At 42.5% G+C, this 144,179-nt stretch overlaps 2 protein-coding genes and 1 non-coding gene across 4 annotated transcripts; 1 reads left to right on the top strand and 2 right to left on the bottom strand.

Moving 5' to 3' along the window:
- Nucleotides 1–45,181: 45,181 nt before the first annotated feature.
- On the bottom strand, nt 45,182–45,253 carry TRNAE-UUC (transfer RNA glutamic acid (anticodon UUC)). Its single transcript has one exon. It is a non-coding gene; the product is annotated as a tRNA-Glu (tRNA).
- Nucleotides 45,254–66,724: 21,471 nt separating this feature from the next.
- NUFIP1 (nuclear FMR1 interacting protein 1) lies at nt 66,725–98,192 on the bottom strand. Its single transcript, XM_033103869.1, has 10 exons — nt 97,788–98,192; nt 95,427–95,509; nt 94,168–94,266; nt 93,187–93,249; nt 92,445–92,521; nt 85,821–85,913; nt 79,587–79,780; nt 74,322–74,438; nt 68,363–68,595; nt 66,725–67,014 (listed from the first exon to the last, which is right to left on the bottom strand). Exons 1-10 carry the CDS (start codon nt 98,173–98,175, stop codon nt 66,898–66,900), a joined length of 1,464 nt encoding a protein of 487 aa, XP_032959760.1. The 5' UTR covers nt 98,176–98,192; the 3' UTR covers nt 66,725–66,897.
- A 104-nt stretch (nt 98,193–98,296) lies between these two features.
- GPALPP1 (GPALPP motifs containing 1) lies at nt 98,297–125,916 on the top strand. 2 transcript variants are annotated; one of them, XM_033104508.1, is made up of 9 exons: nt 98,297–98,484; nt 103,413–103,545; nt 104,356–104,457; nt 107,137–107,245; nt 113,148–113,279; nt 113,709–113,873; nt 117,186–117,284; nt 122,100–122,318; nt 122,955–125,916. In XM_033104508.1, exons 1-8 carry the CDS (start codon nt 98,397–98,399, stop codon nt 122,316–122,318), a joined length of 1,047 nt encoding a protein of 348 aa, XP_032960399.1. In that variant the 5' UTR covers nt 98,297–98,396; the 3' UTR covers nt 122,955–125,916. The 2 variants fall into 2 exon arrangements, with proteins under 2 accessions (XP_032960399.1, XP_032960400.1); XM_033104509.1 differs by having other exon boundaries at nt 98,346–98,484; nt 104,356–104,479.
- The last annotated feature ends 18,263 nt before the right edge of the window (nt 125,917–144,179 follow it).

Genomic DNA, 144,179 nt, shown 5'->3' with positions numbered 1-144,179 from the left:
CCTTCTTCACACCCAGACGGCAAGCGCAGGTGGGCACCAAATCTGAAGCTCCATTAACCTGGCTCGTGACTATCCATTTTTTCTCTGTATCTATTCTTTTGTTTCTGTTTGTTTGTTAGAAAAATTACCTCTTTTGACATAGGCTGTCTGTCTCCTTCAAATCCCCATAGCCCAGCGCCATTCAAGGAAAACAAATGCAAGTCACATATGTAATTTAAATTTTTCTAGTAGTCATATTATAAAAGAAAATATTAGGTTAGTGCAAAAGTAATTGCGATTCAAAAGGTTAAATTGCAAAAACTGCAATTACTTTTGCACCAACTTAATAAAAAAGATGAAATCAATTTGAATAACATTTTATTTAACCTAACATATCCCAAATGTTATTATTTTAATATGTAACAAACATTTAAAAATTAAAAATTACGAATGACTTAGTTTATTTAGGTCTCATCAAGTTTAAAATTGAAAAAGTAGATTCCCGTGCCCAAGTTTTTCTAAACACACTAAAAATTCTGCCAGGAACTACACCCAGTATTGGTTTTAAATTTAAACTTACATTGTTTAAAATGAAAGAACATTGAATTTTCAGTTCTTCAGTCTCACTAGATGCATGTCCAGTGTTCAGGAGCCCTACTTGAGTGGGATTGGGCTGGCCTGGCAGCCACACAGTGGGCCTCCCCAGAGGTATCCATCCCATTTGGCTTTGTTTGGCAAGGTTTCGAACGTGTGTGACCCCAGCTAGATCCAGAGGGCAGAGTGCGTCTTCGTCTGTCACTGCCCCTTCCACAGTGCCTAGCCTGGAGCCTAGATGCTAAATAAATACTTGCTGGGTAAGTGTGAGATAGAGTAAATGAATAACTGATCTTACTCTTCCTATTAGGTTATGCACTGCCACTTGGGGGGATATTTCATTCTTCTTAGCCTTTTTTATTGTGCTGCCATGAGCCCTTGCCCACAAAAGATAACCAACAAGCATTTCTTCCTCACTTAGGTGAATTCAGGATGCTGTGGTCACAGAGGTTTCATTTTTCATATTACTGTATACTCACACCTACAAGAAGCAGAGTATATCATACGTAAAACTAGCTCTTAAGGTTTAACTCTTTAAAATTCCCTTTAGAATAAAAACCAGCTCGCTTAGCCACTGGATGGGTTAGGACCACTGTAAAGGGAGAGCAGGAATATCTATCCTTCTTAAGCAGCACTCTCAGCTTTGAGCTCTGACTCACTCCTTTCCCCTCTGTCCCTCACTCGTGCATTTAGTATTCGCTGAATTGAACATTTCACTTCTAAAGAAATACAGGCACTCTATTAAAAAAAAAAAAAAAAACTTTAAACAGAATTTAAAAAAGAGAGACTCAGAAGGACGAAGACAATGGCACATGAAGCACAGACCAGCTGGTGGGGATCCCACCTGGGGCAGACTGTCCGTGCAGGCAGGGTGGGGCTGCTGCATGCCTCAGTGACTACACCCATTTTCAGGACGTATAGGACCTTATCTGGACCAGACATCAGCACCTTGGGAGACAAATCTTGTTTCTATGACAGAGGTATTTCTATAAAAGAATAAGCCCGATTCTTATCACACATTCTCATCAGAACATGAAATCCGTCTCGTTACTTCTTGGAAAACCTCATGACCAGGCAAGGTGAGGGGGGGTGGAGCTGAGATACAGAGTCCTTGATGTTTTCCATGGAATGTGAGCACCAGGGCTCATGTGCACATCTAGGGACGTCATTCTGAAGATGCCTGAGGAGTTCTGGGCTTAGGAATCTAAGAGTTTATAACCCCTAGCACGAGCTTCTGGGATCTCATTGCACAACACGAAAAAAGATAGTTCCTTCTCTCTCTCTCTCTCTCTTTCTCTCTCTCTCTCTCTCTCTCTCTCTCCAACAAGACGGAATATTTTGGCTCATATCCCATTTACCTCACCCTGCAAGCCCTCCATATGTCATTGGTGAGTGGGTAAGCCTTGCACTCGTATTCCCTGCTACTTACCCAAATTAAGCCCTTGTGATGTCAGGAGGCCAACTGAAATTCTCCTGTGACACATCCTATTTGTCACTGTTCTAGCCCAGTGGCTCCTGTCTACAATGCTATTTATGCAACAGTACCTGACACCTGAATACGAGAGAGAAGGCACAGGGGAGACAACACAGTACAGGTATCACTTGACCTGGATTTGTAACAATTCCAATGTGATTGGGGGCAGCGGTTCACTCAGACCTTCCTTCTTTGTTTCTTGCCTTTTTGTTATTTCTAATGTATTGGGGACAATTAATATTTTGTTTTGAAAAAATTAAAATTACAAGAATATCCAAGGTAGCAGTTATAAATGAAACCTCACTTCTAAGTCCAAACTGTTCCGCCCAAATTGGAATTTCCTGTCAAGTTTCCTCCCTTGAATATTTTTCCTTATAGCTGCATGATTTCCAATTGATTTTATATTTAGTAGTGGTTCCCAGAATTCCTAAGACAATAGACATTTTACCAAAACAAAGTTACATGACTAAATGAATGCTCACATTAAGGAAATTATGGCAGTAGAACAGATGTGATTCAGAAGCAACCTTTATAATTAGATGAAGGATAGTATAAGATGGACTTTCTGTAGGGCAAGATTAGGTGACTGGACTAGTCAGGACTCCTTAGGATGCAAATGACAGAAACTAAACTCAAACTACTTAAGCAAAATGGCTCTGCACTGCCTTATGTTTCTGGGGTATTTATGAATGGACATGGAGTTCAGGCAGGGCTGGATCCAGGTACCGAAACAAGGTTGTCAGGACTCTTACACTCATGATCTTCATTTCTCAGGTTGACTTTCCTCTAAATTAAAAAAAAAAAAAAAAAAAAAAAAAAAAAATAGCTGTTGTCTTCTGTTGCAGCAGCTTCCTTTAATACCTAGGGGTAAATGGTTATTGGCTGTTCTAGATTACATATCCTGGCTTAGAAATCCTAGTGGGAAGGAACATCTCTTTCTAGCATGTAAATAAATCAATCTCTCAAAAGCATTCTTATTGGCCCTAATTTTCTCACATGTGCTTTTCTGCAATAATCTTTTTTTTTTTTTCATGAGAGTAGGATACTACTATTAACTGAAATGGATCACATATGCAAATCTGTGGTGGGAGGTGGGGTAAGGGGATGGTTATTTATCAGAAGGAGAATGGGGGCAAATATTCCAGTGGCTGCACGGAGAGATGGCTAGGAGGAGCAGGAATTGCTTCCCCAAATTTTCATTTAAATTGTATTTACTATTATAAATGCCTACTTATGCTAGGTAGTGAGCAAACATTAAAATGCCTGCTCTCATGAAGTTTATAGTCTATTACAATAATATTCACCAAGATTAAAAAGCCATAACAACTAAAGGCAAAGTGACCCTTGAGGGAATCCTGGATTATAAACAAAACTAAACAAGTATAAAGAATGTTTTAGAGATAATTGAAGAAATTTGAACACGGAGTGTGTATTAGATGAGTATTACATCATTGTTAAATAATTTCTGGAGTATGTTTTATAGTTGTGGGAGAATAGCCTTGCTCTTAAGAGACATATGAGGTTTGACAATTAAGTTCGCGAACTTGTAGCAACAATGTTGATAACCTTTTTTTGATATCAGAGGGATTATTCATTATAAATTTGTACAACTGGACAAACAGTTAACCAAGTTTACTATTTGGAAGTGCTGAAAAGGCTGCATGAAAAAGTTAGACGCCCTGAACTTTTCGCCAACAATTCATGGCTCTTGCATCACAACAATGCACCAGCCCACACGGCACTGTCTGTGAGGGAGTTTTTAGCCAGTAAACAAATAACTGTATTGGAACACCCTCCCTACTCACCTGATCTGTCCCCCAATGACTTCTTTCTTTACCCAAAGATAAAGGAAATATTGAGAGGAAGACATTTTGATGACATTCAGGACATCAAGGGTAATATGATGACAGCTCTGATGGCCATTCCAGAAAAAAGAGTTCCAGAATTGCTTTGAAGGGTGGACTAGGCGCTGGCGTTGGTGCATAGCTTCCCAAGGGGAGGACTTCAAAGGTGACCGTAGTGATATTCAGCAATGAGGTATGGAGCACTTTTTCTAGGATGAGTTCTCCAACTTGTCAGACCTCATATACCAAAGTGTTTAGAGCTAAAATGTCATGATGCCTACAACTAATTTTCAAATGGCTCAGCAAAAAAACAAAATGTGTGTGTGTGTGTGTGTGTGTGTGTGTGTGCTCCTCGTCAGCAAGTCATCCCTAAACAATCTCACAGAAACATACAATCCAAGTAATAGCATTAGATTTTCTATACAAACCCTGGTCAAAGCAAGTCTTTAAGCCCCTTTTTAAAATGATAAAAACCTTAACTGAACCTACACAGAAATCCTAGTATGCCCAGTCTCCAATGCTGTGGGAATTTGTGAAATCAAATTACTTCAATCAAATTTAATCCTGATAATTATCAAGAAGGACTTCCACATGTGGTGTTACATTATCCCGGGCTCAGTACTAGGTAGAGAAGAAGGCTCCATGGAGGAGACCCTCTTCATTGCAGAGCATGTACACTGGATTTTAAAACTTCATCCATCCACCAAACAAGCCACACTCTTTCCTCCGGCAACAGCTCTCTGTTCTTACTAAATCCAAAGAGAGCACAATACCCTTGTGTGGGTTTTCTATTCCTGCGTGGTACTTCACATTACCACACAGATTTATTCTTGTACAGTCTGGAGGTTAGAAATCTGAAAGCAAGGTGCTGCCAGAATTGCATTTCCACTGGAGGCTTCAGAAAGTTTTTCCATTGCTAGAAGCTGCCTGCATTCCTTGCTCGTGGCCCCTTCCTCACATCCGTCCAACCTCTTGCCGTCATTACGTCTCCTACTGCTCTCTCTGCCTCCCTTCTATAAGGACGTCAGTCTCCCCTAGATAATCTCCCCATTTCAAGCTCCTTATTTTAAGCACATCTCCATGTTCGTTTTGCCATGTCAGGTAACATTCACAGGTGCAGGGAGTAACAACATGGTCATCTTGGAGGGTGGAAGGTGTTTTTCAGAGCACCACGACAAGTTAAAAATGAAAGTCCATGAAAGGAGGGGAAGGAAGGTGAATGGCCTGGAACTCTGCTACTAAACAATGCAAATTTTACAGTTTGTGGGGAGGACAGAGGTACCCAGAGGACAGACATGGAGGTGACTCAGGGATCACTTGCTGTTTAAATGCATCTCACTGCCTGGCCCCACTGCTATTGGATACATGAGGCATTTTCATCAAGTGTCATAAAAAGAAATAGGAGGGGAAAATGTTTTAGGTGAAAACAGACCTAAGAGACATATAACTCATGCACTCTCCCCCTTTTGCAAGGTGTGGATTTCAGAAGCTCTGCCCGTTTTTGCCCGAGGGAAACCTAACTCAGTGGGAAGCCAAAGTTTTCCACTGGGAGCTGAACACTTCCCCAGCCATCCCAATCTCCCTCACCTCCAGCCTGAGACGGTTTGGGTTGCCGCTCACCTCCCCAAGACAACGTGTCCCAGGATTAAATCTGTGACTCTGGAGAAATGAGCCTGGAAACAAGAACAAAGCCCATCATCCTCAGAGAGCCCAAGCCTGGACCTGAAAGAAGTGCAGGGTCAGGAGTGTCCCATAGTGGTCATCTGATCTGAATTTGGGAGTTTTTGCTCAGTCAGCAAGATCAAAGATTGAATCCCAGCCATCTCCTTGCTCAGACATGAACTTGAACAAATCACCTTACCTCCCTGAACTTCAATACTTTTCCATTTGTGTAAAAATAATGGTGACACCCCTTTAATCCTTAGAAATGAAAATGAATTTTCTGTTATTCTGGAAAGGCATTTAGGTATACTTCATTACCAGAAAGAAATCAAAGGCTGATTCTGGGTACACGTGGAGACCAGAAAGTGGTGCAAAACCATCATTTTCCCCACCTCTTGCCACACCAGTGAATGGAAATCTTGGATTCCTTCTCTCTCTGACCCCCCTCTCCTGTCGTTCTCCCCCCCGACCCACCCACAACCTCATCTATCTTTTCTAGCTCCTCTTTCCCAGGGACTAGAGGGAAATCCAGAAGAAGGACAGTAAGGCTCTGCCTCCATGAAGTGGAGGCAATCGGGGAGGGTCTGCCCTGAGTCTGTATTGAGTTTCAGATGAGGAGACATGAATATATTTCAGATTCTTCAAATAGAGAATGGAGCATCTATAAGATAAAGAGTCTCTCAATAGCTGTTAGAGACATAACTGTGTTATATTATAGTAAGAGTCACTGTCTCTTTGCTCTGCTTACCATCAACTCCCTACCAAAGGAAAGGAGCAAGAGAGTGGGAAGGATAGAGGGTAAGGAGGAAAGAAAATCTCATCCTGCTATAAATATAAATAACCATAAAACACCTTGAACTTCAGGACATTTTGTGACATGAAGGCAAACACCTGGCAATTCTATCTTGGGTCTACTTTTAAGGACCTTTGTGTACATTGGGTCCACCCAGATAATACAGGAAAATCTCTCTATTGTAAAGTTGGCTGATTGGGAACCTGAATTCTAAGCTTGGTTCTAGCTAGAACTTAGAGAAAGTGGAGGCAAAGTTAACAAGAGCAGGCCTAAGCATCAACGAATTCTTAAGTTGCTTAGTAACAAACTCCTAATCCTCTTCGGCACTATCAATTGTCGCCTCCTTTTTAACTATCCATCTTCTGATGGTCATTTTCTCAGGTGATACGATTAGGCACCTAATTTCAACAGTGAAGTCTTCAATTTACTTAAAAGACTTAACCAACAGTCAGCAAAACATAAAGATAAAAACCCCTCAATGTCCCTGTCATACAACTCTGTCCTGAGCAGTATGTATACACACACACACACACACACACACACACACACACACACCCAGGGAAACGTCTGGAATTCTTCAGTGTGCTCTCTGCTGTGGAATAAAAGAGCCTCCGCATTCTAGCAGACATGCCTAAAATGCTGCCTCCAGTTCGAACCATAACGGCATCTCATTATTCTCTCACACCACACTCAAATGTGCCAAGAAAATGTTGTTTCTTTATTCTTTGTCAATCATCAGCTGGCCCTCACAGTTTAGTAGAGGGAATCCAGAAACTTACTCCACTCAATAACTGAAACCATCCCTCTCGTCAAACTCTCAGTCTGTTTAAGCAAAGTGCTTACTTTCCCGGATTTTCTTCTTTGAACAACCACCCCTCAGCTCCTGTCTGAGGCCATGTCTAAAGGACAGAGGTCAAACTGCGACCTCCCGGAGGTGGCAAAGTCATGCATTGGGCTTCCTCGTTGGTCTGGTCTGTGGAGTGGCTGGGCTGGTCTGCTCCCTGAGCTGGGAATGGCCGCGGTGTGGCTGGCCCTGGAGGGCCTCTGCCCAACGCCCAAAGTCACAGCTCTCAGCAGCCTCCCTGCCTGACTGCAGGCCTCCGTCAGCCACCTCTACAGCGGCTCTCTGTCACTGCTGCAACAAATTAACAGACTCTTCCTTTCACATTCTCTCCCTTCCTCATGCCCCCCAAGCCTAGAGTCCGGCTGGGGACTAAATCAAAATTATATTTCAACCATCAAAACCAACCAATTGTCTTGTTGTTCTATGTGAAGCCCCCAAACCCCTGCTCCACTGGATGCCAAGCCCCCAAGGGAACAAGATTCATGGGGTATGGAACTATTTCTGGAGAGTTCTCAATTTTTCTCATGTAGCAATACGGATGAACTGAAGAGGCGGGGAAAGGAGGATTCAGCGAGAGCCCCAACTGAAAAGTGGTTGAAGCAGTTTCTAGCAAAGTCCTAAACTGAAAAGAGAAACTTGTCTTCAAATGGCACATCATGTGGTTCTCACAACAGGCCACAGACCTGGGACGGTTGGAGAGGGGACGCTCTCAGTTACAGACTGTGAGAACAGGTCAAGAGAGACTGTTAGAAACGGTTCGGCCTCTCGTTGCCACTTCTAAATTGTCTAAAAACCCCCAACACAACCCATTGCCGAATCATTAAGTTTCTGAATTCATTTGGCTGAATATACTGTGTACTTGAATTTAATAACAAAAGAGCTCTCCTTTGAGACGTGGTGAGATAACAGGGTTTGGTCTATTATTAAAAATCCAATTCAAAGTCCCATCATTCACCGGGCCAAATGCGCTTCTTGTGTAAAGGGGCTTTCAACAGAGTTGTACACATTTTAATTATGGGAGAACTTGCACAGCGTTGGGTACCACGGCCTTTACTTAAAAGACGCAATGAAAAAGGAAACTTGGAGTGCTGAGGGCCAGAACCTGAGGACTCTAAGGACATATACACAGCCTCCCTTTGGAGGAACCACTTCTGGGGGATCCCACCCCAAGCCATGGGATATGGGAGAACTTAGGACACTCAGTTCAATTTTATTTTTAAGGAAAAAAAGAAAGAAGATTTCTGAGCCTTAACACACGGTGGGTCAGCTTCTTCAGGGTTGCTAAGGTGTGACTGTGGTCTTTCCGAGGGGAGGTCCCCAGGGGATGCTCACTGTTTTGTTCCATCTGTTGTCTTTCTAGCACATTGTGGAATCCGTCACACAGGATTGTTTAAAAGTTCACTGAGCTTAATACTGTGGGGATATGCCCATGACATACTGGTAAGTGAGAAAAAGCAGCTTACCATACAGTCTCTACCGTATAATTCTAATCTTGGTACAGGCATGTCTGTAGATATGCTTTATGCATGTGACTATGAAGTCAGGAGGAAAGACAAAAATCTTAAGAGTGTAAGGCCCATGAGTTAACTTTTAACTTGTTTTCACCTATTTGTTTGTATTTTCTGACTTTTTCACAATCAATATATATTGCTTTTGTTATCCTAAAAACAAAGATTTGTTAAGACAGAATGTCATGCATGCCTCTTGCTAGAGAGAACAGTTTAAATTCTCTCTAGCAACTCCTCTTTTGGCATATGGTCCCATCTTCCAACGAATTAAAACCAAACTATACAGAAGAGAAGACAGAGGACAGGACTTCTTGGATGAACTCCCAGGGACTCTGGTAGCAAAAGGGTTAGTGCGGCCGCAGAGCCTGGGGGATCCCTGAGGTCTGGGACAGAGAGGGCCGCCATTTTATGGAGAAACTGCTCTTCTCTCTTTGGGGGATAGAGGGCGCTCATCCAGAGCCCTTTGCTGAGTCTAGATGACCCGAGATTTGACCATGGAAGGGGAGAGAGAGACCCTGTTCCGGACTAGTTGGGTCTTGAAGGTGTCAGGTGTGAAGCAAGATGTCAGAGAGTGAAGTCACAGCCGGTGTTTGCCCAGCTCGGCCAGTTCTGTTTGGCTGGTGGGTGTGGAGGACAGAATGTCCACTGCCGCTGTGAGCCCAGCAAGCAGGCCAGGCACAGGTGGTTCCCACAGCTATCACATCTGAGAGGACAACACCCTGCCCAACCCCAGGCCCTCAGAACGGTGTCCCACACCACCCTCGACTCCAGGTATTATGGTGATGAAGAGCACCAGTCAAATTACTAAACCTGAATCCATTACCTCCTAGCTAGGCGACTTTGGGCAATCAGCTTCCTGAACCGGAGTCCTTGGAGAATATAGTAAGGATCTGATTGAGTTGTTGTGAGTTTTAAATGAGAACATGCATATTGAAGACATTGCACAGCAGTGAACACAGCTTTGTCATAAGGAGATGGGGTCTAGCCTTCTGCACCCTTGTGCCCATCATGGCAGGACCTGGGAGACAAGAGTCACAGTCTTAAGCCACAGGCTTCTTAATCAAAGAAGCCCCTGCCCACCTTTGCCATCTGGTCTGCCACCCTCCCCAACAGGTGCCATCTTCCAGCAAACTACCCATTCATAACCACCCCCACCCCGCAAATGACAATGATGGTCTCTAACAGTTGTGGGGGAAGTTAAAAGGGAAGTTTCAGCTAAAACACTGACACAACAGATAAAAGACACCAAACTGACTTGTGAGACAACCATCCTGGTTCCCTGGCACAGGGCGAGGGGCTGAGAAGTGCCCAGGACGTGACCTCACACCCACACGAGGGCACGAGAGGGCCGTGGGCACAGAGCGTTTGGAAGAGGACTTTTGAAGAACCTGCTTGGTCATGAGTTGCACCTGCCCTAAAGAGGAAGAAGAGAGGTCGGGTCCACCTTCACCTCAGCGCTCGAGAGCACAGCTTTAAGGAGATCACTCAGGCATGAATGTGAGTCCCTTGTAGTCGGAGGGCAGGGGTGAGTAGGTGAGAGATCTAAAGGGTGTCGCTGACACGCAGGGGAGAAGTGCCTGTCCTGGGAACGGCCTGCACGCCCAGAGTTTGTTGGGGCAAATGTGTCTGGAAGTTTCTCAGGACCTGCCCTGGGATGGGAAAGAGGGGGCCAAGTGACCTTTTGAGCTGCTGTCCACCTGAGAGCTAGAGGTGGACTGCTGGGACCCTAGGGCCTGGGGAATGCAAACTAGAGCTGCTTCTGCCCAAATCGAGGCAACTGCAGGCAAAACTCCCTGGTGACGAATGGATGGGGTGGGGAGGCTTTCTGAAGAACCCACAAAAGCAGGTGGAGAGAACGTCAGCACCTCCAAGCCTCTGCCAGACCAGAGAGCATAGAACCAGTTCATGACAGTGAGTGCCAGAACTGTAAGAACTTTCCTGCTCCCCTCATCTCCTCTCCCTGCACCCCATCCCAGCAGGGTCAGGAGCAACCGCTGGTCAGTGTGGAAGGAAGGGAGCAAGAACGAGGGAGAAAGCTGACCTCACCCCTGTCCAGCCCACGCAGACTTCTTGACTGCAGCCAGCGCCCATGAACAGCGATGGAAGGTTGAAAATGTTGACCAATATATGAGAGTGCGTGTTCTGATTTCTGAATGTGAAAACGACTTACAAGGCTGCATTGCCTCTGAGGAACCAGGAAAGTCTTAAGACTTTTTGTTCAGATGCACGGGGCAGTGGGAGAAAACAAAAAAGCTGCTTTGTGATAACGCCCCAGGAATTGGCTTATTCAGTGTCTCGATGTAGTAATGATGTCTGCTGAGCTCTGTGGCAAACCGTATTCCAAGCACTTTACATCGCTGAGGTCTTACAACAGCCGTATAATGTATAATCCCCAGGTTACTGTGAGGAAACTGAGGCACAGAGAAGGTAAGTTACACATCCAAAATTCGCAGAGGTTGGGTTTGAACCCAGTTTCATCCTTCAAGTGGTCGTTACAGCTCTCCGCCCAGGGCGGTCCTTTCTCTCTCCTGGGTCCCCTAGCAACTCCCTTCTCCCACTGCACTGTGATTGGTGGTTTGGGTGCCGATGTCTCCAGTTAGGGTGATCGTCTTCGGGACCAGGTCTGAATCTCTTTCATCTTCGTGGAGTAGGACCAAAACTCAAAACATCCCATTTCAGCTCATGCCTGCCCCTCCCACTGCCTCTAATGACAGCTTGCCCTCCACATGCATGCTCTGCCTGAGCCCAGGGGCCCTTTGGGATTTTGTGACAGTGAACTGAGGGCAGGGAAGGTTGGGGCAGAAGTGGTCTGAATGCTAGTCCCTAAAAAGAGGTTTCTGGGAAGATTGGAAGAGGCATGGCACAACTGTGGGGTGTGGAGAAGAGAGAAGAGTGTGTTCTGAGATGAGGGGCAGAATCCCACTTCCAGGAGTTCAAGAATCACATGAGCGTATTTGCTTGAAGTTACATTTTTGGTGGCTGTACTGTGGCTTTTGTGGTGGTGGTGATTTATTTTATTTAGTTTGTTTCCAACACTGCTCTGAGGCTGGACTGCATTTTGGCTTCCCAGTCAGGGGAATATATCCTAGCACCTAGGGTCTGACACGTAGTTGGTGTTTGGTCAATGATCATTGAGTTGAATTTTAAGAAAACTGCAAAGCGCCCTGTAACGCAGAGCCTACTGCCTGTTTCTGAGGAAGAACGGGTGCTGGAGGAGAAGCCAAACAGTCCCTGATATAAGCACCGACAGGACAGCCTTGGGGCAACTTGACCTCAGCTGCAAACCCCCAGACCCTTGGTGTGTGGGTGGTAGTTAGGGTGGGGCAGCTGACAAGAGCCTGGGTGAGTGTTCAGTGTCACCGCTTGGGCAGAGAGGGTGAGTGTAACCCAGCCCGAGAGCCGGGCTTCAAATGAACAGTTGCCCCTTAGGGTGGTGTGAGTTAGAGGTGAGGGAGGGAGATGTCACCTTCCACAATCCTGGCTTTGTCCATCACCTCGACTTGGCTAGAGGGCTTCCTTCCAGCCTTTTTTGATTAACTTTTATTTACCATTTTCTCCTTTTAGGTGACCTTTGACAATACCCTCTCTTTGAAACGTCTGCCCAAATGATTTCAAGAGGTCGACATCTTGCCTGGGGTGTTTTATAAAACAGCCCTTCTTTTCTACATGTGGAGCCCAGCTGGGTGGAGGTATTTTGCCAGAGAAGCCTTGAAATATCCATGTAACACATAATCAATTCAAGACCAGTCCTCATTTTTCTCCCACCTCCTTAGGGGGGTTCTCAGACACTGGAGCAGAAAGGGCATTGAGAGGAGTCATGCCCTTCCTACTGGGAATTCAGTTCAAAGTCTTATCACTGCCAGCCTTGACAATAAGGCCAAGAAGAGAGAGGCCCTCCGTTTACAGTGGGACAGTTGAGGCCTTAAGAATAAATGTGTACTCGCCAGGAATCTCTAACGAGGACCAGAGCTGGCATCATCAGACAGCTTCAGTTGTGTGGGTCTTCAGCACAGCCTGGAAGATGAATGCTAAAAGGCTTCAGTCCACAGAAGTTACCAACTTCAAATTAAACCCGCCCTCGTCACATTGCTAGTGCTAAGGAAGAAACGTCTCCAGGTAGAAAAGCCCCAAGAGACAAATCAGACTGGCCCTGCTGCCACTCGGGAACAACTTCCTCCCTACTGCACATTTGCAGGAATGCCATCCTTTCCACTGGGCTAGCAAGGGCTTCTTTGCAAACAGACAACAGAGAAATACTGTTGTCAGCAGGCACTTTGCTGACTTTTGTCAAAAAGGTTTTAAATGTTTCATACAAATGATAAGAAACATGGATTCTGTTTTCCAACTTGGTGCAATTTCAGTAAGAGTTTTGTGCCTGCTATTCTGCAGAATGCGGTTCTTCTCACTGCACCATGGTACCTTTTGAACCAGAGCCTAACTAGGTACCTGCTGAGATGAATATTTATAAATTATGGCAGCCAGCCTAGGCCTGGGGACAACTCGAGGTCACCTGAAAGGGAATCAGCATCCCCCGAGAATCACATCTAGGGTCTCTTCTTAGTTATATAAGTTACCCACAAGTTACATAGAGCCAGAAAGCATCTGCTGCCCAGAGGAAGAAGACAGTGACACCATCTGTGGCCAGTCAGACCCAGGGCTGTGAACAACAAATACCAAAGGGTCTGGTCAGCAGGTCTCTTGGGGACACAGTGGGCCAACTTTCATTTTTCAAAACAGCATGCAAAATGGCAAACGTGCAAAATGGCGCTCAGCCGGAAAGCCAGGGAAGTCTGGATGAGGACGTGGGCTCGGTCCAAGAAAGGTGTGCAGTCAGGCACCTGGAGCTTCCCCACCCCCACCCCCCACCCAGGGCCAACCCAGCCACCCCAGCACAGCAGCCGTGCTTGGGGACCATGACTGAGCACAGACGTGTGCACTGAAGGAGGTAGGCGGCCCATGTGGCACACCTTGGCTGAGCGCGACACTAAATGAGGACTGGGGCTGTCATCTTTCAAATAACCATTGAAGCCAGTGCAGGATCAGGATCAGCCAGGAAATCATGCCGTCAGTGGACAATCAAACCATACAGGACGCGTCTCCAACAGCGACACCGTGTGGCTGCTATGCGCAACTGCGGAAGTGGTCTGATCAGGCTGGCTTCTCTGCTCGGTGTGCAGAAGCAGGATGGAATCCCTTTGGCCTTTCTCTGAAAGGCCCTGGGATCAGTCACCCTGTGCCCCAAGCTTACGTTCATTTGCATCTCTGTCACTACTGTCGTGTGTGTAAGCATGTGAATGGCTTTTAGCTGTACTGATTAATGGGTTACTTAGACTGAATTTCTGGCCTCAGGATAAGTCAGGGCTACCTCCAAATAGCCCGATTCTTAGAGAGGGTCTCATGGCAGTCTCTGCGGCAGCCACCAGAAACAGGATACACACTGCTGCTACTACAGTACAGTTTCTCTCCTGACGGGTGGCAAAGGACCCAATGTCCCCTGGGATCCACTAGCTGCTAGAATTATGTCAGACCCCTTCTCTTCAGTTCAATGACCACTCACATGGCCTGAGGTGGTAAAAAACCTGCAGGTGAAAAACCAGAGGTCCTCGCCTTCCTTTTCACGGGGTCTAAGGAGGACTGCAGCCACCACTGCTGCTGACTCGAGTCTTACTTGTATGTTGTGAGTCTGTACTGTCCGTGGGGATTGGGGAATCAGGTTTCAATCTGATAAGCATGAAGACAAGTGTCACATACCTTTCTGCCCCAAAGTGGCAGAAAGTGTCCTAAGAAGAGACTGAGTGGGCTGAGCTGAAATTTGGTATTCTTAGTCATGCAGGGAGGCCACTTAAAGATGAGTTTTGTGTGGGGAGAAGGACATGGATTTGTGCAAATTAAATGGAACGCTATTTGAAGGAAGATGTAGGTGACGCTCTATCGTTTGTCTCCCCACACCCTGCTCCCTCCAGCTTCCTGTCTGTCACAGATTCCCAGTTTTCTGTTCCTTCTCAGTGTGTCTTGCCCTCGACTCAAAAACTCAAAGCCCCTGTGCACGCAGGTGTGTTGGCTGTCCCAGAGACCATGAATGAACGGAAGATTCTTCAGGCTGACTCCCCACCTCTTAGCCTGCATTTCCCAGAAAGACTCTGCGGCAGAGGGCTCATGTGCTTCAAAACTTTGTTAGGGACTATGATCCCCTAAGGGCTACAGGGAGAAGGGGAGGGAGGCAGACCAGGAAGAACCACCAATTCAAGGATGCCAGTCACTGGGCTGCCCAGCTCTGCTAAGTGCAAATGGCATTCATTCAACATGTAGCACGCATTAAACACCGGGTACTACGCCAAAAGCGGTCCCTGTCTTCACAGAGAAATCATGTCCACGGCAGCTACATTCTGCCTGTGCTAAGACTGGGGAAGGGAAGATGTTACCCTTCAGCTCCTGCCTCCTATTGTTCGAAGGTTTGCCCCACAGGGCACTGACTCCCTCACACTTCCAGCTTGCACCTGTGGGGGTACCAGGCAGCAACAGAGGTGCCCTGAGCGGGGCAGGTGGGCGAGAGGTAACCAGCATACACATAAGCAAAGCACTGTTAGAGCCACATGAAGTCACACGGTGCAGCTCATGGGACACGGCAATGGGACACAAGACGGGGAAGGCCAGGAGGATCCGGACCACCGGCCACAGGAAGAGTTAAAAACACAGGATTGTAGCAACTGTCTGCAACTCCACACTGGACATTGGAGAGCTGTGTGTTTCCGTGGCAGCCAGCACAATGAGAAAGAGCCACTCTCCTGAGGACACGGAATGACAGGACACGCCTACCAAGTCTGGAACGTGAATGGGACCTCACAGGCCCCTGGGGTCTTCTAAAAACATTCTGTGAGCTGATTCATAATCCACATCCTCCAGTACTTGGGGACCCAGCAAAATCGCAAACCCCTCTCCTCCGGGGGGTTGGGGGGCAGCCAATAGTGACGCCTTACAAGTTGGCAGCCCATGTTCAAGTCCCAGGTCTGCCACCTACTGGCTTTGTGACCTTTCACAAGATTCCTAAACTCCCTCAGCCTCAGTTTCTTCATCTGTAAAAGGGGGAAATTATGATATCGAGTGAGGTGATTCAAATTCATATTTAGTCCATTGTCTGGACTAAACATACTTTCCATAAATAGAAGCTACTGTGGTTATTATGCCACCAAACTCTGTGCCCGCAGGAGTACCATGTTTCTCTGGGGAAAATTAGGATGGCATGACACTGTGAGAGGGTTCCAAAGCCTTAAATATATCATCAGCTGTTTCTATTTTAACATCCCTGTGAACAAACAGAAAGCTTGGCAATAGCAAAATGGCCTGAAACCAGAATAAAATCAAGTAAAATCAGCATGACATTTTTTCATCTTTACTCCAGGGCACAAGTACTGCTCCCAACCCCCCAGGAGTGAGTCAGTTCTGGCAGACAAGAAAGGAATTCATCCTAAAAGGGAATCTGGGGTTCTCTCCCCACTAATCCTTTTTGTTCAGACTCAGTGTTTCAGCCTCAAGGAGGACGCCTGCACATGACTACACAGGCTTCCTGACAACAGGCCCGCGTCTTCCCTTTACACAAGCAGTTGTACCCTGTTCCTGGACAGGAAGTGGACCCGCTCTGCTGTGCTTTTTGAGTGCTTGAGACTCTTGTGATAGCTTTTCTCTTGCTGTCAGTGATAGATGCGCCATCCCTGAGACATCAGTGACAAGCTCATCGCTTCATGAGCCCCTCACACGTTTACGGAGCCCTGGATTTGTGCCAGGCCCGGCCCTGCCTCGGGGAGGTGTGTCTCTAGGAAAACACAGGGCAGGACAGGCGAGCACCGACATTCAGGCATTTGTTCAACAGATACCACTGAGCACTTAGCGAGCCCCAGGGCTGTGCTGAAACCTACAGGCTTGGTGCCTATGCTCAGGGAGCCCGAGACCTGGAGGGAGAGACTGACAAAGAACGCATGAAGCCAATACAAAGACGCTGACACTGGGGACAGGAGGACATGCCAGTGTGCCCTTTCCTAGTCCGAAGCCCGCACCAGGCTCCCCTGCAGTTGAAGCCACTCCACGCTCAGCTCCCCAGCACACCCAGGGTCCCAGTCTCTGCCTCGCTTCAGACCCTTCCTCTCGCTTCAGTGAGACTTTTATGATGAGCAAATAGGGCATAGATTTTTTTTAAGGGTTGGTAAGCTTTCCTCTACGATATACTTCCCTGTCTCACTAAAAGCCACCAGCCTGCATTACCAAAGTGTCTCAGAGCCGTGGGGGCCATGAGGTTTAGGAAAAGGGGCAAGTGTCTCGCACCCCATGAGAGGCCTGGCAAGCACGTTTCCAGCCCTCAAACTGCCATGTCAAAGGTCACGTGGGAAAGGCCACCCCCTTCAGTGGACGCCCACACGGCATGCCAAGGCTATGTCACTGTAAGTAATACTCATGCAGTGATTCTTTTGGAGGATGTATCTCTGTCACCCTAAATTGCCAAATATGACCGAGAGAATGGTAATATTTTAATTTTATAAATGTTTATGGACATGTAAGATACACACAGAAATCTCTGAACGAATCATCCCAGAGGAATACCTCCCTCCCACAACAATGACATAGGTCAACATCTGTTTTCACTTCTAATGTTTTAAAGTCTTAGATTGTTGCAAGACTTAGAGGGAATTCACTGAACCCAGCCCAAGTCTTTGTTACGGCACCTTCTCCAGCGTGAGGCCAAGGTGACGCTGGCATGCTCCTCCTTGGGGTCTCAGCTCCTCATGCCCTACGAGCAACAGAGCAGACCCAACACACACAGCCCCACAGATTGGACCCCCCCCAGGGAAGAGAAGCCATCCCCCATAGCAACACGGCTGCAGAGACACACTTCTGGTACCGCAAGGACAGCCTTTGAGTCAATACACTGAGCAGCAATTAACTGCGGGCAGCCCCAGCTTCTTGATTTAATAGCCCATGTGGTAGATTTCCCTAAGAAATGAACATTTTCATCAAAGGCATATTCAAGACCCCACCTCTTGTATGATTGAAAACTGCTGAGAGCGCTGAAATCACCATTTCTCCATCTTTTGCCACATCCCAAAAGGTTCCAAAGAATGACAATTAAATTCCACTTCCGCCCACAGGGCTGAAAGAAGGATGCATCTCCCCAGCACGTGGCCAAGGCAAGGGAGCTTCAGAAGAACTATTTTACTGGGACAGCCTGCTATACCCACAAACACCTTCTCCCTTTCATAATCAGCGAAAACCCAATCTCTGCTTAGCCTTTTGTGCCCACTCCAGGGGCCTCAGTTGGTATTTGTCATCTGCTTCCTCATATGCCATACTATATCACACGTGCCTGGCACCTGAGGGCCATCTCAGGCTCAGACAAAATAATGCGTGCCCCAGACATCCTAAACATCAACTTGGTGTCAGACACTGGGTTAGGAGCTAGGAATACAAAGGTGATTGTGCCTGGGACGGTTAACTGACAGCCAAACTTTGTGTCGTTCCCCCTCCCCCACCCCCCAAACCCTTCCACCACTCCCACCCCAACTTTACCCCCACCCCTGCCCCGCCTGCCTTTATAAACTTGTCACCAAGAACTGGCTTCCCAGCCAGGAACTACATCTTCCAGTTCCCTTCACATTTAGATGGGGCCATGTGATCATTTATCAACAATGGAAGGTGAGCAGAAGTAATGTGTGTCATTTTTGAGTCAAAGCATTACGAAGTATGGCTTCTCCACCCTCTCTTCCCTCATCCACTGGCTGGATACACAGGATCAGAGGATTCCCAAGCCTTAGGCGTGGAAAAGCCACAAAATCGAGAGAGTCAGTCCCTGAATCATCATGCAGAGAAATACCACCCATTAACCAGGATACCTGTATTGGCCTGTAACGTGACTAAGAAACGAATTCCTGCTAGTGAATTCGGTTCAGCTACTAAAACATGGGGGATTATTTGTTACAGCAGCTAGCATTACTCTAACTTTTACAATGAACAAGACCTAGTCTGAATCCCTGAGATGCTGATATACCAGGATGTTTAGACTTGCATTTTAGAAACCTCTTTCCAGCACCAGAGAACAGACTGAAGTGAGACCACTTCAGAAAGAAGACTGGTATATAATAATAATAATTAATAATAATAATAATAGTCTCGGCTATTATTTTTATTTTTTCGGATCCAATATTTATTCCCCCTTCTTCTTATACTGTGTTTCCCCAAAAATAAAACTTAGCCAGACAATCAGCTCTAATGCGTCTTTTGAAGCAAAAATTAATATAAGACCCAGTATTATATTATATTATATTATATTATATTATATTATATTATACCCAATCTTATATTATAATAAAATAAGACCAGGTCTTATATTAATTTTTGCTCCAAAAGATGCATTTCAGCTGATTGTCTGGCTAGGTCTCATTTTTGGGGAAACACGGTAATAGCACCCTAATTTTCCTTCATTCATGTAGTTTAAGTGGGACTGACTCACCAAAGCTCTGAAGATTGATCTAGACAATAAGCGCCATACTGGGACTTTCTCTAGAAGACTGTGAGGGAGACATTCTTTTTCCTGCTTGGGTTACTAAAGATAATTGTGGGACTGGAGCTCAAGGCAGCCATCTTGCTCCATCAGGAGAAAAATTGCTGAGGGTGGAATGAATGAGGAGGAAGGCGTTAAAACAGTGGGCCTGTGACCCAGTCTCTCCCAATTACTGCAGGGACTGCCTGGGGGAGAGAAGGCAAGTGTCCGAGCCTAGTCTCTTGGTTAATGTGCTGATAACTGACCTCCTGATAAATGATTAACAACAGTTCAGAAAGGAAAGTCCTTATCTATGGAATGCTCTTAGCAGGATGTTCCTGGTTTCCAATTGCTTATGGTAAACAATTCTAGCATCTATGGATATAGGAGGCATGGCTCCCTGAAAAATGTCACGTAAGCTCAGTAACAATCTTTCCATAAATTGGTGGGTGTTCATGACATAAACACTCCCTGCTGTGTAGGATGAGCACGGACATCACGCAGAGACCTCATCTGATGGTTCTGAGCCAGAAAGCAAGTCTTATATTGGAAGGAAGGACCTGGGAGCCAACAGGATGTCCCACACCTCTCTCTGTACTCAGTTATCTATTTATTGCTGTGTAACAAGTTTCCTCAAAATGTAGTGGTTTCAAACAGCATCATTTATTATCTCTTGTGTTCTCTGTGGATCATGAATTTGAACAGGGTGCAGCAGGCTCAAGATGTCTCTGCTCCATAATGTCTTGTGGGAGGAGCAGGGGGCAACTGGGAGGACTGGAAAACGGAGGTGACTCGGTGGCTAGGGCTAGAATCCCCCAAGGCCACTCACATGTCTGAAGATCAGTGCTGCCTGGGGGCTCAGCAGCACCGAGAATGGGGTTCCCCTCCACAGTTGTTTGGCATGCTGGCTGGGTTCCAAGAGAGCATCCCACCTTTTATGACCTAGACTCAAAAGTCCTACAGTGTCTTTTTGCCATATCCGCATGCCCAACCCAATGCAATGGAAGGGCACCTAGGCACTACCTCTTGAGGGGAAGAGTGAAGTGTCACATGAGACTCGTAAGAGGAACATGTGGAATGCGAGATCTTTTTGTGGCCATCTTGGAAAACACAATCTGCCTCAGACTGCTTTGTACATGTTGTTTGATTACTTACATTTTTTAAATCACTAGTAAAGATTACTAGTAAAAGTAAGCTATGTGATTTGACAGAAGAAGTGAGAGCCAAGAGCCGTGATGACCTCTTTTTTGGCTATGCTTAAAGCCAAAATCATTCTTGTCCTGCCCAAGTGCATGAGTCAGTGATGTCCTCTATTTTTATTTAAGCCAGTTTGACTTGAGTTGTCATTTGCTTGTAATCAAAACATTTCAAAATAACATAGTGCCTATATATTATTTGCCACCTTGTTAGGTGGTATTTTAGGCTGCTTATAAAAATATACACATACTCTGCAATAAGATAAAAACTTTTTTTGTTTTGTTTTGTTTTTTTAAACTGAGGAAAATAGAACCAGGAGAAAACAACAATAGAACAAAAATTTAATTAAACTAAGGATGGAGTTAGAACTCACAATTCATGCCGGGAGATTGTGAACAGCACAATGGAAATAAGAGAGACAAGCTACCTAACTGTTGAAATAATCCAGGTGGAGGTGAGAAGGAGACCGCAGGGTGGGTCCAATAGGATTTGTTGTCTGACTAAATGTGAAGAATTAGGGGAAGGGTAGGATTCAGTACAAGTCCAAGAGAGTTCCCACATTTCCGACTTTGGTGACTGGGAAAGACAGAATACAGCTCGCTGAGATAAGGATAGCTCAATGAAGCACCCGTTTTGGGGGGATTACTTAGAGGTAAGTAGTTCTTTCTGGACATTTTTAATATGAGGTACCATGAGCATGCACAGAGAAATGCAAACGGGCAGTTGGCTTTCGAAGATAGTTAATGAGGATTCGCCATGAGCTAGAGATCCAAATTCTGTTAGCAATAAAGTAATTTTGAAGATTCTAATATGGGCAAGGCACTGTGCTAAGTCCTAGAGATAAATGGATACGTACAACAGGCAAGACCTCTGTGCTCACGGAGTAGCATTCCAGAAAGAGTCATCAGCAAGCAAGGGATCCCAATCACTGTTTGTAATAATCCTGCAAAGGAGAAATTACTCACAATTCACCAAAATATAAAAGCAGATTTAGAAAAATAAACTGCCCAGCCTTATAGAGATTTTGGCAAAACCAAAATTTCCTCCAAGAGAGCTATGGGGTTAAATGAGATATTCAGAATATGAATAAGGTATGGACAAATTCCATAGGCTTATAGGTTTCTAAAGAAACCACAAATGGCAGATAAAAAGTTAGGAGCCCTTTTCCAGACCAAGCTCCAAAGACCTGGCCTTTCCCGAATTTCCAGAGCTAGTAAGTAGCAGAATAAACTCCTCACTGCCCGTGCATACTCAGCATCCTGCTCTATAAAGTAGCCTTGATCATGACTGAGCATCTCATGTGCACCAGGGGCCATTCTGGGCACTAACATGTCTCATTGACTCCTTGCAATATTCCGCTCAGGCAGTTATTATATTCCCTGTCATAAAAATATGGGACTGAGGCCAAAGGAGATGGAAAGCCAGAATATACCCGAACCTAAATGCAAACCCAGGGCTCCTTATGCTGGTTTGTTCCCTTTGACTATATCATATTACGTACTGTGTCGTAGTCTGAACTGTATCGTGACTCTGTCATATTATGTACGAGGTCATAGTCTGAACTATATTATGACCATGTCACATAATGTACTGTGCCACAGTATCAGCTATGCAGTCTAGGGCCTGCCTAATTGGAATCCTGGGTGAGTGCACACTCCGTGCCATTGTCAGAGGTTGCCAGTCCTGCTCCAAAACCCTGGGGGCTGGCCTCAGAGGTGCCAGTGGCTCCCTCCTAATTCAAGATTAATGTAATCACAAGTCTCACCACTTACTGAGTGCTGTCTGTATACTCGGCACCACGGGGGGCTTTTGCTTTTTCTCAACCATCACAACAAAACTCTACGTTAGCTACGTCTTACAGAGAAGGAAACTGCGGCTCTGGGAACTTAACTGCCCCCAAATCTCGTCCATCAGACTCCTCGCCTTTTCTAACATGGCGAGGCCTCCCTGACTTTCCACTTCTGATGGATTTCTGCATCTAACGTCCCACACCTTACAATTTCTAATCCAGTTTCTCTCTTCTTTGAGATCTCATTTCATATTCTCTCTTGTGCTTCTCCCTGCACTTTTGGTTTCTGCTTTGAGTATCTCTACTGCTCTAACACAACAAAGGAACCAGATAACTGTTGCTCATCACGACAATAAGCACACTTCATGTCTCTTGGAGAGATGCTCATTTTAGAGATTTGTTCCATGCATTCATTTAGAACTGGGAGGGTCGGGCCACTCTGTCTGGATATTAATTGATCATTTTAGAGACCTAATAGTATGATGAAGGAGTATATGTTTGGGACCCAGAACACCTGGGTTTTAATTTGGGTCCTGCTACAAACTTGCTGTGTGACCTTGGGAAAATGATTTAACATCTCTGAGTCTCATTTTCTCAACTATAAAACGGGGGGGCTTGGATTTATTAAACTACAAGGACTCTTCTAGCAATCTGATGACAACACTCACCCTAAAATTAATTCCAGGATCCTTTAAAAAGTCTGACATATTTCGAATAGGTTCAAAGTAAGAAGCAAGCGCTGCTTCTCAGGAAGGTGGCTGGAGAGAGCGCCTCAGCGTGGAGTAATAGCTCAAAGCCGACTTCAGCTGTGTTCTGTGAGGACAGAACAGGGGGCAGGGCGGTGTCACCTGAGTCTGGATATAGAAGTTAATTAAAAATGCATGCCCAGACTGAAGGAGGACACCTAGTGAATTAGTGATGGCCCTTGGATGTCTACATTGCAGTGGTGGCAGGAGGCAGGGGGTGGGCACGAGTGATGGTGTAAACAGAGAGCCGGACTCCCAGGTTCCGACTCACGTGGTTTGGGGCATGGCCATGGCACAGAAGGAGCCTGCCTATTACATTTACATGGTTCATTTAGCAGCAGGGGACAAGCTGCTCCCACCATCAGGGCACACACAAGCCACCCTCCCATTTCTGTCTTCTACAGAAAGGCGGTGCCCTGCAGTGGGGGGAGGAGGGCGACCCTGCAGAGATGACAGAGTGGCCTGACCTCCCTGCCAGGAGTCAGTGACCTCTGAAGGCAGGAGGGAGTCTGTAGAACGGGCGTCCCTCCTTTCTCCCTCTCCCATCTCCAGGTCAGCCGCTGTGAAACTTTTTTGCTGTTCTGAGTCCTCAGAGGGGATCTCTAATAGATCCTCACAGCCTAAGGGTGAGAAACCCAACTGAGCGGGGAGGGGCCCACCTGAGTGTCCTGGGAAAGGCGGTGGAGAAGAAAACCCCCTGGGAAGTGGCAAGGGCAACGAGCCTCTTCACCACTCTGCCCACCCCATGTGCCAGGTGTCAGGTGCTGAATGCTGTGTCGGTGACAGGATGGTCCAGAGGATGCTGGACCACCCGGGTCCTCCCCGGGGCTCCTCAAGTCCGGGGCAAATACAAAACTTTAGTGGGAAAGGACAGGCTCCCGCCCTGGTCCCAGGGACAGGGAAAGTCAGTCCCAAACAGCGGAGAGGGGACAGCTCAGAGAATGATTTAGCAGATGGCTCTAGGCTGGGCAAGGTGTCTGGGAGACGCCGTCATCAAGGTGGGAGGCAGGCACATGAAGGGGACAGGTAGACAGAGGATCGGGACTGGGAGTCCTCAGGCAGCAGGGGCAGTTCCCACTTGGAGGATGCGTGAGTCTGCATAGCAGAAGATGACAGGTAGATGCTGAGAAGACGACCAACACCTTCAAATGTCCTTTGTTGAGATGCTGTGTTGCCTCTGCCAGGTCACTTTTGGGTGATTAGGAAGTGCAATGGTGACGAGTGTCACATATAAACATCACAAAAACTTTAAAGTCACAATTGAAAGAACAGCCGCAGTCACTCCTCAGGCTTTCTGAGCTTTTACAGTGAGCGAGGTGTGCTAACAAAGCCTCCCGAAATCCTCCAGGCCAGATGATGCCTCCTCCATCCGCCGACCTCCGCGATTGCACCCTGAGACGGCAAGACCTCCATGTGCTCTGTTTATCCTTGTACCCTCAAGGCTAAAACAGTCTCTGGCACATGGAAGAGACTCGGTAACTATGATGAATGGATGAATGATAATTTCATCATAGATCTACTAGATGGTAGATCCCTTTTTAAAATTTCTGTATGCAAAGCCACTATACGAGTGCCCAACATGCAGTAGGTGCGAGATAAACGTTTTTGAATGAGGTGAGTTTCAGACTCCAACAACAGGCAATGTGAGTTCTCTGGGTGCCTGGGAATCATTTGCTCTCACCCGACACCCCCTGCCCCACCCCCTCTCCCTCGCCTAAAATTTAGATGAATTTCTGAGTTGTTCTCTGGACAAGGGAAAGACATTCACTTCTTTCTCCTCTAAAAATATGTGTGCAAATCATTTGGTTTTGCTACAGATCAAGCCAGGCAAACGGCTAGCCGCCTCTACCAACAGAAACAGAAACAGAGGGCATAGGAAGGACATGGCTTACAGCAGGAGAAATGTCTACCTGTCTTAGTTCATGTGAAGAGCTTCTTTTCTGAGAAACCGTGTATTGGTAAGGTTATACACGAGAGCTTCCGGACCTCGCAGGCTGTGTTTGGTGGCTGTACACCTCCCTCCCCTGCCCACAATTAACCCCCGTAGGAGCGCGGCTCACAGGACAGCACCTTCGAAACCAGATCTGTATAACAGACATAACCACTGCATGCGGGTGAGTGACAGAAACACTCTCATTAAAAATGTTGTGACCACAGGATGGCCACGGGGTTTGAAAATTAATCTGGGGAACGTAATTTAGCGGTTACCAGAGGGTAAAGGGGTTGGGGGTGGGAGATGAGGGTAAGGGGGATCAAATATACGGTGATGGAAGGAGAACTGACTCTGGGTGGTGAACACACAATGTAATTTATAGATGATGTGATATAGAATTGCACACCTGAAATCTATGTAATTTTAATAACAATTGTCACCCCAATAAATTTAAATTTAAAAAAAAAAAATGTTGTGTTTCATCCCCCTTTTTTGTTTTGGTCTAGGGCAAATTAAGACGATTTCCGTCTCCTCTGGAAAGGATTCGGCTGTCCCGCTTCTCTCTCTTCCCGTCCTCTCCATTCCACTCCCCCTGCCCCCTTGGCTCTCTCTCCCATTCTCTTATCCATTATCCATTGACTCTCCTCCCAGTGTTCTTCTCTGGGGTCTGACCAGAAGCCTTCCCCTTTCAATTTAGGGTTGCAACACCTCCTCTGGCGAAGTCTGTAACATTTATTTAGGAGACTGGGAGCCATTACCCATCACCATCCACCACACACAGCTGCCAACCCTCTCATCTTGAAATTTGGTCTGAAGGAAACATTAGTGTCATGTTCAGTCTTCCGGTAGGAAACCTGTTTGTCACACAGACTTCTGGGCTGTGGCTTTTTGGTGCAGGGGAAACTGAACTTGAAATGGTCGTGTTTGAAGCCAGTCCAGCGGTGGCGAAGCATGGAGCCAACGGTCAACCTTTTTCGGCAAGTTACTGCCAGTTCTCAGAAGCAGGAACTAACAAGCCCCAGTGATAATAAACTAAATGTAATTATAAAATTACCATTTGTATTCGTCTCCTAGGGCTGCAATTACTACAAATTACCACACACTAGATGACTTGAAAACAACAGAAATTTATTCTCTCAGAGTTTTGGAAGCCAGAAATCCAAAATCAAGGTGTCAGCAGGCTATACGCCCTCCAAAGTTCGTAGGGTGGACCCTTCCTGCCTCTTCTTAGCTTCTGGTGGCTCCCAGCAATCCTTGGTGTTCCTTGGCTGGCACACATGTCACTCTAATCTCCCAGTGTGTCTCTGTGTATTCCCTCTTCTTTAAGGACACCTTCCATTGGGTGTAGGATCCACTTTAATCTAGTACGATCTCATCTTAATTAATTATATCTGCAAAGACTCTATGTCCATTTTGAGGTTCCAAGTGGACATGAATTTTGGGGTGAACTATTCACCCAGTACACTATTTAAAAGACATAGGAAGAGAGATTTAAAATATGTTCTCAAGATTTCTTCATATTTTCTTGCATATCTTTCAGCTATCATCTAGAGGGGGCGAGTTCCCACAAAGGATTCCCACAAAGCTAATTCAAATATTGGGGCCTCAAGAAAAAAAACATTTTCAAAACAATCCTCCTTCATGGTTTTCTTGTTGCTGTTTTATTTGTGTTTTCAGCTCAATGTACACATCTCCTCATTGGAAAAGGGCCCTTTCCTTCTGTGCCTCACCTCTCCCACCTCCCAGATCCAGGGGCTGCCCTAAGGTGCCTATTTACCTAAGAAGAGAGGGAGTACTATAAGAACAAGGAAAACATCAGGGCTGAAGTGTGGAAGAAAAACCCCTTAGGGCTTTCAAAACCTCGGTTTAGAGTGAATGAACAGGTATTTGTAGAAACTTGGTACAAACGTTTCTTAAAATGAAGTCAACTAGCATTCAGTAATCAGAACAGAAGTTGCCTTGCTATGACTTAAATCTCCAGTTTCTGTGCCACACAATCATAGTGAAAGGGGACAAGTCAATGATTAAGTCAGTTATTCAGGTCTAAAACCTGATTTCAAAAATAAAAACATAAAAATAAACTGATTAAAAAAAAAAAAAAACGCCCTGGTCACAACCAGAAGTGATTACACACACACACACCCTCCAGCCCTAGGGACATTGGACAATATCTAGAGACATTTGGGGCTGTCCAGACTAGGAGGGGCGCTGCTGACATCTAGAGATCAGGGATGTGGTTAAGTATCCTGCAACGTTCAGGAAAACCCTTCCCCACAAAGAATGATCCGCCCCAAAACATCAAGAATGCCAAGATGGAGAAGCCCTGGACTCGCTCGTAGAAGAACTTCGGATCATGTTTCTCCCCTGCGCAAATGACTGCACATTGTCTTTGAGAATTCAAGTTCCTTGGCCTTTAAGTTCTTCCAGAACTTTCTCATTGTTGCCTTTCCAGCCTTATCTCTCCATACTCCCAATATAAACTCTTACCCACACCCCTGGGCCTACACATCATACCACTCAAAATCTTCACAGCTCACCTTACTTTGAAAGTGTTTCCCGTTCTCAGACTCAAACCTTACCTGTCTTGCAAGAACCAGTTCAAGCTCCACCCCTTCCAGAACCTCTGTCCTGGACCAGCCCGCCCCCACCCCACCTCACCCCGCCGGGGTCTTATCTAGCATCCCTCTCCCTTCACTCAGTACTCTCCAGCCACACTTGTCTCCTTGCTGTCCTGCTGGTACACCAAGCTCTTTTCCATGTCTCTTCTCGGCTTCTGTATGGCTGGCTTCTGATCCTTTGGATTTCAGCATAAATGCCACCACCTCAGAAATGCCCTCACTGACTCTCCTATTCACGCCCCAAGTTCTCCATCGTCACTCTATTTGGTTCCTTCATAGCATTTATCACTATAGAGTATCCTGTCTCTTCACATGCTTGCTTAGGTCTTTCTCTCGCTTTGGCATACACACTCTGAGGGCAGGAACCTTGTCTAGCTTGTTCATCAGAGTGTCCCAGCCCCTTCACAATACCATGAGTACGACTCAAAATAGGTGTTCAGTAAATATTTGTTGAATGAATGAATGAATGAATGAATGAATACCCCAGTGATATGCAGGTGTTTAGTTGAAAGGTGAGGCATATGGCTCTTATTCTCCAGAGCAGAGCCACCCTGCCCCCACAATACAGCACGATGCACTTGGTAAGTAAATTGTCATTATGCATTGGATGAATTAATGCCTGTCACAAATGTCATATCTGTAGCGCTTACATTCTAATATGTCTCGACTTAGTCTCCCCAGCAGGTCCGCTTTATAGTTAATTCTAAATGGTTGATGGTGGAGCAGGAAGCAATATTCTCACTGATGAGGGCAATTACCTGGTAGGTGCTATACTCTGATGTACATTTCAGAATTGCTACACTTCTGTCACTAATATGCCTTGTTTATTATCACTGGGCTTTATACTCTTTTGAGGGACAAATTTTCATTGGCCTATTTACAATATCTATGCAGTTCCTTGCTGTGCAGTGATCTGGCAGAGAACCTGTCAATTATCCCCACTTGGTTTTCCTCCCCTGGGGCAGTTACCGAGGCTACCGGCGTTTTGTCACCAATTCCTCCAGTCACCTGTGGCAGAGATGCTGTCTTCCTGACCCTCTTTTCTGCTTCTGTGACAGTTACAGAATTTTTACTTGGGACATGCTCATCAGTTAAAGACCACATTTCCCAGACTCCTTTGCACTGAGGTATGGCCATGGACAAAGTTTGGGCCAATGAGATGTGACTGGAAGGCAGGTGGGCCGCTTCCTGATGGTAACTTGAGAGGTGAGTGCCTTCCCCTGCTTTTCCTCTTCCAGCTTAAATGTGGACGTGGCAGTGTCTGCTACGCAGATGGGGGCAATGTCCAAAGATGGCAGAACAATAAGGAAAAGCAGTTGGGTCAGTGACATCATAGCTGCCGTGCAGCCACACATTGTTTAAGCTCAGAAGTTTCCATGAGAGACGAAACTTTCTACTTTGCTCAACTGACTGTTATTTGGGACCTTGTTTCAAAAGGTGACCTGGTAGCCTCACCCTTCCTGCCTTCCCCACAGAAAAAGTCAGCAGTAAATCACCACTTTGCCAAACCATGGTGCACATTTTGTTCAAGGAAATCAGCAGAAACGCTTGAGTTGAGGCAGTACCTCCTGGGACATGTTTTCCTCAGCCTCCTCTGCCACCCAAGCTTCTCTTTTACTGTGTATCCTTGTCCTTGTCTTAGCTCCTTCCAGCCTTGATCTTGCCCATGGGTCCTGGTCAGGTAGCACGACATGATCTGAATAGGGGATATCCTGACAGACTCTGAGCGGACGTGTCTCCTGCCAGTGGTGCTTTCTACATTCCCGATGGGACGTGCCCCGTTCTTTTTGCTTAGCTGTGCCTGAGGTTTCCTGTGCTGCAGCAAGACAGAAGTACAGTTCCTTCAGGCTTAGAGATGCCTCCAGAACTCATGATCTGAGCCTGTTGTGGTAGAGTGTTTCCAGGTTATCAGAGACCCCTCACACATTAATACTCTTCCCTGATATCAGAGTGCATCCAAATGATCTTTATTTACCTTCCCTCATTCACCATTTGTTGAAAATAGATGATCAGCGTGTGTCCACATGTTCTAAATGGACGCAGCCAAGATGGAAGGTGGGGCAAGTCCATTTATCCATGCAGCAAATATATGTGGAGCACTTGCTCAGACACCATCTTTAGCACTGAGGACACATCAGTGAGCCAGACAGAGAAGGTCCCTGCCTCATGGGGTCCCATTTTAGTGGGGGAGACAGACAAGGAGGAAGAAAAGGAGAGACAACGGGACGGAAGAGAATTTAAAGAATTTCATATTGTGATGAAAATGCCATGGAGAAAATACAAGAGGGAATGGGTGAGGCAGGCCTCTCCCAGGAGATGCTCAATGAGCTGGGCTTGAATGACCCCAAGCCAGTCGTGGGGATAATGAGCTAGAGAAGGTTCCGGAAGGGGGGACAGCAGATGCCAGTGCCCTTGGGTGGGAACACCTGGGTGTGCTGAGGGGCAAAGGGGAGAACCTTGTGGCTGCAGTGAAGTAGTGAGAAGGAGAAGGGCATGAGATGGGGTCAGCTCATGCTCCTTCCAGCGCCTCAAAAGTTCACACATGGCGGTGATAGGGTGGGCCTGGAGGTCAGGAAAAGAGGAAACGAGAAGCCTACCCTTAACTAATGTCCTTCCTAAGAACAGAGATCTTAAGGAAACTCTGAAGATCTGGTTCAGTTGTACCCAATCCCTCACCGTCTCAATGTCCTTTCGAGAGCGTTCCGCCTGTGTACACTCGTACGTGTGGTGATGACGGTGGTGACGGTGGTGATGATGACGGTGGTGACGGTGGTGATGATGATGTGTGCTGGCAATTGACAACACTGCTAAATTTTACTGTGAAAGGTATACTCTTCCAAGGCCTCTAAAAATGTACCTTCTAGCACAGGCAGAAAGTCAAACATCTTTTTGTACTTAAGTGAAAAACCCATCCTAAAAGCAGTACCTAGTGTTTACAAAAGAAGATTCTTGCCTTCAAACCGTTTTTCTGCATTTACGACATTGCAGCTCATGGCCCCGTTTCTGCTTTGAGTGACCTAAGACAAAGGTTCTGATCAGCTCTCTGGAGTGACTGAGATGAGCTCATGTGACTTGCTTTGTATCTTTGGAGCCTCAGTTTTATCTTCAAAATGAACAAAAATCCCTTAGAGACTAATGTCAGCTAATTGGTAAGTGGACTATAGAATCTACCTTTTTTCTTTTTTTGTGAGTCATGATAACTTCTGCCTCTTCTAGTGGCGTACCTCTCGTTCTCCATAATTTCACAGAAACCACCTCTGACAGGTGTAAGAGCCCATGATCAGCCATTTATCCACTGTCTGGGCAGTCAGTGGGGACACCAGGACAGACAGGCTGGCCACGGTCCCTTCTTTAAGAAGCTGAGTCTAGTGGGGAACACAGACACTGAGCGAGCATTTTTGGAGGAAGTGCCGTGCAGGAGAAATTCAGGTCCCTTTGGAAACAGCCATCTCAACGTCCAGGCCTTGGAGAATTCAACTTTCCTGGAAGGTCCCATTCATCTTGAGAAATTGGATCTATCCTTGGAAGACTGTTCTGCTTCACGATGCACTGAAGACAATGTAGGAGCAACTCATTTTGCTTTCGATTACCTGCCTGCAGTACACCGTCCCTCAGCATGGCCTTGTCCCATCTTTCTCTACATACACTTCTGAGCAACGTAACAGCAAGTGACGTGGGGTGGTAGAAAGAGCCAGCATCCGCCTGAGATGATCTGGGCTCAAATATCAACGTTGCCTCCAAGAAGTCCCCACACAGGGGCCAGCCCGGTGGCTCAGGCTGTTGGAGCTCCATGTTCCTAACTCTGAAGGCTGCCGGTTCGATTCCCACATGGGCCAGTGGGCTCTCAACCACAAGGTTGCTGGTTCAACTCCTCCAGTCCCACAAGGGATGGTGGGCTGTGCCCCCTGCAACTAGCAACGGCAACTGGACCTGGAGCTGAGCTGCGCCCTCCACAACTAAGACTGAAAGGACAACAACTTGAAGCTGAACGGCACCCTCCACAACTAAGAATGAAAGGACAACAACTTGACTTGGAAAAAAGTCCTGGAAATACACACTGTTCCCCAATAAAGTCCTGTTCCCCTTCTCCAACAAAATCTAAAAAAAAAAAAAAAAAAAAGACTCTTAAAAAAAAAAAGAAGTCCCCACACACTCTGAGAACTAGGACTCCTCATCCGTCCTGCCCAGGATTACCGTGAGGACTCATGTGGTCATTTACATGAAAATGCTTTGCAAACTATGGAGTTTCATTCTCATGTCAGCTGCGATTTCAAAAGTCTTCGCCTAGTCTGGACTTGAGCTTTTCCTGACACTAATATACAGATTCCTGCTATTCTTTTGCGACACCTTTCATCAGTGCCCCTCCTTCCATCTTTTGTTTGTGTTCATTCAAAATCAGGGCTATGACAGCTTCACCTCGCTGCCATGTTGGTTCCTTTAACGGGCTCTCCCTTTTCTTCCTTGTGATTGTTCTGTCCTGCTACAGGTGGGATGGCATTTAAAGCTTTGTAAACTTTCCAGGTCCTGCCAGAGTCATCCTCAAATCAAAACCCCAGACATCCCCCTATTCCATTTCACCAACTTGGAAAATCAGAAAGTTGTTTCTAATCCAGATCAAAATGATGCTCTCAGCCTAATATCAAGTAAGGATTAGTGTAGCCCTTAGCGTTTACATGAATTCTATCCCATTTGGTGGTGGCCTTGGAGGCACATACAGAAGCCACGGGGTCAGAATTCCTTTGAGGGTCTGATCTGGTGACCCTAAAGAACCTAGTCCTGTTGATCTAGGGGACTCGTCACACCCCAAAGTTTTCTTAGGCCTCCCAGATCCACCCCCCAACAGGCCTCACCAAACCAAGAAGCTGAATCTCTGTTTGCTGGCCCACTGCCACAGAAAACCACCTCAGCCTCCCAGGCAGCTGGTGGAAGGATGGAGGCAAGCCGGGCACCAACTCACACCTGGTCTGGGAGGCAGGCCATTTCTTCCAGAACCCTCCAAAGACAACTGAAGAGTGAGCGTCTCTTCTTCCTCCAAGCGGGCCACCACTGACCATGGTGGCAACTGGCCAGCAGCGCTAATGCCCTCTCTGTCCCTAAGAGTCACAGAGGGCTTTGTAAGAGTGTCACAATCCTCCTCTCTGGAGGGTGGGAAGTTCCAGTGGTTACCCAGTGACATCATAGGCAGGGACTGGGGAGAATGGCAGAGGAGGCGAATTAGGAGATGCTGTAGATTAATCGGGTGTGTAAGTACAAAGAGGTGAAAACTCAGCACACAGCAAAGAAATTAACATCACTTTTTTCCACTTCAGAAGTCACTGTGTAATCGTGACTTCTTCATTGGAAGGGTCTTGCTGCCAATGACAGTGAACAGGGAGGCAAATGGGATGGATGACAAAACCCTGGGTTGCTATCGTGAGGGTCAGAGGCAGCGTGGTGATGCCAGCATGCACACAGCCTTTTCCGAGTGTGGCCACTTCAGCTGGCGTCCTCACCTTACCGCCCTGACCAAGGCCGTGTGATCCCTGGAAACACACACAAAGGGCATCCCGTTCAAAAGGGTGCAGCCCATGAGCAAAGAACCAAAGCACAGAGGGGCTTGGCTGCACCCCAGCTCTCAGCCTCTGACCTCTGCTTTACCAGGCGACAGTACCTTTCTCAGAAGTGACTCAGGAGTCCCAGGAGAACATGCATGTATTTTCAAACAAAGACACCGGAGCCTTTGGTTACCACACTGGACAGAGCCTTTCTTCTTTCTATTTTCAGCCTTCTTAAATCAATCTACCCATCTTCCATAGTCATTACCAAATGTCACCGAATCCCCCGTGTCAGGTAGGAACAACTGCCATTTGCTTGAAACACAGGTCCGTTTATATGCTGAAATATGACACATCTCAGCATCAGCAAATCAATACGCATTCTGAAAAATAAGCACTGGCAAAAAAAAAAAAGTAATTTTATATTGTCCAAAACACTCAACCGGGAAATGCCATAATTTTTACCTGTTGCAATCAGAAATACTAGAGGACTTCATCCTTCTCGTGTGGAGTACTTTTTAAACATGTGTGCCACTTTAGGTTCTAGCAAGTAAAGCCTGAGGTTTTTGTTGTTTCGGTCATGAAACAACATGACTGGTTTGTTGTTTCAGAACTGTTTAAGGGTTTTCTTGGAGTTGTTTAAAAAAGTGTGCCCCTTTTAATTCTTTTTCCTCTCTCGTTCTCTCTCTCTCTCTCTCGCTCCTTTTTTTTTTTTTTTTTTTTGGTTTTATGGAAATATTGACCCATGAGGATTTACTCAAATCCTCCCTGGTTATAGGCCTCCAAAGACAAAGCCATATCCATGGCAACCACAGGCCGCCAGCAGAAGAGAGAGCACACCAGACACAGAGCATAATGGCTCTGTTTGCGGATGACTCAGATCTTGAAAGCACTACTGTACATTCCGAATCCGGCTCAGGGCAGGAATCCAGGCTGTCCTCATACTCCAGACCCAGCAATCTGTAATCAGAGCCACGGAAAGGGGGAGAAGCCCTCCTCCCAGCCCTTGGATGTCCCTGCTCCCTGGGAGGGAGGGATGTACCACTTCTCCCAAGGCTCGGGAGGGTCCCGCAGGAAAGGAAATACTGGGCCCCCATGAGAAGGAGGCGGGGATAGAGCAAGTCATGTAGGGTGGGCGGTGGTGCACCTGCTGCAGCCCTCGTGGCCATGGGGGGTTTCCCTGGCTAGCTGCATGCCATCAGAGGCCATCCCTGCAGGAACAGCCTCTGGTGAGGCCACCTCAGACGCAGAGGCACACACAGCAGGAGCAGGCCCTGCGAGAGCCCAGTTCACAGCCGAGTGTTTTGGGATTTACCCTTTGACCCCTGTTTGCACCAGGATGCCTCACTCCATCTGCTTTTTCCATGTGCCAAGAAGAATCTGGTAAGCACACAACCCTGGGTAACACTGAGCTCCTCCTCACTTTCTGACACATGGACACATTACAAGAACTCACACAGTTCTTATCAAACTGCTGGACAAGAACAAATGAGAGCTCTCAGGCTGCACACCCCGGCAGCCCTCCAGAAGGGAAAGAGCTCTGGCCCAAAGTGCTTTTATTTACCCCAGGCCCACCAGAGCCCCCATGGGAAGACTCCAGTTGCCAGGTCTGGGAGGGGACAGGGACGCAGGGGAGACGGGAGCCGCGCAGGGGCCAGCAAGCCGGTGGGTGTGTGAATGTGTGCCCGGTGGGTGTGTGAATGTGTGCCCTAAGCCCTAGGGCCTCCCAGCGAATGAGCAAGACCACCCGACGGCGCTTAGGTTGCCGAAACGTCCATCTACCAAGGAGAAGCAGAGGGAACAAACCTGGGGTTCCCTTCCCATCGGTTTTCTATGTCTGCCTTCTACGTACATATTTATTTGACATTTTTTAAGTTCCAGCAGTTAAAATAGTTTGCAAATCACAGCTCCAGAGACCGGAGAAAAGGACAGAGAGCAAGAAGAGAGGAAGGGGAGGGTAGGAATCTTGGAGCTCCCGCTGGGAACCTTGCATGTTAGCCCATTCAGCCATTCTCACATTGACCTAATATGTAGGCACTGCATTTTCTATTGTTGTTTCAGATGAAGAACTGGGATTTGAAGAAAAGATAGGATGTCCCCCGAGATCACACGTTGGCTGAATCAATCCCAAGTCGTGTGTCAGTTGAAGTCGTTCCCCAGGCTATTTGATTCTCCCACGGTTTTCTTTCTCTATGAAACGAGTAGCTGTTCGCAGAGGATTGCAGGTGACAAAATAAAGGTTACACAGTTGGGAACAGCTTTGCCAAGATATTCGAAATATTCAGGGACCCACTAAAGTCCCAGCAGGGCCCAAGTTGATGCAGCCACTGTGACCAAACCTTCGGTGTCAGGGTTATTCTAAACCCTAAAAGCTCCAGGCTGAAACATGGGACTCTGTTTCTTGTCACCGGTGCCCCAGGCGCCCTTTGTGTGAGATGCCAGCACTTTGGAGATGTTTAGGCTGCTCCATTCTCACCATCATGGACACAGAACTTAGTAGAATTGCAAGGAAATAGAGCCAGCTCTCTGCGTTCAAGGAATTTTCCAGTGTCCTTGCCAGAAAAGGAGCGTGGGCTCGGCATATGAGGTGAAGTGAAAAGAATTTGCGAAGGCCTTGGTTCAGAGATGTGTGCCCGGCAACCGCTGACTGCACAGAACCAGCTTTCGTGCTCAAAAAAGGCTCGTGAAAGTAGCCAGGGTGCTCTGACCAGACCTGCTGGCTGTGTACATTTGTCTGCTTTTGCTGAAATCTCGCCGGAGGGGGTTGGGTCTCCCCAGGAAAGTAACCAGTGAATTTACCCTGCCCCTTGGGCCATGTCTTCTGCTTAGCACCTGTCCTTGAGATCCTTTTACTACTCGCCAGTGGCTTGTGGCCCAAGCAGAAATGGGAGGATGAATCTGTGACACGGACTGGAAAAAGAATCTTACCACTGGCTGCACACTGGATCCCTCAGAAGATTCCCAAGCATGAATGGACTTGTTTGACCCCAACTCAGCACTGGGCAGAACAAGCAAGAAGTCAGTGGGGAGAAAAGGGAACAGAGGACCTCAGGTGTCTATACCGGAATTCAACTGCAATGTCAGGGACACACATTTACACCTCATCAGTTAAAACTAAACAAGCAAAACAAACAAATTGAAAGCCCACACAACTGACTGGAGTCTGGCCCCTCCCCCACCCACCCACCCCCAAAATAGTCAAGGAAATACAACTGTTGCTCCCACTGTCTGGAGGCGGAACAATAGAAGCTTTGGTTTTCCCTTCCAGTCTCTGCATCCACTCTACCTCCTACTCCCCAGCCAGTCACCCTCCATTCTCCAGCCTCTAACCTGACCTTTATGCCACATGGTGGTAAACTGTTACGGTCAGTGCATTGAATCAACACAGTCCTTAGGCTCCCAAGCTTATCATTCTCACATAACCTCTTGTAACTTTTCTGTGGCAAAACATTTACATTTTTTCATTTACCTGAGAGAAGAGCTATAATTTTACTTGCTATGCCCCCACGCCCCCCCCCATAGGTCTCTTTGGGGACACAACCTGAGGAAAAACAGTAATTGAATAGGAGATTGGAAATGTATGAACTCTTGGGTCTAACTTTTTTGGAAGCAGAATGATTTCCTATGATATGTGTGTATGTATATAGGTCCATTCGTATCGTGTCCTCAGAAGATCATGTTTAAAAGGTAAAGCACCCTTGCTAAACAGCCAGGGTTTCCATTTGTTTTTATTATTACTAATACAAGCCTAACATGGAATGAATTTTATTTTCCCTTTTCATGATTTTCTGTATCATATCTGACATTGGCCTCTTTCCAGCTTGTGAAAACACCAGTTATTTCTGCTAACCCTCAAATAAGAACTCACATTATTGTGATTCTTGACATACAAATTCATTTTGGCAAATATCCCCAGGGCCTTTTACATCCAGCTGAAGAGGAGTGGATCCAAACGCCACAGGAAAATATTTAAAACAACAACAATTTGATTTTCATTTGCAAAAGAGCAACAAGGCAAGAGGAAGTTACCAGATGAAGAAGACCTAACCAGATCCAGGTGGTACACTTGAGAAGTCTTTAAACACTAGAAAAGAGCTTCCTGTTTGTTTGTTTGCTTCTTTGTTTGTTTGTCTGTTTGTCTGTTTTTCGGGTACAGATAAAATGGCATTTCTGTGCCAAGGCCCAGGGTATCTAGCATTTGTTTTCAGATGAGAAGACCGATTACCCACACACATCTCACATCTCCCCAAGTGAGGGCATAAAGGGGTGACACAGCAGGCCTGGAGCCGATCTCTTCATTGTCCCCCACGACCCCTCCCCCCTGGGCAGGGGTCGACCCAGAAACCCAAGTCTAAAGGGTGCGAGCAACAGATAAAGGCACACAGAAGGTTGACAGCTGTGTAATATCCTTGTGCTGGGGGGCAGCTGACAGCATTACAGGACCTTTTATTTTTCACTCAACACTGACTCCCGAGTTACATGAATTCATTTCAGGGAAATGGGTTACTAACTAGGAAAAGAATTAGATACTCCCCAAAATTTACAAAATTGAAGTAAGTGTAAGGAAAAAAATTAAACCGACTTGTAATTCTACCCTCCAGATATAGCCACTGTTAACTTTTTTGGTATATGTCCTTCCTGTTTTTATGTATGTGCTTGCTTCTTTCTACAAACAATATGTAAAACAAAGTTGGACTCAAACTACACATAGAGATTTGGATCCTGCTTTTTCTGTGTCATTAAATCATCGTGGCTATAAATAATACCACTGTGTAATATTCCATCACATGAATGTACCAATCTGGCCATCCATTCTCCTACTGCAGGATCTTTTTCTCATTTCAAATATTTTTTAATGATAGATGACGCTGTAAGGAACAGCACCCTTGTTCATAAATCTATAGCTTTGCCCTTTCTCTTCCCTTAATGTAGATTTCTAAAGGTGGGATTACCGGATAAAATGAAGAGACACGTTTATGGCTCTTAATATGTGTAAATATGCTGGACGGTTTTCCATGAAATTTGTACCAACTCTCCTTTCTAGGGCATCCACAATCACACACAAGGCATATGCAAAAAGCTACTATGTACCAACATTAAAAAGCCCAATTTACAAAATAATCAGTAGCTCAGAGTCTTTGATTCTTCACATAACGTAGCAAGATCAGAAGGGACTAGAAAACTTATAGGCTTTATTGGGCAACTTATATTAAAAAAGAAATAACCTAACAAGCACCCCAGAGCTTCTGCCAGCTTATATAGCACCTTTGCACAAAGTAGAAAAAGTCACACCTTCCTCCAGGTACTTTGCTGCCATCTGCCAGAAAAGTATCATAATCAATATCAAATCTATGACAACTGCAATGGGACCAGAGGCCCCTTGAGATGTCTGTCACTGCAGCTCAAGAGGTTTGCTTCTGTCACTGCGGGCCAGATACACCGCAAAACCCCTCTCACTTTCCCATGCCCACATTCATGGCTCTCCTTTCTTTCCATCACCCACTGCTTGCAACAGCCAGGCCCTGTTCAGTTAGAAAACCCCTAGGCCTCCTATTTGCCTGAAAATGACAATTGCCCTCGTAGGTGTCTACTTTCACAGGTGTTCCAGCAGCCTGGATTTCCTGTGCTCTTAAGCTGCTCCATTTAGATGTCCCAGTGGTGTCTTGAATTTGTCAGAGGAGACAAATCTCATTCTCTCTGCTCCACTTCTCAGTCTCTCTGGGGATGCTTATTGTCTTGGGGTTGTCAACAAATCATCCCCTCCCTGAACACCCCACCGCTGAGCCATAGCCAAATTCTGATTACCCTCCTTCACTGCCCTGAGTGCATTGCTCTCCCCACCTCCCGTGAATCCATTAACGCCAATCAGGACATTAACGAGCAGAGGTTATGGAAAATTACTCCAGCTTCTGATGACTGTCAGCTTCACGGTTCCCACCTTGAGTCGTGAGCACATTTGACGCTCAGGAAATCTCCTGCCTTCGCCCACAGACCCCCCTCAGCCCTGTATTAGAGCTTAGAATGGAAGACAGCACTGGACAGAGAGGCACCCAGAGGCAAGAAATAAATGGGGGTGGGGGGCTGCCTTTTGGCAAATAGACTTGCTAAGTTTATACACAGTGAGAGAGTCGGGGTAGCCAGTGACATCACCAGAGTGCAGCAGGTGTTTGGACACTGTAACTAAAACCCACTGGGCGTGAGGGAGGGGGATTCCTTGATAAGAAGGTGAACTCCTCTGGTCCGCTGTCAAATGGGCACGGCCTTGCCCAGCGACACCTGGTTTTTGCTGCAAGATCTGGACTAATCCTGACAGGCACCCATTTTCTGCACGCAGTTTGTACCCTTGCTTTCGAGCTTCCAGCAGGAATCCTAATGCAGGTGACATCCCTCAGACTAACCTGTGGTTCCGATGAGGCAGAAATCCCCAGCATCCCATACCCCAAGGGCCCCTCGTTTCCATTTTAGGATCAGAGCCTGGCGATGTGAGGCAGCCAGCCAAAGGGTGTGGGCCTCAGAGAAAACCTGCGGGGCCCCAAGGCCCCCCTCGCCCCTTGTTTTGGAACTTCCTCTTAGAAAGTCTGGAGGAAAAATGGCAGAGGCCAGAGCCAGGATGAGCGGCTGCCCTGAGCACTTGCTTATGTTTCAGCAAACAGTTTGAGGCAATAACCAATCCTGTCTCCTCCATCTCCACTGAGAGGAAAACTAGGAAAAAATGGCTCCTAGTCAAGAACACGGCCTTGCCCAGAGACATCTGGTTTTTGCCCTTGGCTTCTGGGACGTAATCTATGTCATGGCTCATAGGAGTGTCCTTGTTTAGAGTAGGGGCTGGCCACACCTGATAGTCTCAGGGTGGGAGCTGGAGCTGCCAGAAAAACCAACCATGTGACCTGGGGGGTGGGGATGCTCTGAGTCACTTGTTATTAGTCAACCTAGGGACTGAGTTCAATCACATGGACAATCAATCAATCAGTCAATCAATCATACCTATATAATGAAGCCCCAGTGAAAATCAGATGAGCCTCTCTGCTTGGCAATGTTCCGTGCATATTGTCACATGTCAGTACTGGGAGGGCAATGCATGCTGGCTCCACAGGGACAGAGGACAACAGAAATTTGGTATTTGGAACGCTCCCAGACTCTGCCCTATGTGTCTCTTCCTCTGGCTCATTTCAATCTGTGCTGTTTCCCTGCAATAAATCGTAACTGTGAATACTACAGCTTTCAGTGAGTTCTGTGGGTCCTCCTGACACATCATCCATCCTGAGAGTGGTTTGGGGAATCCCCTACCCCCTTACCCCCACCAACTTGCAGTGGGTGTCAGAAGTGAGGGCCATCTTTGGGACTGTGCTTTCAAACTTTGTAATTTGTCCACCTTTGGCAAACGGGCTGAAAGCCAAGTATACCGTAATGTAGGTTAGTCCACAAGGAAACTTCATTTTATGACAAAGTTGCCAAATTCTGAAAATGAGGTTATGGAAGCCATCTCCAGAGATCTGTTCAAACATTCCTATCTTCCTACGAAAACGTGGTTGGTGCTGCCACCAGAGAGCGTCAAGCCTGGAGACTCTGAGTCCCTCCATTCAGGGTGTGTCCTCCTGGGGCTGCAACTCTCAGGCTGAAACCTCCAGCGCTTTCCCATCACATTTACAATGAAACTCAAACTTCTTGCCTGCTTTATGAGTGTTTGTGGATGTGCGATTCCCCAGCTAAAATGTAAACCTAGATCAGTGCCGCCACATAGGAGGCACACTATAAATTTTGCCGAATAAATGAATAGCTCAGATGAAAAGAATGTGAAAATGCTTATTTTGCCAGCAAAACTTTACCTCTGGCTTAATTTTGTTCACTATTTTTAAATTGAGATATAATGTACATACCAGAAAATTGAGCCTTTTACAATTTGGGGGTTTTTAGGGTATTCACAAAGTTGTGCATCCATCACCATTATTTAAGTTCTCTGGCTCAGTTTTAATCCCTCTTTCTCCTTCCTCTCCGCCATGTGGTTCTAAGGAGGTCTGTTACTCATAACACCCCACACGTCAACCAGAAGATGGCACAGGACCCAGCGGAGGCCACTTTCCTCTCCAGCACTTTCCATCGGAAACCAAGGAAAGAAAGGCCTTCCCTGGTGGTTGGGAAAGCTGTGAGGAACGGGCGTGGGGGCGGCGGTGCCCAGATCATTTGCCCTGTGGAAGCAGCTGGTCCATAACAGATGAGAATAAATCTGACACACACAGAAACAGAGGGAGGGAACACTGGCTCTGGTTGTCCCCGAGCCCGGCCACACCACTGCACTTCCCCCAGTTTGCGTATATAAGTGAGTCAATGAGTCTCTCTCCGGCCTGAACTAATTCCAGTGGTTTTCTATAACTTGAAACCTAAGGTGTTTCTTGGAACAATCCAGTCCTTGTCCGGCCCCCACATTCCCTCAACACAGATTTAATAAGTGCTTACTGTGTGTGCAGGGCACTGGCCTTGGAGTATACAGTCTAGTGGGGCCATGGCAATGAGAGGGGAACATCAGAGCAAAGCATGTCACCCAATGCCAGTGGGCAGGAGCGGCTTTCACAGGACATAACTTCTAAGCTAAGACCTGAACTTGGAGGGGAGTTTGTATCAGAAGAGAAGTACACAGGATGCTAAAGAGAACCAGAAGATGTTCCCATTGGGAGGAAAGGTAACGGAAGCTACATGAAGGATGAGACATTGGAACCAGGCCTTAAAGCATGGAGACAAGATGCAGATACTGAAAGAAAGGTCATAAGAGCATCTCAGTGGAGGAGAAAATGAGCAAAGGCCAGACAGACATAGTGAGAAGTTATGGAATCTGGGGTGCATGGAGGGAAGAGGTAGGAATCAGGCTGCAAAGGTAGGTTTGGAGCACATGGCCGGCCAAAGCCCCGAAGGCTTAGGCTCAGGGAGCAACCTGCTGGGCTCCGAGCTGTGAGAGGCAGCACGCCGGAGCCTGAAAAGATGGGGGTCAGAGAAACCAATCTGGCACCTATTGCAAGAGTCCAAGGAACAAGCCATCTGACACAGCAAGGTGGCATGGGAAATAGATAAGAACGTGTGCGGGTGCCTCTGAAGAGGTAGAAATCAGATGTAACGCTGTGATTGGAAGTAGAGAAGACAGAGGAAGTAAACATGACGGTGGTGGTGGTGGTGGTGGTGGTGGTGGTGGTGATGGCAGCCAGCGTCCATCGGCTCAGAACTGGGCCAAACACTTTGTAGGCATTATCTCATCTGACCTTCACCAGCCTATGAGGTAGGTCCTCTTATTACCCCCATTTTAGAGCTGAGGCAACTAAGGAACACAGAGATGAAGCGATTTGTGCAAACAGAACCTGAATGACACTTTTAAAAAAAATAAGGAAGTCAGGCAAAAGAGACTTGGGAAGGAGAGTGAGGCCATTTTTGCACAGACTGAGAGTAAGTTGCCGATCTGGGTGAAGCGGAGTTGTGAATTTCGGTTTAAATGTGTCACTGCCACAGGGTAAAGCCATACTTGTATTTTCTTCATGCATACACAACAAAATAGACATCCCAAACTTTCTTAAATCAGGATAGATTATCCTGACGGCTCCCCCCATCCACCATGCCTGTCACTCTGTGACAAAAGGAAATTAGATTCATCTGATAAGCTTCGTTTTTCACCAAGCTATGTGGGATGATTACCCAGTACCCTGTGGTCTTCTAGGTGTTTGCAAATTGATTTTTTTGATTATTTGTTCCAGTGATTTTCCAAGTATTCAGTGTTTTTCCAAGTTCTTCAGTTTTACAACTTTGGAGAGTTAAAACCCGTATTTACCTTCTCTTTCCTGTATTAATATGAAGTTTTCAGGTTGCAATTATTTAGGATGTTTTTGGCATGAAGCATCTGTCCTTGAGGGAACATACATACAAATATATATGGGTATAAATACTTATGTGGATGGGCAGAAAGTGATCTTCATGCAGCATCCCTCAGAATTGATGACTGTCTGCAGAAATGGAAACATAGTGAGAACATATGGCTATTTCAAATATCCCCCAAAATTAAGATTATCATTTTCTAGAACTGTTCATATGCTGCATTAAAAAAAAAAAAACCTCAAACAGAAATATTGTTTTGTGTTCATGTAGCTTTCCTGTGAACACTAACCAAAAGCAAGATACAACAGAATTTTTTAAACTCATCTTCTCATTACACTTCTCTGAAGCCAGGATTTGTAGGGAGTGGTATCTGTCCAGGACACCATGCAGAGACTCCATTTCTTGTGTGGAAGTCCATTGCCAGGAAACCAGAGGAATAAAACCCCAGATCCAATGCATCATGGGTGAAATGAGGGGCTCAATTGAACGACTGTTAAGGGCTTTTGCAGCTCAGTCTATGAATCGAAAGACCGATTATAAGGATAATTAATGAGAATTATGACAAAATGTTTTGCAAAAATGAAGAACTGCAAAAATACCAAACGTAACTCAAGCAACCATCTCCCCACAAAGTTAACCTTTTCCTTCTATTAAGTACCTATGTTTAGCAGAATCTACTGCGCTCTGAGCATCTTAAGTATCATAGGCATCGAAAGCTTTTGCCTAAAATCTATTTTATGAAAATGAATGATTAATAGGATGAATAGATTTGACAGCCTTCATTTGAATGAAACTCACTTGCTATATGAAAGCAAAAGCAAGTTTTAAAACAAACAGCAAAACGCAGACAAGCACAGGTCCTCACCAAGAACCCTCTCCATCAGCTACGCTCCCTCCCCATTTAGGCCCAGGAGCCTTTCAGACTCCATCAGTCCTTGCTGCCTCTCTAAACCCTAAATAAACCCTAAAAAGTCCCTTTATTAAACTCTCTGCTAAGAATGTGTCATCAGTTTCCTAGTAGGCCCCTGGTTAATACAGACATAATATTACCTAATAACAAAATAAGGATTAAACTGAAAAGAGTATGTAAAGCATTTAGCCTGGTTCATATTACATACTCCATAAATAAATATTACCTGTTATTATTATTGGGCTTTTTATTTTCCCATCAATTCTGTCCTACTTGATTCGATAAATACAGATTACCAGCTGATGATCAATTTCTCCTCCAAGCTCTTTATCAGGAATTTTGAATCTGCATATAGTCAGCTTAGTGTTTTTCTCATGAAGGATGACATTTGTTTTTGTGTCCCTCAAAATCCCAAAGGACTTTGAAAAGAGAGCAAATTTAAAACAAAGTCCTAGGGCCACCAAGTCTTTTTCACAGTCATTTCTCGGGGTTAATGGCAGTCTGGGAACAAATTGGGGAACTTTCAGAGTTCAACACCAGTGGGAAAGAAGTGTGGTTTCTAAATGCCTTGTGGATTTTCCTAACAGCAACGACTTGGAGAGGTGAGCAAGGCAAAGGATTCCAGCAGGGGCTGCACTCACAGTTGGAGACTGTCTTGTCACATCAGTACTAAGATTTCTAATTCTCGTTGAGTATATCACGAATTCTTGACGTTTTGTAAACAGGATGTGTCAAATAAATATGTTAGGGTGTGAGAAGCAAGTTGCTTTTTGTCATTGCCTCATTCCTCAATATTTGTAATAACCTAATTTTCGCTTTTCCTCCTCCCACCCCCAAACAACTGTTTTAGCCAGCTCTTTTCATCGCAAACACAATAATAGATTGTACACCGAGCTTCTCTGCCCTTAGTAGCCTGTGTTTTCTGGAAATCTTGCTGTGCTTCTCAAAGGAATGGCTTCAGGCACCTAAAAGCCCCGTAATGTCCTAAAAGGTGTCTTGTCTTTTTCTTTCCAAAAAGAGGACTTTCTCGGCATCTGCTCCGTATCACAACGCAAGGAAAAATTAGGGCCGAAAAACCAACTGAACATACATGTTAGCACGGGACTGGGTGGCTCCCCGCTTTTTTTTAAATTTCGGATTTAATCCCTTCCTTCAGAAGCGAACTTCAGTGTAGTTACTACCACTCGGTTCGCTGCCTGCGGCCCGGAGTTCCCGTAGGTTCCACCCTGCCACTCGCTCCAGAGGTCGACCCTGATGACCTGATTACCTTCAGCCTCTTCCTCCCCAGGCTGCTCAGAAATGGGGTGGTAGTGGTTTTTTTCTAAAAAGACCCATCTTTCCCTTGTTAAGGACATCCTAATTTTTCTAAAAGGTTGGCGTTCCCACACCGGGAGTCGAACCCGGGCCGCCTGGGTGAAAACCAGGAATCCTAACCGCTAGACCATGTGGGAGACGACAAAAGCCATCCCCAGCTGAGACAAATTGAGTCTTTCTCACTGGCTTCCGCCCGCTTCGCCACGCCCACCCCGCTGCGGCCGACTCACGCCTGCGCCTGCGCGGAAGCCTGCGGCAGTTTAACCCCTTCCTGTCCGCGCTCTGTCCTTTCACTTTGCAGAGGGCCTGGGAATCTCTCTGTCTCTCTCTCTCTCTCCTCGCGTCTTTTGGGATCCCGTCCAGGCTCCTGATTCTAGATTCCACGTATACCCCGATGCAGACTCTCGATGAGTCATTCGTTATTCAGAATTCCTCACCAGAAAGCCTGCGGCGTACACAACGCCTGGGGTTTGGATTTTACACTCAGTACTAAGACACCAGAGCTGGGTGAAGTCGTGAAACCGCCAGCGCGGAGGCCAACACGGAGTTGGCGCTCCTGTCCCCGCCGGCGGGCTGCCCGGCGCGTCCCAGCAGCGGGTTCCCGGGCCTCTGCCCAGCCCCACGCCCCGCGAACCCACGTGAGCCCGCGCGGGGCGAAACGCCCGGGACCCGCGTCCCCGGACCGACTGTGCCACCGATTCCCACGGTGTCCACAGCGCCCGGGGGCCTGGCCTTCTCTCCGCTGGACACAGGCCCCATCCCGTCCCCCGAATGACGATCCTTCCAGACCAGGAGCCAGGGCGCGTTCCAGGCTCCGTGGACTCTGCGGCGACGGGCAACGGCGGTCTGGACACGTAGCTCTGAGGCCGGACCAAGTGAGTCCCTCACTGCGAGCAGCCACGACCGGGGCCGCTCCTGGGGGCTCCTACCCGCTCTCGCGGAGAGGCAGCATTGCTCTGCGAGCAGGGCCTGCGGCAGCAATGCGCCGCTTGCAATAGGAAAGGACATGCAAAGAGCCCGTTATTCCCACAGCCCGCGTGGGACGGCTGTGCCTCTGGGGTCCCGGGTGGCGCTCACGCTACACACAAGTTTTTATTAGCGGCGGGCACTTTGGAGCCCATTTAAAAACCGATTCCGGGTCTGGTGTCTCCCTGCTCACTCCTCACCTGCAAAGGGACTTGGAAGGTCCTCGCTTTCTCCCTAACTGGGTGGGGCTCCCTAAGGCTTCGGCTGTGACCCGCCTCAGCAACAGGGGAGGGCTGAAGAGACCCGAAGTAGAAGAATCTAGTCTGTTTACTCTATGCTTGCATTCATTCTCGCCGATGAGGCTCCCTGCCGGAGTGAACATGACCCAACATCACTGAAACAGTGACGCTCTGAAGAAAAACTAGACCCTATGGACTATAAACCTACTGTGTGCATTACACGGGTTCCAACAGGTTTGCTCGGCTCATCCTCATGGTAGACCTGTGAGGTGTAAGACAGTATACCTGTCTTAGCCGCATCTTTGGTGGTGCTTCCCGTACCACTGTTGCATCTTTGAGGCTTTGTTTGTTTGTTTTTTAATCAGTGAGACAGATGCCTTCCTTTGGGCAACATCTGTTTTGGACACTAAACTCTCCAAAGCAAACCTCATCAGCTGCAGAAGACCCTGCACCTGTGGTTCTCAGTTTGGGGGCTGAGATTCCACATGTACCTTGCAGCTTTGTATTTCCACTTAATGAGATATATACATATATGTATATACATCATTAAGTATCTTAACAGTTTTAAAGATAAAAGTTCTCAATGTAGCCCATTCGTTGGACAGGCACCCTCCTTAGGATGTTGCCAAAATGCAATTTCACCTTTGTCTCTTATTATCCCCAAACTGAAATGGGTTGCCTTTTCCTCTTGCCACTGGATGAAAACTTGAGCTCATTCTCCACCACCCTGGCTTGGGCATGACGTCACTAGGGGCAGTGGTGAGGAGGCTCCGGCTCCACCTGGCTCACAGCTGTGGGCTGCTTCTTCCCACTCTGTTCAGTGACATCACATTAGTAGCCTGAGATGGCCATGCTGAAGCATTTACATGGAATAGGCAAATTCTCCAAGGCAGGGCTTTTTACCTGGGAGAGCTGATGTGCCGGTTAAAAAATAGTGATGTGCTGGTTAAATATTTACCAGCATCACGTGGCCAGAGGCCGCTGTCCAGGAAAGAGATTGTAATCCACTTCTCATGTCTTTCTTCTCATTTTCTCCTTTCGGGGCTCCAAGGCCCTCCAATACTGGAGTGTGGGCTGGGCAAGAGAAAGGGGGACCAAAAGTTCCTACTGGACTGGGACTGTGAAAAGTCCTGCTTTCTGGGCCTGCACGTGTTTTGGAGCTGACTCTTTTCCTCATTTGCTCTCTGTGGGTTCACCAGAGTCTCCCCTGCCTGGGCTCCTTGAACACTGTTCTCCCAGGGCAGGTGTCACACCGGTGGCACCAGAACCACCAGTGGCTCTGTTTAACTGTAGATTCTCTCAGTGTAATTGCAGATTCTGCAAATGAGAACTTCTGTGAGCAGGGCCTGGGAGTCTGAATGTTAACAAACACTTTTTCCCCTCCCCCCAAATGATTCAGATGCCACTAGAGTTTGAGAAACACTGAACTATAAGTTCCCTTTCATCTCTAAAAGACCCTGATCCCTGAAGCACCGTTTCTATCATTTCTCTTTCCTGCTCAAAAACCTGGAGAGAAAAAAAATGGCTTCTGCTTGCCTGAGTAACATCTAAACTCCTTGGCCAAGCCTTCCAGGCTTTCCATAATCCAGCCCTCACATAACCTGCTAACATTATCCTCCCATGCCCCACTTCAGAGAACACATGCCAAGTCACCCCACTTGCTCTGTCCCACTGTCCCTTGTACTTTCCTGCCCTGATCCCTTTTTCTCTCCATACCGCCCTCCCTGCTCTTCTTTCCATGTCTGATCCCAACTCCAAGGCCAGCTCAGGGTCTTCCTGGTCACAAGTCAGTCCTGTTTCATCTGAATCCCAAAGCACAGGCCTTTGAAAAATGTGATGGAGGCTTATGCCTTGCCAATCCTATTATTTAAGTTATTTAATAACAAAGTCCACAAGTGAAAATCAGATTCCAAAATCCCCCTGAGAACCCAGTCCTGTACTCAATCCTGCCAAGTAGTCCTTCCTTTTGTCTAACGTAAATACTTCCTGCTGTACTTGTGTGGAAGCTGTCCCCCTTTTAACCACCAGCATGAACAAAATGTTCCTAGGAGGAGTAAAAAACCCACAAATTTTTGAAGTTTAGCCAGAACAGTAAGTGAGCTGCTTTTCTTTAGTTCCATGCACACACAAAAAAGCCTCCTTGTTGACACAAGAACAGCTATTCCTGTCCCCATGCACCTACGGCTGACTCTCACCGGGCAGCTCTCCCATTTCATCCATCATGTGATACTGGAGAAAAGCCCAAACATGTACTTGTCTGGCATCTACCTTAGTCAAAGTGGTGGGTGCTATTCAGGTCCCTGCCTGTCAGTCATTTAAGGAGTGAGGATGGTTTCCATCTCTGTGGGCCCAGGAGTCACCCTTTATAAGGGCATGCCCCAATTAAACTTCACTCTCTCCAGGAGAGCTCTGGCCAGCGCAGAGCCAGCCTATGGCACAAAGCTAACCTCGAAGCTCTTTTGGTAACAGCACCTGCCCCAGCTGGGGTGAGTTAATCTTCAAGGTCTAACATGGGTTTGTTTCTAAAACTGGAACTGAGCTCGGGAGGCCACTGGGATGAGAACTCCTCGGGGCTTGTTTATATAACCCTGCCCTTCACCTCTACCCCAAATCTAGCTATTCCTACTCGTCCTATGACTCAGGGCAAATACCCTGAACTCCCCAAACTCAGTTAGGTGCTGGTTCCTTGGGCCCACCCCATCAGTCACTGGGCCGGACAAATTTCCCGGCTTCCCTCGCCACGAGAGACTGTCAGCTCCTAAAGGCATAGTCTGGGTCTCACTCTGTTGTACCCCAGATTTGAGCACAGTGCTTCGTCCACATAATCACTTACTGAATGAATCCATCTCCTAAAATATCTTCGTTTCTTTGGGGACCCTTCTATCAAAGTTACTTTTTCCCTCAAATCAGCAAATAGCAAGAAGAAAATATCCCTCAGCCAGGTAAAAATATCTCCACAGTGTAGTATCTTTCCTGACACAGCAGCAAGCACTCATGTTTGAGTGGTTGCTTACTTGACTCATTCATTCATTCAGTAGTCAGTCAGTCAGTCAATCCCAGAGGAATAGTCTTGGTTTCCACTGACAAAGCAACTGACAGAGAATCGCAGTGGTCCGTCATTTTAATACCTGAGCAATGGCAACACAGAACAAGGAACCACACTGTCTCCTGATATCCTCCCCATCTCGCAGACCCTCTCACCCCCCACAGCCTCCCTTCATCTGCTCTGACCACACAGGACAGGGGAAGCTCTGGAAGCCCATCCCCATTGTCACCCCTATGTGTTTGCTCCCACCAGGACTCAGCCCTGGGCCAGAGACGAGCTTCTCTGCTTTTTCTGGAGGACACACTCCGGAGCTGTGTGAGTTCAGGTAGTCCAAGAACTGGCATCTAGAAAATGTGTCCAGCATTGAAGTTTCCTTTTCCACATGGTAGTTGCTCCAATATTGAAATTACGGCCCTCTGAGACCCTCCATTAGTTTGCTTTGCCACTGACGTGCTAGGTGGAAATCTGGAAATCAAGGTGGACCTTGTATGGGAGGTTAAAACTATTTCTGATTCGTTTCTGGACTTCCCACCAGTAGTTCTGAGGTGAGTGAGTTTTCTAAACTCATTTTATTCTTTCCCTGTGAGATAACCTCTCTCAATGACCATCAGTAGATTCATAGCCATCACTATGTTCACCGTCTTTCAGGGATTACGTCAAGTTCAGAGTTGATCATGACACCCAGTATATATCTCACAGTGCTTGATATAAAAATAACAGCAATCACGTAGAAGATCCACTGTATGCCGGACAATTGTGAACACTATAAATTAACAATTTAATTCTCACAATGACCTAATGAGATAGGTACTAATATTCCCATTTTACAAATCAGAAAGCTGAAACACAGGAAGGTTAAGTAACTTGCTAAAGTCTTACAACTGATTCATAGTAGAAGCAGGACTCAAACGCAGGCATTTTGTCTCCAGAATTGGAACCGAACATCAAACCAGCTCTACTACTATATATATTGCATAAAATAGGGTACTATATTAGCATCATTGACAATAATAATAACGACTTCAGGAAGAATGACAACATGCAGTCTGAGCCAGGTGGCATCTTCAGGGGAGAGAGAAGATGTTATAGACTCTTAAACCAATGAAAATGAACATTTCATGATTTAAAACATCACAATGCTGACACTGGCACAGAGAATACACCCCTAGTCCCTATATCCTCATCATCTACAGATTTTCAGAAATATTACCTCCTTCGTGATTGTCCAAAAGTACATAAATGTTTTCCCTCTCTCAACCCAGTCTAGGGTTAGAAATCTTGTAACTTGCTGGGAGATCCCAGGTGGCAGAGTAGATAAACACTGTGCCTGCTTCCTTCCGTGAACACACTAAAATTACAACTAAATTATAGAACAACCAACCTGGAGAACCATCTGAAGTCTGGCTGACCAGAAGTTTTATAACTAAGGATATAAAGAAGCAGACACGTCGAGACTGGTAGGAGGGGCGGAAACGCTAAACGGGCTGGCCCCACACCTGCGTGAAAACAGGGAGCGATATCTCGGCTGCAGAGGTTCCCCCTGGAGGAGTGAGAGACCCCAGCTCCACACCAAGCAACCCCAGCCTGCAGTACTGGTGCCAGGAAGAGGAGCCCCCACACTATCTGACTGTGAAAAACAGTGGGGATTCCAACTGTTCGGGTAGGACAGAAAGCTGTGAGAAACCCAGATGTCTTCTTAAACAGCCCGCACACAGACTCACTCGCTCACAGGCACTCACCTTGGGCTCCAGTGAAGGGATGGTGACTCGGGAGGCCTTGGAGACATACAGGGGACAGACTGAGGAGTGTGGCTTCAGAGGGAGGACTGGAGGACAATGGGCATTTTTCCCAGCAAGAGGTCCTCTTCCCAGGCAGCCAGCAGGCAGGCGCCATCTTTTTGGTGTTAAGCCCACCCCCTATACTTACGGCCAAATCTGAATCTAATTGGCCTGGTGAGCTCCAAAGCTCCACCCTGCTGACTCAGCTGGGACCCCACCCCACCAAATTCATGCACTGCCAGATGCACTTTCTTCACCTGCAGTCAGCCTTGCCCACCTGCATTGCACTGTTTCTTGGCAAACTATCAAAGTCCATGGGGACCCATGCAGATGGCAACTGGCCTCAGTGTGCTCTGAGAATTTTGCTGAGTTGCATCAGGCTCAGCACTGGCATCAAAACAGAGTCTACATTAACCTGGTGACTATCATTCTTTCCACTCTAGTGACTCTGAGACTCTGCCTCACCCAACTTGTGTACCACACGAGGCTTTATCAGTGGCTGAACCTTAAGGGAGCTGGCAGGTGGCAGCAGGCCCTGGGGTGTCCTGGCTCCTTGCAGAGCTACCCCAGGCCCAGTACTGGTGGCAGATATCCTCGGTTCGCAGCGTGGCCTCTCCAACATGCCTCCAGGTTTAGCACAGGCAGCAAACAACCACTTTATAGCTCCTACCAGTAGTCCCAGCTGCTAACAGGCAGTGGGTGACCTGGGCCTGCACTGGAGCCCCTCCCAAGAGTCCCTGAAACAACATACCAGGTTGCAGGTTGGCATCAGACCATAGCAGAGCACCACCTACTTAGTCCCACAAGTGGCACACCCAAAGGGTGGTCACAACAGGCACTAGAGCCCACTGGAGCAAATCCAACGGAGTGGAGTAAACCCCCTGCACAGCCGCCCATAAGCTGTGGGCATGGCCAAACCCCACAGCCAACAGCCTGAGGGCCAATGCCACCCATTGATGTTCAAGCTCAACTATGACAGGAGAGCAAACACAACCCACACAAGAGACACTCCTGGAGCATCTGGAACAGGTAACAAGGGAGACTGTCCCAGGGCTCCCACAGGGCACCTACTACATAAAGCCACCCGGCCAAGACTGAGGCATGTAGCAGATCTACCTAATACATAGAAACAAACAGAGAGGCAGCCAAAATGAGGAAACAAAGAAATACATCCCAAATGAAAGAACAGGAGAACACTCCAAAAAAAGAACTAAACAAAATGAAGACTAGCAACCTATCAGAGACAGAGCTCAAAACAATGATTATAAGGATGCTCAAGGACTTAGTGAGAACATCAACAGAGAGATAGCAAGCATAAAAAAATGACATAGAAACTATAAAAAATAACCAGTCAGAAGTGAAGAATACAATAACTGAAATGAAGAATGCACTAGAGGGAATCACCAGCAGACTAGATGAAGCAGAGGATCAAATCAGCAATTTGGAAGAGAAGGTAGTAGAAAACACCCAATTGGAACAGCATAAAGGAAAAAAAGAATCCAAAAGAATGAGGAGAGTTTAAGAGGTGTCTGGGACAACGTCAAGCATAACACCATTCGCATCATAGGGGTACCAGAAGGAGAAGAGAGAGCAACGGATTGCAAACCTATTTAAAAAAATATTGACTGAAAGATTTCCTAACCTGAAGAAAATAAACATACAAGTCGAGGAAGCGTAGAGAGTCCCAAACAAAATGAACCCAAACACGCTCACACCAAGACACATTATAATTAAAATGGCAAAAGTTAAAAACAGAAAATCCTAAAAGCAGCAAGAGAAAAGCAACTACGTAGTAATTTATAAGGGAGCTCCCATAAGACTGTCAGCTGATTTCTCAACAGAAACTCTACAGACCAGAAAGGATTGGCACAGAATTTTCCACATGATGAAAAGCAAGGAATCATAACCAAGATTACTCTACTCAGCAAGGCTATCATTTAGAATTGAAGGACAAATAAAGAGCTTCCCAGACAAGAAAAAGCTAAAGGAGTTCATTGCCACCAAACCAGTATTACAAAGAATGTTAGAGGGACTTCTTTAACATGTAAAAAAAATCAAAATTATGAATAATAAAATGGCAATAGCTACATATCTATCAACAATTACTTTCAATGTAAATGGATTATTTAATCAAAAGTCATAGGAAGTCTGAATGGATAAGAAAAGAAAACCCTTAACATATATGTTACCTACAAGAGACTCACTTCAGATTGAAAGACACACACAGACTGAAAGTAAAAGGGATGGAAAAAGATACTTCATGAAAATGGGGAAAAAAGCTGGTTTGCAATACTTATACCAGACAAAATAGACCTTAAAACAAAGGCTGCAAGAAGACACAAAGAAGGACCCAGTAAATTTCTTCAGAATTTATCTGAAGAAACCCAAAATGTTACTTCCTGTGCAGGTACCTGTGAAGGTACCTGTGCATCTATCTATATGTTGTTTGCAGCATTTTTTAAAGTGGTCACCTGATCTGGCCCCAATGACTTCTCTCTTTACCCGAAGATAAAGGAAATATTGAAAGGAAGACATTTTGACGACATTCAAGACATCAAGGGTATATGATGACAGCTCTGATGGACATTTCAGAAAAAGAGTTCCAAAATTGCTTTGGAAGGTGAACTAGGTGATGGCATCGTTACATAGCTTCCCACGGGGAGTACTTCGAAGGTGACCATAGTGATATTCAGCAATGAGGTATGTAGCATTTTTTCTAGGATGAGTTCGCGAACTTAATTGTCCAACCTTGTATATACAATGGAATATTGCTCAGCTATGGAAGGGAATGGGTTCTTGCCATCTGCAGCGGCATGGATGGACCTGGAGGGTACTGTGTTGAAGGGAGTATGTCAGACAGAGAAAGATGGATGCAATGTGATTTTGCTTATATATAGAATCTAAAGAACAAAATAAACAAACTACAAACAGAAACAAATTCATAGATACAAAAACATTTTGATGGTTGCCAGGTGGGAGGATAGGCTGGGGAGTGTGGGTGAAAAAAGGGGAAGGGATTGAGAAGTACAAATTGTTTTTTACAAGTTAGTTATGGGGATGTGGGGTATACCGTGTTTCCCCCAAAATAAGACCTAACCGGAAAACAAACCCTAGCATGATTTTTCAGGACGACATCCCGTGAACGTAAATCCTAATGCATCTTTTGGAGCAAAAACTAATATAAGACCCGGTCTTATTTTTGGGGAAACACGGTAGTATAAGGAATATAGTCAATAATACTGTAATAACTATGTATGGTGTCAGATGGGTACTAGATTTGTTGGGGTGATAGATGGGAGGGGGTTGGGGACTGGGGTAAAAAAGTTGAAGGGATTAAGAAGTACAAATTTGTTACAAAATAGTCATGGGGATGTAAAGCATAGGGAATATAGTCAATACTATGGTAATAACTATGTATAGTGCCAGGTGGGTATTAGACTAGTCAGGGGGATCACTTCTTAAATTACATAAATGTCTAACTACTGTGCTGTACACCTGAAATTAATATAAAGTAATATTGAATGTCAACTGTAATTGAAAATTTTAAAAAGGGGGGAAAATTGAAGGGAAACACGTGGTCCTAATTTACAGATATAAAACAAATAAGTCATGGGGATGTAATGTACAGCATGGGGAATAATATTGGTATAGCGTAGTACCGTGTCAGATGGTTGCTGGACTTATCATGGTGATCAGTTTTTTAGGTATATAACTATTGTGTACCTCTGAAACTAATATGAAATTGTATGTGAACTATATTACTAATAAAAATCTTTAAAAAAAATTTTAATCTCATAACTTACCCCCTAACCTCTGCTCAAAAAGGGCTTCATTTTTGTTCACTGCTTGATTAATTGATCGATGCAATCAACAAACCAGGCATGAAGATTCATAAGGCATCTGCCCTTCCAAAGTTACAACCTACTTGACATCACATGGATGACTAATGAGCGTCTCAGAGTTAACATGTTTAAAACTGAGGTCTTGAGAGCCCACCACCCTCACTTCCCCAAACCAGATCCTTCTGGACTCGTCTCCATTTCCATTCATAGCGGCTCCATCCTCCCAGTTGCTTTAGTCAAAAGTCCTGGAATCAACGGCGATTCCAATTCTCTCTCTCATTCTACATCCCATCCCTTGGGGAATCCTATTGACTAATCATGAAAGTATATCCAGAATTTAGTCACTTCTCCCTACTCCTCTGGCCCAAGTCACCACCGCCTCTTACCTGGATCACTGAAGTCGTCTCACTCCTTCTTCCGCATACAAGCCCCCTCCCCCCTGCCTATTCTTAGCACTGCAGCTGCAGGGATTGTAAAGACAAAGCAGATCATGTCACTTCTTTCTTTAAAACCCTCCAATGGCTTTCCCTCTGACTCAGAATAAAGGTCAAATCCCGACTATGACCTGCAAAGCTCTACATGACCAACCATTCCAATGAATTATCCAAACCACCAGACACTGTAGCACATGACCACACACCACTTCACCATAGCAGCGGCAGTGGTCATCACCCCCTCCTGCTCAGACACCAGCATGAACTGCCCAGCAGCCCCCCATGAGGGGTCTGAGTCCAGCTCCGCAGGGCCCTGCTCCGAGCTTGTACGTTTCACACAATCCCAGCCCCTTTCCATGGTCCCCTAGCCTTAGGGGGTGATCGCTGTTTCCCATAATTCTTACCTCTGTGACACCTCAGTACCTCGTCTTTTCTCTTCCCTAATTCCTGGCTAACAATCCTTTATTTGAATTTCTCTGTTAAAATACATGTGTGGTTTCCATCTCCTGACGGGACTCTTTGGCTGATACAGTCCAGTTCTGAATGCCTACCTACCCTGCTCGCTGCTTTGTTTGTATACTGTGACACCACTGATTGCCGTTCATTCAACTACCACATGCCAAGCACTGTGCTTATGGCTGGAACACGAGGAAACAAAATGATCAGTTTTTTGTACTGTTAAGTCCCAGAGCTTACAGTGTAGTGGAAAGAGACAAATGAAATTATCACCCAAGTAAATATAAAACTGCAAGTGTGGCAACGCTGAGAAGACAGGTACATGGTGCTGAGTGTGTAAAAGGATCTGACCTACATAGGGAAGTCAGAAGAGGCTTTCCCGAGGTGATGACTGAGCAGAGGTCCAAGTTTAAGCAGGTAATAACAAGACATTCAGGAAAAGGGAAGAGCTTTCTAGGCTTGGAGGAGAGCAAAGGCCGCTTGGCAGGAGCCAGCAGGGCAAGGAGCCACGGCTGGGGCGCAGGAAGGTCACGTGACCTGCCCAACATCACGATACAACCAGGGTCCAAGGTGGGCCTTTGAGCCCAGATCTACAGCCCTCTGCTATGTTCACACTACCAAGCCACCCTAGCCAGCAAGCACGGTCTCCTTTCCACTCAAAGCTTTCCATAGGGACAGAGATGGCAGTGAATGCTCACTCCAAAGGAAGAAAATCACCAAGTAGAATGTGAAAAAGGACAACGGCTTTGAGGCACAGAAACTGCCATGGAATTGTTTGTGGTTTCTTTGTTGAATGTGCCCAGTCTGGGTCTGTGGAGTCCTGAGGATGGCCTGCTGCTCAGTGTGGTCCTCGGACTGGCAGCAATGGCACTTCCTGGGAATAACCTGCAGATCCTCAGGCCCCACCCAAGACGTCTGAGTGAGAAACTTGGGAGGTGGGGCTGGTGACCTGTATTTTAACAAGCACGAGGTGCAGTGCTTCTCCTGCACACACCATGTCTGCAGTAGGGGTACCCAAACGGTCTGACCATCCTAACCACCAGGGGAACCTGTTAGCTATTCCTGGGCTACACCCCAGTGTCTACTAAAATCAGAATCTCAGGGGCGGAGCCTCTATTCAGGAGATCAGCCTGGTTTGGGAGCCACTGTTCTCCAGCAAAGCAACACTGTGTGCCAGGGAGCAATTCGTTTCAAATGCCATTTTTTCTTGCCAGGTAATTAATAAGTACCACAGGCTCTACAAGCCAGACTCAGTACATAATTTGATTGATACCATCTATCTTCTAAGCTCTTCAATTTTAAAACAGTATCTTTCACAGGTTTTATTTTGATGTTTTTTTAAATATCTCCTTGTCTCAGCCTCGTATCATCATATCCGCCAAAAACTATTCGAGATCTCATAAGTGCTTATCAAAGTCAAACCTTGTTATTTTAGTTGCGGTTGAAATATCTGTTCTTGAAAATGTCCCCAAGTTTCAAAATATCTAAAAGAAAAGCACCCAGCCTTGTAATACAAACATGCATCTAATTCAAACCTTTTTCTTTTTCCTGCTTTTGCAAGGAAATACATTTTCTATCATGGTGATTCAGCATTGTTTTAAACATACAAATAAAGATGGGAGGAATTAAGATAATATTATGTCTAAAAACAAAAAAAACAGGAAATACTTCCAGAGCTGAAAGAATAGATATTATCCTAAGTTCATTTTCAAACAACAGCATTTTCAAGAATTTTTCCATCTTAGAATTTTTCTATATCCTGGGATTTATGCAGCTTATCCGCAAATAATATTGATTGATCTACTGTAGGTAAACAAGGACATATGACTTCCCTCAAAGGCTACAGTCCCAGTGAGAAGGGACAAAATAGTGGTTGCTGTAACAGAAAAAAAAGACTCCAATTACTGGTTATCTTCAGACAGTTTAGCAGTGAGGGCCAGCAATCTTTGATTGTGTAAAATTAGAATTTGTGAGGTGGCTGCTGTCATCACTCCAATAAACAAGGAAGCAATTTCAGTAATTTTAAGAAAATAGAATGCATAGGAAGGAAGACAAGAGAGCCTCGATTATGTAACTCTGCCTTGGAAGATACTAAAAAGAAACCACTAACTGTAAAGTTGCATGATGATAATGGATTGTTTCCTATTCATGGTACCATTATCTTCAAAGAAAAAAAAAGGGAAACCCTTCTATAGAGAACAAAACCAAGAAGACGGTATCAAGAAAGTAAACCATTTTTCCTGCAAAAATAAAGGGATTAGAGAAAGTCTAAGGTCTTCTTCTGTAATTCAACAGAAAAGGAAATTAAAGAAAGGTAAAAAGATCCCTCTCTTATACCATGCAAAATAGATTTAATACCAAAATACATTATGGAAATATTAGAATACATATAAATGAGGTGTGATCCAAAAATATGGTGAATGTTTAAGTGAAAAAAAAATTATTACAGTAAAAAACACATTGCCATTAATTCCCCTCAGAATACTCCCTCGCTTTTATCCCATTGTTTTTGCCACTTTCTGAAGCAGTTCTGAAAGTCCTTTTTTGTTAGTGTCTTTAGTTGCACTGTCATGGCTGCCTCGATGTCCTGAATTGATTCAAAATGTTTCCCTTTCATGGTCATTTTGACTTTGGGGAAGAGCCAGAAGTCACATGGTGCCAGATCTGGTGAATAAGTCACAGGTGCCAGATCTGGTGAATAGAAACAACACCATAATGTTTCTATTTGACAGAAATTGCCATACCAGAAGCGATGTGTGACATGGAGACTTTCCATTGTGATCACCAAATACAGTGAATGCTGCTGCCAAGTGCCATCCAACGGAAAGGTAGGGATCTCCAATAACGGGAAGCGGGGAGTCGAACCTTAGTCACAGTGTGTGACAAGTTTCAGCTTGTTTGGTGCAGTCAGTTGGGTGTGAGCTACAGTTCAGAGAAGATGTGTTTTAAAATGTGCCTTAAATCATCCTCCATCATGACAAGGCTCCGTGTCACACATCGCTCCTGGTGTTCGGCAATTTCTGTCAAATAAAAACATTACAGGGTGTCCTCATCCACCTTATTCACTGGATCTGGCACCGTGCAACTTCTGGCTCTTCCCCAAAGTCAAAATGACCATGAAAGGTAAACATTTTGAATCAATTCAAGACATTGAGGCAGCCACGACAGTGCAACTAAAGACACTCACGAAAGAGGACTTCCAGAACTGCTTCAGGAAGTGGCATGAACAACGGAATAAGTGTGTTCAAAGCGAGGGGGAGTATTTTGAGGGGGATTAATGGCAGTGTGTCTTTTACTGTAATAATCTTTTTTTAAATTTAAACACTCACCATATTGTTTAATCATACCTGGTATGGATGGCAGAAAGCCCCAAAGCCATCAAAGAAAAATTAATAGATCCAACTTTCCCAAAAGTTAAAACACTAGCAAGAGATTGAATATTTAACAAAAGATTGAGATTTACAAGAAAGCATTTGTACAAATCAAAAAGTTAAAGACAAGCAACCAACAGGAAAATAATTAGAACAATTCACAGAATATAATGGCCAAAAAAAAAAAAAAATGCTCAGTCTCACTAGTGTCAGGTAAAGGCAAAAAAAAGAGATGTCATTTGTTCACCTGACAAGAGTAACAAAATTACTGCATTTGCTGTTTTCAGATGTTCTCCTCTCTCAGCAATGTCATCTAAATATAACCTATATTACGAATGGAAGGTCCCACACTGGGGACCCCTCCACTACTGCTCTGGACTGGACCAGCTCATGGGATTTGGGGGGATTCCAAGGAAAGGCACACTTCCCCAACCAGTGCCACGTGAGGTATGGAGAATGAAGCCTGGGCACCATGTCCTCACAATCTTACTTCTCAGGCACCTGAAAGGTAATTCCCAACCAAACTCAGAGGAAACACCTTTTTTTTTTTTTTTTTAACTTTTACTTTAAGTCTTATACACTGGCACCTTTCATGCATGAGCAAAACCAGTAAAAAGATTTGTAATACATTGGTAAGAGCGTGGGTGAAAAGAAATTCTTATGTACTTGTCCAAGAATAATTTTCAAAAAGTTGGAAACATAACATAGTAAGCACAGGTCAAAAGATTTATTTAACTTATTGCCAAAGGATCGCGAAAGATGACAAAAGAAGGTACCAGAAAAGAATGCTGGAGGAGGATTACACAGTCAGGTGCTAACGTGGTCAGTGTCCTACAAGGCTAAACAACTGTAACCTCCCTTCTCCTAGAGAAAGGCAACATGTCACTCCACCAAATAAAAATTGTTTGCAGCTTATCAACATCATATAAGCTAACATCTGGCTTTACAGAGTCCGGGCTCTAATCCATTGTAAACAGAAAAGTGTCAGTTAACCATTAGGTAGGTTTGTTTGACAATGTTCCAGCACAGTGCGTTCCCGAACATTTTGGTCTCAAGACTCCTTTACACTCTTAAAAAATGAGAATTTCCAAGTTTTTGTTTATGTGAGTTATATCTAGTAATGCAGCATTAGAAATTAAAACAAAACTTAAACAGTAATTCACTTAAAAACAACAAATTCATTTACGTATTAACATAGGTAACATTTTTTAAGAACTCTTTATTTAGTAATAACAAAAAATTTTAGTGAGCTCAGCGGCATTGTCTTAAAGTTTTGTAAATCACTGGGATTTCAAAATAATTTACTGATGACCATAATTAGAGAGGTTACAAAGACTATAGCAGGGATAACCAAAGACAGCTAGTAAGAGTATTGAGAACAACCTGAGTTCATCTCTAAAAACTCACATATGTATGTCTTCAACTAACACCTTGGAAAATTCTAGAAAGCACACTTCCCATTAGCTGCCATAGTAATGACAGCATCACATCATGTAGCCTTTGGAAAACTCTACTGTACATCCATAAAAGAAATAGGAATAAAAAGGGCAAATAATATCTTAGAATTATGAAAATAGTTTCAATTTCATAGATCCCATGAAAGGGTCTTAGATACTCCTGGAGGTTCCTGGACCATATTGAGAACCACTGCTCTTGTGTGACATTGAAAGGGCACGCAGTAATACACTTTCCTTAAGTTTCAATATGTTTTCTTAAAAAACATTTTTAATAAGAATGTAATCTGATACAGCCTTTTAAAGGGCATTTGATCTTTGAACCTAACACTCTTTCCTACAGAAAGTCATAGGTACACACATAGACACACAGAGTGTGTATCACTATAAATTCAGCAGTGTTCACTGAAGTATTATTACCATTAGAGAAAAACTGGAAACAAACTTCCCCATAGGGGAATGATTTAAAAAGTAAAAGCGTATACATACATACAGGCAGGCATACGCATGTATGTACGTACACATGCACAAATACTCATGACCTATTGTCAAGTCAAAACATCTGCAAAGCAATATCTATGATTCTTCTATTTAAAAACAAAATTCGTATGAGCATATTTAGATACTTGTAAATACTCGTATACGTATTTTATAAGTCTGGAAATACATGCTGAACTGTTAACAGTGGTGTCTCTGGAGAATATGACGAGAAGGGAACACAGCAGAACAAACCTCACTTTTTAATTTTATATACCACTGGATTATTTGAATTCTTACAATGAGCATATTATTTTTGCCATCAAAAAAAAAAAAAGAAAAAAAGAAAAGAAAACAAGGTAACAAAAGAGACATAGCGACCAAATGCAAGGTGGTATCCTGGACTGAATCTTCAAAAAGGATGTTTGTAAAAAACTGGTGAAATCCAAATAAAGCCTATAGTTTAGATTTACAAATTAAATAAAAACATTTAAAAAAAAGAATCAGAAAAACATATAGACACAAATTGCGAATACTGGCCCAGGAAATGGTGGCATGACCTGCCAGTAACCAGAAGTGAAGACTGCCACGCACTGGGATTTGAAAACCCACACACCATCTTCGGAAGGTCCTGGAAACATGAGTTTTTCCCGGGTGTGTACAAAATCCAAGTTGCCTGGGAACAGAAGGCCAACAGAAGATGTCTGTGGTGCTCTTGACGAGAAGACTCAGAAAGTGTTGCAAACATGGAAGCCATAACTGGTGTGTCACGTATGCACTGCCCTGAGGGGACAACCTATGGCAACAGCTGCAATGCACGGAATTTCAACTTGGAGTTTCTCCGTACATTCTGAATGTCTGTCTTGGTTACTCCATTCATTCAGTTACTGCTTTTGTCCTCTCCCGGTGGTGAGGAAGAAATGATGCGTTCCGTGTGCCATGCCCCAGAGGCCTCCGGTTATGCCACCAGGAGACTGGTCTGGAGAAAGCCTGCCCTCGGAAGCTCCTGCTTCCACTGCAGAGTGACTTTCGGTCCACTTGTGCATCAGGCAAATAGTTACCGGACAAAGGACGGGAAGAGGGAAACTTCGCATAGTAATTGAGTGGGCTGTGGGGGTTCGAAGCCGTCACTGGAAAAGCTGCCCAGCACGCCACCCACGGGCCTCCTGCCCGTGCCCTGAGAACACGCTGACCACCTAGCAGTGGCGAGCCCCACCATTCCCACGGAAATGAAAACGCATTGTCCAGTTCTATTTTTAATGGGAAAAGATGCTAATAATAGTAAATATAAAAATGGGCTGAGCTTTTAATTATGTCCAAAATACAGTTTTCCAACATGGCGCTTTTGATATACAAAACAATGCGCAAAGTGAAACACACAGAATGATCTTAACTGTTACCTTATTAAGTTACAGAAATTTAATGTGTCTGATTGGATAGCTCATGGCCTTAAGGGATTATTCATTTTTAAAGATACGGTGTTTTCAAAAAAGTCCTTGTCTTCTAGACATATGTACTGACATATATGGGGATAAAATAATATGATGACTGGGCATTTGCTTCAAAATAATCTCCAGGGGTTGGGACAGGGTGGGGAGGAATGGGAGCGGGATGGAGGGGAGAGCTGTATGAGGCAGAGACTGGCCACGGATTGATCAAAGTCTGGAAGCAGCATGAAGGCTGGGAAGGGGGTGTTATTACATTACTCTCCTGACTTTTGCGTGTGTTTGAAATTTCCCAAAACAAAATGTTTTAAAGAGCCATAAAAAGGAGAAAAAAATGTAAACAAAGATGCTTACTTAAAAAAACTAAAGAATATGAGGTCTGACAATTAAGTTTGGGAACTCATCCTAGAACAAGTGCTACTCATATCATTGCTGAATATCACTCCAGTCACCTTCCTAGTCCTCCCCTTGGGAAGCTATGCACTGACACCAGTGCCTAGTCCACCCTTCAAAGCAATTTTGGAACTCTTTCTCTGGAATGGCCATCAGAGCTGTCATCATTACCCATGATATGTCATCAAAATGTCTTCCTTTCAGTATTTCCTTTATCTTCAGGTAAAGAAAGAAGTCATCGGGGTCCAGATTACGTGAGTAGGGAGGGTGTTCCAATACAGTTATTTGTTTACTGGCTAAAAACTCCCTCACAGACAGTGTCGTGTGAGCTGGTGCATTGTTGTGATGCAAGAGCCATGAATTGTTGGCGAAAAGTTCAGGTCGTCTAACTTTTTCTTGCAGCCTTTTCAGCACTTCCAAATAGTAAACTTGGTTAACTGTTTGTCCAGTTGGTACAAATTCATAATGAATAATCCCTCTGATATCAAAAAAGTTTAGCAACATTGGTAAACAAGTTTGTGAACTTAATTGTCAAACCTCATATAATGAAGATTCAGGTAAGAGTCCAGATTAAAACAGTCAAGTCTCTCTCTCTGTGCTCCAAATTCCTTGAAATGATATATTTTAAAAGAATGGAAGAATTACAACAGTGAAGGTAAAGGATAAAGGGTGATGTTAGAATACCAGTGGTTCTGAGAAACAACTCTTAAGTTCCTCAAAGTGGTTCTCAAAATGTGGTCCTTCACACAGACCTCAGAAATCACCTGGAAACTTGTTAGAAACACAAATTCTCAGGCCACATCCCAACCTCCTTCGAGGCTGGGGTGCTGCAGTAGGTTGTAGCAAGCCCTCCAAGTGATTCTGATGCCCACTGAAGTGTAAGAACCACTGTGAAGCTGATGGAAGATTGTGAAGCTTGACTGACAAGAAACAAGAAAGTCTCAGCCCAAACCAGGCCCGGAGGCAACAGTCAGAAATGTAAAAGCAATTCCAGGGACACTCTCGGCCCAGAGTCAACAAGTGACAGAAAGCCGAGGCCTCCAGCTGCAATTGTCCAGTCCTAACCTTGCCCACCTCCAAAATCCAGTGGTTGGTGGGAGTGGGGGATCGTTTTGCACAGGGGAGAAGAGTTCCATCCTCAGAATAAAGCCCTTTGAGACACCATCCAAAATTAACAACAAAAAAGAATGTAGACCAGGGATTGTACCGTGTTTCCCTGAAAATAAAACCTAGCCGAACCATCAGTTCTAATGCGTCTTTTGGAGCAAAAGTTAATGTAAGACCCAGTCTTATTTTAATATAAGACTGGGTCTTATAATGTAATATAATGTAATGTAATATAATATAATATAATATGGGGTCTTATATTAATTTTTGCTCCAAAAGATGCTCTAGAGCTGATGGTCCGGCTAGGTCTTATTTTCGGGGAAACACGGTAGTCATTTTGGGGAAACTTGTGGACACTGTTCAGACTCATGTTTTTAAAGGCATAAAATAAAATACATAGGCTTACAAGGAACCCAGATATGTTGGAATACAGTTATTAAAATATTAAACAAAATAATTTAACAGTAAAAAACCCAAAAGAATAAAGCCCTTTGTATTTTGGCGAAGAGATGGAGGATGGGAAGGGAGCCCCCCTCTTGAGCCCCACCGCCCATCTGTGTATTCTAACAGGTCTGGGTGGACAAGCCCTTTTTCTCAAAGTAAATGTCTCCTGGAGAAAAGGCAGCTTGTATAAATGTGGGAAAAATCCACACCAACTACCAATACATTAATCAAGTGAACCTCTTTCGTATGTAAGAGCCATTCTTTGAGGACAACAAATAGCAGTAAAGATAATTAGTAAACTGAACAAACAGAAGAACTGGCTATTAATGGGAAAAACAGAAATAAGTCAAGGAGTAGAAAATAATGTGAAAATTCTAACTGGTCTCTTCAGAAATGTAAGGGTACTACAACTATGAAAAAATGCAATTAGGACAAGAAAGCAATCTTGAATATTTAAAACAAATTACTAAACTGAAAGAACTTTGTATTCAAGAATAGGCAAAAGCACCCTTCCTCCCCCCAAAACTCATAGAATATTTTTACAAATATTGACCATATATTCCGTCAGTAATTCCTGGGTTAAATATAAAGGCAACTGAATCTGAAATTACCCACTAGAGAGAAGTAACAGCCACCCCAACTAAAGACTGTTAGACATAGCCAAGGCCGTGCTTCAATTGTTAGAAAACGAGAAAGACTGAAAAGTAAAGCTTTGCACAATACACCTTAAGCAGTGATGGTTGACATCCCCCGAGACACGGTGGTCCGAGCAAGTAGCCTAGGAGTCTGACTTCATTTCTGTATTTAAGGCCTTTGGAAGTTGCATGCTCACCAGTGATAAAACTGCAGACTAAGCCACAGTTCAGAATCTCCACTCGGTTTACAGCACTGGTTACTTCATCCTCATGAAATAAACTGGGTTAGGCGTCAGCCACATCTTTGAACCATGTAAAAATTAAACTGAGTTCCTCAAAGTCAGGCGAGGCCTCATTCGTTTTTCTGTCTTTAATCCATGCACAGTAGTGGCACATAAGCAAGCACTCATCAGTATAGCGTAAACTGAGCTAAGGTACTGGACAGGTAATTTCCCAGAAGACGGGCTCCCTGGAGCAACAGAGGGACTCAGAATAAAAAGGTCTGTCTGGCAGTTACAAGATTGGGAAAGGCTGACCCGAACGCAAGCTTCATCTCAGGTCTGTGAGACCACAGTGCCCAGTGCCAAGTGCTGCAGGGCTCAGGACAGGGCCGGAAAGGCAGGGAGACGACGGCTGAGAGCTGCCGGCCGCTTTCTTGCCTTCCTTCTTGCAGGCCAGGTCGATGCGCTTCGATCATCACAATGCCAGATACCATTAATGTTTTAACTACAATGGCAGACCACTTTTTAAAAACCTAGCCTCTTTTAGCTGTCTGTCAAAAGGGGAGAGTTCTAGCTCTGGCTAGCACAGGAGACGAGAACATAAGATCAAAATCTCTGGTTTTGTAGGAGACAAAAAGATCTCAGTCGCTTTTATTTAAAACATTTAAAAAAGGTTCAATTATGACCTTCATATGATGAATTTTAATTAAACCTTAAAACTGAGGTAACTGTTTCACAAACTACTGTTTCTGCTATAAAAAATTAGTTGAATCAAGTACTGTACCTTACATACTTTTTCACAGGGAAATAAAAAAGATCCAATTCTGAACCATACCAAAAAGAAGCACTTTAATTGAATCTAAACATACACAAAGGCCATATCAATATTAATATGAAATTAAATTAATATAAATGTTCAATATTTGAGCTACTTAAGTAGTACCAATAGGTGAATTTCAAAGTGTGCTTTGAAATAAACAGAAAATTTAAATTTCAAGACCTTCTAATTATATTAATTTAACTTGGTTTATTTTTAAACTATTTCCTCCTCCTACAGTTAAAGAATGATTCTTCCTCTCTTGCATTAAAAATAAAATAACTATTTCTCTCCCTAACCTACAACTTTGCTCAGCTGAATTAAATATTTTTAAAGCTTCTTTCTTTACTACTAAACCACTATCTTCAGTTCTTAACTGGCCCAAGATCAGACTTCCTCACATGACAGCAATACACACAAATAAATAAAAAGTAGAATTCTGTCAGCAAATATTACATACAATCCCAACACAGATACCGTCTTAAAAATCAGTTGTATATTTATTTGCATCAATTCAAAGAAAAGACTTGAAAACCCAACACAGAATCACTTGAGACTTACAATTTAATTACGAATCCAGTTTTAGAAAGCTTCCCCCTTAACTTGAGAATGGCACTGTTACGTACTTCAGTTATGAGAGCTGAAACATCACACACCTAAACATCTTCAGTTTTCACAGAGTCAGTGTTAAGTCCAAAAAAGTCTTTTTTGATGATGTACCGAACACACTGCAAAATCACATTTCTCTCATGGCGAATGTCTGGAGCTAAAAGCTATAAAACAATAAAAAAAGAGATCAGCTAGTATATGAAACATATCCAAGAAACACCATTTACAATATTGTGTACACGCCTTCCTCATGTAAAGAACACAGAACAATAAAGATGTGTATCATATTTACTAATTGTTTTGTTAAAAAACGATGCAAAAGCATTCCTTTTAACTTACACCAAGACTATCTAGGTTTTAAAACTGCACAAATGTTAACATTTGGGGTCCTCTCTAGGTGTATCTAACAAGGGACAAGAAAAATAGGTTTAAAAGTTTGCAATTCTTTAATCTAAAAAATTACGTCTAAGAGATCCCACAGAACCCAAATCTGTAAACAGTGTAGAAAGTGATAAACAGACACAATAAATACAGTAATAGAACTAACAGATCAAAATCCCACCATTCCTGTACTTTTATCCCTTCCCATTGTTGTGCTTGTTGTAACTAAAATAAAGCTTAAAAAATCCCTGGTATTCATAGTAAGTATATAACCAAGGAACCGTATGTGATTCACCAAAAAACATAAAGTGACCACTCAATTTATCTTCGATGTCATTAATGGAGTTCGGAAACATCACAGAGGAACTTTCGGAGGAAAAATAATTTAATCTACCACTTGTAAGGTAAATATTTAAAAAATGCCATTTACCATATACAATACTGACATTTCTAAAACAGAGTACATTTCAGATCCGTTTTTATGAGAAGCAACTATGTCTCCACGTAACCCTCACAGAGTGCAGCCACAGAACACTTGAGCTACAGCATGAGCACTTACGTGACAAGGCGAAACCAAACAGACTTTTCACAGAATGTCAACAGTTTCACAACTCCACTACAAAATCTGGACTATTTCTATCACCGGTAGACATGAAAGCCTTGGATCTTTGAACAGCCTCGTGTCCATTACTTAGAATCAAAAGATGCATTGCTTTCATTTTATAAATTGAAGAAAGATAACAGATTTTTTTTAGCATACCACACTGAGAATAAAGCCAATAATGCACAAAACAAACACATAGAAACCCTTCTCTCCCTTCAGCCTGCTCTTATATTTAGCTGTGCTTTCAAAGAAAACTTTAAAAGTGTCAGTATACCTCGATGCACATTTCATTACCAGTTAAAACTAGATTTTTATTTTAAGCAGTTTTCGATATTGTAATTATTCCCTATTTACTGAACACAAGCCATATGCGAAATGCAGCTCCAGAATTAAGACACACAGATGAGTCTTCTAAAAGCATGTCTCCTGCAACCTTAAAAAACACACACGCATGCACAGACAAACCCAGTGGCTCTACCTTCCTGATGTGAGAAACAAAGATCAGAATGTAAAGAAAAATCACTTACCATTTCCAGGAGATATGGATGGTGTGTTCTTGGTTCAAATAACGTATGATAGTTGTGATAATCTTTTTTCCTCTTAGGGTTTGTCTTTTTAAAACTTTTCTTCTGGCTGTCATACTTGGCTTCTGAGAAATTTCTAGCAGTCTCTTTAACATCTTGACTTGGTCTCTTAGGAGTATCGCTATGAAGAAGCTGGTCTTCTGCCAGAACGTCTGTTTCAGTCTTAATGGGAACTTCTAATTGTGATAAAAAACAAACACAAAAATTTAAAAACAGGGAAGCCTTCTAAAGACAACCCAAAATACCATAATAATCCCTCCTGTCCCCCCAGACATAATACTGGCTACTTATTAATTGAAACTAGGCATTTACCATGTAGTATAGTATTTTTTTAAATTGGGAGCTGTAACTGCCAAGACTTAAGGAGATTACCACAAAGAGCTACAGAAAGAGATCCTGATGATGGAAATAATACCAGATGGAAACTTGGATGTACAGAAATGAAGAATGGAGAGTGCCAGAAACCATCAATATGTGGATAAATACAAAGACATTTTTTTCTCATTTGAAAAATCTTTTAAAGATAGTAACTATTTAGAGCAAAAATAATAAAAATGTTTGTGGGGTTTATAACATCAGTAGAAATAAAATCTATGATAATAGCACAAAGGAAAGGAAGAGGAAAACGTAAGTATATTGCTATAAATTCTTGAATTATATGTGAAGTGGTATAATATCGTTTGAAAGTATACTGTGATAAGTTATAGTTTCATACTATAAACTCTAGACCAACTTCCCTAAAATAAAACAAAGAGGTACAACTAATAATAAACCAACATTTGCATTGCCCTAAAAATACAGGATTAATCCAAAGGTAAGCATAGAAGGAAAACAGAACAAAAAACAGATGAGACAAAAAGAAACAAACCGTGGTATCATTAATTACAATATATGTAAATAGTTTTAATTTCCCACTCAAAAGGCTCGGTTGAGGTTAGACGGGGGGGGGGGGGGGGGGGGGGGGGGGGGGGGGCGGGGGAGGCCAACTACACAATGTCTACAAAAAAAATACTTTAAATTGTAGGTAGTCCTTGCTTTGTACAACTTGAACGGAGATTAGTGTTCAGTTACCAAGGAACAGTGCCCAGCAAGGACGCCCATATAAAGTCACAGGTTAAAAGTAAAAAGGTGCAGAAGATACCATGCATACACCAATCATAGGAAAACTGGAATGGCTGTATCAATATCAGACAAAAGAGACTTCAGACTATCAATACCAGAACGGAGAGACCAGAGACAAAGAGGGGCAGCTCATGGATGGTAAAAAATCAATTTACCAAGAAAACAACATAGTAACAGCTAACAACAGAGTGTCTATATACATGCAGCAAAAGCTCACAAAACTGAAAGGAAAAATAGATGAATCCACTATTAAGGTTGGAGACTTGAACACTCTGCTCTCAGTAACTGAAGAACAATGAGACAGAAAATGAGCAGGGATATGTAAGACCTGAGTACCACTAACAATCAACTCAAACTGACAAACAACAGCCAGTTCACATGAACATTCACCTCGTGTTGAGCTATAAAACAAGTCTCAATAAATTGAAAAAAATAAAAGTATACAGAGGATATTCTCTGACGATAAAAGAATTAAAGTAAAATCAATTAACAGAAAACTATCCAGAAAAATCTCCAAACATTTGGAAACTAAACACACTTCTAAATAAACCACAAGTTAAAGAACAAATCACAAGAGAAATTAGAAAATATTTTGAAATAAATAAAGATAAAAACATAATGTGTCAAATTAGTGGGATACAGCTAAAGCAATTCAACAAGGCGAATTTGTAGCTTTGACTATTCATATTAGAAATGAAGAAAAATTTAAACTCAATTATCTAAGCATCCACTGTAATGAGGTACACAGTGAGGAGGAATGAAAGAGTGAAAAATCAATAAATTAGAATAGGCAATAGAGAAAAATCAACAAAACCAGAAGTTGGTTCCTTGAAAAAATTATAAAATTAATAAATACCTAGCAAGACTGATTAAGAAAAAAGGAAAAAATACCAATTAATAATATGAGGAATCAGAGATGGGATATCATTACAGATGCTACAGATATCACAAGAAAATATTATGAATAACTTTGTGCCAGCAAGTTAAACAACTTAGATGAAACAGAAAATTTCTTTTGAAAAAACACAATTTACTAGAAATGACTCAAGAAAAAGTAAAAAATCTGAATAGCCTATACCAACTAAGGAAATTTAAATTCATAATGTAAAATTCTCCCCAAAAGAAAATGCCAGATACAGATGGCTTCACTAGTGAATTCTACAAACAAGAAAAAAATGCTAGCAATTCTACACAAACCCTTGAAAAAGAGGTGAAGGAAACAGATCCGAATTCATACAAAATCCAGACAAAGCCAATCCAGGAAAAGAAAAACCCAGACCAATAACCCTCATGAACATGGATGCAAAAATCCTTAAGGTAATAAACCATAACCAAATAGATTTTATCCCAAAACTATAAGGTTGGTTTGACATTTAAAAATCAATCAGTGTACAAGGTGTGATAAAAAAAATATGGTGCTTAAATTTTTAAAACCTTTATTACAGTAAAAGATACATTGTCATAAATCCTCCTCAAAACACTCCTCCTTGCTTCAAACTTACTTATCCCATCGTTCTTGCCACTTTCTGAAGCAGTTCTGGAAGTCCTCTTTCATGAGTGTCTTTAGTTGTGCTGTCGTGGCTGCCTCCATGTCCTGAATCATGTTGACTTTGGGGAACAGCCAGAAGTCGCCAGAAGTCGCACAGTGCCACATCCGGCGAATAAAGTGGATGAGGACACACTGTTATGTTTTTATTTGATAGACATTGCCATATACCAGAAGCAATGTGTGACATGGAGCGTTGTCATGATGGAGGATGATTTATGGTACACTTTAAAACACACCTTCTCTAAACCTTGGGTCACACCCAACTGACTGCACCAAACAAGCTGAAACTTGTCACACACAATTACTAAGGTTTGATGCACCATTTCCCATATTGAAGATCCCTGCCTTTCCGCTGGATGGCACTCGGCAGCAGCATTCATTGTATTTTGTGATCACAACGGGAGGCTCCATGTCACACATCACTTCTAGTACAGCAATTTCTGTCAAATAAAAACATTACGGTGTGTCCTCATGCACCTTATTCACTGGATCTGGCACCGTGAGACTTCTGGCTCTTCCCCAAAGTCAAAATGACCATGAAAGGTAAAGGTTTTGAATCAATTCAGGACACTGAGGCAGCCATGACAGTGCAACTAAAGACACTCAGGAAAGAGGACTTCCAGAACTGCTTCAGAAAGTGGCAAGAGCGATGGGATAAGTATGTTTGAAGCAAGGAGGAGTGTTTTGAGGAGGATTTGTGACAATGTATCTTTTACTACAATAAATTTTTTAAATTTAAACACTCACTGTATTTGTTGATCACACCTCGTATACCCACTGAGTTTTTCAAATCTAAATCACTCTTTTTGGTCTGTGGCCTTTTGAATGAGTTTTCAATTTGGAGGTCCCAGCCACAGCCAAATCAGTTTGAAGAAACAACAGTTTTAGAGAATTGTAGAACTGTGCTTAACTTCTAATATGGCAAAAACAAAACCAAAAAACCAACATGGAAAACCCAGGACAGATATCAAACTAACCCATTTGAAAATACTAATCACTGAAATTTTCTTCCCTATGTGTATCTTAATGATTCTGATGGTCCCAGAACCAAACACAGCCTCTTCTTTTGCTTCAGTCTTTCTTGAAGGACACTTTCCTTGTTTAAAACTCTTTCTGGAAAAGCACTACTCATCTTTAAGATCCTCTATACACTTTTCTGTTAATCCCTAAGCTCAGAGAGATCTTAACTATGAAGATACATACAACTGTTAATGTTGGTGAGAATCAGACTGCTTCTCTCCATTTAGAATCCACTTAAATAAGCAGCCTTCTAAATACTATTTCATAGTTCAGACAAGGCCACTTCGTTTCCTTGGTTTATTTATTCCGAAGTCCCTATGTGTCAATATCCTGTTCTACAGATCAAAATTAACACTGAAAGCTAGAAATGTGCTAGTGACCTCGATGGCTTAATAAAGCTGAATTCAAACTACATAAAATAATACACAAGGTTTAAGAACGTGAAGCAGGGGCTTTTCCTTAAGGCAGGGCATTTTTGACAATTAGTCAAAATGAATTCACACAAAATCCAAAACATCTTTTAATAGATAATGTCCTCTGTTATCGATAAGAAAAGGCTATGCAGGAAGACAGTAAACGCCACCTAGAGGAAGACGACAGTGGAAGGCAACAGAGTTGGCTTTTTCAGACTCTTAGGTCCCTAAACCTAGGCTTTCCATCAGCTCATCCACGTACTAGCTTTGCAAACTTATCTTCTCTAAGCTTAAGGTTCTATGAAATGAAGGGGTGGGACCTCAAAGATCCCTTCCAGTTTCCTTTCTTCCTTCTCATTAAAAAATGGTGGCAGCCTCAAAATGAAGACATGAGTATAAAAGTATTAAATGTTTTACCTTAAGAGAGAGAGAAGAAAGCATTCATACAACTTGTTTTTGTGGGATTCAGTAATCTCGTAATAGCTTTCTCTGCTATCACCTGTCATAAATACAACTGATAAGCAGGAAAGGTAATATGTGTTTAAAGAATAACTCCATCTTCATATCAGTGTACTGGAAACAAGAGTAAAGAAATAAATACTGTTTTTCTTAAAATTAAAAAAAAACACAAAAAAACAAGAGGAGACAACAATCTGTTAAGGAATACTCTGATAAAGCTAAAGTAGTTTCCATTTCAATATTCAAGTAGCTTTTAACCAGCTATCATAGCCAGCCATAGCCCATAAAAAAAGAAGAAAAAATTCCTACGTTACAGACAGATCTAAACATTATATTTCTTATTAAAACCCAACTCTTCCTTCTTTACCATCTTCCCACTGCACAAACACGCTCTCCAGCCTAGTCGACATTAGAAGTGCTGCCACCATTGTCCAATCGCAGGGAAACCTTCCCTTTATTCCACTTATTCACCTTCAGAGCCTACATTCCGGTCTCTAGGACCGCTCCTGCTGGGGTTACTCATGTGGGCCTGAGATACACACCCATGAACTCTCTCAGGGCTGGTGAAGCCTAAAGAAAATGGCCCTGCAGCCAGGTTTGCCCAATAGCTGGACACAGGCTCAGTCACGACACATGCTCGATTACAATATAAACACCGGGCTCAGGGCTGCCAGCCACACTCCAAAAGCTCAGCGGCCTCTTCATTTACCGGGTGGCCTTAACAGAAATGCTGGAGATTAAGCTGGCTCATCATCATCTTTAAAGGTAAGACACGTCTCACAGAGACTCTTGAAAAGATTCCATTGTTTCCAACCTTTAAAGCACATGCAGTAATGCAACCCCAAGTAGAGGGCCGCTGTGCTCCCCAAATGACATCATTTATGTAAATGTGCTCTGTATTTAGAGCAAAGCCCTCAATACACTTAAGGAATTCTATCATTCCCTCTGTCATAAAGGACCTCCTCCCACCTGCAAAAGCTGCTAAGCATGTTAAGACAAGGGATCTGGAAAGCAGAGAGAAGAGAATAACTTTCTTTGCTGTATCTTTTAGAGTTTTCTTCAATTCCATTAGTCAATATTCTCTCTTCTTCCCATTCTTTCACTGTATTGTTTGCCTTTTTCTCCCAGAATAGCAATACGTTCCCCGTTTCTCCAGCTTTCCTTTACCACATGTCTACTTTAATTGCAAATCAAATGAAAAAGGAATTTGAAGATCGAATAAAGAATGTGCAGGACATGTGTTTCCTCTGATACACACACAGGAATGGATGCTACTGATATGTCAAAGGCAAAACGCAGCAAAACAAACCCAAGCATAAGACCCGAGGCCGTGGCTGACCTTCCGGCTCGCTCTCTGACCCTGAGAGGCTGCCGTAGCTGCTCATGAGTGAGCACAGGGCTGGCGTCACTTCCTTGGGTATGACAGTGCTTTGTGGTTTCTCCTCTTTATCAGACTCTGAAAAAGAAAGGCAAAGAACTAAGAGTAAAACACGATACTCAAAACATCTACCACCCTAAGAAAAGAAAGCTGACAGTCCCCCATTCCCTCACGTGTTAGTGAATAGAGAGTACTTTCTGACCATTTCCTAATTCTTCCCCAAGAACGAAATCCAGGAGGCCTGAAAATTTTCTCCTTGGTTTAAACCTTCATGGTCAGAGCTGCTCGCCCCAAAGGGAAGACACAGGAAGCTACTATCACAGCTCAGTCACTTACCGCGCTCCACAGGTTATGGAACTGGGGCCTTCTTTAGATTCATTTAATTACACAGTCTTTGCTATTAATTTATTTCCTTTATTTACGGTATTCATTAATCTTATTAACTTTCAGTCAGTGATCCTAATCCATTATTTCACGTCACTGGATGAGGATCACTGACTGAAAATTAGATTTAGGAATAAAATATAAACATATCCAACTTTTCTGTTGTTTTTAAAGCTGGTTTTAAGGACAAATAATATTTAAGCCATTCTATAGATAAAGGCTGAGTCAAAGAGTTTTGCTGAAATTAATCTGCCCATAGTCTTCTTATTTAGAACTTCTACGAACTTAAGCAAACCAGCCAGGCACGCGAGGGCCTGCCAAGGCGACGTGTTTGATCAGAGCCTCGTAAGCCTACTCGTAGCCCACGACACCACGGAATATGTTTGTTTTTGGCAGTTCTAAAAATGTATTAAATCTAAACAACCAAGAAAAATAAAGCCTGACTGAAGAATGAAGACAGTAAATAACTCATCTACGTAATGGACCAACTCCACCCACAACCTACATGCAATGTTTCCAGACAGCACTTAGGGTGGGCTACGTCGGTCTGGGGGAAACGGGGCACACTTTTACACGAACCTGGGGCCACCACCTTCTGCTGGTTGCAGTTAAATCCTCTCTCCTGCCCATGCACACTGCCCAGCGCCACACCCTCCAAAAACTGTTCCTTGTCAATTTTAAGCTAATTTATCACCTTTTCTCCTGGATTAATAAAGGGAAAGGAAAACATGTAGTATGCATAGGTACATACAATTAGTGGATTAAACAGTAATCTACAACAATATTCGTACAGAGACTGTTCATCCAATTGTTTGAATGATGATAGGCCTTCTAAGACCCAAAGAGTACAATACAATGTTCTTCTCTAAAAAGTACAATACAATGTTCTGCAAAAGCACAAGCTCATTTCATCCTTATGAGGTATCATCACTTTCACTATTAATTACGGGCAATGAAACTCAAATTCAGAGAATCTGAGAAACTTTCCCTTCAGGTAACAAAACTATACAACAACTGGATCAAATTTAAGTCCTGGTTATGTGACTCTGAATCCCAATTTTTACCTAGTGGGCTAGAATATCTCCTACAGATGTAAAGTCCTCTTCTTATAATGAAGCCAGCCTACCAAAATGTGCTTTGATCAGTAATAATGCTAATCAATGTCTTCTTCCAGCTAGCGCTCCATTTCTCTGTTCCCTTTTACAGCAAAATTCCAAACAACAATTCGATATAACTCACCAGGGAAATCACCAGGGCCCGAAACTGCAGCTGCCCGACGCACGCCAGAGTCTACCCCAACCTGTCCATCAGGCCCCCACACAGTGAGACTTTCTCTGCAGGTTCACCTGCTTTCTCTGTGTTGCCAAATCTAGAGATCATTTCGTGGTTTTCATCTTATTTATCTTAGTGACAACATTTGACAGTAATCATGTTTTACTTTTAAAAACATTTCCTTCGCGTGGCTTCCAGAATCCCTTCCCTTGGCTCCCCTTTCCTAGTCTCCCTACTGAATTCTCCTCATTGACCAACTTCCAGAATTCCCGAGTGTCCCTGGTTTCAATCCTCAGCGTGCTTTTCTCTGTATGCCTCCTTCTATGATCTCCTTTTACCTCAAACCTGAAAGTCAAAGTGCCGGTGAATCATAAATGTATACCTCCTGCCTTCACTTTCCCGCTAAACTCCAGAATAATCTAACTGCCCATTCAACATCACTACTCAGAGGTCAAAAAGGCAGCTCAAAGGTTAGTCAACAGGTCCAAAAACAAAACTACAGTTGGCCTGTCATCATTCCAACAATGGGATGAACAGTCTCCTACTAATATTGCTGGCGATTTCTGTTTAATCCTGTTAATTTGATTTCTACTCCAAACACGCCTTCCAGCAGACTCCATCTCAGTAAATACCAGCGCTTCCTTCTCTCTGGTGAGGCCAAAATCTAGCAATCATCCTTGCCTCTTCTTTCTTTTTCAAACGCCATATCCAATCAATCAACAAGTGCTGTCAGCTCTTTTGAGAATATACCCACAATCATACCTTTCTCATTACTTCCACTACACAACCCCAGTCTAAGTCACCATTTCTTGCCTGGACAACTAGACGGCCTCCAAAAAGATGTCCCTGAGACACCCTGCCCACTGCTCCCTAGTCTGTTCTCTACCCAAACACCTAAACGTGCTCACACCACGCGCTCCCCTTCAGAGGCACATCCCTTCCTGGCCTCTAAGGCCCTACCTGATCTGGCCTTCACTTATCTCTTACCTAAAATACCACCACTTCCTTCCCTGCTTATTCACACCCATCTTGCTGTTCCCTGAACACATCTGAAGCGTGCTCTCACCCTGGGCTATCTGCACCTGCTGCTCTTTCTGCTTGGAGAGCTATCCCCTCGGTAGCAGCTCCTAACTTCATTCAGATTTCATAACATCACCTTGTCGGAGATGCCTTCACTGGTCATATAAAACACCCTTTTCTCCAACCACTGTTCTCTATTCTTTTACTTAGCTTTGCTCATCTTCACATTATTTATATCAACCCACATTTATTTACTATAACCACCTCCCACCAGAACATAAGCTACAGGAGAGAAAGGGTTTGGCTTCCAGAGCCCAGAAGAGGTCATAAGTACTCAACAAATATCTGTAGAACAAACTGCTGCATGAATATAGGCAAATTCAAATCCAGTGTTAACATCTTACATAACCACAGCACATTTATCACAAAGTAACACTGGTATAATACCACCTAAACTGCACACTGGATTGTAATTTTACCACCTTTCCCACAAATGTCCTTTTCCCGTTCCAGAACACAACCCACCATATCACACTGCATTCTGTCATCATGACTCAGGCTCTGTGTCTTCTCCAATCTGTGACAATTCCTAGTATTTCCTTGTCTTTCATGAACTTGACATGTTTTGAAGACTACTGGTCAGTTACTGTAGAGTATCTCTCAGCTTGGGTCTGCCTGGTGTTTTCTGATGGTTAAACTAAGATCATTCATTTTAAGCAGTGCCTTCCCGTCATATCGGAGGGTCCGTGATATCAACATGACTCATGACCAGTAATGTAACCTTGATCACTGGGTGGTCTCCCTGGCTTCTCCACGGTAACGTTACTATTTTTCTCTTTCATTATTCTATTTCTTGAAATGAGTCACTAAGTCCAGCCAACATTCAAGGAGATAGGAATTAAACTCCACCTCTTAGAGTAAGGAATATTAACAAATTTCGGAGATATGCTCATTAATATTTGAGGGAGATATTTTGAGATTATATAAATACCGTTTTACCTTAAAGTGTTACCCTTATTTTACCATTCATCAGTGGCTCTTGCCTGAAACAATTATTACTATGGTGTTCTAATGGCGACTTTCCAGTTCCTTCATCTCTTTGACAATTAACGGAAACTCTTCTATATGAAAGATTTGTGCTTCCTGCCCCATATTTGTTTCTATCAGTATGGACTCATGGATATTTATTTTATTCTTTGGATTATAATCTATTATTATATATTTTGTGGCTCAAATTGTACCAACTTTGGATATTGGGAGCACATTCCAGTCGGTCCCTATGTTCTTCTTACATGTCTACACCTGTCATTTCTGAGCCCTTTCTTACTGTCTGGCACTAGATGAGATGCTCTAGGCTCATGTTGTATGTTCCCTAACCCAAACATCAGCCATTTCTCCAAAAAGCCCCGGTTCCTTTAACTGGAGAATGGTAGTAACACTTTGGAAAGGGGTACTGTCCTTTTGGCTTGATCAAAACATCCTCCATAGCGATTTTTCATCTCAAAAGAAAGACTGTTCCCAAAGTCCCTCGGATCTACTAGCAGTTCTAACATTTTTAGCAGCTATCCCAGAAAGACTACGCCATACATACATATCATGCTCCCACTAACCAAAACACGAATACAATTATCTAAAAATTATCACCAGACTATCAGTTTCTGGAAGGCAAGGAGAGATTCCTCTGAACTATAGTGTGGGGGAAGCCAAATGGAGAAACTGAGCAAATCCTTACTGAAATGAAAACAGAAAAAAAAAAAATCACCCTTTGAACATCTTGCCCAACTCTAAGCACTCGTAAAAGCTTTATACCTGGCTTCTTTCTACAACTTACTTCTTCCCTAATAACACTCCTTTGCAGAAGAAGATGCACGTGCAATTAGATGAAGCTTCCCGATTCTACCGGGAGGAAAGGTGGTGGAAATATTTACATATATGTTTTCATTTTTCCGAAGGGGAAATGGAGCCTCAGAGGCTGCATGATATCCGTATGGGATAGCAGCATTTGGCCCTTTAATTTTTCAACTTATCAGCAAGAGTAAACTTGCCCCATAAGTTCTAGAGGGAATTCACGGATCAACTATAAACACACAGAAATACAGTCTATGCTCTGAGGAAGAACAGTATTACTCAGACACAGTGAATTAATATTATTTGCCCAAAGAGAGTGTTTATGCTCAGCAACAGAAGTAACACTGGCCCCCACTGGGATTACTATTTTATAGGTGGGGAAAATACTCACATAATTGGGCAAATTTGAATCTACAGCATCAATACATTCAGATCAATCTGAAGAATGTGTTCAAGATTACATCATACCATGGAAATTATCCAGCATATATTATCTTTCTTCCACGTCCTGCCCGGCTCATGCACCCATCCCCAAGATTCAGAAAAGATGTCCTTAAATAATGTTTTTGACAATGTTTGGTTTAAAAAATAAAAACAAAAACATTCTACATTTTTACATGTTTGCCATTAAAGTCTCCACAAACAAAGCTGTGAAGAAGCAAATTCAGCATCACTGTCTATACTGCTTTCCTGTTTACTCACCAGAATCCGTGTTCACCAAAACACCCAGAGGGTCTGCATTGGCTGCAGGGGGACCTTCAGGTTTCAAGTCACACAAGCCATTGCGTGATGCAATGTCCTCCCTCTGTCCAGCACGGTCATTTTTCCATTTGTGATGTCTGCCAGGACTTCTGATCCTTGCCATCTGTGAATGTCTGGACATCCCTTTCATCTTGCTAGAGTCAAAAAAAAAGAAAAAAGAAAGAAAAGGCAACTCTTAATCTAAAAGGCACTCATCTTTCAAGAAAAATCTGAAAAAGACTACTGAATGCATAAGAAACGTAGCTGTCAATTACTTGTAGCCTAGTACATTAAAAAGACCAGAATAAAATAAATGCAATGGCTTCCAAAGACAGAGAACTCTACGGAAGAACTTTAAAATAACATAGCACAATATACCATATTTTATCGATTCCAAGGAGGAATACATTTCCTCTCATATTTTAACCCCTCTGAACCTGGGCTATGCTGTATAATCAACAGCAGGGGGATTTAACTGGCAGCATTCTTTCATTCCTATTGCACAGAAGTGTTTCTTAGACTTTATAGAGTACATTAACTCTTGTCTACTTATTTTTAAGGAGACTTAAAGTTTCTGAAGCATTTACAAACATGCTGCCTTGCTTGATCTTCAAGACAACTCTTTGAAATTGATTAGACAGGTGCTATTCACTTTAAGGAGATAAACTTAAAGATACAGACTAGGCACAATTTCACAGCGAGCTCAAACCAAGTGCCCGCTCAACCACCACAATTACTCCTCTTGGAAGAAAAACAAATACTTATGTGAGCACATTCTAATGTACACTATGTGTAGAAAAAAAGGCCATTAAGAAAAGGTTTATTGTATACATTCTCAGTAGACAATACAAGGTATCCTTTGGTGAGGCTGAGTTTTCACAAAGATACACGTTATTTATCCTAATTTGTCATTTATTGGGTAAAATTCATTTTTCATTAGTCCTGGAGGCTGCAGTTAGGAGTATAGAAGTTAGAAATCTGGGCTCAAATGCCAATCTTGCCACTTAGTAGTTGTGCCTTTTGGACAATACTAATATCCCTGAGTTAACTCCCTCATCTGTAGAATGGGAATCACAGAGAGAGAGACTATAAAGTGCTTTGCATCTAGAACAAGGTAACACATTGGGCCCTGAATAAATGATAGTTATTATCATACCATTTTCTAAATAATTTGCTAAACCAACATATTCAGTTAACATCTCTGCAAAACAGAGGTTCCCTTTAGAGTCACCATAATCTTTACAGAGCCTCATTCCAAAATATCACATACTCCAAATTTTGCAGAAAACCATGGACCAACTTCCAGTGTCCACCCAGAGATGCTGGGCTGATACCTCGATAAAGGTAAAACACACAGAGTTTCTGGCTGTGGCCCAATCACCACGAGGACAATGAAGAGACGCCACTTTCCCTAGCGCCTACTCACACGCTCTCCCTGAGTCCACTCAGATATGCCGCCTGCATCTGAGCACAGCTGGCTTCCAAATGATTATCATTAAGGTACTCACTAATGAATAATGAGTTAGGCTAATCCGTAAATGCTGAGATCAATCGTTGAAAACGTGGTATAATTAGTATGTATTTAAATCCCACCCCACCTTTGAGGGAGTAGTTCTGTTACACCACTGTTTGATAATCACTTAAAAGTAAAGTTTACTTAATCAACACTTAAAAATAGTTACACAGAGTATAATGTAAATAAAAATGCAGATGCACTTGAAGTGAAGAGATTAGGAATGTCATAACTAAAAAGCTAATAGAGAAGAAAACAGAATATTAAATTATTTAATTAATCCAAAAGGCTGCAAGAAAGAAACTTAAAAAAAAAAAAAAAGACAACAGTAGACTGAAACCAACTATATTAGTGATAACATTAAATGTAAATAAACTAAACCCTAGCTAAAAAACAAAGACTTTCGGCCTGGATTATAAAAAAAATAAGATCAAACTATGTATTCTATAAAGACACTTTTAAATATACAGACACAAACGTTTAAAAGGAAAAGGTTGAAAACGTTACCCTTCCCCCACTGCACCACACCACCTTTGTCGTAAGTCAGGTGACTGTTTATCAGTAGATGTGTCTGTGGTACTGCCAACACTACAATCGCCATCACTCTAACTTTCTTAGCTGTTCTAGAACCTTTGCATTTTCATATTTAAAGCTTTTCAATTTTAAAGCTTATCAGTACCACCTCCTCTACCATCCTACAACAACAAAAAACCCTCCTCAAAAAAATAATCCAGGGGCCGGCCCGCTGGCTCAGGCGGTTAGAGTTCCATGCTCCTAACTCCAAAGGCTCCCGGTTCAATTCCCACATGGGCCAGTGGGCTTTCAACCACAAGGTTGCCAGTTCAATTCCTCGAGTCCCGCAAGGGATGGTGGGCAGCACCCCCTGCAACTAAGACTGAACACGGCACCTTGAGCTGAGCTGCCGCTGAGCTCCCGCTGAGCTCCCGGATGGCTCAGTTGGTTGGAGCGTGTCCTCTCAACTACAAGGTTGCCGGTTCAACTCCCACAAGGGATGGTGGGCTGTGCCCCCTGCAACTAGCAATGGCATCTGGACCAGGAGCTGAGCTGCGCCCTCCACAACTAGGACTGAAAGGACAACAACTTGAAGCTGAATGGCACCCTCCACAACTAAGATTGAAAGGACAACAACTTGACTTGGAAAAACGTCCTGGAAGTACACACTGTTCCCCAATAAAGTCCTGTTCCCCTTCCCCAATAAAATCTTAAAAAAAAAAAAAAAAATCCAGCTTGGTAGGATTTTGATTGGGATCAACAAAGCACAAGAAACATGAAGAAAATAATATCAAGGCACATCATAATCGAATGGTTCAAAATCAGTGTTGAGAAAAATCTTAAAAGCAGCCAGAGAAAAAAGGCATTTTATATAGAGGAACATTATAATGATGACTTTTCTCACAGGAAATAATACAAATGAGAAGACAATGAAACAACATCTTTAAGTTACTATAAATTTTTTAAAATGTTAACCTAGAATTGCATATCCAGCAAAAATAACTTTCAAAAAGGCAGGCAAAATAAATCTTTTCAGATGTACAAAGCTTAAAGAAGTCATCTCCAGCACACCTTCACCAAACAAAATTTTAAAGGAAATTTTTTAAGCAAAAGGAAAACAGTATCAGATGGCAACATGGATTTATTTTACACTAAAGAGTGAAGACTACCGGAGATGATAATTATACAGGCATCCCAGCCATCAGCCAGGCTAGATCAGCCCCAGCTGTGACTGAGCCTCATCAAGATCAGATGTGTCTAACTGAACTCTCAGCTAGTCCCAGATGTTTGAGTCACTGACCATTGTATTAAACAAAAGGGACACCTATTAATAGAGTAAAATGACAAGTCACAAATTGTGAGACGACATCTGCAATACACACGTTACTCAAGAAAGGATTGTATCTAAGTAAATAACTACTACAAATCAAGAAAAGCAACCCAGTTTAAAACAGATTAAGAACTTGAACTAGCACATGACGAGAGAATGTCAAAATGGCCAACAAGCATATAAAGTGTTCAACATCAGTCCTGAGGGAAATGATATGACATGAGGAAAAGGTCTCACAATACCAAGCGTTGACCAGGACAGAGAGCAATCAGATGCAGTCAGTTGGAGTGTAAATTGCTCCAACCATTTTGGAAAACTGTTTGCCGTATCTATTAAAGCTAAGCATGGATGGCCTATGACCTAGTGCACATATACATACACATGGCCAATGAAAAAGTATACTTATGTCCACAACAAAAGCGTAAACAAATGTTCACAGCAGCTGTCTTCAAACAACCCAAACTGGAAACAACCCAATGTCCAACAGTGAGAAGATATATATGCTCACAATTGAGGTTTATACAGCTATAAGAATGAACAATTTACAGCTACACACAATATAAATGAATCTCACAAAATAATTCTGAGCCATAGAAATCACACACCAAATACAGAGTGTACGATTCCACTTACATTAACGTCCCAAGATTAGGTCAAATAAATCTGTGATAATAGAAATCAGAGAAGAGGTCACCTTTGTGGGGAGGCACTGAACTGGGGGGTCTTAGGAGAACTTTGTGAGGTGAAGACCTCCAGTAAACAGTCACACGCTGCATACGACAGACGACTGCATATACGACAGGGGTCCTGTAGATTTAATGGAGCTGAAAAATGCCTGTCACCCAGTGACATCGGAGACATCTAACAGCACAGCGGAACACACTACCCACGTGTCTGTGACGACGCTGTGTAAACAAGCCTTCTGCACTGCCCGTCGCCTAAGCATCACGCACGCGATTATATACAGTATGTAATACTTGAGGATAAAAATGACAATGAGACAGGCTTATGTGTTTACTACACCGTATTTTTGTTATTTTAGAATGTATTTTCTACTTACAAAAAAAGTTTGCTTTAAGACAATATGCTGTGTTATGCTAGCAGGCAGCCTCAGACACACCGTGTTTACTGCTTCCCTTGACTGTTCATTTTCTCCTGTGCTTGATTGAGTCTCTGCTGTTTTATAAATTTAGTGTGGAATGTGTGGAAAGTCTCCAGAGGGGGACAGTCACGTCCTAGGCTGTCACATCCACTCCCCACTCACTCACGGACACCCAGAGCAATGTCCAGTCAGTCCTGCCAGCTCTTCATGGCGGGTCTTATCTACACTGCATCTTATCTCTTATACCGTATTTTTACTATGCCTTTTCCTTTCTATGGCCCGTATTTAGATACAATACAGAAATACCATTGAGCTACAGCTGCCTCCAGTATGCAGCAGTGACATGCTGTACAGGTGTGTAGCTGTACCATACAGCCTACGGGTGTATGTAGCAGGCTGCGTGTACCATCGAGGTGTGTACGTACACTCTATCATGTTTGCACAGCGACGGAATCGCCTAACGATGTTTCTCAGAACATATCCCATCATGAAACAGCACGACTGTGTTATCAATCTGTGTGGAGCTTACATGGGCGTTTGGGTGGATAGGTGTGCGTGTGTGTGTGTGTGCATAAATTCACTGACTTGTACATTTATAGTTGTATATTTTCCTTGTATTAACGATACACTTCAATAAAAAATAAAATGAAAAAATTCTGAAAAATATTCTATGAAGGTGAGGGGTAGTGAAAATAAGGAGTCCCCTACATTGCTGGTGGGAGAGAAAACTAGAGCAGCCTCTATGATACAGATTTGGCAGTTAGCTGTCAATATTACAAACACACTTATACCCGCTGACTCAGCAATCCGTTTCTAGAAATCCATCCACAGAAATACATGAACATGTGTAAAATGCATGTACAGCACCGTAATGGCAACTTTTTACTAGTAAAAGATTGGTAATAATTTAAATGTCTATCCATAGGGAATTGGTTTAAAAAAAGAGACCGCGTGGGACATCCTTAAGTTTCCCGCACATCCTAAATGAGGAGACTTGTTATGTATTAATATGGGACAATGTCCAAGTAAAGTATTTGGCTAAAAAAAAACAAAGTGTAGAATAATATCAAGAAAAGAAAAAAAAAAGACTATTATCTATATGCTGTATATATACATCTGGACTACCTCTGCAAAGATAAAATGGCTTGCCTTGGGGAAGAAGAACTGTTTAGCTGGGAGACAAAACAGAAAAGACTTGGTCATTACAAATCTCTTTGAAAAACATACAAATATAGGACATTGCTTATTTTAAAATACAATTAAAATAATTTTTTTGAGCCGGCCCGGTGGCTCAGGCAGTTGGAGCTCTGTGCTCCTAACACTGAAGGCTGCCAATTCGATTCCCACACAGGCCAGTGGGCTCTCAACCACAAGGTTGCCGGTTGGACTCCTCGACTCCCACAAGGGATGGTGGGCTGCGCCCCCTGCAACTAACAACGGCAACTGGACCCGGAGCTGAGCTGCGCCTTCCACAACTAAGACTGAAAGGACAACAATTTGACGTGGAAAAAGTCCTGGAAGTACATACTGTTCCCCAATAAAGTCGTGTTCCTCTGCCCCAATAAAAAGAAAAAAAGAAAGAAAAAATAATTTTTTAAGTAAAAGAGTTACAAAAGCAAAGATTTCGAAATTAAGAGTGTAGAGATTTTAAGATTTTGGTGTATGCTCTTTTTATTATTTATAAGTATACTTGTTTAAAATAAGCAGTGAGAATGCAAACAATTTTAAGGAATTTACCCATACTGTGTCGTCGTCAATACAGCTCCTCTCTTTTCCTTTTCTTCCTTTAACTTTTTCTTCCTTTCAATATTGGCCAGAGTTGGGTAGTTTCTACAAAACAAAGTCAAAACATTATAAAAGGGTTTTTAGAATACAACTTGAATTACACAATCAAGCAATTGCTGCATTTAGCAATTTTTGTTTAATGAACGATTAGTACCGGAAATCATTATAATTTATACAAACCTTTATACAAAATTTATAAAATCTTTCATTCCTTCTAGACCACCTACTAGCCCACAAACTTTGCTATCAGTCTATGAGTAAATAAGGAGCTTTACACCAGAATTTAAATCAAAAGTATTATATACTGTGCTCAAACTGATCTCAATCATCTATTTGGTGTGTGCCCATAAATACTGTAAGAAAAAAATGTAAGTCTATGCAATCACTTATGCAAATAGGTACTAGGTACATCCAAAGTTACCAAGATGAAGAAGAGACAGTTCTCAGAAAAGATAGTCTACCAGGAAGGGTAAGAAAAGCACATAAACAGCTTTGACAAAGGGCAAAATATAGTAAGTACCCCAAAGAATGTAAAGATTGGAGGGTGGGAAGGGAAGATCATACCGAACTGGAGAAATTCAGAAAGAAACATGAGAGAGACTGGTCATAAGTGGTGGGAATAGGCAGGAATCAGAAGGAAAAGCGTCAGTGCTCGAAGTACAGCAAACAATGCGACAAACCATGGCCTCAGAAAGTGTTGAGCGATCCAGGGAATGGCAAGTGCTTCCGTTTGTATGAAACACAGTTACAGGCAATGCACCAGAAAGGGAAGCAGAGGCCAAGATGTACCCTGAAGGGAAGGCTACGAAGTTTATATTAATTCAGCTGAGATGGGGAGCCACTGCAAGTTACCACCAGGGAGAGATATGTCGGATTACGATGAAATCCGACAGCAGTGTGCAAGATGAATTGCTCTGACAAGGCTTTCTTTGTTCCTTGGCACAGTTGTATGGAGATGCAGGCACCAAAGTCTGGTGGTGAGAACAGATCTTAGAAGGAGAAAAAGCACAGAAGGAGGGGAACATAGACAGCTACCACTCATCTGGGCTGCTCATCGGAGTAAATTCTGAGAAACATCAACAAATCGTGTTCTGCCATTGTTTCTACCTCCTTCTTTTTTTTAAATCTGCATCACTGACTTGAATAGCACAGACAATATGAAGCCTATTGGTTGGCCACACTGGAAGAGAAGAATGGAAATGACATTGAGTAAGTGGTGAAGTAATAAGAAAAACGGCAATGAATTTCAATGAGGACATTGAAAAGCAATCTAACCAGCCAAGAAAAATAAACTCCATAAATAAAAGATGATGAATACACAAGCTATAAATAAACATTAAAAGGAAAAGATCAAGGTCATGAGGAGATAAAAATCTGACAGCCAGTCAGCACCACATGACTACACTTTTGGAAAGCAAACATAATCTAAGGTTATATGAAATGGACTCTGGCCCACGTTCAAGTGTGAAACCTTCCTCTCACGATACTCAAAGTGGTCAGAAAACTCTCAGGGCACTGTGTCCAGTTTCGTATTTCTAAACTGAAAAGGAGTGCTGAGGAAAAATAAAACTTGGAAGGCATTCAGAAGAGACTCAAAGATGATTAACAGGATGAAAAATAAAACCTCTGACGAAAGATGAAAGGAACTGGAACTATTTGCAGCCCTTAGAAGAGAAGCGACAATAAACGATCTCACAGAGAGGATGGTAGCCAGCTCTTCTCAGTCTGAAGACAGACTATGCAGAAGCAGAAATGATGAGAAAAAAGGCGCTGACTTTCACAGGCCCCACAGCGTCTAGGCATGTCACGCACAGCCACTCAACACCCTTCGCATCTCTGATTCGCTCATTCTTACTACTTGTGTTTCTGCAACGTTTTTCTCCTGCGTATTACAGGCCCTTATGATGTGGGCCATGTGCTAAACAAGATTTGGTACCAGGGTGCCTCATGCACGCAAGCAGATGCTACGTAAGTGCTTCTCAATGGTAAAGAACGGAAACGTGTGTTACAGCAAGTGGATTTTAGGTGACGTGTAAAAGAATTCCTTAAAAGAGACATCAAGAAAGTTGAGGAAACTCCTTTGGTGGAAGTCTTAAAACAACTCACTTTCTCTTTCTGGCAGATTAAAGTATCACTTTCCTAAAGGTAAGGGATCTTTCAATATCCCTTGCAAAGCTGTAAGATTCTACTTTGCTCAAATTAATAAAACCTCTCCCCAAATTTATACCATTCTTATTTACACAGAACCTAAAGAATAAAAACTAAGGAAAACAAGGGTATTAGAAAGCAAATTATCACAAAACAGGGATGCCAGAAATACAAGACCAAGTTACACACACAACATGCAGAAAACCACTCCAGCAATTTATAATGAGATACTGGAATAAGGAAAAATCTGGAGCTTTGATAAAGGACACAGGTCGAGTTCCTAAAGGACACTGGAAAGAACAAATCCAAAGATGCTGGAAAAAATCACCCCTGTCTTACACTGCACAATTACATACAGATAAACCTTAGCCCAAGCATCTCCTGTTAGAGAATGGATGTTACGAGGTGAAAAAGACTGGGACGAGTGCTATGCTCATGGTGGCTTTCTCTATTTTTATCTGCTAAAACCCCCTTCTCCCTGTGCTTCCATCTTTCCCCAATACCCCGAGCAGCACTGGCCTTGAAACCATACTCCCCTTTCCTTCTCTCTCTCCCCTCTTCCATTTCGTCCCCCTCCTCTTTTCATTCCCCTTGCCTATGCCTAGCCTCCAGTGACAACCCTTAAGCACTAGAGTCAATAAATGGGCAAAACCATGCCAACCATGATCTTAGCACACAACATCCTGGATACTTTATACTCTAACTCTTGCCCTAATCCCCAAATCACCACCCACTTACTGACTTCTCCCCTAAGCCTGTTCTCCATAAAAACAGTCCCTCTACTCTCACTGAACCACACCTGCTTCAACGTAAGCCACACTGCTGTATTTTTATTTCAAAGTCTCCCGGAACTTCAAAAGGATGGAGCATTCTTTAGGAGCAGACCCCCTCTGTTGGAATTCTGAAAGAACTGGGGACACAATTTCAAAGGATTTCCGTGGAGCCACAGGAACTGCTGAAATAAACACCACGGAACTGCTCCACCTGCTGGGCTCCCATTGGCTGGAAAACACGTCTCAAGGTTTCTAAAATTGAGGTTTTATACAGCATTTGTACCTCATAGGTCAAGAATTAAAAATCTTTTCCTTTTTTTTTTTGGTGGGTTTTTCTTTTTTGCAGGTTATTAGTGGAAAGCCTTAAAGTTTTAAAATAAAAACAGTGGGCACCTTCGAGTTTGGCTAATCTGAAAAATATAAAGATGAAGGAATAAAGGCAAAAATGTACTTTCTTTAAAGAAGCAACACACCAAGCAAAACTTTAGCATTTTCTTCCAGCTCTAAAATTCTTACTCCATGAAAAATCCTTTACAAGATTTTCTAACGTACCAATCCCAAAGTCTATCTTTCCTGCATGTCAAAAAATACAGTGGCTTCCTCAGAAAAAAATGTAGCTTTCACAAGAAAGATAAAATTCAAGACAATTCTGCCATGAAGATGTGAAATTTATTCTTTTTAGGAGTTTAAACAACATTGTTAAAAAATTGAGAACAGAAATTTACAAAGTCAATGTATCTTCATAATAGGTTTTTAAAAACCTGTTAGTGGCAAGAATGTGAGTGTATTTTTGAGAAATCTACCAAATATACCAAAAGAAATGTTTATTAATACTTTTTATTAATAAAGGACACTTAGAGAAATGTCTGAATATGTTAAAGAGTGAGAACTAGAGAAACAAGATATGGAAAAATGTCAGATGGATTCAGCGAGCACCAAAGATAATTTCAGAACATCACAGCTACAAAACAACTTCATGCAAAATTGTCATCCTCGCTCCCTTGAAGCATTTCATAATCTCACCACTCTGTAACCTCACTTACACACGCCATACATTTTGCCCCATCTTCTTCCAAGGTACTCTGTCCACTGTCACAATCATACCTTCAGTCTACATTCTAGAACCTGCAGCTAGACTCTCTCCCCTCTGCCCCCACCTATCCCACACAAAAAGAATCACCAACAAGCATATTAAACACTTGGTCCTCTTTGTAATCCTTTGTTCAGAAGGCTAGAGCTGCTTCTAAATACCACTTAGAGTGTTGAACTTAGGCTGTCAGTAAAGGTGGCCAAACAACCTACTTCTAGCCAATGAGAACTATATGGCAGTCTCCGGGTTGGAGCTAAAGCAAAGCTATTGTTTCCCTCATGAGAAGGGGCAAACTTGGCTATGTGTGCCTTTTGCGCTTTTCTCTTCTTCCTGTCTAGAATGTGGGCTTAATATTAGGATATGCAGGAACCTTCCCGTGGACACGTCGGTGAAAACCACCTGCTATGGAGTGACAGGCAAGAGCCTGTGCCGGATGGTTCTGCTGAGCAGCAGGAATAGCCCGGACTTCTCCTACTTGGGAAAAATCCACCCCTCCATGCCAAGCCGCGGCAGTGAGGTTGCTCTTCCATTTCCTGGAGCACAATCTTAACGGATGCGAGCACCACTGTATTCTAGCCGTCCTCTTTAACCTGAATGCTTTCCATGCCCAACTGGGCACATCTTGATTTAAACACTCACCTCCTAAAAGGTTTGGCAGTTTCTTAGAAACTAGGTAAACATATGCTTGTCACATGACCAACCAATACTACTCCCAGGTATTTACCCAAGTCAAATGGAAACCCAAGTTCCAAGCAAAGCCTGTGTATCAATGTTAACGAAGGCTTTATTCGTAATCACCAAATACTGGAAATATCCCAAAGGTCTCTCAAGTTGGAAATGGATAATAAACAAGCTGTGGGACATCCTTGCAACAGACCAGAATAAAAGCAACAGAAAGGAGCAAACTACTGCTCCATGAGACAACATGAATGAAGCTCAAATACACTGTGCTAAGTGAAAAGGTCAGACTCAAAAGCTACAGACCGTATGACTCCACTTATATGATGCTCTGCAAAGGTATGAATACAGGAACAGAAAACAGATCAGTGGCTGCCGGGGACTGAAGGCGGGGGGAGAAGCTGACCACTGAGGGCATGAGGGAAAGTTGGGCGGGAGGGTGCTAGAGCACTGTTCTATATCTTGACGGTGGTGGTGACTACACTACTATTAGGTTGGTGCAAAAGTAATTGCGGTTTTTGCAATTGTTTTTAAACTTTTAAACCACAATTGCTTTTGCTCCAACCTAATATATACATTTGTCAGAACTGTGCATTAAAAGGGGTGAATTTCACCATATGCATAACATGCCCTAAAATGAATAGAAAGGAGTGTGCAGGCACTACGCCTCTTACAAGAAGTCTTGCAAAAGAAACTGATGGCCCTGCCTTGCAAAGATCCCAAGTGCCCGACCAGACATTGTTATCCCTAATGGGTAAACTGACTGCTTCAGTTGCCTGTGGTCTCGTGGCCACATCACATATATTTATCCTACATTTCATATTACAGTGAGAGTCTTAAAAGCAAGAGTCTACTCCCATGTGTTTTCAGTGACCTCCAGCACATATAGTAAAATCTTTGCCTTTTCAAATACTGAATGTTTACCTGTAATTTTCAAGCTAAACTATTGTCAAGAAGTTACTTAAAGATACCATATCATGTGCATTAACATAAATTCAAAAGTTGCTGAGATTTCTTACTAACATTAGAAACTCAAACTAATCTTCTACCAGGGACTTCAGATAAACACATGCTAAGCTAGTTGGTATCTTCAAATTCCTAAGACTCTAGCCAGTGGAATTTTTTCCTTTAAAGCACACATTGCACAAAACCGCAAGTGGGCAGAGCTCATATTCATATGGGGAAAGCTACTTTAGAAAACATTGCATTCAATACAATCAACTGGGCTTGTTTCAGTGATTTCTGTCCAATGTAGTGAGAAGTTCAAACTCAAATCCACAGCAGTTTAAGTAGTTATTAGTTACATTACTAATTTACAACCACAATTATTAATCAGATAAACACATTTGTGCCCAATTTCTTTAAATACAAAAGTATAGTTCAAAACATGAGTCTCAGCAAGATTTCTCCAACCACTTACTTTTATGTACTAAAATACAATTACACCCATAATAAACGTATTTCCGAGCTCCATTTACATACAGCAACATTCATAAGCACCCCTTATAGCTATGGCACCATGGGGTATGAACAGCCACGTAAAAGATGGTTCTTACATTCATAAAGCCTGTGAGTTAATTTTTATAAAAGACACATATGCAAAGAAGTTCATCAACACGACCATAATAAGGGACATCTATGCTAAAGAGGCAGAGGAGATACCAGGTACCCCATTCAAAGAAGGGCAAGACATTCCTTTGGGCAGAGGAAGGAAACATCCCCGAAGTGGCAGGATTTCAGCGGAGCTAAAGCAATGGGAAGAATTTCAAAGATGGAGAAGGTACGATTTTCTAGAAGCTGCAGCTTGAGCAAAGTCATTATTTTGAAATACTCAGCCTTGCCACAAAAAAGGAAAGTTATTTCACTAGTTCTAAACTCTTTACTCACTTCCTTCTTTCTTCCCTCCATCTTGCGATCTCCTCTGGAGTGTCTAACTTGATCTTCTTCATACCAGGAGCATGCATCTAGGGGGGAAAAGCCTGCTGAACATCAGGAAGCATATTTATGATTTTGACTGAATCTCAAGTCCTACCGGGGATACTGGAGACTCTGTACCCAACAGTAAAGTTACTAGCAGAGATCATTTTAAAACTAAGTAAGCAGGTTTAATCCATCCTTATTACAACCTTTCCTATAAAGGAGCAAGAATAATTTCCTGAGTATTAGGATTAGTGCTATTAATAAGAAAAGGAGTAACAATTTTGGTTACAAAGTAAATATATCACCCATTTCTCAATTGACATTAAATACCCACAAGAATGACCTAACAACCAAAATTGAGGGAGGTAGCTAAAGAAATAATGAATACCTGAAACAATCTGAAGCAACACTGTATAGAAAAACAATCATAGAATTTGGAGTCAAGAGACTCGAGTGCAAGAATCAGTGTTGAGGCCCTGGGCAAATTGTTGTTAACTTCATCTGTTAAATAAGGCCAATATGTATCTACTTTACACGGTAGTTTGTGAGAATAAAATTGAATAGATGTAAAAATGCTTTATAAAGTACAAAGTACTGCATGAATGCTACTTCTTATTAGGCTATATAAACACAGAGCTGTGAAGATAACAGATCAATGAAAAAAAAAAAAAAGAGCATGTGTCAAAAAAAAAACCCCACAAGAACTTACATTTCTCCAATGGAACTGGACAATCTTCTCATGTGCACTAAAAGAGCAATCTACTTCAGGACACTGTAAAAGATTTAAAAAAAAAAAAAGACTATTCAATGTTTTCCATATTAAATATACCCTATTGCTACATAAACAGACATATTCTGGTCACATTATATGGTCATCCTGTGTATGTGCTGTTAGCAGTGCATAGTCATGTTACTAGCAAAACAAAGATCACTCCAAAAACAGAGTTGCATTAAAAAGAAATGACAATCTCAGTATACACCGTGTCTCCCCGAAAATAAGACCTAACTGGAAAATAAGCCCTAGCATGATTTTTCAGGATGACGTCCCCTGAACATAAGCCCTAATGTGTCTTTTGGAGCAAACCTTAATATAAGACCTGGTCTTCTTTTTGGGGAAACACGGTCGTACAGTAATACATATCAGTGACTTCACTTGAATGAATGACATCAGCAATGTTGTAAAATATTTATTCCTGGAGTTGAGAGAGATTCCTACAAAGAAAGAAAGAACCTTTTCCAAACTAAGAACTTTCTTTTTAACTTTTTTACTTCTCAAATATTCTAAATAAAAAAAACGTTTTTAAGCACTTAATAAGGTCCAGCGCATCCCTGGAGTGTGATAGGCCGGGCACATTACACAGTGCGGTCAAATGGCCAAGGGCAGCCTTGAAGAGAAGGGAACTCACAAGGTGCCCAGAGCACCTGCAGGGGAGACCAGCCCGCTGACAAAGCAGAGGCGCCCCACACACACTAACAGCTTCCAGTCCTCCCTTCTTTGCTGACATCTTACCTCTTCCTGAAGCGCTGGGCTCCCCACCCTCCAACTGCAAATCCCAGGGTCACCGTCCCAATTTGTCAGGTCATCGTACAGTTTTATGAACTATAAACTTTTAAGGAAAAGAAGCTCAGAATTTCTACCAAATCTACCCCATTTTGCTAAATAAATTTCAAAACAACCAAGAAAACCTACTTTTGTATGTTCAGACATGTGTTTCTCATACTTTTCTTGATTTTTAAAACCACGATCACAGGTATCACAAAAATAGTGAAAAACTGGTTCTTTTCTTTTCTGCAAAAAAAAATGAAGAGGCTTTAGGTTTTTGGTGAAATATCTTTAATCAGTAATAAAAATGTAACTATCCTTCTAGTAATACATATTTTGATTTTTCACATTACCCTTATATGTGGGAGCAACTCCTGAAGACATTTCTAATGAAGGGACAATTCTATTTCTTTTATTTTTAGCAAACATATTAAGAGCCAAGCACAACAAAAATTTTTAAATCTGAGTAGAGCTAACATAAACAGTGAGTAGATTGCAAAGTAGTAATCTAATTAGGATTTAGAGCATATGTCAAGACGACCTAAAAATAAATATTTAGTGTAAAAACAGCATTTCACCTCTTAGGAAAAACAACTATATATAGATATATACTATATACACATGCATACACCACAGAAGGAGAAAAAAGAATAATTTAGGTAAAGATTAATTATTTTTTATTGCCAATTTGCTAGTTTTATGCTTAAACATAAAACAAAAAGATTATTACAATGATAAACCACATAGGAAATGGTCTTCAGTTATTTAATGTTGATATAATGTTAATAAATATAGAACATAGTACACTTTTGAAATATTTTGTTAATATTAGCTACATATTTTCATGCCAAAATAAAGAATACTAATTTTATACTACAGACTTTACTCAACTTATTCTAAACTAATGACGTTATTTATACACTTTAAAAGTTGAAAGACCAGGTAGTAAACTACATCAGAATAAAGGAAGTCCATTTTAAGACTTGGTTTCTGAACATAACCAAGAGTTGTTCTGCATTTAAAAAAATACAAATGACTTTTAATTCCATCCCTCCCCTCTCAATCTTCTAGTAATATGTGTATGTTATGTATAATTTATATATTTTTTACTTCATCGAGGTTTAATAACATTTATTCATCTGTAATCATAATCCTCAATTACATTTACTCGATACTCCATTGAAATGGATTCAATGTTTTCACTTTCTATAATTTCTCCATTTATTTCTCAAAAAGATTTTGCCTGAAATATTTACTTACAGTTAAGATCCTTAAAGATCCTACTATAGCAAGGCTCCACTGCGTCAGTAATGGAGGCAAAACACTGAGAGTTATGACAGCAACACAAGACAGGAAAGAGCAATATAGGGACCAAAGTGGTCCATTTAAGAACATCTTCAAAATACCTTTTTCTTCTGTTTTCTGCTGGGAGGGCTGTTGAAGTCAGTGAACTTTGCATCATAGTTTCGTGGAAGATAAGAATGTTTAACTGAAAACAAAAAGAGATCCATAAATGTTCACAACGATACAATTATTTAAAATTTTATTTGCTGTAGCATGTCGTAAGTACTTGAGTAAGAAGAGTGGTAAACTACCTCCTCTAGGAAGAATAGCAGTTTGAACAAATTAACAAAGATTAAGACTGGTCTACCAAATGAATATTTTTCAACTTAATAACAGTGGTAAGACTAAGTGTCCACAAATGCATTAGAGTCTAAGTAATGCACAAGCTAAACCAATAAAATTCCTTGTGGTTATTTCAAACATTAGAAATGCAAACAGTAAAACCCCTGGTAATACAGGTCTTTGACCAACAATTTTAACCAGGAAAACAGAACCTTGTGAAATACATTTTCCCTCAGATTTTTTTCTTATTGCCATTACCCAACTCTGAAACCCTGACCTTTCATCTAGATTATTGGGACAGCCTCCCAAATTGTCTTCCAGCTCCCAAGTCCTTTCTTCCAACAGACCCTGCACACTGACACCACAAAAATAATCCTCCAATTGTCACAACCCTGCTGAAAATCTGCAAATGACGTCCTAGAGCCCTTCAATGAGATCCCGGTTTATGTTATCACCCTTCTCCCACACCCTCCCCCTACGCTGCTTCAGTCACACCGGAACACTGCAATCTTCAGGACTCACCTTGTACTGATACCTCTTTGTTTCCACCTAAAAAGTATCTCTGACTAAATATCTCCCAAGACACTTCTTCCAAATCCTTTTCCCAACTGTGCCACTCTCTGAAATCACAATCTATATGGCTCCATCACCAGTCACACTGTATTGTGATTTATACAGAGGGTACCAAAAAAAATGTATACACATTTTAAGAAAAGAAGAAAAACTGTATTAAAATTGTAATACAACGAATGCGCTAGCATTCATTTGATTAACGCCGTTTGCGTGAACATCATACTATACATTGCTACGCAATTCAACTTCGAAAAGTAATACATAGATAACATCTCTTAAAATGTGTATACGTTTTTTTGGCACCCCCGGTATTTATGAACCCATCTCACCTGACTTAGGACTGCCTTAGGCACACTCGTATTTCCAGCATTTGGTGCACAGTAAACACTGGTTTGTGTTCAATTTAATGTAAACTGAATCATATGCGGAGTTAGAGAATGGTTTTAAGAAAACAATCTCATGGCTTTCAATATGATCTATATGCTGATGACACCCACGTTTACAGCTCCAGCCAAATCTCCCCTGAAAGTACAAACTACTGGCCAACTGCCTATTTAACATGTCTACTTGACACATGCGTATTCCAAACTCAGTTCTTGATCTTCTGTCCAAATCTGCTCCACCCACCATCCTCCCTCCCACTTGTTTGGCAAAAAACTTGAAAATTATTCTTGTCTCCCCTTTACCTCACTCCCATCTCCAATCCTTCAGCAAATCATTTTGGTCCTACCCTACCTCCAAAATACGTCTAGAATCCAACTACTTCTCATCACCTCCTGAGCTGCACCCTGGTCCAGGGCCCTGATACCTCTCACCTGGAGAACTGCAATAACTTCCTCACTGGTCTCCCTTCCAATCAATTCCCATCAGTAGTCACGTTAACCCTTTTAAAACATAAATCAAATCATGTCACTCCCCTGCACTAGGCATGTCACAACAGGAAAAACCAAAGTGCCATCATCTACAAGGCCCTAACAGGTCTGCCCTCCTCCCCGATTTTCTCCAGTTCTAACCCGGGCTCAGTTCCCTCTAGCCACACCAGCTTCCAGTCCGATCTATAGCTCCTGCCTCAAGGCCTTTGCAGTTGCAGTTCCTTCGGCCTGTATCCCCATCTCCCAGACGTACCACCATCTGGTCTCTCCCCTCCCTGAAGTCTCTGCTCCAATGTCACCTTCCTCATGGCTGACACTGACATTTAAACCTGCACTATCTATCCTTCTTCTTCGCTTTATCTCCCTCCGTAGCACTCACTGCCGTCTCACACACACGGCTTCACCTTGTTTGTCTTCCTAAACCAGAGATTATGCTCCATACAGATAAGGATTTTCGTATGTTTCGTTCACTACTACATTCCCAGTTCCCGATACATCGTGGAATTCAACAAATAACTGCTAAACCGAATGAACAGGCGAGGGAAATTCCTGTCGGACAAATTGTGAGACATTAATGAGCAGACTCCCAGAGTGCAACGCAGAATCAGAAGTGCAAAGAGGGGGGGAAGGAGAAATGGGAGAGAGAAAAGGGGAGAAGAAGGGAAGGGGGGTGCATGGAGCGGAGTAAGAGCCTACCTGGAGTGTTGTGGGACTTCTGATGCCAAGGGACACTACCAGGAGACTGTCTCCAGTACCATGATGTCGAAGCCTGGAAATGCCAGGAAGGCTGCCCGTTGATTTGAGGCTGAGAATCCAGGCGGGACTGGGTGTCCAAGTGGGGCTGCGCCCCGGGAAGAATCTGGGCGTGCAAGCGGGTGTCCACGAGGAGCTGCGCCTCCGAGGACGGCTCTGACCCTCCCGCGGGAGGCGACGACGAAGGCGGTGGCGGCGGCGGCCACATGGCCCAGAGCATCCAATTGTCCCGCAGCGGCGCAGTGTCGCTCAGAAGCCCCACCGTGGGGGTCGGCTCGGGGGCTGAACACCAGCCCGGGGAAGTCACGAAATCACTAGCCGGCTCAGCCATGCCGCCCGCCAGGAAGGGAATCCGGCGTGCGAATGTGGAACACGATTTATGCGTCACTTCCGTTGTGGCGAATTACACGTCTCAGCCAATCACAGGCTGCAATGTCATTGGTGGGCGCCGGAAAAACTTCCAGCACTTGCGACGGATCGCGGGCTGCGTTTTGAGTGGGTTTCGCTCTGCGAGGAGAGACTTGCCTGCGTTACCAGTGTCCGCAGCCGCGCATGGCGAGGGATCTGATCGGCCCAGCTCTGCCGCCGGGCTTCAAGGCCCTCGGGACCGCGGAGGACAAGGAGCGGGACCCCAGCCCCGGTGAGCCGCCGCGCGTCCCCTGCTCGCCAAGCCCGCCCGCCCCTCCTCTGGCCCGGCCTTGCTCTCTGAGTGAAGGTCTGAGGCCTGGAGGGCGGAGGAGTGGGGAGCGGCCGCTGCCGCCCTGGGTAACCTTCTTTCTCCAGCTGTAACAGTGGGGAGGAGGCCGTGGGCGGGGGGGTTCAGAAACGAGTTTTAGCCTCCTAATCATCATAACGTTCCCATTGAACGCAGAGTAGGCTGGACGCTGTGCGCAGCTATCCATACACTTTCAGTCGTTTAATCCAGCAACTGTGTAAGGTAAAGGTTATTACTGCTGTTTACAAAAGAACTTCCAAACCTATACAAAAGTTTTATAAGAGTTTATTTGAGCCAAATTTTTTGAGGACATGCCGGGAAGCAAGATCTCAACGGGTTGAGAAAATGCTCCTGAGAATAAGTTTTGCAGTTTCTTTTATGTATTTAGAATCAGATGCGAAAACGTAAGGAAGCTACATGAAATCTATTGGTGGTAGATCAAGGAGGGGGTAGATTAAGGCAAAGCAGGGAAATCTCTAGGATTGAATAAAAAGCAAAATGAGGAAACATTTATGTTGGTGGGTACAGGATACTTAACATTTACAGTACAGAGATAGTACGGGGGGAACAAGATGATGAGGGGTTCTATGGTCTTGTGCTCTGGAGCCTGCGGCTGTGCCTTTGAGGGGTCTAGAAAAAAAATTACTCTGCCATTTCAGAGGCATGTTATTCTACTTACATAAGAACAATGGACAGGATTCACTTAAGCTGAAGATTGACCTTCACTAAGGAAGCTATAGGCCTGGCGTGTGACTACCCGCTGCGACCTGCCCAGCTAGGAATTTGTGATCAGATCATCCTGTGTGGTTACTTTTGGTCACTGAGCTTGTCAGGCCTGCCATGTGCTTTCTTCTCCCCCCACCCCCACCGCGTTTGTCAGATTTATTGCTCAGCCCCCTTTTTCGTTATAATCGGAGACACTGAGGCCCAGGCTGTTGCCCAGATCACACAGCTAGTAAGTGGTAGAGCCCCGATTAGAACAAAACCAGTACTCTTAACTTTTGTGTCTTAATTGCCTTCGGATGCACAATGCCCTGACTCTTGGAGAAGACGTTTTGCTCTCTAGCCCCCGACCTGCCTTCCTAGCCTCTGGTTCTGTCATTGCATCTGACACACACAGCCCAGTTCTCAAACCAGTCCGAGTTTCTGCACAGTTCCTCAATTCTCTAAGCTCCTTCTGGCTTCACTCTGCACTTCCTGACATGCCTGGCAAACTCCTATCCAATCCTTGAAGGCCCAACTTAAATGTCACCGTAGTGAAGCCTTACCAAACTCTTCCAAGCAAGCATTATCACGCCTTCTTCTTTACCCACAGAGTTTTTTCTACTTAATCATGTCACATGTAATACATTGTTTTTGAATAACTTGTTGACTTATCTGTCTCCACTATTGCACTATGGTTTTCTGGCCTTAACACAGTAGGCATTTTTCATTGGCCAAGTAAATGCTTCTCACACTCCTCCGTGCATATCCGTCTCCTCTAATGTTTGTTCTGATGTGTAGACTGGGACTGACTGACCAAAGTTGGAAAAGAGTAACTCCCATTTCTCAATCCAATTTGACTACCCAAAGGCCATGTTTCCACCTAGAGGTTTCCTTCCAGATCTCCTTTCTGTTACAGTTGTTAAAAGGTCAGGCTTTTATTTTAGCAAGGAAGGTTCCATTCAGCCATGGTTGAATAAAAGTGAGGTTAACCAAGGTTTTTAGTTGGGTTCCCACATGTATGTTGCTTTTGGTTCACCATATTCCCAGATTTGAAACCAAGGCAGGATTTGCAGGTAAGCAACCACCATCTCCCAATTAGATACTTCTGTTATGATTTGCTTCCATCATTCTACCAGCAGTTACTCCAGGTATTCTCTGTCCACTGTCTCCTATTTGCTTGTTTTGTGTGTGCATTCGCTCCCACCCCCACCTTCAGCATTTAACACTGTGTACCTGTGTATATCCCCCTATACCTTGCCCCAACCTGTCTGGCACATAAAAGATCCTTTGTAATGCTTGTTGAATGACTACCTCTTTATCAAGCACAGTATCTTGCACATGTCATTTTTTAACACATAATCCCACTTATGATAATTCCATTTCCTTCATAACTGCCTAGATGGTTGATCCTAAAACAATTGCCAAAAAAATCTTCAGATGTCAGTTTTTGATCTCATTCTTCTTATATCTGGACTTTCAAAAAGTTTATCAATACCAGTATCCTTGAAATTCACTATATCCCCTGGGGCCATCTTCCAGTTGCTACCTGCCTCCTCCCTCTTTCAACCAAAGGGTAACCACCATCCAGATTTATAACATCAGAGGTAAGTTTTGCATGCGTTTGTGCTTTATGTAAATAGAAAAATATAGTACGAACTCTGTCAATTTGACTACCCCCATTTAAATAGTCATATAATATTTGTCCTTGTGCGACTGGCTTATTTCACTTAGCATAAATGTCTTCAAGGTTCATCTTTGTTGTAGCATGTGTCAGGAATTCCTTCCTTTCTAAGGCTGAATAATGTTCCATGTATGTATATACTGTATGGACCACATTTTGTGTATCTATTCATCTGTTTATGGACACGGGTTGTTTTCACCTTTTGGCCATTATGAATAATGCTGCTATGACCATGGGTATAAATGTCTACCTGAGTCCCTGTTTTCAGTTCTTCTGAGTATATACCTAGAAGTGGAATTACTGGATCATATGGTAGTTCTGTGCTTAACTTTTTGAGGAACCACCATAGTGTTTTACATAAAAGCTGCACAATTTTACATTCCCAGGAATACACTGGGGTTCCAATTTCTCCATATCCTCACCCACTCTTGTTACTTTCTGTTGTTATTTTTTTTTAATAATAGCCATTCTGATGGATATGAAGTGATAGCTCATTGTGGTTTCGATTTGCATTTCCCTAATGTTACTTATTTTTGAGCATCTCCTCATGTGCTTGTTGGCCTGTGCATCTAGTTTAAGAAACTTGAATTTAGAGTCTCATTTCCAAAGTAAAAAATAATAATAATAATTAAACAGTACACTCTCAGTGTCTCAAATTTCTAATTTATAAAGATACACATGATACACCAAACGATGACCATAAGACAACAAAATAAGAATAAATGATTCTAAGAATATTTTGGTTATGAAGAAAATATTGTATTTTAGAAAGCTGTGTACTTCGTATTTTATCGCATCAGTCCCGGTCTTATATAAGTCCCGGTCTTATATAAGATCTAAGACCAGGTATTACATTAATTTTTGCTCCAAAAGACGCATTAGAGTTGATTGTCCGGCTAGGTCTTATTTTTGGGGAAACACAGTATGTGATAATTAAAGGTGGGTGCAAATATGGTCACTTGGGGGAGAGAATGGGACCTAAGACTGAGCTTTGAGAATTTTTAACACTTGGAGGTTTAGCAGAAGATAAACTAGTTGAGGAGAAAGGAGGAGCAGCCCAAAAGACAGGACACAATTGAGAGTGGGGTATCAGAAGCCAGAAGAAAAGACAGTTTTAGGGGAGTGAGCCACACTCATATGTTTCAGGTAAGATGAAGACTGAAAAAGTTCCATTTGATTTAGCAGCATGGAAATTTTATTCTTGTAGGAAAAATTCGGTACTTACCCAGTGTAGTGATTTCCAATCAGAATCTTCAAGAAGGGATATGGAATTCTCACATCAGAACTCAAGACATGTAGTTTTTCTTTTATTTATTATTTTTAAGTTTTTGTTACTTTTAATTGTGAATGAACAGCATACCTGGCAAGCTCTTTGGAAAATCATATTTCCAGGCCAACTGAGTCAGGTCATTGGGGAAACAGCCCAGAATCTTTTCTTAAAAAGATATTTTGGGGCCGGCCCAGAATATCAGGTGGTTGGAGCGCCGTGCTCCTAACACCAAGGTCGCTGGTTCAATTCCCACATGGGCCAGTGAGCTGCACCCTTTACAGCTAAGATAACAACAGCTCTCCCTGGAGCTGGGCTACTGTGAGCAGCTGAAGGTTGGTGTGTGCTGCCGCAGGCTGCTGTGAGCGGCGACCAACGACCGTGGACCTACTGCCTCAGCCGGCGGGGGGAGCGCAAGACTCGTAATACCAGCATGGGCCAGGGAGCTGTGTCCTACGCAACTAGACTGAGAAACAACGGCTTGAACCGGAGTGGGGGGCAGAAGGGGAGGTGGAAGAAAGGGGGGGAAAAAGATGTTTTGGCAATTCTGATATACATCCAAACTTGGAACTATGGAAGTAGAATTTCAGCATCAGTGCTTCACTGCATCACTAAGGCTCAACTTAGACAGTTGTGTCTATGGGACATCATGCAGTGACATCGTGCATTGTAATTTTTCTGAGACGTAAAGTGACAGCAAGTCTCTCTGTTGAGTGGACCCAGAAGAAGGGATGAAACCAGTTAGAAACTAGAATGAGTAGTTTTGATTTTTGGTATGTTAGAGTATGGAATGGCAAATTTGTTGTTTAGTTCGCTCCATTACGTATGGTCTACCAAATGCTGTTTGTAAGAAAAATAATATCATGAAACTGTTTCAGCAGTTGCACCAACCAAAATTGCAACCAAAGCAAAGATTGCAAGATGTCAGGGAAATTAAATGCTATTATTAGACTTATAAGTTTGGGTATTAAAGTTTTTGTGAATCTCTCCGTTATACTATGCAAGACTTGGGGTCTGCTTTCCTAGAGTTGGAAAGACAAAACCACTGTACCCAAAACAAGAGCAAATTAGATTAAATTCCGTAACAAATGATAGGCAGCCCGTGCTGTGAATTTCAGAAAAGAACGTACAAAATGTCAGCGAGGGAGCTCATTGGGACAGTAGTGACTAGTTACAACATACATGCGGCATCTTCTTCAGTTGCAGGACCAGCCCTACCCCCTGATTATAAAAGCAGTAGTTCAGAGTCATCAGACAGCGATGAGGACAGTAGCTCTTTGTATGAAGAAGGAAATCAAGAATCTGAAGAAGACGACACTGGCCCAACTGCAAGGTCAGTCACTTACTGAAATAATAAACTAAGCTTCAAACCTAGAATACACTGGCTGGGACAGATGGCTAGTAAGGGGATGTCACAACCGAATTTATACAGCACAGGAAGAAATCGTTTCATATGACATTTCCTTGTGAACTATACCTTCTACAAAAAAATGTATTCTAGTAGGACACAGCTGTGGACATACCTAGAATTTCAATAAAATTCCTAGAAAAAATTTTTCCTTAAGGCATTATTAAAGTGACTATTCTTTAATAGAATTTCTTTTTAAAAATTGTATATGCAGTGTACGTTTTTCGTTTAAGTTAAATGAATGATTTCCTTCTAACCTAGCCTTACCACAGGTCCATGTAAATAAGACGTCAAATCTTTGTTTGTTATTGGGTAGCAAGGTTTTTTTGATGCATTTTAAAGATTCTGGGACAGAAATAGCAATGTAAAAACTCTTCCTTAAATGAGATTAAAAGCCAGAGTCATAAACTTTTTGCTCAAAAACATCTAGCAAGTAGACTATTATTTGAAGCTTCATTGAGTGGAGTCTTGAATACCACAGAATATATAGAAAATTAATACAGTATTGCTGTAAAGAAGTAAAACCAATGTGTAACATTTTAGGCCAAAAATAAATTCCGGGAAAAGATTAGAAGACTTACTGTGTATCCATTTTTTACTTGGCAAGATTATTGTTTCAGTATTTATACAACTAGTTGAAGTTACAAATTAAAATTTTTATAAATGTAAAAATTAAAATTTCTCTAAAAAAAAGTGTTGACGTATATGTATAAAGTTACACTACTGTGTTTTCAGAAAACAGAGGAGAAATCAAGGTGATGACGACGATGATGATGAAGGGTTTTTTGGACCAGCCCTTCCTCCTGGATTTAAAAAGCAAGATGATTCTCCTCCAAGGTGATAATGTGCAATGTTTAAGGCCAGTCTTTTCTAAATATTTCCACTAGTGTCTGTTAATTCATTAAAGAGATGTCTGACATTCTTTTTTAACTTATGTTTTATATAACATTTGAAAATCATGTAATAAAAATGATTTAAATAAAAGTAATTATAAAATTTCCTATAATAAAAATATTTATATGTATATGACATTTTCATAGTTTATAAAAAATTTTCCACATCTCCTATTTGTACTCACAGAAGTGCTTGTGATGGGCTGGGTAGAACCATATCCTTTTTTCCCCCTTTTTTTAAACAGATAAATTTGCACACAAAATAAGTGGTAGACATGGGGCCGACAATCGTGGTATTTGACTTCTGATGCAGGCTTTTTTCTTAGTTATTTATTGATAGAAGAACCAAATCCCTATGTGCCAAATTAGACAATTTGAATAACTTCTCTGAACCTCAAATTTGGAACCATCAAATTTGTCAAAATAACAGCACATACCTTACAGAATTGTGATTAAAATTTCATATTTATGTACATATACATGAGTGTGTATCTTATACGGAGCCTGACACAGAGTAAGGGCATAGTAAATATTGATTCCTATCTTCCTGGAACTGTAAAATTTTTAAATGCTGAATATGAAATTACACATCAAATTGTCTAATTCATAACACTATATACTAATATGCAAGAACAAGTAAAAAGGGCTGTTGTTCATTTTATATTCAGAGTTTATCATCACATTTGTCAGCTCCAAAGTTTCAGAAATAACAGGAATAGTCAATCCACTGTCGGTTTTTGTATGGCCCCCAAGCTAAGATTGATTTCTAAAGGGTCATTAAAAAACAAAGACAAATATGTGACAGAGACCCAAATGTGGCCCTCAAAGCCTAAAGTTTCCTATCTGGCTCTTTACAGAAAATTTGCTAAGGATATAATATTCCCTTTAAGAAAATGTTATTAGATGTATAGCAGTTTCTTTTTTGAGAATTCTATTTTGGCAGTAACAAAATATTGAATTATGTGTGGTAGCATACAATGTTGGCAGAACCCTTTCTGCAGCCGTGAGATGCCATGGTTATACTCCTTTAATGTATTTTAAGAGTCTATGTATCAGTAATTTTGTCCTCACATTCCCTGAGGCCAGAGAATCAAGCTGTAATTGCATTTGTAGATCTGCTAAAAATTAGACAAAACCCAAGTAGTGCTTCCTTACAGCTGATAAATGATAGCTCGTATGATCTTCCTAACATGCCAGACTGCCCTATTTTTCATACACAGAGTTGTTTTGGCCCAGAGAGGTTTATGAACCAAGAGCAGAGGTTAAGCAATGGCTCAGATCAGCACCCGGACCTCCTGACTTCCGGTGCTGTTTTCCCTCTGCCACGAGGCCTGTCTGAGGCTCTAACTGAACAATCAGAAAATTCAGCGTAGGACGTCAGAACCATGTTGGTTGCTAATACTGGCACGGTAACATCTCTGGAAAGCACTTGAGTACGAAACAAAGGATGAAGAACCTTAGAAGTATCAACGAGAGTAGAAAATACCTTTAATTTTTTTTCTCTACACAAAGTAAGGTGTTCTCTTTTTAAGACCCAGGATTTATGCACTTCTCCCTTTTGGACTGATGACAGTTCCCTCAGAATGTGGCAGTAGAGCAGCTTGAAAGAAAATGAATTTTTCATCAAGTGGAGTAGGGCTCCAGCTCAGCTCTGCCACTTCCTAGTTTGTGTTGTCCTTCAGCATTATTTTGCTCACCTGGAAAATGGAGTGACGTATGCCAAGGATCAGAAGCATGAGTAGAATTATGTGTTTTCATTCCTTCGAGCAGAAAGGTGCAGCGGCTGCAATGTGGTTAGCACGGCACCGTTCTTGTTTTCTGTGGGTCTCAGATGAACTCTTTCCTTTCTTGTCCACATCCACGCTGTCACTGGATTATTGGTGAGGACAATGCTTAGATTTTTGTACCACCTTGGCATGTGTCACCATAAACTGCTGACATCCATTGTACACATGTGCTGTGTATGACCTCAGAGCTCAATTTATACTTAAGTAGATCTGACTATAATTATAGTGCCCCTAAGGTATTTTTTAGTGGACAGTGAATATCAAAACTGAAAGTCAACGGGTGGCCGGTTAGTTCAGTTGGTTAGAGGGCTCTTAACAACAAGGTTGCCAGTTCGATCCCCACATGGGCCACTGTGAGCTGCGCCCTCCACAACTAGATTGAAACAATTACTTGAAGCTGATGGGTCCTGGAAAAACACACTTAAAAGTTTAAAAAACAAACAAAAAAAAAACTGAAAGCCAAGACACAAAATAGAAAAACATCTTCGGACTTAAAAAAAAAAAAGAAAAACTTCCTAAAAGAACTATGTTAAATAAAAATTATATCTATATTTTTATTTAACATAGTTCTTTTAGGAAGTGGGTATACGCCACTGCCATAAAGATTGAGAATTACTGGTTTAGTATCTAATCATTGACTAACACACAGAAAGTAAAAATGCAAAAATTAATTTTTTAAAGATATTTAAGTGGAAAAATACTAGGTTATAGAATTAAAAGAACATGTTAAGTAAAATTCTCATTGTCAACACTTGTCATTATCTGGCTTTTTATTTGATTCAGAAAACTGCTTTTTAAAGTCAGAGAAAATGATAAAGGTACATTTTATTTTTCAGGCCTATCATAGGTCCTGCGTTGCCACCTGGTTTTATTCAATCTGCTCAGAAAAGTGACAAAGCCAGAGATGATCCAGGACAACAAGTATCATCACATTTCAACTCTGAGGTTTGGAAAATTTTCAAGTAAAGATAAGATGGATAATATGTAGCACACTCAGCTTTACACAGTAATAACTGCAGTCATTCGAGTCACGTGCTGTGTAAGACCCAGTCATATTCAGATTAATTTAGGATCGCAGCATAAGTAGATGAAACCAAAAGCTTGTCATAGACCTGAGATTCTGTTAGGAAAATAACATGATGTTGGCAGGGTATTATCTACTCATGCTTCTGATCCTTGAAAGGAAGCTTCAGAGTGCTAGAAAATAGAACATGATGAAAATTTTAAGGAATCGATGTGATTTGACTCGGAACAGAGAAAGCTAGGGAAGTTTTCAACAATGATCTTTACCTTGAAGTTAACTCTCCTACCTAGCTCTGGTACCTCTATATAACAGGTACTGGTGGGTAAGTCATTTTATTAAAATATAGAGCAAATGATTTTGGAGTCAAGTGTGAAGACTGTTTTCTTGTTAGAAGCCAGGTCTTCAACAATAGCTGAGATGTATAATTGGTAATGCGTTTTCCTCATGTGGATATTATTTTTATATTCTCCACGGCCTTATGATATAGATATGATCCACATCTTACAGATGCTAAAAACCAGAGAAGTTGGGTGACTTACTCAAGATGGCACAGTTTGTACTTACCAAAGCCAAGGCTTAAACCAAGTTCTTGAGACTTTAAAGCACCTGTTCATTCTGTTACCCTCCGTGGCTTCCTGTTTGTTTCTCTCCTAGAATTCAGCAGTTACACTGCGGTTGTTAGTAAAGGAAATGCAATGCCATGGCTAAGATCTTGAACTTCCAGGTCATTTGTTCATGCTTTCAACAGGAGAGCACCTACTACAGTGTGTCAGGCATATAGTCACCGGAACAAATCAGGCGACAAATTCCGTTGTTCCTACCTCCCGAAGACATCCAGAATCCAGCCGCTTGTGCTGCCACCTGGGTCCAACTCAGCATCGTACATCACCTGTTTTATTGGCTACCATGCTTTCGCCCTTGTTCCCCTACTGCCTCTTCTCAGCACTGCAGCTGCAGTGGCCTGGGTGAAACGCAGTCAGGTTATGGCACTCACACTCAAAACCTTGCATTGCTCCTCTGCATAAAGCCCCAGTCCTACGGCCCTCTGCGGTCTGGCCTCCACAAGCTCCCTACTTTGCTCTGGTTTTGACCTGGCCACACTGACCCCCTTGTGTACCTTCTCAGACACACCAGGCCGCCTCCTACCTCTGGCCTTTATACCTGCTGAGTCTCCAAAGCGGTCTTCCCTAGATGTCTGTGTGGCTGGCCTGCCACACCTGCAGTTTTTTCACTGGCCTGTCACCTCACTGAGGTCATTTCTCACCACCTAATTTAAAATTGCTAACTCCGCTTCCCTGTACGTCTATCCCCTTCCCTCCTTTAATTTTCTCCGTAGCACTTATCACTACCTAAACTACCGTTTATTTTACTGCTTCTTTTAGTTTATTACTGACCTTTTCCACAAGAAGGTGAGTCCATGGAGGACTCGTATTCACAGTATTTGTTGAACGAATGAGTAAGTCAGGCACAGCCCTCGCCCTCATCGCATTTACAGTGTAGTGGGGAATATATACATTCAACAGGTACTTTCTAATATGAGGGATTCAGAAGGTGAGACAAAATATAGGGCAACCATGACAGGAAAATATAAGCCAACCTGAAAAAATGAGAAGTCTTTTTCTCTGAGAAAATGTCTAAGCTGAACATTGATGAGTTGGAGCTAGCTCAGCAAAAAGGGCAGGAAAGATTGTTCCAGAGAGTACAGATAGCTTATTTGAAGGCAGAGAGATGTGGAGAGGAAGGAAATTAGGGTTAAAGAAATCCAATATGGTTAGAGTGGAGAGTATGAGAAGAAGGGTGAAAGAGAAAAGGAGAGAAATACCGTGTTTCCCTGAAAATAAGACCTAGCCAGATAGCCAACTCTAATGCATCTTTTGGAGCAAAAATTACTGTAAGACCTGATCTAATTTTACTATAAGACCAGGCATAATATAATATAATATAATGTAATATAATATATGAAATATAATACCGGGTCTTATATTAATTTTTGCTCCAGAAGATGCATTAGAGCTGCTTGTCTGACTAGGTCTTATGTTCGGGGAAACATGGTTGTTGAATCCTGGCTGAACTTTGTTTCATTATCAAATTTAGTTTCATATCAGTAGCATGCAGGTTGTTCTCTTAAAGAGTTGTTGGAAGGATAAATTAGAACAGTAGGTATCTAATTTATAGTAACTAATTCTGATCACTTGCCACCTCCACTACTGATGCCATGAGAGTGATTTGGAAGACTTTACACCGAGTCTAAGGGATCCTTCCTGGCAAGGTTGTTAAATACAGGAACGAAGTCCCAGAGGACGGATTTCCAGCCGCATGGAAGACTGAGCTGACATGTTCAGGTTAGGCTTTGCCTGCCTCATTCACAGAGGAATGCTGGGGGAAAATAAGATGGCAGCAACGGTACTGCACAGCTAAGCTTAAAAGGAAGACAGGGAAATCCCCAGGTGTTGATAACATTGAGAGAATCTAAAGCCAGAGCAGTAAACATGACTTCCACAGCAGAGGGCACCGCCATGAGCCCTAGGGGAGTGGGCCCGGGGACAGGGGTTGTAGGTTCAGGTCACTCGGGCAGGGAGAGTGATTTGAGCCCACCAGTTAAACCCACAGCCTCCATGCACTGCTCTGTCTGCAAAGAGTACTAGAGACATGAAACCAGTCCTTGGGAAAGTCTGCTTCAGTCTAGGGCCTTTTCATGCTCTGTCACTGCTTTCAAATGATTCACACACAGAAAAGTGTATCTGTCCAGCAGTCTGACTGCCTCACAGGACGTTGGCAGGGGCAGAGAAAGGTAAATGTGGTACAATGTTAGCAACTGATGAATTTCGGTGAGGAGACATGGGTGTTTGTTGTGCTCGTCTTGGCATTACGTCTTTCAAAATAAAAGTTTTGAATAATAAGTCAACTTTACTCACACCTGAAACTTTGTCCTAACTCACCTGGACTGCAACTGGGTAGTTTATGTAAGTAACTCCCTGGCTGGTATCTCCTCTACTTTCTCTCGCTTCTCTTAGCAAAACGGGAGGGGTAAAGGTGGGGTGGAGCTTACACCATGGTATGCCTGTTAAGGTACTCTTAGGTCTGAATTCTCTGCTTTGCAGTTTCCCTTTAAACTTTGTTCGGAAGACACTTCTTTTTCTTGCTTTCATATTTTCCTCTCAAAGAGAGTCTCATTCACAACATATACCCCCAAATTAAGACAGACATGATAATACTAATGGTTAACATTTGTTGAGCACCTGCCATAAACCAGACACGGCAAAGAACAACATCAACTGATATTTGCATGACTTAATTATATTTGTATAATTGCATAAACTTAATCTAATCCAAACAATCATCTGGGGGATGGTGTGTCAGCTAGAATGCTTTTAGCTGCAAATAACAGGAAATCCAACTCAAAATGGAACTTCGTCTTAACCTCCTTAGTTAGCAGATCGATTGTTTATATAATTTCCTGGTTGGTTTATAATCTATATTCCCCATATAAGGAAAATGTGTTCCATACATAATAAGAGATCGGGAGGTAGGATCATTCATTCCTGGGTTTGTGGATTTACCGCTTAATGGATCGTCCAGGGCTGCTGTTATTTCCGTCTTCTCTCATCCACGACATGAGAATTCCTCTTAGGCTGAGCATTTTGTGATACCAAGAAGCCTGTCAAAGTTCTCAGATCCACATGCAGGTAGAAACATCCAGACATAGAAGGGGATGGTCCCTGTCCTGTGCCCCTTTTTCAGAGGGAAGAAAACCTTCCTGTGTTTACTGGAGACCTCACGTTTCTTTGGCCACATGGAATCAAAACCCGTTCCGAAGTCAAGCGGTTGCTCAAAAGGAGCGAAACCAAAGTGCTGGGCTTAGAGTTACCAACCTTTACCCAGGAGTTAGGGAAGGTCCCGGTTTCCTGAGAAGAGCATGGCTCCAAGAAGGACGAGCAAAACCAGTGTTCTCTCAGCAAGAGAATAGTTTTGTTGAAGCTGTTACAGTCCCCATATGAAAGAAATGAGGCCTAAAAAGGTTAAATAACAAGCGTGAGGTCACGTGGCAGACTGAGCCCTTGAAACTTGGTCTGTCTAACTCTGCAGCCCAAACTACCAACCAGCAGGGGGCGTAATCGCTATTGTATTTCTGGATAAAATGACACCTTTAAAAAAAAAAATTAACTCATCCAGGACACCCAAATAATTTACTACCTAGATTGATTTGGATTTGTGTGTCAGGTTTCTCAGTTTCAGTTTAGCGTGTTTTACCTGATTTCCTGTTTGCTCCCCCATCCAACCATTTAGTTTACGTCTCCCAACATCCTAAGCGATTTTTATTTCTAAAAATTTTAGGCATTACCTACTAAGACATGGTAAAATTTCCCTTCATAAAACCCTCTCTTGTTAGATGGAAGTGAAAAATACCACTAGCTGATCAATCCCATCATCTTAATTATCAATACTGTATTGATAGCGTGTCTCTTAATAGTTTAAATGTTCATTGTATCTTTTATATCTTCTCATGTTACCAAGTAGTATAATTATGGGGGGTGTAAAATCTGTTTAAGATAATGTCTTCGACGTCAAAGCGTTTACTGTTGTAGAGTTAAGCTATAAACACTTGAAGTTAAATCATTAACAGTTGAAATAAAACAAAAGGGGCCACTGCAGTGTAAGTAGAAAAAATACTACAGTAGCCTTGATCTTAGAATATTTGAGTCTTAGATACTAGTTTTATAACCTTGGATAAGATGTTTAACCTTTCGAAATATTAACCTAGGTTTCCTTAAAAAGAAAATAATAATGCCATTTCACAGTTTCGTTATGAGGATCAAATTAGGCATCATATACCATAGTCCATAATTATTGATAGAGAAAGGGGGGAGGGCGAGAGAGATGGGGAGAGAGAGAGGAGGGGGAGAGGGAGGGAGAGAAGGAGAATGATTCAGAGGAAGCCACAGTAAGCCATCGATATTCGTACCAATAGCGATCACTTACAAGGGTGCAAAGAAGAAACCACAGATGGAAAGTTACCTTTGAGTGGTTAGTGGGGAAAATGTGAACAGTACAAATAAATGATCCCCCTGGTAGTTAGAAAAACAGGAGGAAGAAGCTGCCTGTCAGCTGGAGGACAAATGTGTTTTATTGTTCCTCCTAATGTATCTTATCTTTGAGGAAGGACTGCTTTAAACCCTACTGTGTATAGCATCCAACCCTCAGTCTCACATACAAACCCTTTATTAAAATGATTTACTGAGAACAAATTGAATTCAACTATTACAATACTGTTATGTCTTTGGGGTAGGTGAGGTACTCTGGGAATCCCATGAACTCATTCGGGTTAGCATTTGTGAGGAAGAGCCCGGCACTTCTGTGTCAGCGGACTGGACCGAATCATAAAGCTGCTACAGCTTCCAAGAATGTCTCGCTCACGTGCATCTTATTTCAACAAGCTTTTTCTGTGCCAGGAATGCAAATGGTCTCAACTTGTATCATCTCTGACCAATCGATAATGATTACCTAGAATATCAGGTTGAAAAGAATTGTGAGGCCACATCTTTGTCCATCAGGAAGAGCCGAAAGGGTGTAACGAGGTCTGCCTCGGACACAGGAGGAGAGGTGGGACAATCCACATGCCATGATTTGTCAGCTCTGCCGTGCACTCGAGAAAGGCACAGAAAGGTCCTTGTCACTCAGTGATTGCTCAGCAGTACATTGTTTGCTTTTTTTGGTTTATTGTCTCTAGGTAATCAGTTTCAGCTAAATTGTAAGTAATTTAGGATCATTTTTTACAACCTGCAGCTCTGCTCTTCGTTTAAAGGTAATGTCTTGTTTCAAAAGGAAACAGATAGCAGTGAAGATGAGAACATTGTTGGACCAATGCCTGCAAAAGGACCGGTTAACTATAATGTGACAACAGAGTTTGAGAAAAGGGCCCAGAGAATGAAAGAAAAACTGACGAAAGGAGATGATGTAAGTTTCAAATATACTTTACTCTGAGAGATAGACTACATTAAAACTCTAATTTTTAAAAAGAAACATTTAAAAAGTGTGTGTGTGTGTGTGTGTGTGTGTGTGAAGAAAATTTCAGAGCTGGGTAACCCAGAAGCTGTAAAAGGAAAAGACTGGCAAGTTTGCCTGCTTAAAAATTTTTGTATAGCAAAAAATAAAGTCAAAAGAACAATAAATAAGGTGAAAATACTTATAATGTATACATATGACAAAAACATCAATCCTTCCTGTTAAATCTTTTGTCTTAAAGTCTGTTACTAACTTTAAAGCCTCAATTGAGACACATAATCACTTATAAAGTATTTTATACACGCACACACCACACACATGCACACTCTTACTCTTTCCAGACTACTTTTTTTTTTTTTTAACTTTTTATTTTTCTTAAAGGATTCTTCTAAACCAATTACAAGGGAGTCGTGGATGACTGAGCTTCCTCCGGAATTGAAACACTTTGGTCTTGGGCCCAGAACTTTTAAGAGAAGAGCCGATGACAAATCTGGAGATCGATCAGTCTGGACAGATACTCCAACTGACAGGGAAAGGAAAGCTAAGGTGAAAGGGTTTGTTCATGTATTTCTGTCTATGTTGACTCAGTTTTGAAAAGACAAGGAAAAAAATTACGTAAGGGTACTATTTTTCAAATTATAATTCCAAAGGGGAAATACAGATTTCCTCTTGAAGGAAAGTTATAAGGAAGGAAAGTGACTCCGGTTGCTTACTACTTCCCAATAAATTGTCTCATTTAAATCTCCAGAAAACCTTGAGACATGGGTTTATTGATTTCATTTTATAGGAGAAGCTAACCTCTATGAGGTCAGCTTTTCTGGAATTACAGTGCTGGTAAGTGATGAACAATAATTCCATTCTGGACCTTTCCAACTTTAACTTCGTGGACTCAGAAACTCCAAAACCGGTCATTATGCAACATCATACTATCTCCATGACAGTGTATCTTTTAAAATATCTTGAAAAAAACCAAAGCCACAGATAAGCGTAGATAGTTAAACCATACATAAAGACTCACTCTCTCAGGTGCAGTGAGCTTCATGTTACTGTCAAGATAGGCAAGAAACACTTGATTAATAGTGTTAAATACTGTATGGTCTCACTTTATGTGGAATCTTAAAAAAATTTAAAAACACAAACAAGCTCATGGATCCAGAGAACAGATTGGTGGTTGCCTGAGATGGTGGTGGGGGGATGAGCAAAATGGGTGAAGGGGGTCAAAAAGTACAACTTTCCAGTTATAAAAGGAGTAAGTTGTAGAGATGTAATGTACAGTATGGCGACTAGTATTTCTATTGCATATTTGAAAGTAGCTAGGACCCTGGATCTTGAAAGTTCTCATCACAAGGGAAAAAATTGTAACTATGTATGGTGACGGATGTTAACTAGGCTTGCTGTGGTGATCATTTCACAATATATACAAATATCGAATCGAATATATTAAACAATTTACAAATTATATACCCAAAAATGTATGCATAAAATACATTGCTATTTTTAAATTTTCTGTTCTTGAATCTTTTCTGTTTATTATGAAATGTTTCATTGTAAACTAGGAGTTAAACCAATGTCCCCAGCACTACTACTTACATTTACTCCATCCAAAAGCTTTAATTCCATTAACATGTCCCATTCAAATCTTAAATACTTGACTAATTGGCACCTTATGATTATAGCTTTGTCGGTTCTGACTTAATCAATTGCACACTGAATTCATTCCCCTCACTCGGTTTATCTTGTTCATTAGTACCTAGAATTATGAGGATTTCTGTTTTCGTTCTGTAACTATAAACTGCATAGGCATTCTGTTGTTTGCAGGTAGTAATAGAAAAACGAAAAGGCTCCTCAAGGAGCTTTCATTTTACTGGAGAATTGTTTGTGAAGTAGTGTTATTCTTAAAATGTGGGTGGTTTGTTGAAGTCTCCACATTTTAGCACCCTACCCTGAATATGTGGTGACTTCATAAGTTCTCTTTCACCCTGAAGGTTAAAGGAAATCTGAGAGTTCTGATAGAAAGGTGAGGTGAACCAACACACGTGGGGGCAGAAGAAGCAACAGAAGATAGTCGGGGCACTAGAGATAGTGCACCTTGGAATGACTGGTGTTGGAAGGCCTGTCTAATCTTTTTTAACTGGTCTCTTGTGAAAATAACATACTACTGCTGTTTTGTCATTTAGCCTTCAAGATTGTCTCCAAAACTACAATTAATCCCCTTGCTTACACGGACCTTTTATCTGTGCCTACAGTTAGGCATGTTTTTCTGCCCTTCCGTTCCTCACTGTAGGTGAGTAGATGTCAACCTACAGGCAGATACGCAGGGAGTCTTGTTCAGAGGGAAATAGCACAGGAAAACGGAACAAATGGAAACTCAGCAGTACGATTTGGACATAAGTGATTTGAGGCCCAATGACCGAGTTCTTTAGATCTCATCCTTCTTTTCAGGGCTGGAAATGTTTTGTTCAGTACTTCCAGTGGACTCATAAAGGGATCATTAACACCCCTCAAATTGGATGTGGTGTTATATATTACAGCATGTGGTAACACAGACCTATCGTGTTTGTGGTCCACACTGTGTACTTTCACAGAGCTGTTCATTTTCTGGTGATTTTGATCCTGTGTAAAGCTCATGACTAATTTTTAATTTTGATAACAGATTTCCTTTTTGATAGGCTGTGTCCACCACTTCAGCCTACTTGTTTATATTTGATTCCCCAGCATACATCTCCTATACGACTAATGTTCTCACATTCACTCGGCCTACATCACCTGAAAGAAGTAAAATTGCTCTTTAGAGAGAAACAGAAGTGTGATGCATAAATTAATTGAATAAGATCTGTTATGTTCTCATCCCCCAGTCTTGACTAGGTCTGTTAACTCTTAAATAGTTAGGTCTCTATCTCCATCTACCATAACATCGTTTTTCTCTGAATATGTACAAGTAGACACATCAGTTTTCTGGGAAATTTTTTATGAAAAAGTGAGAAAGGAGCTATTCCTATGTTTTTAATGTACTTTATTAAGTACAATGTTGTTGCAGTCGATTATTAAGATAAAAATTATATACGGGCCTCACTGTTTTTCTTCAGCAAATATCAACAATATAAAAATATGCTTCGAGAACAGTCGTTTTCAGTGTTTTTATGTGGGCCTTCTTCATTCCTGGTCGGCACTATATGCTCCAGAATTTTTTCTTTCTAACTAAATTTTATTGGAAGTTTACATGCTTCATTTGTATGTGTGTGCTATGGTAAATGGTTGTTTGTTTGTTCTATTTCAAATTCCAGTTCTTTGTTGTTATATTTTGTATATTGACCTTGTATCTGCAGCTTTGCTCTGCTTGGTTACTAGTTCCAGGAGTTTTTTTGTTGAGTCACTGGAATTTTCTATATAGACAGTCTTGTCATCTGTGAATAAACATGGTTTTATTTCTTCTTTAACAATCTGTACACCTTTTACTTCTTTTTCATAATTTGTTCTCTCAAGAGTGGTTTTCCAAGTTTTGAAAACGAATACACGATTTCTTTGTAAGCCTTATTTTCTCTTCTACATTTCATCATTATTTGTCAAACTCATCTCTGAGTTTGAGACATAGGTGGTTCTTCCAGTTAGTTGATTGGCTAGAGTTGGGTTTTTTTCTTTTTCCCCCTCTTGGTTTTTTCAGGAAAATCTTAGAACACTAACAGATCTCTTATGGAGTATATTAACATTTCTAGTCGGAAGAGATTGAACAAGCCTGACTTTGTTTAGTCTCTGACAAAACATTTTTACTCAATCTGAGTAAAATACTAATACTAATTTCTTTTTTGTTTTCTCATAATTATATGGTTCAGTAATGTGTTATCTGTGTTTTTTCCTCAGGAGACACAAGAAGCAAAGAAGTCATTCAGTAAGAAGGATGAAGAACGTGTATTATCAGGAAGGGAAAAGAGATTGGCTGAGCAGGTATCCTCATATAATGTAAGTCAAGGGAATAAAATATGCTCATATACCTTTTTTCTGTCTTTTAATGCTCTTCATTTGTTCTTTTTCTTGTTTCTCTTTCTTTTACATGTCCTCTCTTTATCTCAGTCTTTTACTATACATCTGTCCTGAAAAATATTGAACTCTATTGTGTATACATATTTATATGAAATCCTTTTGTATAGTGTTTTTTAATGTATTTCATGTATTGTTTTTGGTTTTTTGTGTTTTTTTTTTACTTACGTCATATATTAAAAATTAATTTGTAGAGATCAGTAGCATGTGACAGAAAGAGCCCATGAACTCCTAGAGAGCCTCAGTCCATACATTTTGAAATTATAAGCAGATTTGGAATGTTTGATGTAAAGATTTAAATATGGGAGAAAAAATATTTTTAAAATATGGTTCAATATAAATTTATAAAGTGAACAATAAGTATTCATTTTTCATATCATTATTTTGTTCTATTCTCTCACTTGTGGGGGTAGGGGAACAACTGGTATTCCAGCTCAAAGAATAAATGTAATCACTGAACCCACTGAGCCCTGAAAGGTGTTCAGGAGAATTACCTCCTGTTTTGTTTCCAAGGTATTAGTTAGTAAGAAGTTCCACAAACATGAGAACTGTAGTGAGAATTACTTACTGGACATAGGTAGACCAGTACCACTACCAATGACGCACACATGGGACATTTTTGGAAAGTGACAAAAACTCAATCCCCATGGAACATTTATGAAAACTCACAAGCTCAAAAGTCACGCCGTAACAAAATTGAAAGAGTCACCATTATTCAAGCCATATTCTCTGACAACTAGGAATTTAAGTTAAAATTCAGAAAACTTAAAAGCCCTATACAACTAGAAATTAGGAAAATTCAAAGTTTAAACTTTGCATCAAAGAAGACATGAGAACAAAAGCTAGAAAATACCTAAACTTGAATGATACAAAAATACAGCTTATCAAAATGTGTTGGAGCAATATAAAGTGGTACTTAGAGGCAAATTTTAGAGTCATAAGAGTTATGTTAGAAAAGAATAGTTGAAAATTCACAAGCTGTGCCTTTTTCCAAATGGGCATTTCTTATAAAACTAAGAATACACCTTCCCTGTGACTCTGCAGCTCCACCCCTGGATATTTACATACAAGACAAATGAAAACGTGTCCACACACAGATTTGAACATGCTTTATTCATAATAGCCTCAGAAAGACTTGGACAACAATGTTCATAGATGCTTTATTCTTAAGAGCTAAATTTGTGAACAGCCCAGGTGTCCATCAGAGAAAAAGAAAGCCAAACTGTGTATACAATGAAATACACTGCGATAAAAAGGAACAAATTATATAAGTAAATGTGACAACGTAGATGAATCTCAAAGTCGTTGCATTGAGTGAAAAATGTCTTACACAAGACTTCCTACCCAAATCCATACTCTGATTCCATTTATATGAAGCTCTACAATAAGCAAAATGAATCTACAATGGACAAAAATCAGAATAGTGGTTGTTGGAGTGGGAACGTGGGGATTGACTAGGAAGGGGCATGCGGAGCTTTCTGGGGGATGGAATTGTTCTAAATCTTGACAGAAGGTTGAATTGTAAAACTTAGTGAATGTAATATTAAGATCGTGCATTTCATTGTGTGTAAATTTACCTTAAAACAAAAAATTGTAAACAAATATTGAACTCTAGTTAATGAAATGCGCGATAAAGTACTTAGGGGTCTACGTAATGATATCTGCAATTGACTCTAAAATACATCAAAAAAATTGGGGTTCTAATCTCATGCTGAAATTATGGTTACTTCTGAGATATACTTTTCAGAATATTAACATAGTCTTAAGAATAAACTACCCTATAACTCTTGATAAGTCAAACACCTTTAACAATATTATCATGAAGACAGAAGGAATACTGAACAACTGGAATCTTAGCATAAATTTTCAAGAGCTACTAAAAACCATCCCATTCAACATAAATTGCTCTGGCTTTTATAAATTGTTATAAAACACACATTTTTCATTAAATTATTAAATTTGGTAAATCAGCAAATTGGCCCCTTAGCAAATTGATCTGTACATGGATTGGCTTCAGTGTGATTTTTAATGAACTGACCGCTTCTGGGTTTTTTATTTTTTTTTTATAGTACTAGCACTAGTTTGATCATGTATGGCACAATGTGCAGACCGGACAGTACAATTGAAAGAACTGATGTAACAGTTCATTTCTTTTCTCATAACAAATTTGAGACCTTGAATTGTTTGAATTGATTATAATAGTCCAGTGGTTTATTGTAGTCCCATCTCTATGTCCTCTTTGAAGAAGTGTCTATTCAGGTCCTCTGCCCATTTTTTATCAGATTATTCGTCTTTTTGGTATAGAGTTGTATGACTTCTTTATAAATTTTGTCTATTAACCTCTTAGCATTGCCAAGTATTTTCTCCCATTCAGTAAGTTGGATTTGGGTTATTTTGATGGTTTCCTTTGCTATGCAAAAACTTTTTAGTTTGATGTAGTCCAATTTGTTTATTTTTTCTTATGTTTCCCTTGCCCAAGAAGACATATCCAAAAAGAAATATTACTAAGAGCAGTGTCAGAGTTTCCTGCCTATTTTTTCTTCTAGGAGTTTTATTGTTTCAGATCGTACATTTGTCTTTAATCCATTTTGAGTTTATTCTTGTGTATGGTATAAAAAAGTGATTAGTTTCATTCTTTTGTATTTGTTTGTCCAGTTTTCCCTACCCCATTTATTGAAGAGACTGTCTTTACCCCATCATATGTTCTTGCCTCCTTTGTCATAGGTTAATTGACTGTATAGGTGTGAATTTATTTCTGGGTTCTCCATTCTGTTCCATTGATCTATGTGTCTGTTTTTATGCTAGTCTATGCTGTTTTGATTACTGTAGCGTTGCAGCTAGCATGATACCTCCAACTTTGTTCTTTATCAAGATTGCTTTGGCTATTTGGGGTCTTTTTTGGCTCCGTATAAATTTTAGGATTATTTGCTTTAGTTCTGTGAAAAATGCCATTGGTGTTTTGATAGGGATTGCATTGACTCTATAGATTACTTTGAGTGGTATTGACATTTTAACAACGTTAATTCTTCCTATCCATGAGTACAGTATATGCTTCCATTTATTTGTATCTTCAGTTTCTTTATTCAATGTGTTATAGTTTTCCAAGTACAGGTTTTTTACCTCCTTAGTTAAATTTATTCCTAGGTTTTGTGTTTTTTTTAATGTAATTGTAAATGGGATTGTTTTCTTAATTTCTCTTTCTGATAGTTCATTATTGGTGTATAAAAATGAAACCAATTTCTGAATATTAATTTTGTATCCTGTCAGTTCTAATAGGTTTTTTTTGTGGAATTTTTAGAGTTTTCTATATATTGTACCATGTCATATGCAAATAATGAGTTTTACTTCTTTTCCAATTTGGATGCCTTTTATTTCTTTTTCTTGTCTGATTTCTGTGGCTGGGACTTCCAATACAAAGTTTAATAAAAGTGGTGAAAGTGGTGTCTTGTTCTTTAAGGAATACTCTTTTAGCTTTTGACCTTTGAGTGTGATGTGTTAGCTGTGAGTTTGTCATGTGTGGCCTTTATTATGTTGAGGTGTGTTCCCTCTATTCCCACTTTGCTTAGAGTTTTTATTTTAAGTGGATATTGGATTTTGTCAAATGTTTTTCTGCATCAACTGAAATTATTTATATCCTTCATTTCATTTATGTGGTGTTTCTCATTGATATATAGATATTGAACCAACCCTTGCATCCGAGGAATAAACCCCACTTGATAATGGAGTATGATCTTTTTAATGTATTGCTGAATACAGTTTGCTGATATTTTGTTGAGGATTTTTGCATCTATGTTCATCAGTGATATTGGCCTATAATTTTTTTTGGTAATGTCTTTGTCTGGTTTTGGAACGAGGGTAATGCTGGCCTCACAAAATGAGCTTGAGAGCCTTCCCTCCTCTTGCATTTTTTGGAGTAGTTTGAGAAGGATAGGTGTTAATTTTTTCAATGTTTGGTAAAATTCATCTGTGAAGGCTGCATCCCACTCCCTGCTTCTTCCATCCAGGGCCATTCTATCTTTAATCAATACTGAAATGTCTATAATGAATTTCTAATTTGTGAAACCAGTTGCCTTTGCTAAGACCTCATTCTACTAGATATATGTGAAAATGTGAACACTTGCCCCAACTAAGAAGAAAGAAAATGAGGCAGATAAGAGAAAGAACAGAAAACTGAAAATTCTCTCAGTGTAGGGCACCTGGCAGCATGTCTTGCACAGGCCTTGGACTGTGTCTCCTCTGTGCTGTTACTTGTCTGGTTTGTCCTTGTTTTTGCTTCATCCTGGTAGCCCCCTTCCCTTCCTAATCACCCGTCCATGTAGGCTCCACGGACTAGTACATCCATGAAGCTGTAATCAGGCTCCCAAGTGAGGATGTAATTGCTCTTTCTTTCTCACCCATGTTCTTGGTTTGTACTTGAATTTTGATACATCACACAGTGCTTTTCATTATGGTTGTTTAAACATTGATTTCTTCTCTGTCTTGCTCTTTTTTTGAGTGTGTGGTATGTAGTTAGTAGATGTCTTCATTTTGCTTTGTTTGAATTGAATTAGCCTCTGATATAAATTTTCTTCTTAGATGCTGTCTTGGATCCTGAAAACCTATTGGGGTTTGTAAATAACCCCCTTTAATGTTCACCATTAACAGTTAACTATTTTGTTTCACTATCGTAGTCTGTCAATAATCTATACAAACTAAGATTTTTATTTCTACTTTCTTCTTTATTTCTACGTTTCCCAGGAATCAAAAAGATCAGAATCTCTTATGGACATTCATCATAAAAAATTAAAGAATAAGGCTGCTGAAGATAAAAATAAGCCCCAAGAAAGAATACCATTTGACCGTGATAAGGATCTCAAGGTTAATCGGTTTGATGAAGCTCAGAAAAAAACTCTAATCAAGAAATCTAGAGAACTGAACACCAGATTTTCACATGGCAAAGGCAGTATGTTTTTATAAGTAAGTATATTTCAGTGAGGTATATTTTCATACCAATAAATTTGAACTTTTCTAAAAATATATTTTTTTCTATAAATGATTATGTGCAAAAATCCATTTCTTTTCATAAGAAGTAGATTATAAACCTACAAGTCTTTTTTTATAAGTAAACCGATTTTTGAAAATTCAACCTTTGTGGGATGAAAATGTGATTTGTGGAAAAGTAGCCTTGTCCTCATAATAACCTAACGGCATTGCTATTAAAAATGCTAAAATAAAAGTTTAGTTTATGAAAAATGGCAACGGAAAGTGTGGTTTAAAGGTTGGGTAAACATGCATGCTTTATTAAAGGAAGAAGAAACGAGGTTTGCTCGTATCTTTGTGTTAAACAGGATCACAATTAGAAAACGTTCGTTGCTTTTAAAGGTTTGAGACGTGAAGTTTCAGAACCATTACATCACTCATTTATAGCCCAAACTGACAGGGGTTCATCATGGTGATTAAGGAATCACATAAAAGCTAAGGCTGCTTTTTAACATCTTGGTGATTTTTTGAATTGTATGAAACCTACATCAATGTTAAAATGTGGCTTTAAGGGAAATACAGTTAAAGTTAGAAATATTTCCCAACTTACTGAATTTTCTTATTCTTACTTAGGGGGATTTCCCTGTGCAATGAAGAAAAGTTGAAGAATACTCTTTTATCTGTCTACCTTTATTCCTTTGTTTTGAGTTTCCTAAGATTAGACATTATTTACTTTAGTCTTAAAAACCATACAAGCTTACCTTGTTCTGTTTGGTTTTTAAAGTCATGTGGAAACATAAAATCAGTGTTTATTATGTAGAATAGGAGTTCATGTGTCTTTGGCTTCTGAGAAAGCATGGGCTTTTCTTCGGATAATTAAGAGGATTTCCCCCTGCGCCCTAATTTTTCTGGTGTCTCAAGTACCCTCTCAGACCTAGTCAGGACGACCCACTGAGTCTCTACCATGTCAGAAATCGCTAACCTACCCTGGACAAGTGTGCCAGGTCCCTGCAGTAAACCCATAAATTTGAAATGATTTGGATTTTCCCTCCAAATTGTGGTCAATACACATTTCCTTGAAAATAGGAGATATGGAAGACTGTTTTGTTAAGTTTGCTTGTTAACTCAATGCTTTTTATTTGTTGTTTGGGGTTTTTGATCTGTTTGTTTTTAAGTCAGGAAGAGGGATCTCTGTGTTACCTAATGTACTAGGGAAAAACTATTTTGGTTTTTTCAACTTGAATAAGTATTCCTAGGGGAGGCAATCTGAGGCACAAGATGTGCCATTAACCATTAGCAGTGTGACGTCCACGGCTCACCTCTGGGACCTCAACCAAAGCTCGCGAGGTCTTTAACCTATGCTTGACCCTGATCTTACTATACCCATTTATATTTAACAGATTTTAGCTAACTTATTGGGGACAGATCTTTTATATCAATCATGAATAGGCTTTTTTAAAAAATGAAACTGTAATCATAACCACCGTAGTGGGAGCATTTTAAATTTGGAATGCTTTAAGATGTTAAATAGAAAATCCTAAATAGTTAAAGCCCGAATTCAAATTCTGTAAGTGATAGTTCCTTACAAATTGATACTAATTGTTCTGCTAGTCCTGTGTCCTAGTCTTGATGAAGCACAAGGTTTTAATGGGAAAAGATTCGGATTCTAGTTCATTTAGACTTTATGAAAAATTGAGTAAACTGTTCAAATAATTGAGTAATAATTGAGTAAACTGTTCAAATAAACTGTACAAATGATTCTCCTTCTACTCATAGCAAGGCAGTGATATTTTCCATAACAAGTGTAAGTAGTAGCCGACTCAAGGGGTGTTGCTGTTAAAAGATGAATTAGTCTCCTGAGCAAATGCATGAAAAGGCTTCTTTCTCGTCTAAGCAGAATTGAACAGAGCTCCCTTTTGACGAAAGATGTCATTTTTCGTGAGCGATATTTCTGGACACAAAACTTGATGCAGCAGCATCCATTGCTGTTGTTTAATTTTGTTATAATTTTTTCCCTGATGAAAGGAAGAGGTGTTTTCTAGTTCCTCATTCTTCTATAAATTCCTAATATATTTTTGGGAAATTTGGTATTTTTTAAAGTACAAATGACATCCATGGCTACTTCCTTTTGCTTTGCTTTCTTCATCTTAAGGGCGTAGGGATAGTTCTATATTATTTATTTACTATTTCGTGCCTCACCCCTGCTGTGTCCATGACCTTAGCAAAAAGGAGAAAAGCCTCTTCTTTCTGCCTAGTACTTTCCACAAGTTACCACCTTTCTGCCACCTCGCATCGAATGCTCTTTCGTGCCCCACTGAGGCCAGTTTTAATGAAATGTGAGGCCAGATCAAAGGTCTTCTGCCCCGTGGAGAGAAAAAGCCCAGTATAACAACACTGACAATAAAAGAACCAAATAGCTGTTCGTACAGAATGGAAAGGTGTTCATTCCATTCCCTCCCCTCTTCTGAGCTGCAAAAGGCCTGATTGAATCAACCCATCTGGCAGAAAATTGAGATTGTTGACATTTTCTAATAGGAACTTTTTAATGTCCTATGCTTCTTAGCCAAGTTTTATAGAACTGTGACCTCTCTTGAAACTTAAAAAGAAAAAGAGCAACAGTAATTTCAAAAATTGAAGCAGCTACTTTAATGTTCTTTACTGATGAAGGTGACATTTTAGTTCATTGTACTTGAAATTATATGATTTTGTCCACTTCTAAACTGTCATCTGAAATAGATTTAGACGCTTCAGATTTACCACATTACTAATAAATAAATGGTGGTTTTAGCAAGTGCGTGTATTGTGAAGAGGGACAAAAGGTGAGAGATGGTGGCTAAATCCATAATAAGACTTTTATCAGATAAACACTTTTTATATTGTGTAAAGTGTCTAAATTAAGCCCTGCTCTCAAGTAAAAGCCACGGTCTTACTAAGAGTTCTTCATCTTGTTTGCATGTAGCAATCACTTGACATTTAATCACTTGAACATTCAATGGTTCTTTGAATGCATGGTGTTTTTTTAGAAGTGAGGTTGAGATTTAAATGGTACTGAGGCTTACGTGCTCCAGAAGAGATTAATGGTTATTATATAAATTATCTGATCCCAGAACATTATGGCACTTTTGTTTCTTAGATAAGGTGGATAATGATAATATTATTAATCAGAAATATGTGATCATGAGAGATCATTTTTAGGCTATTTACAAGAGCCCATATCGCTTCTCTCTTTTTCCATGGCAATGCTGGGAAACAATTCTCTGTTGAGTTATTATATATATCTAAGGAAGAATTACCAGGGAGGGAAGTAGTCAGAGACAGTACCCATGTAACATCAAAGCCAAATATTCTATTTCAGAATGTTAACTTGTTTTCCTTTGACTTTTGATGCCATCATGTGATTTAAATCTACAGTTATGAAAGGTCATGCATTTCTTACTATAGGAGAAGTATATTTTTTGCAGTTTAAAAAATTAACTGTGACTGTAGTATGTCCAAAATTAAAAAGCTATACGCTGCCCCTTTCAACCTTTTCATTTTGAACTTTACAGTTAAAAGACTTTTTAGAAAAGAATTCCTGAGGTGTAATTTTTTTACGTATAAATAAAGTTTCATCTATATCTGAGAAGTCGTGGCTTTTTATTTTTGTTTGTTTTAATATAATTAGCTCATCTGAAGCAGGCAACATCGGTAAAGAGAATATCCTACGAGGTCTGACAATTAAGTTTGCGAACTCACTCTAGAAAAAGTGCTACATACCTCATTGCTGAATATCACTATGGTCACCTTGGAAGTACTCCCCTTGGGAAGCTATGCACCGATGCCAGCACCTAGTCTACCCTTCAAAGCAGTTTTGGAACTCTTTTTCTGGAATGGCTATCAGAGCTGTTGGCGTATTACCCTTGATATCCTGAATGTCATCAAAATGTTTTCCTTTCACTATTTTATCTTTGGGTAAAGAAAGAAGTCATTGGGGGCCAGTTCAGGTGAGTAGGGAGGGTGTTCCAATCCAGTTATTTGTTTACAGTCTAAAAACTTCTTCACAGACAGTACAGTGTGAGCTGGTGCATTGTTGGCGAAAAGTTCAGGTCGTCTAACTTTTTCACGCAGCCTTTTCAGCACTTCCAAATAGTAAACTTGGTTAACTACTTGGCCACGTCCACATTTTATATGCTGCTGTGCGTCGGGGGGGGAGAAGGGGGCTTACCCCACTGAGTGGGATTTGCCCCAGCGGGCTCTGGTGCCGCTTGTAGGGCTAATTGGGCGGTGTTCTGCTGTGATCTGAAGCCAACCTCCAAGTATGTTGGTTCTGGGGCCTCTTAGGAGGGGCTCCAGTGCAGGCCCAGGTCACCCACTGCCTGTAATCGGCCAGGGACTACCTAATAAGAGCTATAAAGTGACATGTGGTTGTTCACTGCCTCTGCTAACCCTGGAGGAGAGTGGGAAAGGCCACGCTGTGAACCGAGGCCATCTGCCACCGGTACAGGGCCTAAGGTAGCTCTGCAAAATGCCAGGCAACCTGAGGCCTGCTGCCACCTGCCAGCTCCCTTAAGGTTCAGCCACTGATAAAGCCTCATGCGGTACACAAGTTGGGTGAAGCAGCGAGTCAGTGAGTCACTAGAGTGCGAAGAGTTGTGGTCACCAGGTTGGTGTAAATTCTGGTTTGGTGCCAGTGCTGAGTGCAATGCGGGTGGGGCTGGCTGCTCACTGAGAAAGTGCCTCTGGGGAGTTGGGCGGGACAGGTCCCAGCTGAATCAGCAGAACAGAGCTTGGGAGCTCACCAGACCAATCAGATTCAGATTTGGCCAGGCGGGGCGGGCTCAACACAGGAAAGATGGCGCCTGCCTGCCCGCTGCACAGGAGGAGGACCTCCTCACGGAAATGGCCACTGTCCTCCAGCCCTCAACCCCAAGCAGCACAACTTAGTCTGCCTCCCATGTGTCTCTGAGTTACTGTCCCTCCACTGGAGCCTAAGGTGAGTGCCTGGGAGTGAGAAAGTCTGTGCGTGGGCCCTTTAAGAGGACGCCTGGGTTTCCCACAGCCTCTGTCCCACCCCTATGTCGGAATCCGTTTTTCACAGCCATGTATTGTGGGGGCTCCTCCTCCCAGCACTAGTACTCTGGGTTGGGGAGACTGGTGTGGTGTTGGGGTCCCTTGCTCCTCCAGGGGGAACCTCCAAGATATCCCCTCCTGTTCTCAACCGCCACACGGAGTTTTGGGGTTAGCCAGTTCTGCATCTCTGCTCCTCCTACCAGTCTCGCGTGGCTTCTTTATATCCTTAGTTATGAAACTTCTGCTCAGCAAGGCCTCAGGTGGTTCTCTAGGTTTACTGTTCTATAATTTAGTTGTAATTTTAATTTGTTCGTGGAAGGAAGCAGGCACAGTGTTTATCTCCTCCGCCATCTTGGATCTCCTGTGTTGCTTCTCGTTGCACCATATTATATGTGTTGTTATAAACAGCTCCCCTCCCTTGTTATATGTCCCACTTCCTTAAAACGTATTCTTAAAATGTAGTAATTTTCTGTTGATAGCTGCAATCACCAGTACAAATAACAGTTGCATGATGAAGCGTGGATTATCATTTCTACCGAGGAAATTGATGCCTGAAAGGTTTCATTCTTCAAACTTTTGCTGCGGGGTTTGAGATTCTACTCTCATGGTGATTCAGTTTCATTACACTTTGCCTTTTCTAGGGCACCTTTTAAAATGGAGAAGTCTGTAGAAGGAATAGTTAGGTTACAAGATCCTATCCACAGGGGCCCCGTGAGATCATGGAACATCCTAGAAGTGCTGAACATTGAAAGGGTCAGGGGGTGCAATGAGATCTACAGATGAACTCCAAGGGTGGCCTCTGCCTTAGGACTATTTTCCTTGGGGGAAATTAATCAGTTAATGTTACTGAAGTACTTTGAGGTCTTAGATACCTCAAAGGTATCTAAGGTGCTTTGGCAGCTAAGGTATTACTTTAAAGAACTTTAAAAGCTAGTGAGTTGACTTAGATCTGTTGCTGTATTTACTAATAAAGATAACAATAGATTTTTTTAATGTCAAAAAGCAAAGGCGCACGATTGTTTTAAGACTGTAATTTTCAAGGAACTGTGCTAGAATATCGAAAAGGATTTCAAATCTCATTTTTAAGTCTCTCTGATGACCTGTCTAGCTCTTTATAGAATTTCTCTTTGGTTTCTTTAGGGCGGGATAATGCTGGCTGAACAGGCCATTTGGTGAGGTATTTAGTCCTACAGTTTTCTCTTCATACAATCAGTGCTCCAAGACACAAACAAATTTGTTCCTTTTATCACTGGACTCAAAAGAAAAAAAGGAGTTGCCTGTGTATTTAACTTTTGATGGTTTTTATCTTTCGGGATAATGGCTGACAGCAGCACATTTTGCTCAGCTCACTTAAGAATACATAATACTATATACCTCATTCATACTACATACTTAAAGAAAGCAATTTATTAACCTAAGGTTGTTACTTTTTTATAACAAGTACAGACATAATTTATTTGATATTGGCCAGAAAATAAATCTAGAAATTGTGGCCATTCTGTAATCTTCATTTTAACTGGATATTTCATGGTCTTTCAAATTCATCTTTTTTCTACAACAGCCGTGTATACTGGTTAATAAAATTGTCGTATTTGAAAACCGAGATTCTTAGAGTTAAAAATGTTTGCCAGTCGAACCAGTTAATAAAGACAAGATTAGAACTCACCTGACAATTTATAAGGTGTTAGTTGACCCCTTATACGCTGACCCTTATAAGAAAATAACATGAAAAGATGGATTCGGAGTATTTCCTTTTACCGGATAATCATAAAGAGCTTTTTTTAAAAATCACATTTTTATCCCTTCCAGTGAGCACATATCAACACCCAGGACTGTAACTTTAGCTCAGCATTTCCAGAACTCAGTAATACCTAGATTTAGAAGGATAAAGGACAATAGTTGACAAACATTGTATGGACCAATTTTGTCAACAAGAACCTCTAAGTCATTGTTGAACTTGGGTGTTCATCAGAATTCCCTGTGAGCCTATTAAATATAGATGTCCTAGCCTTACTATCAGGTATTGATTCTGTCTTAGGTTCGAGTTTGGGCCCAGGCATCGATTCTTGTCAAGCTCCCCAGATAATTCTAAAGCACTCCAAAGTGTGAGAACCGAAATTGGTTTGGTCCAAACATGGCATATTAAGATTACTAGAATCAAAAAAGTGAGATTATTGAGGTCACTGAGCCTCTTGATTCAGAGGCTAGAAGGCAAACTCGTTTCCCAGAGTCCTTTGCTGCTACAGCACAGGTATATGGCCTAGGCTCTGCCAAACAGATGTGCCCTCATGGGATTGGGATTCCAAGGGGAGAAAACTGAAGAAACAGGCATTCCCAGAATCACTTGGTGGGCATGGTGGTGGAGGTAGCTAGACTTTCAATAGCTGCAGCAGTGGTAATTCTGGTACCCAGTCCCATGTAACATGAGCCACCATGTGGGAGCCCCACGATGTGTGTGGAGTGGTGGCAATGCTGTTGCTTCACTAGAGGAGTACTGCAGTGTAGGTGGACATATCCCTGGTCATACAGCTTCCAGGCCTGCTAAAACTATCCAGGTATATTATTATGTTGGTCACTAGGAACCCTAACTAGCTTAAGGAAGTTATGCTATGCAAGTGAGGGCAGCCTGAATCAAATCCTGGCCCTGCCACTTGCTGTGTAAACTTGAGAAAATGTCTTACCTTATCTCAGTCATGATTTGTCTTAAAACGGGGACAACAGTACCTTGCAGAGTATTGCAAAGATGACGTGAGGTGACACATTTAGGCAATTAGCACAAAATGCAGCAGTGAATGATCATTGTCATTATCGTAGACCCCTGGATAATGGGCCCACTCTGACAACTTTTGTAGACAGACACACTTATTTCTTAGGACCTCAGAAAATTCCTATACTTGTCAGGACTCTTGGAAGCAAGTGATAGAAACCTCATTCAAACTGGCTTAAGCAAAAAAAGATGATTTATCCACTCATATAATGAAAAGTCCAGAAGGCAGCCCTGGCTTTAGGTACAACCGGATCAGGATGCCCAAATTATGTCGTCAGGATTCTGATCCTGTCCCTCAGCTTGCTTTCCTTTGTGTGGATTTCATCGTTAGGTGGGCTTTCCAGGTGGTGACAAACGTGGACAGCAGCACCTCTAAAGGTGACATCCTACCAGCTTAACAACCCAATGAAAACAAAGCTGCTCTTTCCCACCAGTTCCAACCAAAGCCCAAGGACTGATGTTAATTGGCTCAAAAGACCAGTTTGGTTACTTGTTCAGCCCTGAATCAATCATATGGTCAGGAGATACAACGCCAATAGCCCAGGCTGGTTCACGTCTCCACCTGAGGATAGGTTAAGCCCTATCTAAACCACGTAGGCTGGGCCCTGGGAGGCTGGTTCCCTAAAATAAAGTGAAGGTGCTATAATTGGAAACACGGTAGTTTATGCTACAAAAGCAAAAACATCTGATGTTCCTATAGGCCCCATCTTATTTTTTATTCCCACCAATTTTCTAATAAGAATATTAGTGTTTTGTTTACCACAATGGGATATCACCCACCTACCTGTCAGTCCACCAATGTTAGTGCCTGGCCATTGCGAATCCCCTTTTTCACTAGGTGTCCTCTAGTCCAGTTCTCATGGTTATGAACCTTTGCGTCGAGGTGTGTGGGAAGGGAGCATGCGCACACCGACATGCCTGGACTGATACAGGGAGGGAGCATGCGCACACCGACATGCCTGGACTGATACAGGGAGGGAGCATGCGCACACCTGGCAACCTGGTTCTGGGGGAGTGCCAGAGGCAAGTGTAGTGGGGTGGGTAGTGACCCCAAAAGACATGTCTGCCTGGGACCTCAGAATGTGACCTTATTTGGGTTAAGGGTCTTTACAGATGTGTTGAGGATCTCAAGATGAGATGATCCTGGATTTAGGGTGGGCCTTACATGCAATAATTGACATCCTTATAAGAGAACGGGACAGATTTGAGACACACTCACAGGAAGAAGGTCATATGGAGATAGAGGCAGAGGTTGGAATGATGTGGCCACAAGCCAAAGAATTCTACAAGCTAGCAGGAGCTGGAGAGGCAAGGAAGGATTCTCCCCGAGCGCCATGGGAGGTAGTGTGGCACTGCTGACACCTTGGTTTCACACTCACCTTCACAACTGTGACAGACAAATTCTGTTTTAAGCTACCAAGTTTTGTGGTGATTTTTTGGCAGCAGACCTAGAAAATCAATGTAACAGGATAGGAAGCAAAATCACATTGGCTTCTTCAAGGCCAAAATGGGGTCTGGTGTTAGCAACTTCTAGTTAAGCATCGTTATTAAGGTGCTCTGCAGGGTTCCAGTCTGTGCCGTCATGGTCTCTCAAGGCAACTGGAGGTATTGTTACCAAAAGAAGGTAATATATTCGGATCAGACAGAAATTTGAAAAGGAAAAACAAAAACAAACACTACAATCAGTAAAAAGCCTGTCAATGGGGTAGTTGAGAGTGGATTTTTTTAAAGTGTGGTCAAATGGAGGTAGTTCTTAAATAAACACTTGTTTATAATCAGCAACTGAATATGTCGCGGTAATGCCGATGGTCCCCTGTACATCGCAGTTAGATAATTTGTAAGTGGATCATTCTAAAGAGAATGAAAGGTGGCTTCTTTTCCTTTCGTAGGTAACTATTCTTAAATGAGCTTCCTTTATACCGCCTCACAAGCAATTGAGCTTCCCTGCGGGCAGTAATGACATAATTTAGGCGTTAATAATACAAATTATACTTATTAGAATATGAGCTTTGGGTTCTCTATTGTAATGCAGATAAGGGTTCAGGAGTCATTTAAATCAACTCATGAGAAAAAAGAAGTACAAGGGAAAAAAATTGTGCTGCATTTGGACAAAACGATGGTGTGTCTACCTAGAAAACTATTTCCTCTTCTGGTTTCTACACCTGAAGAAAAGATATAATAGAGAAGAAGGAGGTCTAGAGAAGAATAACTAAACTGGCTGACCCCTGTCTGCGGATATTTACGGGGCTCCCACAATGTGGGGGACACGAAAATAATTGAGTCGTGGCCCTCAACTTCACAACCTAATGGAAGAGACATACACACACACAGCTACAACAGTGCAGCGTGGCTGCACAGGACGGGGACACCCACAGGACATGGTGAGATCAGAGGAGAGTCACCAGGCCTGCCAAGGGGTGAGCTGAGACCAGAACAGAGAGACAGAGGCAGCAGAGGGCTGCTGGTGTTACGTTATGTGTATGTTGAGGAGTGAGAGACCAGTTTGAAAGGAAGGAGCAGTGGACGCGAGAGCTGGGGTGACTAAGAGAAAATAATCCAGCTGCAAGGCTGGAATTAAAGGTCGATGTCTAGGGGTTGACCTTGAATAAACAGGAAGAGGAATCTCACATCCTCCAAAAATAGAGAAAAGGAAATGAGGGTGGTTATGGGTATAGATACATTTTTAGGTAAAGGCTAGAAAGTTAGGGAAGATAATACCCGGCATACTTAATTTGCTGAGGTAGAGATTTTTTAACCTTTTGGGTGTTGAGAATCTGATGAAAACTGATTGTCCGGCTAGGTCTTATTTTCAGGGAAACACGGTATATGGAAAGAACCTCAGCCTTACTCATAAAAAAGAAATGCAAACTAAACTACAATAAGATGTCATTTTCACCGAATAGAAAAGCAGACATCAAAAACTGTTAAAACATCCTGTGTTGGGAAATGCATTCTCTCACACATGGCTGGTAGGAATATAAATTGGTGTGCCTCTGGAGGACAATTTGCTGATATCCATAAAAAATTACATGTACCAGAACTGTCCAAATACCAAATTCCACTGCTAGGAGTTTGTCCTATAGACACACGAGCACAAATGTAAAGTGGCATGTCGTTTTTCATTGCACATTATCTGTAATAGCAAGACTGCTGTTTAAAAGAATGAATCAGTCCATATATCCTGATTTTGTGTGTGTGTGTGTGTGTGTGTGTGTGTTACTTAGAAGACCTCTGTAAATGCGTGGCACTCCCCAGGGAGGGCAGCCTTCCACGCCGGGCCCTGGTTAGTGGCCCCCGTCCGTGCTGGTGCCCCATGCTCTGTGCTATGGCTGAGGCTGATGTCACCCACGTCATCTTCTCCCTGGACCCAAAGACCTCAGGTGAAGCAGAGTTTGCCTGCTGGCAGAGGGGCTTCTCCGGCAGTGCCTGTATACACTTCCCATTTCTCCCCGCACCCCCGAGGGCTCTGAGCTGTATCCCGGTTGCCCTCTCTGCATCAGGAACACGTTTAGAAAGTGACCTCACGGGTGCTCCAAAATGGAGTGTCAGAGACCTAGTGTAGCTGCCACGGATGGGGAGATGGATGTGTTCTCCTGGGATTCACCAACAGACACGCCCCTCTGGCCAGACAGAAGGGCTTCCTGTCTTAAGGGGGGCAGGAGCCAAAGGAGCAAAAGGCCTGCCCTCCTGGGAGCAGGTGGTTGGAGCTTCCTGGGGGCAGAGTGAACGCTGCTGTCTGCATCCTGACATTGGGAGCGCAGGATCTGGGCCTTCCGAGGGCCCGTGCTGGGAATGAAAGGTGACACAGCTACTCACCCCTCCCTGGGGACAGGGCAAGCTAAGCGCACCCTCCTCCATCCCAGGCCAGGGTATATGAATGCTACAGCCGCGCACTGAAATTTTAAAATGTTTTCTCTCCTGGAAAGCGAGAATTCCTTGGGAGGACTCGAGCTTGGCTGGGTTCAGTGCCCACCCAGCCCTGGGTTAATGAATGATCGGAAATGAGGGGGCACCTGGTTCTTGTTTGTGGCAGGGTCCCCCAGGCTTCATGGGCTTGACGGTGTCGATTCCGAATAACATGGCAGTTCCTTCAGTACACATGGTGTGGGCGTTAGCTCTAGAAGAAGGTGCGGGATTGTACAGTCAGTTCATAGGCCCACTGGTGTCCTTTTGTCTACCGATCTTTTAAATACAGATGTTCTTCAAAGTTGTCTTCTCTTCCCATTCTGCTCCTTGTCCTATGGCTGTGCTTACCCTCTGGACACCCAAGACCCGCAAAGCTAAATCTCCAGGCAGACTGCTTTCATTCACTCCAAATCCCCGTGGCCAGCTGTCTGCACTTGGGTGTTCACAGGCACTTAAACACACGACCCCAATAGAATCCGTTATTTGCTTTCAATCCAAATGTGCTTGTAGAAGCAAAGACTGTCTCTGAGAGAACACACAGGAAACCAGTTGGTGTGACTGCCACGTTCCAACCCCTCTTATGTCCCCCTTTCTGTGAATGGGCATCCCCATCAATCAAGTCACCCAATCCAAAGCCCAGGAGTCATCCTTGAACGTGGCTATGAATATAGTGCCATAAAAATGATCTTTGCAATGTACAGACTTGATTATGTCGCTCCCTTACTTAAAATCTCTCAGTGATTCCACAGCCTTCAGATTAAAGGGCCGTCTCTTCTGACAAGCTCTCCACGCCATCCCTGCTGGCGGCAGGGGGAGATGTTTGTGCACCTTCCTCCCAGCCTGTCTTTGTGCCACTCTGCACACACACACCTCTGTCCCGTGAGCAGCCTGGTCCTTCCCGCAGGTGCCTGTCACCTCTGCCCCCGGCGTCCCTAACTGCCAGCTGACGACGCTGTGTTGCCTGGTCTAATACCGAGAATCACTCCTCCGGTTTTCCCACAGTCCGTACCTGCTTCTGACTGCAGAGCTACTTTGAAGATAGCAAGCATACAAACTCAGGTAAAGACAGGTGGTACCACGTTTTGTACTCGGGTTTACGTTGATGACAACTCCTCTCCGCCATTTGATGAAATACTGTCATTATTTCATCTTGCAACCTTGAGGGACAGGATCAAACCTGTCTTCTAGTTCAGTAGCTCACACAGCGTCCCCGGCCAATAGATCCTCCCTCTGTCGTTCTCCTGTTCACTGTACTATTAGAAACTGTTCACGTGTGTTGTCCTTTCTCCATACCCAAATCATGAACTCTCTGAAGACAATATCTTATCTTTTTTTTAGCACTATTTGTAGGGCTTTGAGGAAACACAATAGATACTCAGTAAAATTTGTAGAAGGGAGGGAGGGGATGGATACATTAACGCATGGAGAAAGACTGTTTTTGCTTCCTAAATACAGTAGTAAAAACTTGTACTTTTTTTTTCTTGAGGGTGAGGGAAAAGCTGGAAATGTCAGCAATACCACAAGGAGGCACTAGAATTCCACATGGGTGCCCTCTGCCAAGAAAAGCCAGCTCCTCTAAAGGGTCTTCACCTGGGCTGCTGCCTCTTCACCGATGCCTGGTTGAGCCACCATGGGCCAAGAGACACGATTTGAAAGGAGGGCTGTGGGAGAATGCACGCAGGGAAGCTGCCGCGCCGCCGTGGCAGAGACGAATGAGCACTTTAAAACGGGCTCTCACACAGAAGCACCCCCTTTCACCTCTGGTCGGCATCCACCCCCGCCCCAGGGAGCCATATCCAAACAAGGGCATATTGCTTGCTCACCCCAGTTTGCCTCCTCCACTAATTAAGCAAAATACTCAGCCTCACAATATAGGGACTTCATTCCATTACCACAGCATTTCCCCACTGAATCCTGTCTTCCTCATTCAATAATAGAACTGTCACAAATATTATTACTGTTTCCCCCTTCCCACGAGGTCACTGAAAATTTCATCCCAGACCTTCAAACCCTAGATATTTGTGTAGGCTGGGGAGAAAAAAATTCCTTTGAAATTTCAAGTATATCTAAACATATATATCTAACTCCTGTGAGAGACTACGAAATGTAACCATGGAAACTAGAGCATACCTGTAACCATGGAGACCCATTTAAACCAGCTGTGCCATTACCATCTAGAAGCTGGTAGGGCTATGGCTGTTAGAAGAACAGTTAATATGGTTGGATGATCTCAAGTATTTTACAGACATGTAGGTAATTTCTGGCTACTACTTACACTTTAAAATGTTAGAAAGCCTTTTGATAGGAGTTTTTCAAAGCTAATTTCTGAAGGATCTCCCAGTCTTCCTCCCTCACTCTCCTATACCACACCTCCAGAGCCATCACTTAGTCAGTCAACAAACAAGCTAATCGCCTTGGTGTACTGGACACTGCGGAATCCCCCACATACGTATCCCAGATAATGAACGTCTGTCCCATCAGCTTTAATGCTGAGGCAAGTCCTGGAATAAAGGGTCCATTTATCAAAAGGCTTCTTTACCCGAATCCACAAGAATTTGGCTTTGTGTTTCCAGTAAAGGAGATGTGACCCAGACTTGTTACTAGCCAATGCCATAGAAGTGCTTTATGCATTTATTCAGGTAATTCTGTTCATCCCGCTTCTTTGGGTCTTTCCCTGGGCGTGGTACAGCCCCTTCATCACACAGCTGCAAAAGCCTGATGACGTTTGGTCTGTGAGGGGCTGTGCGGTGTGTTTTGTACACCTCAGGCCACTTGCATCTGCCACTTACCTGTGTGTGACTCCAGGCAAGTGATTGGACTTCTCTAAACCCTGAGTTTCCTCATCTAGAAAAGGGAAATGAAACGTATTTCTTTGGGTTATTCAGTGATAGCTTTCCATGCGTATGCACTTACACTGGGAACAAGTTGGGTTTTTTTGTGGGTTGTTTTTTTCATACTTCATTTATTTATTTTGCATTCAATAGTATTTTATATTAATTTCAGGTGTACAGCATAGTGGTTAGACATTTAGATAATTTAAGAAGTGATCCCCCTGACTAGTACCCACCTGGCACTATGCATAGTTATTACCATATTGTTGACTATATTATTTATGCTTTACATCCCGTGACTATTTTGTAACTACCCATTTATACTTCTTAATCCCTTCACCTTTTTTACCCTGCCACCGAACCCACCTCCCATCTATCACCCTCATAAATCCAGTACCCATCTGACACCATACAGAGTTATTACAATATTATTGACTATGTTCCTTGTGCTACACCCTACGTCCCCTTGACTGCTGTGTAACAACCAATTTGTACTTCTTAATCCCTTCCCCTTTCTTTTTCTTTTTTTTAAACTTTTATTCATTTTAAGTGTGTTTTTCCAGGACCCATCACCTCCAAGTCAAGTAGTTGTTTCAATCTAGTTGTGGAGGGTGCAGCTCACAGTGACCCATGTGGGATCGAACCGGCAACCTTGGTGTTATGAACATCATGCTCTAACCAACTGAGCTAACTGGCCACCTCCAACTTCCCCATTCTCACCCATGCCCCCAATACCCCTCCCAACTGGCAACCATCAAAATGTTCTCTGTATCTATGAGTTGGTTTCTGTTTTGTTTATTCTTTGTATTCCACATATAAGCAAAATCACATTGCATCCATCTTTCTCTGTCTGACACTCCACTCAGCGCAGTACCCTCCAGGTCCATCCATGCCACCGCAGATGGCAAGAACCCATTCCCTTCCATGGCCAAGCAATATTCCGTTGTATACATGTACCACCTCCTCTTTATCCATTCTTCTATTGACAGACACCCAGGCTGCCTCCACATCCTGGCCAATATAAACGATGCTGCAATGAACATACGGATGCATATGTCCCCTCAAAGTAGTGTTTTGGGTTTCTTCGGATAAATACCCAGAAGTGGGATTACTGGGTCCTTCTTTGTCTCTTGTTATAGCCTTTGTTTTAAAGTGTATTTTGTCCGGTATAGTATTGCTTCCCCAACTTTTTTCTGTTTCCATTTTCATGAAATATCTTTTTCCCAACCCTTTACTTTCCATCTGAATGTATCTTTCAATCTGAAGTGAATCTCTTGCAGGCAGCATATATAAGTGCTTTGTTTTCTTATCCATTCAGCCCTCCTATGTCTTTTGATTGGGGCATTTAATCCATTCACATTTAAAGTAATTGTTGGTAGATATGATATGTAGCTATTGCCATTTTATTATTCATAATTTTGATCTTTTTTCTTTTTGTCTTAAAGAAGTTCCTCTAATATTCCTTGTAATAGTGCTTTGGTGGTGAGGAGCTCCTTTAGCTTTTTCTTATCTGGGAAGCTCTTTATCTGTCCTTCAATTTTAATTGATAGCTTTGCTGGGTAGAGTAATCTTGTTTGTAGGCCCCTGGTTTTCATCACTTTGAACAGTTTGTGCCAATCCCTTCTGGACTGCAAAGTTGCTGTTGAGAAATTAGCTGACAGTCTTATGGGAGCTCCCTTGTAGGTAACTAACTGCTTTTCTCTTTCTACTTTTAAGATTCTCTTTTTGTCTTTAACCTTTGCCATTTTAATTATGATGTGTCTTGGTGTGCGCCTATGGGTTAATTTTGTTTGGGACTCTCTCTGCTTTCTGGCCTTGTACGTCTATTTCCTTCACCTGGTCAGGGAAGTTTTCAGTCATTATTTCTGCAAATAGGTTTTTAATTCCTGGGTATCTTTCCTCTTCAGTTACCCTATGATGTGAATGTTGGTACTCTTGAGGTTGTCCCAGAGGCCCCTTAAACTATCCTCATTATTTTTTTTTGGATTCTTTTTTCTTTTTACTGTTCTGATTGGGTGTTTTCTGCTACCTTATCTTCTAAATCGCTAAATTTGATCCTCTGCTTCATCTATTCTAGTATTGATTCCCTCTAATGTATTCTACATTTCAGTTATTGTATTTTTTGTTTCTGACTAGTTCTTTCTTATGTTTTCTATTTACATTTTTTGTTTCCTATCTGTTGACGTTCTCCCTGAGATCACTGAGCATACTTACAACCAGTGTTTGGATCTCTGCTTCTGGAAGACTGCTTATCTCCATTTTATTTAGTTGTTTGTCTAGAGCTTTGTTCTGTTCTTTTATTTGGGACATATTTCTTTGTCTCCCCTTTTTGGCTGCCTCCCTGTGCCGCCCTGTGTTTGTTTCTATGTATTAGGTAGGGTTGTTATGCCTCCCACTCTTAGTAGAGTGGCCTTATATAGTAGGTGTCCTGTGGAACCCAGTGATGCAGTCTCCCTGGTCACCAGGGCTGAGTGCTCCAGGTGTGTCCCTTGTGTGGGTTGTGTATGCCCTCCTGTTGTAGTCGAGCCTTGGTTTCTGTTTGCATGTCAATGGGAGGGATTGACCCTCGGGTCAATTTTGAGGACTGGTTGTGACTATAGTGAAGGAGCTGTGGCTCAAGGGCTGATCCTACAGAGCAGGGTTCGCTTTAGTGGTGCTCTGGTGCCTGCCCAGGCTGCCCTTTGGGTGTGTTGTCCTTGGATGTGGCTGGATAATGGTCAAGCTTGGTTGGAAACCAGCTTGGACCAGATATGCCGGTACTGGTGCCTCCTGGAAGGGGACCTGCTACAAGCCAAGTTTAGCCACAGCTTGTGTCCTACCTGGGGACACCTGGCATGAACCACAACAAACCAATCCGCAGATGGCCACTGCCCACACTGGAGTTGCCTTGAAAGGCTAAGTGCAAACTGAGGCCAGTTGTCACTAGTGCTGGGCTTAGGGCTGCTCAGCCAGAGGTACAGGGCATGCTGAAACAAGATGCTGCTTGTTTGGGTTTTGTGAGCATTTGAGAAATTTGATAAAAGTCCGCATCATGAGCTAAAATGGGTTGTTTGTATGAAAAATCCACTGGAAGTGGCTTATGTATGCCCAAAAGTTGTGTAGGGTGGGGGGTCTCAGAGAATCACTAGTATGGATCGATTGATGGAGACTCAAATATGGAGGCTGCCTGTGTCTGCACACCAAGAGGCAGGAGCGCTTGAAAAAGAAACAGTGGCTTCTGCCATCTCCTCCTTCTGGGAGAATGGTGCCCCTCCAGCCCTCACCCTGCAGCCAGACAATTCAGGTCCTCCCCATATGTCCCTGTCACCTTTCAAGCTGCTGCCCCAGCACTAGAGCTCAGAGCAGTTGAATCCGTCAATAAATAAGTTAGTGCATGAGCCCTTTAAGAGGAGCACCTAGGACTGCAGTCACCCTCTGTCTCACTTTGCCACAATCTGCTGGTTTTCACAGCCAGAAGTTGTGGGAACTTCTCTGCCTGGCACTGGAACCCTGGGCTAGGGAGCCTGGTGTGGGGCTGGGACTCCTGGCTCCTCTTGGGGGGTACCTCTGCAGCCAAGATGTCACTTCTGATTTTTAATGGTCAAACATGGTTGTGGAACCAGCCCATTCTATGTCTCTGCCCCTCCTACCAGTCTCGAGGTGGCTTCTTCTGTATGTCCATAATTGTAGGGCTTCAGTTCAGCTAGACTTCAGGTGATTCTCAATAACCGTTGTTCTGTAGTTTAGTTGTAATTGATGTGGTCCTGAGAGGAGGTGAGCACAGCATTTACCTACTCTGCCATCTTGACCAGAAAATCACACTGCTGCCAAGTTTTATCTTCTGGTCTGATCTGTGTCCCCTAGTATCACTCAGCAATCTTTCATGTTCTTAATCCCTTCTCCTATTTTACTCAACAGCTGGTCCAAATCTTTACAACCTTTAACCATGCATGTGAAACCCTCTGGCTCAGCAGATAATGCTGGTGGAGATGATAATAATAACAATAGTTGTTACACGATGCTTATTGTACACCAGGCACTATTCTAAGCCCTTCACATGTTTTAACTTATTTAATTCTTACAACAAGGATTATTGTCATCTCCATTATACAGATCAAGGAACTGAGACACGTGGTGTTTAGGTAAATTTCCCAAGGTCATGAGCTAGTGAATGGCAGAAAGAGAATGTGAACCCCAGCAGTACCTCTGGAGTCTGCCCTCAACACCATTGAATCAGCGTCAAATGATCGAGTCCTGGCTCTGTGACTATAGGGGCCACGGACATGGACTCCCCCAAATGGCTCCTATTTAACCCCTTCCCTCACCACTCCTGACCAACGTTTTTATCAGCACCTTCCCAAGTGACCTTCTTCGAGATTTCAGAGGCAGGGACCAGCCTTCCTCCAACCCCCCTCATCACCTACGTCAAGTTCTTTGCTCCCTTGATTACCCCTTTCATCCTGAGCCTCAATCCTTCCTCTCATTTGGCACCTTCCTCTCAGTATATAAGTAGATCCTACAAGTCCATCCTATCTTATTTTTTTTAAGTGACTCTATTTGTCATCCTCTCTCTCCTTTTCACAGCCAAGTCCCTGGAAAGTTCTCTACCTTTGTCTTTAGACTTCCTGACACATCATTCCACTGCAGTTGTTCTCCCAGTGCCCTCGCTCCCCACCCCCACGAGGTGCTGAACTAAATGGCCCTGGTCCTGCTCCTCTCTGCAGCATTTAATTCTATTGATGACTTTCTGCCCTGTAAAATTCCTGCCTGGCCATGACGTTCTCTTGTTCTTTCACTCTTCTGCTGTTCTTCCTCCATCTCCTTTGCTGGCCCCTCCCATGCTGCCTATTCCTTACGTTCGGATGTCCCTGGAGACCCTTAACCTGCGTCTCCCCTACTGTCAGTGTCATGTCTGCATCTTCAACCGGAAATTTCTTCTGTGCTTCAGAGCAGTAGATAAAAATGAGTGTTGACCACCTTGACCTGGAGAGTCCATGGGCTCCTCATCCTCTGCTCATCACCGCCGGCCACCCAGGAGTCCAAGTCACCAAACAAGACGTCATCCTCCGTCCTTCCCGCTCATCCACATCACCAGGGCCTCTTACATGTACGTCTTAAATATCTCCTCTCTGTTCCTCATCCCCGGCCCTCCACCACTGCCCTAGTCCAGGCTCTCATCCTTTCTCTCCTACAAATATTAAAATCACCTCCTGACCAGTCTCCCTCTTCCTTAAGCCTCCACCTCTATCAACCATCATGATACCAGCAAAGACCTTCTAATATGCATATCAATCCACTGCTCAAAATTCCCCAAATATCCTCAATGCCACCATAATGAAAACTAATCCATTGCGTAACAAGAAAGGCGCTTCCTGAGCTGACTGCTGCCCCTCTCTCCAGCCTCTGCCGTTGCCTCTCCACCTCCCTGCTCTGTGGCTACAATACTGGACTGGATGTAATGGCCCCAAGCATTGCGCCTCCTTACTTGGCACATTCCATCCCTTCTTCCTGGACCGGCTCCCCCAGCCTGTCCATCAGGCAAACTCCTCATCCATATTCCCTACTTCTTCTTCCATACCACCCATCCCTTTCCCAACCCCCTCAAAGCCTAGCCTCCCTTGTGCTTTCTGCATATTCTCATCCAACAGTTATTATTCTATATGTGTTTGACTGGTCCATCTCCCTTCCTAGACTTACTAACTCCTTAAAGGCAATTACTATTTTTTTTTTTTGCCTTGATATTTTTGTTCCTCCAGTGCTCAGCAAAATATCTTCACAATAGCGGACATGTATTAAATACTAGATATTTATATTGTTATCGAGAGGATGGCAGCGAAAGTCCTTGGCAGCTCACACTTCCGTCATTATCAGCATCACTACCAAGATGAGAAAGTGGAAGGAGACTGGATTCCGGGTGGTGAGCACACAGTGCAGTATACAGATGTCATATTATGCAGCTGTACACTTGAAGCCTACACAATGCCATTAACCAGTGCTACCCCCACTAAATTTAAGAAAAACAGGAAGAAAGACAGCACACATGAAACGCTGTTGATAACTAAACAGAGAGCGGCCCATGCAGCAGGTAGAGCCAGAGGGGTGTGTTAGTGTAGATACCCACATGTATGATATAAACCCATTGACACACAGACATCACCAATTCACACACCCAGTGAGGGGTCGCAGGTCTCTTCAAACTCTGACAGTCTGTGAATGAAGGTGTTAAACCAAGATATCCAATCAAATCAGCCGCCATATCAGTGCCTGTCGCATGCTATTTCACTACATGCTGTGATGAATGGATACTCTCAGCCCTCACTGGGCCCCCAGAGCCCTCAGGTGCATCAGTGACCCAGCCCGCACCGGCTGGCGTGCTCTTCGCTGCACAGGTCTTTGCTTGTCGATACCTCGTCTCCACCTTATCAAGTTCCTCGCCTGCACTACAGACTCCAGTGTGCCACACTGGAGCTGAGGCAGGCTTTGGACAGCTAAGCCTCAGACTCCTTCTGCCTACCCAAGATAAAATGGTTGCACCCAGGAGCAATTTATAATATTTAAAAGCCCTTGAAGGGATATCTGCACACCCAACTTCATAGCAGCATTTGTCACAATAGCTAAGAAGTGGAAGCAACCCAGGTGTCCGGATGGATGAAAGAATAAACAAATGTGTCTGTACATACAGTGGAGTATTATTCAGCCTGAAAAAGGAAGGCAACCCTGACGTTGCTACACTATGGATAAACCTTGAGGGTATTTTACAAAGTGAAATAATCCAGATGCAAAAGGACAAATACTATATGATTGCACTTATACACGAATCTGGAGTAATTAAATTCATAGCAACAGAAAGGAGAATGGTGGTTACCAAGGGCTGGGGGAGTCTGGGGAAAGGACACTTTTATTTAATGGGTACAGAGTTTCAGATTTGCAAGATTAATATGTTCTGGAGATCTGTTTTACGACAGTGTGAATGTACTGACCTGTCCACTTACTTAAAAAACGGTTAAGATGATAAATTTTATGTGGTATGTTTTTTACAACAATTTTTAAAATTTAAATTAAAAATAAAACGAAAATATTTAGAAGCCCATAGAGCACAAGTATCATGCAATCCAGATGGACACTGATCCTTACGAACCCCACTGGGTCATCGGAACTGGTTGCAAACTCCCAGAATGGCTGTATGGTTCCAATGGAGTTAAGGAGCAAAGAAACTCATCAGAGGGACATGAGATAGGCTTCAGGGTCCCTGCGAGGGCCAGAACTAGGCACCGCTCGCTGCTCTGCAGCCAGGGACAATGCTCACAATCAGCCTTAGCAACGTTG

Source organism: Rhinolophus ferrumequinum, chromosome 4, assembly GCF_004115265.2.
Source record: "Rhinolophus ferrumequinum isolate MPI-CBG mRhiFer1 chromosome 4, mRhiFer1_v1.p, whole genome shotgun sequence".
In the NCBI taxonomy this organism is placed as follows: Eukaryota; Metazoa; Chordata; class Mammalia; order Chiroptera; family Rhinolophidae; genus Rhinolophus; species Rhinolophus ferrumequinum.
The sequence above is the reverse complement of the archived record's forward strand: the minus strand, read 5'-3'. Positions and strand labels throughout refer to the sequence as shown.

Coding starts and splice junctions, on each gene's coding strand:
- NUFIP1 (XM_033103869.1), bottom strand. CDS start 98,175: ATGGCTGAGCCGGCTAGTGATTTCGTGACTTCCCCGGGCTGGTGTTCA. Junction 85,914..92,444: donor TGGAGGGAAGAAAGAAGGAA/GTGAGTAAAGAG, acceptor TTTGTTTTGTAG/AAACTACCCAACTCTGGCCA. Junction 79,781..85,820: donor TTGACGACGACACAGTATGG/GTAAATTCCTTA, acceptor TTTTGACTCTAG/CAAGATGAAAGGGATGTCCA.
- GPALPP1 (XM_033104508.1), top strand. CDS start 98,397: ATGGCGAGGGATCTGATCGGCCCAGCTCTGCCGCCGGGCTTCAAGGCC. Junction 103,546..104,355: donor GACACTGGCCCAACTGCAAG/GTCAGTCACTTA, acceptor CTGTGTTTTCAG/AAAACAGAGGAGAAATCAAG. Junction 104,458..107,136: donor CAAGATGATTCTCCTCCAAG/GTGATAATGTGC, acceptor TTTATTTTTCAG/GCCTATCATAGGTCCTGCGT.